Raw genomic sequence first — 142736 nt, 5'->3', positions numbered from 1 at the left:
AGAGTGGTGGAGCACACCATGGCTGAGTGGTGGAACACACCATGGCCGAGAGTGGTGGAACACACCATGGCTGAGTGGTGGAACACACCATGGCTGAGTGGTGGAGCACACCAGGAGCACACCATGGCCGAGAGTGGTGGAACACACCAGGAGCACACCATGGCTAAGAATTGTGGAGCACACCAGATGGATTGACGACTGATCAAGAAAATAAGTGCATTTTCTCATGAATGCTGAGTGACCTACACGCTGGAGTCAGAGCAGGGTCACCTCCCAGGTCAAAAAGAACTCGTTTGGTCATCGGTGGTGCTGTTTGCAGCCTTGGTGGTCAGAGAAGTTTCTTTGTGTAGTTGGCATGGTTGACTCATAACTGATCCAAGCATTGAGATTAAGTGAGTGCTGACTCTCAACTTGAAATGGGACAGCTATATCAGCATCCACTTCCCTAGGGCTCAGGGAACAGCCACAGAAGAGAATACAGAAAGAGTGTAAGAGCCGGAAGATGAAACGAGGGCTGTGAAGGGCTGTCTTCTGGATGGCATGGCTGATGCTATCTGTACAAGATCAAGCTGTCAATGTGTCCGTGATGGATGGGGTAGGGGGCTCATGGGACTACATCCTAGCTAAGGAGCTGATGTCAATGTGTCCGAATGGATAGATGGGGGGGGGGGGGCTCATGAAACTACATCGTAGCTAAGGAGCTGTTGGCAGTTGATAGCTTCAGGCAGGGAACTCTTTTCCCCTGGGGTTGCGCATGCTCCCACAGATGGCACCACACCGGTGTACATGCAGGTAACACTAATTGGACCCAGTGGGTTAGCCGTATTACTCAACAAAGGTCTTTGCTCCCAAGCTTGAAGAACTGGGTTCAGTCACCATTAGGGAAAAACTAATTTCTGAAAATTGTTCTCTGACCTCCAAACATGTGTTGCTGTGCCAATGCTGCCTCCACAGAGTAAATAAACATCAAGAAGAGGAGAGATCATGATCGTGTGGGCCTCAAGGGAAGTAGGGGGCTATAGTCAGGATACATTGGGTACATGCGTGCAATATAAAATGATAGGTAAGATATTAATTTTAAAAGGAAAGGGAATAGGGTTGGAAAGTATTTATGGAAGATGAGTATTTGAGTTGGACCTCTGAGGACCCATGAGGGCAGGCTGTGGAAGGGAAGATGTTGCTTTGGGGAACAATTTGGGACAAGGCCCTAAAAGAGTCACTGAGGTGCAGAGGACTCTGGACTGAAGCCTGGACTTCAGTGAGCGTCTGGATGTCCCATCTGGGAATCTGGGCTCCAGTTCCCTCTCACAGCGAGCCCTCAAGGGAGCACTGGAGACCTTAACAGCCTCAGAGGAAGATGCCTTTCAGGGTACCTGAGGTAAGCAGAGGAACATAAATGTCTCCCCTTCCACTCCACGTAAGAGCTTTGTGAAGCAATATTTGTGGGGTACCTAAAGACCTGGGAAACTGCCCTTCCATGAAGAGACTCGATTTGCATCTATTGGCTGTGTTTAATGACACCTTCTGTCAACCACTATCTTCTCTGGGATTGCTGTGCTCTGGCAGAGCAGCTGGGAAGGAGACTTGTTGACAGTGTTGGAGCGTCTGGGGCTCTGGGGGAATGGAGCTCATCTGACAGGGAGATGTGCCAGTCTAGGGAGGCCACCATGCCTCACCTCCAGGAACAGGACAAAGCAGAACCATCAGTGACCGAAAGGAGAGAGGGAGGGAAGGAGATTGGGTTTTGCGTCTCCTGAAAGAAAAGACCCAGGTGAGTGCACACTGCACAGGAACAGATGAACAAAGCTGTCTGGGCTGTTTTAAGAGCATGTAAGACAGCAGGTCCCATAGGAACATGGTAGATGTTGGCATTGTGGGAGCACAAGGCACACCCCCCCCTACCTGGACAGTGGTATCAGAGGCTACTCTGGAGCTCTGGCCATTCCCAAGGGACGGTGCTACCTGTGTTTCACAGCCCAAGCTGGCTCCTGTCTTTTTCATGGCAGTGTCTGCCCAGCTCCATGACAAGCATGTGACATGCGTCTGGCCTGCTTGCTGGGCTCAGACTGCACAATAAGGACCTTGTCCTCCAAGTATTGGAGTTCCGTGCTGTTATGTTGATGGCTGCCACAGGTCAGAAAGATGCAGGCCCAGAGGCTGCGTGCCATGATTTACTGCTGACTGAAGCAGTTTCTGGAGTATAGAACTCTGCTTTGTGCCGGAGAACAGCGGTGGCAGCAGACAGGTAGAAGGGCACCATATCCAAGGTGGGATTCCCGCTCTACATGCGGCCTAGATGGTAAATACATGAAAAATGTCCAACTCAGAGACAACACGGTCTCAGAGATCTCAGAGATGCAAAGAGCTGTGGGGCAACGTGAGCCAAAGTGTTGGCTGTGACAGGGTTGCAAGAGAAACTAGTTAGAAGAAAAAGGTTTGTTTCGACTGATAGCTTCGGTTATTGTTGGTTCTTTAGCTTTGAGCCTAAGAAAAGGTAGAATATGATTCAAGCCACCTTCTTTATTGGCAGCCAGGAAGCAAAAAGAAGGGACTGCTAACAAGATTTGCTTTTTTAGGGCACACCTCCAGGGGTCATACCTCCACTGGCCTACACCTTCCACTCCTTTTCCACTACCTCCCAATAATGTTGCCCAATTACAAATGCATTGATAAATGGATTAATCCAGATGAGTTGAGAGCCTTCATGGCTCAATCACATCCCTGCTATGGAATGATCTTTCTGTACACTGTGTAAATTAATGCTGTGATTGGTTTAATAAAGAAGCAGATTGGCCAATAGCTGGCCAGGATAAGGTTAGGTAGGAAAATGAGAATAAGGACAATGGGAAGAAGAATCAGCAGTCAGAGGAGTTGCCAGTGAGACATGGAGAGGAAACAGGAGATACAAGATGAAAGCAAGATAATGCCATGTGACTGAATGTAGATTAATATAAATCAGTTTAAGTTATAAGAGCTAGTTACTAATAAGCCTGAGCTATTGGCTGAGCATTTATAATTAAAAGTGAGTCTCCATGTGGGTTATTTGAGAACTGGAGGGCAGGAAAGAAACATCTGCCTACACATCCCCAAAGCCCATTACCTGGCATCCAACCTGTAAACCATGAGTTTTCTTTGGAGAACATTTTAGATTCCAGCCAGAACAAAGGAAGGCAATTGAGGACACCAGCAAAGATGTAAGCCATCACCACTAGGTTCAGTTCGTTCCACATCCAGAAGTGTGTGTGTGTGTGTGGGGGGGTATTTTCTGTTTTCACTTTTGTGTCCCCTAAAAGTAAACTCTGATTTTTTAAAAAAAGTAGAAATCATACAGAAAATGGAGGAATTCAGGAGCCAGAAAGTGTAATGGATGTAAGGAAGAACATGCCAGAGGGGATTACAGTGGAGTCAGACGTGAAGAACCCATCCTAAAGGGCAGGCCGCTGCAATGACTGAAGCAGAGAAACAGCAAGAAAAAGAGGGATCAGCTGGACAGCTGAGGGGATCCAGCTGTGTTCAAGCACACAAAGAGAAAGGGAAAAAGAATATTTGAAGAAACACCATCTGAAAATCCACCACATTTGATAAGTAGATGATAAACTCATAGACTCACATTATATCACATGGTCAGAAGTCAGAACAGGGGGAAGCTTGGAAGCAGAGAGGAGGAGGGACCTGGTCAGGGATCCTCAGAAACCACCACACAGCTTCCCCAGAGACCATGAAAGTCAGGATGGGATTGGTAATTCCAAGTGTGTAGAGAAAGAGATCACTCTCAAATTTATGGAAGGCTTCTTTTCTGTTTTCTCTCTTTATTTTCCCACTAGGCAAGTAGTGTTACGGGGAGTCCTTTAGGTTGAAATGAAATTAGATAGAAACCCAAAACCATCTAATCAGGTGCCTTAGAGGGCCTACATTTAATCCCTGAGACCCACATGGTGGGAAGTGAGAATTCTCTCACTGTAATACTTGTTCTGTCTCTTTGAGAGACAAGCCACGCCCACTCCCCCCCCATCTGCTGAGACAGGCTGATCTTCAGCTTTCAGCCTGGAGTTCTCTCTTCTCCATCTTCCTCTTGGAAAGGCAGCTTCTGTCTCTCCCTTCTCTCTCCTCTTTCCGCCCTCTCTCTCCTTCTCCCTTCCCCCTCTATAACCCACCAAATAAATATCCAGTCTCACTCCGCATGATGTGTCAATCGATGTTTCTGTCTCTTGCCCACTGCTGCATGTCTCTCTGCCCTAGACCAGCCACTGCTCAGGGACCTGCAGCCATCCCTGCCTGGAACTGGCTGCTCTCAGGGTTCGCTGCCTGCCGCTACATGGCCTGATGCCACCACTGGGGATCCTGCAGCATTTTTATTAATCCATTTCATTGGTGCCACGAGTCAGAGAGGCTCTCCCACCCCGAGCCCCCCTCCTGGGGTCAGGATCCTGAACCAGGTATTTTTTTCCACAACAACCACGTGTTCCATATGCCTGAGCGTGATTTCTACAGTGTGGTTTTGACTCACACCACCGGCTTCGATTGGTGAGTTTTCCCCGTTCTGGTCAGAATAACCATTTCTCTGAACCTGAGGAACTGACGGGTGAGCTCCTGGAAATCTTCTGGTGTTCCTAGAAATGGAGGGACAGCCCCCAACCATGGTCAGTTGAACCTTTTGTTGACATGCATCTCTGGATTGCTTCCCTTAGCTAAAATCGTGACTGAAATGACCCAGGGTCAGTCCTCCCGTGCTAGCACTGCATACTCTGTGGTGCATTCGACTGGGGGCCCAGGGTCCCTCATATTCTTTGTTCTCTTTTTTCCTTCCCCCATGTTGCTTGTTTTGTTTTGGTAAAGGCAGCTCGGAGGCCTTATGGTGTCTCTGTTTTGCTGGTTTTTACAGTTTTACCTATGAGTAGCAAGCCATCCATGTCCATGACCCCTGGGATGGAAGCCTTTTAGAGGCCCTAAAACCCCAGGCCTTAATGCCCTCCTTCTTCAGCTCGTACCCTCACTCTGCCGGTGTCCCACCAGCTCCATTTTTATGTGAGTTTTCTGACTACTGTCAGTGCACAGGCAAATAGAAGGAGTATCCTCAAACTCCCTGCTACTACTACTGCTGCCAACAGATTGGTCTGATCCACAAGGTGGCCTTTTTCAATTCTAGCCTTTTGCTCCCTACTGCGGCTTGTGGCTCGGAGGCTCAGCAACAGGGCGGATCACGCCTCTAGGTCTCTCTTATTATTAAACTTAAAATCCCTGCAGCTCAAAAATTTTGGCTTTTCCATACAACATGTGACTGCTGCCATTTTGACTGGGGTCAGGTGACTTCACCGCCATCTTGGCTGAGAGCCAGGTCAGGTGACCAAGTTCCGCCATCTTTACTGAGGTATTCCCTGCCTGGTTCCCCAGTGTTAACTCTGTTGCATGGGTGACCTTACCACCATCTTAACTGAGAGCCAGGTCAGGTGACCAAGTTCTCCCATCTTTACTGAAGTATACCCTGCTTTGTCCTCTGGTCTACTTATGTTTATTTCTCTAAATTCCTCTTGCTGACTTTGTTGCATGTGTTTTGTGCAATGGCATGCCTTTGGTAGGGCCCGCCAAGAGCATCCACTTTGCTCAATCTCTGGTCACTCTGTGTTTGTAGTCATACATCATACATGTAACTTAAATGCACCTATGCTTAATGTTATAATTGTTCATTGCATCTCATTTCAGACTACAAAAACAATTAAGTCTCATGCTTTAAACTGGTATGTACTTTTAAGTCTCTTACAATACTTATTTAATCCAACCCTCATTTAAGATATATTAAGCTGTTCTCTACTATTGTCAGTTCTGTCATTAACCTTCTATTGCAAGCAGTTTCTTGTTGAAATAGGAACGGCGGGGCTGTGTCCCCGGCACCCGGCCGCCCCCACGGCTAGCTTTACCTGAAATAATTACACGGAAACTGTATTCTTTTAAACACCGCTTGGCCCATTTCTATCTAGCCTCTTCTAGGCTAGCTCTCGCACCTGGACTAGCCCATTTCTAATAATCTGCTGTAGCCCACGAGCTGGCTTACCAGGAATGATCTTAACCTGCATCTGCCTGGAGTAGAAGAATCATGGCGACTCTCTGACTCAGCTTTTTTCTCCCAGCCTTCCTTTCTGTTTACTCCACCCACCTAAGGGTGGGCCTATCAAATGGGCCTAGCAGTTTCTTTATTGCTTAACCAATGAAATCAACAGATTGATATATGACATTCCCCCATCAGTTTCTTCTGTCTTTTTATGAGTATGAATCTTACCTGTTAAGTTGAGAGCCAGTACAGTCAAGCTCAAACCCAGCTCTCCAGGCAGATTCTATACTGTAGTTTTACCTGATAAATTGCCCTCAATTGCTCAGAGATCTTGGGAATATGGCATTTAAATATTTAATTATTGAAAAACTTTTCATAGCAAAAAGAGACAGGTTGGCTCCTAGCAGCAGCATTCTACTTCCTCCAAAGATAGAAGACAAATGGGCACAGAACAACGTCCATCGGTGATTCATTTCAATTGCCAAGCACTGATCACTGGGAAAAACTGCCTTTCATCTAAACTGAAGATCTCCAGACATAGACAGAATCGCTGGAATCAACAGCCTAGCTGCTCGGGTCATGGTAGGCTTGTCTTCCTACAGATTTCTCAGCCCACCGAATCTTCTGGAGCCTGGCAGGTCCTAAGCTAAACAGCAGAAGACAAATATGACCTTCACCAACCATGGAGGACCCTGAGGAGTAGCTCTAGGTGCCAACCAAGTAAGTTCTCTGTCGGTTTTTTTTTTTGCTTTTTTTCGAGACAGGGTTTCTCTGTGGCTTTGGAGCCTGTCCAGGAACTAGCTCTGTAGACCAGGCTGGTCTTGAACTCACAGAGATCCGCCTGCCTCTGCCTCCCGAGTGCTGGGATTAAAGGTGCACGCCACCACCGCCCGGCTAATCAGTAACTCAAGTTAAATTTTATCCTTCTCAAATATCTACCATGCAGTTTTACAGCTGAGAGGTTTTGCCAGTTTAAAAGGACAACCTCACCAAACAAATTTCAGTAAAATACACATACAATTTATTAAGGTGTATACCTGCAAGTTGTAAAGGTGTGAGGACAGATACAAGTTATCAAACTTCTCTCTCATGCTGCCTTTCATAGTCTTAAAAACACTTTTCATTGTACAAAAATATCTGTCATAGTGATTCTGACATAAGTATACTATTGTTTATACAATGTATATGCCTAAAACTTCTGTTTTTACAAACCCAAAGAATTCTTTTGAGTTCCAGGGACCCAAATTGAAGGATCCACCTTAAACAGGTCAGATACATCCCCCTCAATTCCCTGGCCCTAATTTCTCCCCATAAACTTAACTTTGTCCTCTGTTCTGCCAATACCTTAAACAGGTGTAAGAGATACCAGACATTTCCATACCACAAACACCGGACAGGAACAGACCAGCTACTCAGCACCCTGCTTTCTCAGTCCCCCTCAAAGACAGCACCCACAAATAAGCAGGAAGCAGTCTTGAGAATTCGCCACCCCAATTCCTTTAACCTGTGGTGCCTAACCTTCTGCCTTTTTATTATAAAAAATAGATGGGAATGTATTGTTCTGTCTCTTTAAGAGACAAGCCATGCCCACTCCCTCCCCTGTCTGCTGACACAGGCTGATCTTCAGCTTCCAGCTTGAGTTCCCTTTCTTTTTCTGTCTCCCTCTCAGAGAGGCAGCTTTGCTCTCTCCCCCCTCTCTCTCTCTCCCCCCTCCCTTTCTCTGTTCTTCTCCTTCTCCCCCTTCCCTTCCATAACCCACTTAATAAATACGCAACCTCATTCTGCATGTCGTGCCTATCCATATCTCTGTCGCCCACTGCGTGTCTCCCTACCCGGGATCAGCCACAGCTCGGGGACCTGGGACTGGATGCTCTCAGGTCCCTCTGCCTGCTTTCACATGGCCTGCTGCCTGCCGCTGCTGGGGATCCTGCAACATTTTTAATTTTTCCATTACACCCACAGACTCTCATCTGCCCTCCACATGCCTGCAGTGATGCATACACATACAGAGATGGGTAAATGTAGCAAAGCTCAGGAAGAAGAAAAGGTTTGTGAAAACGAAGTATGTGCCCAGTAGTGACAGTTAGTGTTATGTCTTTAAATCGCAGCTACTTTAAACTTCCTACCATTAAAAGGCAGGCATGCTCCCTTTGCACCCAGCAGGAGGGCTGCTATTAAGAGAGGAATAGAGAGTGTCAGGAGCCAGCCTTGACAAAAATACCATTCTCCAGAGTGGAGGCGTGGGGATTTAGAAATATAGTAAAGAATACAAAGACGTGAATGAAAATAATAAAACACAGAAACATATAGGATAGTATAGGGACGGAATTTTTCAGTGAGTACTGAAAATTTGCCCATGTTTAATTTTCCAACAGCTTAATAGACCCCTGGCCCCAAAGTGTAGGAGTAAAGCAAAAGGCTGCATTAACATACAAATTGAAAGTCTTGGGGTACAGTCACCCCTCAGGCCCTGACTCAGGCCCTAGACCAAACATTTCGTAGGCAAACCACTCCCTGGGTGGAATCCCAAGTTATTTCCGTAAAGGGACCTGGAACTTAGTTGGATTCCTTAGACTTTTGTTTTAGTAGGAACCAACTACTTCCCTATCTCAGGAGCATGGGGTCTGGCAACTAGCTACACCTGTTTACAGAAGCCTCGAGAGCAGAACTCTGAGCCACAACTAGATAGGACCTTTGTTGTAGAAGTATAGTAACCTTGAATCCTAACTCTCTGACTTTTGGCCTCTTCGTGTCTCCACAAGAAAGCACTGGAGACCAAGGACACAGAGGAAGTGGAACCGCGTGTCCTGAACAGCAAGTGCCAATCACTCAGAAAGTTAAGCAGTTATCACACGGCTAGCAGACCCTGTTTTTAGCAGAGAGGAGAGAAAGGAGTTAGAATACAGTGCATTTGTGTTCACGGCAGCCTCACTCACCGTAGTCACTAGGTGGAAGCAACTCAAGCCAGTGACCAACAGCTGGATAAAAACCTCTCTGTATAATAACATGTATGTGTACACACGCTCACACACACCCGTCCCCACTCACACACACACACACTCACTCCCGCCCACATGCACACTCACACATGCATGCACATGCTCACACGCACTTACACGCCCCCACACACACACTGGAATGTTACTTGGCCTACTTGAACTATCTGTCCATGCATTGCTCCACCCCTGTCGACATCCTGCCTCAACCCTGAGGTCTGGCGGAGCACAGATCCTGCAGCTTGGCTCTATGCGCTTTTACAGCTGGGTTCACTAGTGTCTAACCACCAGCCGCTCTTTGCCTCTGACTCCAGGAAGGCCTGAGTTTTACCAAGGTCTCTTTAACCCTTTTGCAGCCAATCTGTAATACATATACATATATATGTGTGTGTACATATATATGTGTGTGTATTCTGTAACCTATTGTAATATATATATATATATACTGTAATATATGGAAGTTAATATGAGTAAAATTAGAATGAAAGAACAGATATTGTTGGCTGCTAGAAATTGAGTCTACCTGGCAAACTGGAGTCAAAGCAAAGGATGTAGCTTATGAGCCCAATGTTAATGCGGTAAGTTATGATGCCTGGAAAGACGAACATGTTTGCCTGTTTCTGGTACAGTGCACTCAGGACAACAGCCTAAGATGGTCTGGGGTACTGTTCTGCTGTGCAAATACCATAGCCAAGGCAGCTTATAAAAGAGAGCGCTTACTGAGACTTAGAGTCTCAGAAGTTCGTGAGTGTTGCTGCAGGGACAGGACAGCCGGCAGGCAGCCATGATGCTGCAGCAGGAATGCAGAATTTAATCCTGACCCACAGTACAAAGCCCCAAAGGGGTCAGAGCTAAACTGGGAATGGCACGGGCTTTTGAAACCTCACAGCCTGCCTCTGGTGACACACATCCTTTAATAAGGCCACATCTGACCCTTCCTAAACAGTTCTATTACCTGGGGACCAAGCGTTCAAACAGATGAGCCAATGAGAGCCATCCTCATTCGAACCACCACAGACGGTCTTCTCTGACATCCCCAAAGTACCTCCTGCTTACACACAATGTGTACTTATGGGGAGGAGGAGTGGGCAAAGCAACAGTGCCCAGAGACCTGACCACATCCCACCTCTACCCCCGCACTCCGCACTTATCCCCGGCAAGCCAGGATACTGTGACAGAAGAGCAGGAAGACAGCCAGAGAGTGGGAGACTCGCGGTGTGATTTGCTAAGCGGACCGAGATGCTTGCAGATCACTATGGTGACCACCAGCTGAGGTGGCAACTCCAAAGGTATTGCACACTGCCCACCGTCAGAGGAGGAAGCCATTCCGGGAAGTACTAGGGCAGCAGGTGTGGTCACTCAGTGGGAGACTGTGTTTAGTAGGCCGAGTTCAGTTCCCTCCAACCCCCCCACACACTCATGCACACGAATAAAGGGACTACCCACCTAGTTAGGCGTGAGACCGAGTGTATGGCGCACAGAAGACATAGGAAGTTCAGAGGGCAGGTGGAGCCCTTGGCAGAGACTGGCCACGCTGGTTATGGGGTTGTGGAGGTGAGAAACGGCCTTAGTTAAGTGGAAAACACCAGGACCGGCAAGAAGGCTCAGTGGGTAAGAGCAATTCCTGGATCCCACAGTAGGAAGAACAAACTCTCAAAATTGTCCTCTAACCTTCAAACACACACACACATGGAAAAGGAAGAGGGCATCTTCGGGCCCAGGGAGTCAGGCAGAGGTGGAGACCGTTAATTCTCAGTGGCCACACATCATTTCATATCCTCCACAATTCTCTAAACAGCTACTGGTTCCAGAGAGGGACAATGTCGGTGAGAAACCGCAGGACAGATTTGGCTCTGAATGTTGACATGTGACAGATGATGCTGGTGTTTTCACAGTGTCAGAAGTACCGTTCAGAGTCACAAAGAAAGAGGCCACCTATCTGGGGCTTCTATTGCTGTGATAAAGAACCATGGCCAGAAGCAACTTGGGAGGTGGGGTAGGCTTATTTCATCTTACAGCTCCAAGTCATGGACTATCACCGAGGGAAGTTAGGGCAGAAGCTCCAGCCGGACAGGGACTGAAGCAGTGGCCATGGAGGGGGCTGGCTTGTGCCCCATGGCTTGCTCATCCTGCCCAGGGGTGGCACAGTCCGCAGTGGGCTGGGTCTGCTCACATCAATCACTAACCAAGACGATGCCTACCAGGCTCTACCCCAGGCCAGTTTGATGGAGGTCTTTTCTCAAGTGAGACTCCTCTTTCCTATGTGGATCGAGGTTGTGTCAAGTTGACTGAAACCAAACCAATGCCAAACAACAGGGCATCGTCTCGTGTCTGTTCCTTTTGACTTTTGGCTTTGTGAACCAATATTAAGTTTCACTTTGAAGCTTACTTAGTTTTGACCAGACACAAAGTCATCCTAGTAAGAGAGAGATTATTCGGTGGGCACTCAGTGAAGAGAGAATTCCTTCTGCTCCCCTCTCTCCATTCTTCTCAGGCATTCACCATTACCCATGTAACGTGAATGTTCCTTCAGGTAAGCCTGTCTTGCTGAAAGCCTTATGTGATGTAGGAGACAAACCCTGCTTCCTCAAGGTCTCCACTTGTGGCGCCGTCAACGGCAATCTCTCCTCTTCATCACAGCCTTCATCTTTCCCTCTCTGCTCGTCATCTTAAATCTGGATGTGGCCAGCACCCAGCCATTTACAAAGGCAATGAAAAGATGCTCTTGGCATTGTGGGAACTCTTCACCCCCTAGTCCTCTGCCTGATAGATACCACACACAGTCACACTTCCCCAGCCACTCCCTACAGGCCCTGCCCTCCTTCCCCCACTGACTTCTGCTATGCCCTTACTTTATTTGAACAAGGCAACTTAATCCACCCCACTTCCACATCTGTGGACTGGACGTCATTCAAGGTTAAACTCCAGGGACATGAGGGCTTCTAATTCCTTCTACTACTCACCCCTCAACTCAGCAATGTGGACTGGACGTCATTCAAGGTTAAACTCCAGGGACACGAGGGCCCCTAATTCCTTCTACTACTCACCCCTCAACTCAGCTAACCTCTCCAGAGAATGTTTAGTCTTGAGAGATGAGAACACAGTCCAAGAAAACCGAGCTGTGTTCCCCTGGCCTTTCCAGACCTTCACACTCTCTAGACTCCCATTTCAACTACTCGGGAGTTTCCTTTTGCAGAACACCAGCTTGTGTTGATCTCCCAGGAGGTTGGCCTAGTGTCTGCCCCCTTGTTTTCCCATTCACAGACACCGAATTCCTCTCCAATAACCAGATAGCAATGATCTCCCCTTTTGCCTCAATTCTCTCCTCAGCCCCACTCTCTTCCCACCAAGGCCCCTTCTTGTGCCCTAAGCATCTCCTCTGTTCTGAGTTGTTTCCAAAATCCCAGATGGAATAGCCACCATTATCACAAACAGAGACTCCCCTGAAGGTGTCCTTCTAAAAACCACAGAGCCCGGGACTGCCTTCTGACTGAGAAGGGGGTACCCCCTTTTTTCCTCCACGAAGAGTGCTTACCTCTTCGCAATCCAGCCTAGAGTAGTCTGAGACACAGGAAGAAAAACAGCAAGAAAAAAAACATGCAAACTCTGCCAACATTCTAACTCTCAAGGACAATGGTTCAGCCTGGGGTGATGGCTACACTGGCCCACTCTCTTCCTGGGACCCCTTCTATTTACTCTTTATTTTCCTATTATTAACCTTTGTACCCTGACTTTTAAAAATACATTTATTTGGCCGAGTGGTGGTGGTACACACATTTCCCAGCACTCGGGAGGCAGAGGCAGGCGGATCTCTGTAAGTTCGAGGCCAGCCTGGTTTACAAGAGCTAGTTCCAGGACAGCCAGGACTACACAGAGAAACCCTGTCTCAAAAAACAAAAACAAACAAACAAAAAAAGTCTTGCTTTTGGTACCCAAAGTGAGAGAAGGCAGTGCCTGCACACAGTTCTTTCTGAAATCTAATTTAGACCAGCCTTCCCGGGTGAGGACTCACCTTGCACCTGTGGCCACTCTGGCATTTCAGACTTCTGCTCAACTTTTCTTTGTTAGATTAGAGATGGGGACAAGGGAAGAGCAAGTTCTGCTTAAGAAAAGCACCTGTTGGGGGTGGGGAGGTCCTAGTAAGAACCAGAGCCCCTGCCCCTCTTACAGACCTGTGTTTGTAAGGCCAGGAAAGAGGAAATGAGGGAGGCTCTAGGGAAGAGAAAACTGCGGTTAGCCACTGTTGCCAGGCTTGCTGGGTTGCTAGGGAAGTTGAGCTTGCAGTGGGACCACCCCGTGCCACCCTGGGTGTTTCAGTAGGCAGGTGGTGGTGACAGTCAGGGTGTCGGCTAAGGTGGTAGACGATGATGGACAAAACGATGTCCCTACAGCTAACATTTCCTGCCTTTTGTTTTGTGAAGAGTCGGCAGAGCAGCGGGCCAGAACTGAGGCACAGTTTTCAGAGGGCTGCTTTGGGTTGAAATGAGATGCTAGCGTGTTTGGAGAAGGCAGATGCTGTCGATGTCCCAGCTAAAAGGGTTCAGTGGCTATGAGACAAAGGGGTTAGGTAGTTCAGATTTTATTTTTATTCTATGTGTGTGGGTATTTTACCTATGTGCACAACATGCCCTTGGAGGCCAGAGGAGGACGTTGGATCTCTGGAATGGAGTTGCAAATGATGGTTAGGAATTGTGTGAGTGCTGGGAACCAAAGCTCAGTCCTCTGAAAGAGCAGCAAGCGCTGGGCCCTGCTGAGCTATTTCGTCAATCCTGGGTCATTTAAAGACAGGGTGCGGGTGCTGGAGAGAGGATGTAGGTTGCTCTTGCAGAGGATCGGAGTTCAGTTTCCAGAGCCCATGTCGGGTGGCTCACAACCATGGATGACTCCAGTGCCCTCTTCTAGCCTCCTGGAGCATCATACACACATGTCTATACACATGCAGATGCACTCACGTGCACAGAAATGAAAATAAATGTATTTTTTTTCAAGGCGAGGTTTCTCTGCATAGCCCTGGCTGTCTTGGAACTCGCTCTGTAGGCCAGGCTGGCCTCGGACTCAGAGATCCGCCTGCCTCTGCCTCCCAAGTGCTGGGATAAAAGGGGTGCAACCCCCACCCTCCTCACCCCAGCCCTAAGCAAGACTTTTTGCACCACCTTTTTGATGCGAAAAGTCTTCCTGGCATCAGCAGGAAAACCTAGCCCACTCCCGGACTTTTGTTCAACCTGCCCCTCCAGGCCTCGTGGAAGGCACTGATACTTTCAAAATGAGCCCGGCCTCATGCAGAGCTGCATTCCTGATCCCTCCACCGGTCCGGAAAAGAGGAAAATGACCTTCCGAGAGTGGGTCCTCCGGCTGCCTAGAGAGACCAGCAGGAGATTGGCCGGGGGGGGGGGGGGGGGGGGGCTTGATGACGCATTTCCGGGCGTGATCTTTAAAACCTGAGGGTGCGGCTGGGGAGGGGGGTTGGCGGCCTGAACCTGGGCTTGAACCTCAGTAGGTTGAGGGGTGGAGTAGGTGGAGGTCGCCATGTGGAAAGAGGCTGCCGTGAGGGGAGAGGCCACCGTGGGGGGAGAGGCTGCCGTGAGGGGAGAGGAGAGGCCGCCGTGGGGGGAGAGGCTGCCGTGAGGGGAGAGGCTGCCGTGAGGGGAGAGGCCACCGTGGGGGAAGAGGCTGCCGTGAGGGGAGAGGCTGCCGTGAGGGGAGAGGCCACCGTGGGGGGAGAGGCTGCCGTGAGGGGAGAAGCCACCGTGGGGGTAGAGGAGAGGCCGCCGTGTGGAGAGAGGCCGCTGTGGAGGGAGAGGAGAGGCCACTGTGGGGGTAGAGGAGAGGCCGCCGTGTGGAGAGAGGCCGCTGTGGAGGGAGAGGAGAGGCCGCCGTGGGGGTAGAGGAGAGGCCGCCGTGGGGGTAGAGGAGAGGCCGCCGTGGGGGTAGAGGAGAGGCCGCCGTGGGGGGAGAGGCCACCGTGGGGGAGAGGCGAGGCCGCCATGAGGGGGAGTAGGTGGGAAGGCTGCCATTGGTGGAGGGGAGGCAGCATTGAGGGGAGAGCCTGCCCTTGGTGGAAGAGCCCCCCCCCCCCAGTGAGGGTGTGTGTGTGTGAAGTGGGGAGGACACCATGAGGGGGAGAGAGACTGCCATGGGGGGTGGGAAGAGGCTGCCATAAGGTAGGGGGTGGGAGAGGCCACTGCATGCCTGGGGCGCAAAGACAGCTGAGGTACAGGCAGGAAGAGGCCACTGCAGGTCCCAGGGCTGATTGCTCTCCTTGAAGGCCCTGGCAGACTGAAGCAGGCAGACCTGAGGTGCAGGACGAGGCTGGTGGAGGACGTGGCATGTTTTTAGGGGTTGTCACCCATTACTGTCCTGTGGAACCCGAGTGCTGCTGATCAGCCTCTGGATGGCTTAAACACACTTTGAGTCCTTTGAGTGCTCCCTGGAAATTGGTTTGTGACAACTTCATTTGCCTGGCATGATCAAAACAGAGCTGCCCAAAAATATGAGACTTCTGTAAGGATGAGCCATGCACTTGGCTCCAGCTCCAGGGATGCAGCTGGTCTGTTGCTATTCAGCAACTCACAAACCCCATTTAACTGCTCGGCCTCCTGAAAGAGCCAGAGTTCATTCTTAGGCTGAGTCAGTAAGCCTACTGTTAAAGGAACTGTGGCAGCCCCTGGCCACTGCCAGCAAACAGAGCCCATTCAAAAAAATGTGGTCACTAAGTAGCTGCGCTCAACTCTGCTCTCCTGGTCTGGAATATCTTTTTAAACTTAGGTTTTATATGGATGTAGTTGCCCCTTGTTGGGTGCCAATAGCTTAAGCATATTCTTTGGTAACTCTTAACCCATTTCTATTAATCTGTATATCACTATGAGGTGTGGCCTACCGGCAAGGTTCCAACATTTTCCAGAGGGCATCTTTTTCTTTTGGCAGCTACGGTGTCTCTCTGACTCTGCCTACTTTCTCCTCCATCTCTGCTTGGTATTCCCACCTTGCTCTAAGTAAGTTTAGTGATTCCATGTAGCTTCTTTATTCATTAACCAATAAAAACAACACATATACAGAAGGACTTCCCACATCAATAAACTATCTTTGGTTCTTCAAGACAGGGCTTCTCTTTGTAGCTGTAGGTTCTGGCACTCACTCTGTAGACCAGGCTGGCCTCGAACTCATATAGAGATCTGCCCGTCTCTGCCTCCCAGGTGCTGGGATTAAAGGTGTGCACCACCACTGTCCAACTCTAATAAAATAGCTTTAAATTATCTGACTTGTACTACTAAAAAGACAGACACTGTTGTAAGGAGCGGCGGGGCTGCGTCCCCAGCGCCCAGCCGCCCGCTCTGCAGTAAGTGGACTTCCCGCCACCCGGCTAGCTTTACCCGAAATAATTACACGGAAACTGTATTCTTTTAAACACTGCTTGGCCATTAGTTCTAGCCTCTTATTGGGTAATTCTCACATCTTGCTTTAACCCATTTCTAATAATCTGTGTACCACCACAAGGTGGTAGTTTACTGGTAAGATCTTAACCTGCGCCTGTGTCGGGTGGGAGAATCATGGTGACTGGCTGACTTGGCTTCTTTCTCCCAGCATTCTGTTCTGTCTACTCTGCCTACCTAATTTTCCGTCCTATCAAAGGGCCAAGGCGGTCTCTTTATTTAACCAATAAAATCAACACAAAACATGAATCTCCTCCATCAAGACACGATTGTCAAGTAGCATGGGGAGAGGCTGGTTCTGAGGTCTATGCAATGGGTTTCATGTATATAACTCATTCCTCTCTGTATCTGGGTTCTATGATCCTGTTTCTCTGATGAGATCATTACATCCTATCCATTGGATTTTCAACTTTACCTCCTTTCCTTGGTGTTGTCTCTGGATAACTGAAATTACAGTTTTAACAGTACATATTATCTATACATTTCTTGAATGATCTTATTCTTCCATTTTGCATCTTCCAATGTATCTGCTGTCTCATGTTTGCTAAGACTAGGATTGTTTGCAGGAGAAGTCAAATAGAGTTACTATCACTAATAGTTTCTCTGTTTACCTTCAGGTCCTGAAATTTTTGAGCCTGTATTAACTACAGGACTAAAAGAATTTATGATGGAAAATATCTCTGTACAACCAGAGCCTAAGGTAAGCTGGATTTCCTTTGCTTCTGTACATATATGTGTGAGTGTACAATGATATATGCATGTATACATACATGTACACATGTATATGTAAATATATACATCCAAACATGTGCCTATATTTGCATTTACATTAATATACTTTAGAAATTTCTCATTGAGGTTTGACTTATGTTTTAAGTGTATAGCTCACTTTTCCGAGATGGCATTCATATGCCATCACTTATGTTAATACTTTAAAATGTTCCATTTTATGCCCTTTCCTAAGCCACCAGGGTTACAGATAGCTGCCCCCATGCCACACTTTTATATGGTGCTGGCAACTAAAGTCAAGTCTTCATTCCGTGAAACTAGAATTCTACTCACTGGGCCATTTTTCCTGCCAGAAGATACCCTCCCTCCGTCCTTCCTCCCTCCTTCTGCACTGGGCACTGAACCCATGGCTTTGTACACACTGGGTGTTCTGACTAGCTTGGTGTCAAATTGACACAGCTAAAATCATTTGAGAGGAGGGAGTTTCAATAGAGAAAATGCCTTTATAAGAACTGGGCTGTAGCCAAGCCCGTAGGGCATTTTCTTTTCTTTTTTTATAGAGTATAGGATTTAATACACGTGAAGTCCAGTAAAATTATTTTTCAGAACCTAAGAATAATAAAAAACTTAATCATATATAAATGGATATAAATATAATGAGATTTGAATAGTGAATATTTTGAATATTCTTTTGAATATTTGGTTTTTCAAATTTATTTATTTATTAAAAATTTCCACCTCTTCCCCTCCTTCCATTTACCTTCCACTCCTCCCCCTCCCTCTGCAGTCCTAAGAGCAGTCAGGGTTTCCTGCCCTGTGGGAAGTCCAAGGCCACCCCCTCCATCCAGGTCTAGGAAGGTGAGCATCCAAACAGATTAGGCTCCCAAAAAGCCAGTACATGCAGTAGAATCAAAATCCAATGCCATTATCATTGGCTTCTCAGTCAGCCCTCATTGTCAGCCACATTCAGAGGGTCCGGTTTGATCACGTGTTTGTTTAGTCCCAGTCCAGCTGGCCTTGTGACCCGTCCAGCAGGTCCAGTTATTCCAGGGTCTTGAAGAGGCACTACCTGAAAGAATCATGGGCTGGAGAAAGAAAGGAGACCAAGCAAGGTTTTGTTGTCAAGGTCTCCATTTATTTGGGTAATGGTTGTGGCTTATATAGCCCTTGAATGAGGGATTTGGCTTGGGGTGGAGGGTAGGGGTAGGAAGGAACTTTGCCGGGGTAGCAAAGGTCACCAGTCAGCACACCTGGTGTTTTCTGTGCAAGCGGAAACCTTTCTTTTGTGATTCCATCAACAAACAGTTCTCAAGATAATTAGAATGTGGGGCAGGTCCCGTTAACAAATAGTTCTCAATATAGTTGGGGTGTGGGGCTCTCTGCAAACATCCTTAGGACAATGGTCCCTGATAGCCTTGGTGAGCTCCCATTAGATCAGTCCCACCGGTCTCTGTGGGTAGGCGCGCCCCTCACGGTTAGTGATTGATGACAGAGGGCCCTGGCTATTGAAGGTGGTACCACCTGTGGACTGGCAGCTCTGGGTTGTATAAGGAAGCAGCACCCTCCATGACCTCTGCTTTATCTCCTGCCTTTGGGTTCCTGCCATGTTTGGGTTCCTGTCCTGACTTCTTTAATGATGGACTGATGTGGAAGTATAAGCCACATAAAACCTTTTCTTGCCCAACTTGCTTTGCTCATGGGTTCCATCACAGAAGTACTAATCCTAAGACCCTAGGCAAGTGTTCTACCAGTAATCCACTCCCCGTCTTTTCGTGTATGTGTTTGAATTACTAGATCATGGAAGATCCATTTGGTTGGTTTCATTACATGCTGTACAGAAGTTTTCTAAAACAGCCATTCCAGTTTGTGCTTTTTATACCCCCTTAGCGGTATCCAGTTGCTCCCGTGATTGTCTGATGTCTAGGAGGGCTGTTTATCATTTCAGATTTTTGAAGACATGGCTGTGTATTTCACAGAGCAGGAACTGGCCAGCTTGACACTTGACCAAAAGGCCGTGTACAAGGATGTGGTGCTTGAGAACTTTACACATGTGGCTTTACTGGGTAAGGTTTCTGGGCCTCAGGTTGAACAGCTTGCTTACAGTTATTAGCCAACTTGAAATGGTAAATGTGTAGCTCACTTTGCGAGTCACTGCATGTAATCTGTCAGTGTGTGTGTGTGTGTGTGTGTGTTAAGGGCCTTGCAGATCTGTGTCAGGCAGGTTCTGAAACTGAGTTACATCCTTAACTGTGCTCCCATTTCAGTGCCTTTTCAGCTTGCAAGAAAATGTTTTTAATATGTTTTAGTCATACATAATGGATCTCATTATGACATTCCATACACGAGTAAACTTATTTTTGTTCTTATCTCTACCCTGTCGCCCTCACACAGCTCTGCACTACCTTTTGCCTTCCCAACTCTTCCCATCTGCTTTCATTTTTTAGAACTTTTTGTGTGTGCCTGAGTTTGTGTTTTGTACATTAAAATGCTTTTATTTAGAGGGATATTTAGAGTAAAACTGGTTGTGTGTGTCGTCACTTTCGTGCTCTCCCAGCTTTGCATTTGCACATTTGGTATAGCGTTATCTGTGTGGTAACAAATAGAACAAGGGAATTGGTTTTGTGTTTCATGATGACATTAAAATTGAAAAAATATTTTATATCGAAATATGTAAAGGTAGCTTACAGACACTAACTTCTCCTCCCCTCTAGGGTACCTCGCAAAAGTAAAACAATATTTTCAACTGACCGCCGAAGCAGAGTCATCCAGGGTGAAGGCCTTTCTCTAAGTCAGCTGTGCTGGAAGACAGATAGAGGAGGCGAGGTCAGAGCCATGTCACTGCTGTCAAGTGCAGTGTTTTCTGTAGCCAGGCATATTTCTATCCAAGTAGATGTATTATTGCTCTTAGTTCATTAAAGTTGTGCATTATAATGTGAAGGCGTAAGTCATAAACAATCCCACACCAGTTTGGAATTATGATTAATAGGGTGGTATTTATTTAAAGGGGAAAAAACTTACAGATCACCGTCCCAGACAACAGCCCTCTGCGCAATCAGGAAGGAGTCTAGTCGCCGGAAATGGAGCAGGAAGCAAAGAGAGAGCGAGGAGGGAAGTGGCTGCTTTTTTAAAGAGAGAGACCACGCCCAATGGGCTGGTATCTCAGCGGCTATTGGCTGGAGGAGTGGAAGGACTTCCCACTTTTAAGTAAGAGAGTTCTAAACCTACTACGAAATTATATACAATAAGTACAAATATCCTATTCTAACTAGCTTAGGTCTTGTATAATAGCTTGGCCAAGTCATGAGAGAAAAGTAACTACATTTATATTGTCTTCAACCCCATCGAAGATCTGAGAAGGGAAATAATGTTACCTGGGTAATTAGGAAGTTCAGTAAAACAACTCCCAAAACATGCAACAAATCACAGAGACAACTGGCTACCTGGGCAATCACCCAAAGTCACGTTTGCAGTGTTGAAGCAACCAACTTTGGCTAAGGCCTAACATAACTGACATACCATTTTCAAAGGCAAGCAACTTTTCAAAACTATCTTACCCTGTCTTGGCAGGATATGACGGTCCTGTTTTATCGATTGATGCATGCTCTGTATCTCTGTCAGTGGTTGAGGTATGGGCATTTCTTTGCCCAAAGGCCAGTTCTGCCAAAAAGAAAGGCTCCAGGTGGAGTGTCTTTGGTGTTCAACATTCTCTCAGGAATAGAGCAGTGTTGCCAGGAGCAATTGTGTCTCACTACCACAAAACTCTGAGTTAGATTAAAGGCCATTTTCTACAGCTCTTTGAAGAGGTCGAAGATTATCTATCTATACTGAGTATAATCTCTATATATCTAGAGAACCTGATTAGTCTAATTATAAATGACAAACTTAGAATACTATTGATCTATATAATTCTCAATACCTACCTAACGTAAAGACTAAGACAATAAACGACTGTGAAACAAATGAGGACAATGACCTCAAAATATAAACAATGTACAAATATACGTTGCAGTATGGTAAATATATATCAATACAAAAACAATATATAAGTATCTTAATCAGAGGTAGAAATGTACACTGCAATATGGTAAATATATACAATATATATCAATACAATATATGTCAATACATAAAAATGTTTTAAACGGAGGTAGAAACTTGCATGCATACAATAGTCAATATAATTTAACTTTGTTTCAATATACAAGAATCGATACCAATATATTTGTCTAAAAACAGTAACTCACAATTACAAATCTATTATCCCATCATCCCTCTTTTTTTTTTTCCAAAATGATCCCTGAGCTTATAAAATTCCTCCCCCAACCCTCAACCATATACTAATTATAATCAACCCCTAAATGATGTCCCTAAATCCAAGGGCAAACTTTACTGGAAGAGGGGATGTCGTCCTCTAGAATTACTTCCAGCTGTCATGGGGGTGACGTTCTTTCTGGGGGATCCTGTGAAAGTAAAATGACGGTTAAATTTCAAGATCAATGTCTTTTAAAATTGCAAATAGTCTCTGAGTATTTTGTGCAGGTCTGGCAAAAATGTTGTATAAGATGTGCACCATTTCAGATAACCAAGTTGGAACTGTCTTGTGCGGCTGGTACCCAAAGCAGGTCTTGTAGTAGCGCTATCAGTATCATGACGTCATATCAGCCAGGTGGAGTTGTTGTTATGGGGCCCCATCTTCTTCCTGGAAACTTCAAATGTCACTTCAGGAAAAACTCATTGTTCATTGTGAAAAACTTAAACATTAATCATATAGACATATATATATTCAATGAAAGGCATGATATATTCAATGAAAAGTATGATAGATATGAAGAAAAACAAAGATGTTTTCTAAACTGATACTTCTTTCTGTCCCATATCATGGCTCTTGACATGAGACAGAAACTCCAGAAACTCTGGGTTTTTCTCTTACTAACAGGCTTGGAATTGGAGAGGGACTGAGCCAGAGTCCAACTTCAAAACCAGCTCTATAAATTTAGAAATATGGTTTAATATATTTTACTTACACAACCCATTCAGTTTTCTTGGTATTTCCTATTGGGCAGGTATTTTTCTATCTGTCAGTATCCAAACATCCAGGGTCCCTTGAATTTTTCAAAGATAAGAACAGAACCCTGCCGCTATTCTATATGTTTTTCTTACCACCTGTATGAATATCATCATTGTGGATGAGTTGTCATTTCTTTTTTCCAAGAGGTTTCTCCTCTTCAAATCGAAACTTTATTAATTTTGATGGTATCCACAATTTTTCTTCTCCTGTGGAAACAAGAGCAAAACCCCTTCCCCAACGTAGCACATCTCCTGGCTTCCATCGAGAGGTCAGCACATCTTTGAAATAAATCGGTTGATTTAGTTCAGCAGATTTTTCCATTATCCAATGTCTCTCTGCTGCTGTCGTTCCTTTCTCATTAGCGTTAAGAAAATTCAAGGTTAATAAAGCATTATGTAATCTATTTCTGGGGGTATTTTCGGTCCCTTTCTGTTTGTTCAGCATATCCTTTATAGTACGATTTGATCTTTCTATAACTGCCTGACCTGTAGGATTATTTGGTATACCTGTAATGTGTTTTATATTATAATAATCAAAAAAGCATTTCATTTTCTTAGATACATATGCTGGACCATTATCTGTCTTTATTTGTGCAGGTATACCCATGATGGCCATAACTTCCAATAAATGTGTGATTACTGAATCAGCCTTTTCTGAGCTCAGGGCAGTAGCCCATTGAAAACCTGAATATGTGTCTATGGTGTGGTGTACACATCCATCTGCCAGATTTCATTTCTCTTAGTACCCTTTGGGTTACTCCCTGCAGGCAACGGTGTTTGATTATAGAAAGAACAAGTAGGACATCTCTTTATAATATCCTTAGCTTGTTGCCATGTAATGGAAAATTCTTTCTTTAGGCCTTTACTATTGACATGATGCTTTTTATGAAATTCTGAGGCCTGCAACATGCTTCCAATCAATAATTGATCAATCTCAGCATTGCCTCGTGCTAGAGGACCAGGCAGACCTGTATGGGACCGGATGTGTGTTACGTACATTGGACAAAGCCTGTTCCTGATTATGTCTTGTACCTGGATAAACAATGAAGTCAACTCTGTGTCATCTGGTATAAATTCAGCAGTTTCAATATGCAAGATAACTCTTTCTGCATATTGTGAATCTGTAACTATATTAAGAGGTTCTTTAAAATCCCTTAGCACCATAAGAATGGCATATAATTCTGCCTTCTGGACAGAATTATAAGGGCCTTGTTCCACCTTACTCAATTCATCTGACTTGTAACCTGCTTTCCCTGATTTATTTGCCTCAGTATAGAACGTATGGCCTCCAGTTATTGGAGCATCACGTACAATTCTAGGAAGAATCCAAGAAGTTCTCTTTATGAGGTTAAGTCTACCACTTTTGGGATAGTTGCTATTAATTTCTCCCAAAAAATTAGCACAAGCTCTTTGCCACGGTTCATTGTCTTCCCATAACTTTTTTTATTTCTTCAGTAGTAAAAGGCACTATAATTTCTTCTGGGTCTATACCTGCTAGTTGACGAAGTCTCAGCTTACCTTTTATAATTAATTCAGAGACTTTTTCCACATAAGTTTTTAATTTTTTACTTGGTTTATTAGGTATAAATATCCACTCTAAAATAATATCTTCCCTCTGATTTAGAATCCCTGTAGGAACGCAATATGACTAGGATGCAGCTAAGATTTGGGTTCACCCTATCCACATGTGCCTCCTGTAATTTTTCCTCAATCATTGTCAGTTACTTTTCTGCTTCAGCTGTCAGTTTTCTTGGACTATTCAAATCTTAATCACCATCTAAGGTTTTGTTTAAATGAACTATTAGATCAGGTGTTATCCCAACAGCTGGTCATAGACTGGAAATGTCTCCTAACAATCTTTGGAAGTCATTAAGAGTCTTTAACCGGTTTCTCCTAATATGTGCCTTTTGCGTTTTAATTTTCTCTAACCCTATTCTGTAACCTAGGTAATTAATAGAATTTTCTCTTTGAATCTTATCAGGGGCAATTTATAATCTCCACCTAGGCAAGACTTTCTTTACTTCTTCAAACATCCTTTCTAAAGTATCTTTATTTGAATCAGATAACAAGATGTCATCCATGTAATGATAAATTATGGACTTGGAATTGTTTACGAATTCTTTCCAATGGCTTACTTACAAAATATTGGCACAATGTAGGACTATTGAGCATACCCTGTGGGAGGACAGTCCATTGATAGCTCCCATTAGGCTGAGAATTATTATAAGTAGGCACTGTGAAGGCAAATTTTTCTCTGTCCTTTTCTTGTAACGGTATAGTGAAAAAACAATCTTTCAAATCAATAACTATAAGAGGCCATCCTTTTGGTGACAGATAAGGCAAAGGAATTCCAGATTGTAGTGGGACCATAGGTTGAATTACCTTGTTGACAGCTCTTAAATCTGTCACCATTCTCTATTTACCAGATTTCTTTTTTACAACAAACACAGGAGAATTCCAAGGGCTGGTTGATTCTTCAATATGGTGAGCATCTAGTTGCTTTTGCACCAGCTATTCCAATGCCTGTAATTTATCTTCAGCTAGAGGCCACTGTTTGATCCATATTGGCTTCTCAGTTAGCCATTTTAAAGGTAGGGCTGTTGGTACCTCTAAAGGTTTGGTATTTGCTGTATGTTCTTGTACAGCCTGAATGGCTGGTAACCTTTTTCCATAATACCTCATCATCTTTCCCAGAATTATGAGTTCCTAGAACTACAGGAATGTTAATCTGGGTATTCCATTGCTGTAGCCGGTCACGGCCCCATAAATTTATGGCAATATTGGCTATATATGTCCTTAGTCTCCTATTTGCCCTTCGGGCCCTCTGCATTCAACCCATCTTGTGCTTTGTTTTACACGAGATAGGGTTCCAATTCCCAGGAACTGAACATCTACCTCTTGAAGAGGCCAATTCGGATGCCAAGATTCTGGAGTAATGATACTTACATCCTCGCCTGTGTCTAATAAGCCTTCAATAAAAGTGCCATTTATACAGACTCTTAGCTTTGGTCTTTGATCATTAATAGAAGTCTGCCAAAATATACATTTACTCTGTCCTACTGGGCTTTTTGACTCATCCTCCACGCGTAATTCATCATTTAGACCATTATTACTTTTTACAGCAGAAATTGGAGCTTTTAATTTTCTTGGTGAGGCACGTTCTCCACTGTGACTGGGAATGACTGGGCCACTGTTGGCTTGGGGGCCTGCGAGAGGCCCCTCAAGGAGTTTCCCGATGATATCGGGTTGCCCCATCTGTCTGTTGTTGACCTGCATTCGTTGGACCAATGCTGGCCTTTACCGCATCTCCTACATATACCTGAAGGCCGAGATCTCCTATTTTTGTCATTCCCAGAAGAGATATTATTCCTAGAAATTCTTTGCCTGCAATCCCTTTGCAAATGTCCTAATTTACCACAATTAAAACACCTGGCAGTTTGATGTCTCCTTATTGCTTTGGAAATCGCTTCTCCTACCCAAGATTCATCATTATAGCTAAAAGTCTCAACATTCATCGTATGCTGAATCCATTCATCCGTAGGTGCTGATCTAGACTTTAAAGGCCCAATTATCTTTTTGCATTCTATGTTTGCATTCTCAAAAGCTAGAGATTCAAGAAGTATTCGTCTAGCTTCTGGGTCTGTTACCCCTATGTCCAGAGCCTTAATTAATCTTTGCAGAAAGTCCATAAAGGGTTCTCTCTGTTCCTGCCTAATCCTGGTATATGATTCAACCCTTTTTGCTGGATCTTGTATCCTATTCCAAGCATTTAAAGCTGCTTGGTGACATAGACACAGTACTTCTTCGTCATAAAGAGCTTGGACCTGTGGATCAGCATATTCTCCTGCACCAAGAATTTGATCTTGGGAAACCTCAACACCTTTTGCTCTTCCTTGCTGTTCCATATGTTTGGATTCTTCTCTCAATAGATTCCATACATCAAGGAAGGTCCATTATCTAAAACTGCAGACACTAACTGATGGAAATCATGGGGGGTAGCTCTAGCATTAGAAGCCCAAGTCCTTATCATTTCCTTAACATATGCAGAGTGCAAGCTAAAATTAACAACAGCTTGCTTAATTTCTTTTAGATATTCATTGCTATTCGCATCCATCTAGCTTCTTTGACTCCCTTTGAGCCTTTAGAAGTTGACGCTTTGTCAGAATTAAGTATAGGGTATGCCGCTAAAACCCTGGGTAAGCCAGTTCTAATAGCTGGTGGAGGCATTGTATCCTGTCCTTGTGCCTCCTTACTCTGTTCACCAGCTCCAATAATTTCTCCAATCTTTTCAAATCTTTTTATCATTGTCTCTCTTAAATCCTGAATCTCCTGACCTGTATATGTTTCCAGTGATTTCACTGAGGTATCAATTTTTTGGTCCCCATTCTGCACCTGTGATTCCAAAGCTTTAATTTTTTCCTTCAAAGATAACATGTCCTCCTTAAACTTATCATATAGATTCCCATCTTGGAGGTACATTCTGTCTGTTACCTTATCAAAACTTTGTGATAAAGTCTGAATGTCAAATTCAACAGCCTGAACCCTTTCAGGTAACTTTCTAGTACCCTTGGATATGGAGTCAATTTTGTCTGTCATAGTATCCACTTGTTCATATAACCTCTGATTTTCAATCATTTTAATCCTGTCAGTTAGTTGTTCATTATTAGTTCGTAAAGATTCTATCGTTCTTAGGAGTGCCATATTCTTCTATTCATTATTAGTTTGTAAAGATTCTATCGTTCTTAGGAGTGCCATATTCTTCCTTAATGATAGAATATGGAAAAGAAAACTGAAACCTAGTAACAAGCAAATTAAGGTATCCCCATAATCATATAAACCTTGTATAAACAAAGCAGTAAAATTTGCGTTAGAAACGAAAACTGCCATATTACCTATTATTCAGCAGGTGGCGCTGTTGCCAAGTCGCGATGAAAACGGGGTCCTGTTTCAGTGCCTTAGTAGATGTTAAAAACTGGAAAATGCAAGTTTCTCAACAAAGTAAATGTAATTAAATCAATTCCAGAGACGGAACCAGAAACCCAGAATCCAGGGGTAGAGAAGAGCAACCTGGAAGCTGCTTATGCCTCCACGTGACAGAATCGTCCCGAGGGTTTGTAGCTTTCGGCAACTGCTTGCGCTCTGGTCCGCACCACTCAAGCGCTGCGCTTGTAAGGGAGATTTAAAAACGACTCAGAAAAGAGCAAACTATGCGGGCAGAGACTACGGTGGGCCTGTGGAGTTTAAATCCACGTGGGGAGGCAAACGATATAGGGTGCGTGGGGACTTGAAGTCAATCTGAGGTGTCTAAAGGGAAAATATAAAGAACTGCAGCAAGGAAAGCTGGCTCCATGCACAAGGCACAGGCCGCAAGGCACAGGCCACGGCTGAGGGAGGAAGGGCTCACACCAAGCCGAGCTGGCAGCAGGCAGCTGAGCGGGGGAAGGAGGGGTCCTAAAACCAAACGTTGGGTGCCAGATGAAGGCATAAGTCATAAACAATCCCACATCAGTTTGGAATTATGATTAATAGGGTGGTATTTATTTAAAGGGGAAAAAACTTACAGATCACTGTCCCAGACAACAGCCCTCTGCACAATCAGGAAGGAGTCTAGTCGCCGGAAATGGAGCAGGAAGCAAAGAGAGCGTGAGGAGGGAAGTGGCCGCCTTTTTAAAAAGAGAGACCACGCCCCAATGGGCTGGTATCTCAGCAGCTATTGGCTGGAGGAGCGGAAGGACCTCCCGCAACTATAATGTACAAAGCAGACACTTGAGTCCTTTTTAAACAGCTTCATGAAGATAGAATTCACAAACCATACACTTATTTAAAGTGAAATAAATATTTTTTTTTCAGCAGGCAAAGAAAAATTATAAGGGGGGTAGAAACGGGCTTTGAGGATTAGTCAGCGATCTGCAGAATGTGACATCTAGCCCATTTTAAGTTTGGGCTGGAGTCCAGAGAAAAAGAAGTTCCTTTGACCAAATGGTGTGAATACTGACACAGAATTCCACAAATTGATCTTAAGACTCTGAAGCTAAGCTTTTCCGGAGGAATACTCAGAATTGAATGTAGCTCTGGATGCTACGGTCTCTGAACAAAGTTGGGATTGACTGAGAAGTCAAAGGCTGTGACAAAATTCTGAGCTAGCCCTCGTCTCCTGTGTGTCCTTTATAAAGTATTATTCTGCAGAAATCCGTTTGGCTGCTATTGTTCAGAGTGTCGTATCCCCAAGTCCAGCTCTGCTCCTTCCCTTCGGTTCTGACACAGTTGGGAGTTAGGTGTAATTATATCTCTTTTCCAGCTTACTTGGTAAGTTGAGGCAGGAGGATTATTTGAACTCACTTGTTTAGGACCAGTCTAGACAATGTAACCACCACCACACCCTTGGTCAAAAAAAGCCCCCAAAAACAAAACAAACAAAACTTTTGAACTAAGTTTAAAATTTAAAAAAGAAAAAAAAAACAGAACAAAAAGTTAAAATCACAGGACAGCGAAGTACCACCCAATGCCTTGGATACCGGGAGCTGTACACCCTTGGGCCTAAGGGTGGACACCACTACAAAGAAATATGTGAAGGAAAGCGGGCACGTTATTAAAGAAGCCCACTCTTGAGGGAGGGGACTGAAGAGGTGGCAGTTGCGGTTTCCTGGAGAGAACAGCCTGATGTGAGCAGCCAGCGCTACCTGAGGCTGTGGAAATGGCTGGGCCTGTGCTGCCTCAAGGGCCATGTTTGGGTCCCTGCCCTGCAGTAGCAGGGGCCTAGGTCAATGTCTGGGACCATCATAGCTTCATACCTACTCTGGGCTGCCATCTAGGGCCATGTTGATGTCCAAGGACTGCACAGAGTTGTCCTCTTGGCCCCCAGCATGCCTGGGCATTGTGGGAGAGCTGGTCCTACCCCTTGTTGACTGCAGCACTCAGGAGAGATGCCCTGCATCTTGCCTAGGAAGCACGGTAGAGCTGGCCCTGGTGGTGTGGGCACAGAAGAGCTGATCCCGCCCCAGCCCATGGGAGAGCTGGCCTTGGTGGTATGAATGCAGGAGAACTGGCCGACGATGAACTCAACAACCACCCAGGCCCAGATCGAAGGCTTTGAGTTGGTCCACCCCAACTCTACCCATCTAAGAACTGCCAGATCACGTGAAGGGGCCTGCCCTACAGAACCGAGGCTCAGGATCTCCATGACACAGGGCAGCAACAGGATATCCTAGAGGAGTCCCAGTGAGGATCCATTATTGATGGCGTAGTGGAAACCAGAAATGACTCACTGCCACAAACATTTGCAAGCAAAGCCGTTTGGGCAAAACCAAGACACCACTGATGGAGGAAGGTCATTGGTTAATTATAATAAAGAAACTGCTTGGCCCTCATAGGTTAAAACATAGGTGGGAGGAGTAAACGGAACAGAATGCTGGGAGGAAGGGGAAGTGAGCTCAGAGGCCATGCTCCCCTCTCCTGGGCAGATGCAATGAAGCAAGCCGCCAGGTCAGACATGCTGAATCTTTCCCGGTAAGACTGGTGCTACACAGATTACTAAAAATGGGTTAGGCAAAATATGAGAATTAGCCCATAAGAGGCTAGAGCTAGTGGGCCAAGCAGTGTTTAAATGAATACAGTTTGTATGTTGTTATTTCGGGTAAAGCTAGCTGGTGGCGGGAGCTGGGTGGCAGAACGCAACCCGCAGCTCCCTCAACAGAAGCCGGGCTGTGAGAAGAGGCCCGCAGCTCCTACTACACACCACAGCTTCCACGGCGACATTTTTTTTCATTTTCTATTTTTCATTGTTCATTGCGGGGGAGATTGCAAGAGTAGAGGACAGATACAGAGGGATGGGGAGATGAGTGGCATTAGAGCACGTGATGTTAAATTCACAAAGAATCAATAAAAAGTTTTTTTTAAGTTAAAATACCTACTAGTATCTACGCATATTTGCTCCAAATCCCCAAGGAGCCATATATCTCCATGCTTGTTCTGCATTTAGGTATCTGTAGTGTTGAGAATCAGTGCATTTAGTTTAAAAATATTGTTTTGGAAAACTATTATGAATGAACATTTATAAATACATTTAGAGATAGTTTAGTGTTAGTTTCTGGACAAAATACTGTTTGATGAAATACCAAAGTGACCAGGCTGGAAACAGCCATTTCAGCAGCGTGATTCATAGAACGTGCAGGTTCACACGACTGCTTTTCCTGAAGACATTTGGATTATTAAGACTTGGTTGTTGACTAGTTGGTGCTTAATCTTGATCATTGTTTTGGTGGGCTCTAGAGTCAGGATGGAAACCTGGGCACATCTGTGAGTGGATTTCCTTCGTTAGGCTCAGTGGGGTGTGGGTGGGGTTCTGGACTGAGCTGGAGAAAGCTGGGCACCAGCTGGCTCATTGCTTCTTCTCAGGTGCAACGTGGCCAGCCGCCTGGCATTCCTGCTGTTAGCATTTGCTGGCACGGTGGACTGTACCCCAAATCTGGAGCCAGACAAGCCCCTTTTAAAGTTGCTTTTGTCTGCATAGTGAGAAAAGTAGTAAATTGGTACCAAAAGTAGGGCTATTGCTTTGACAAACCCAACCATGTGGCTCTTAGGCCTTCGGAACTAACTGGTTTGCATGAGGGATCTAGAAGAATTTGGAAGCATGGGGCAGAAATACCCTAGATCTCTGAAGCAGAGGCTAGTGGGCATTCTTGTGGGATTTAGAAGGCTATAGTGCTGAGCGAAATGAGGATAGTGCAGTCCTATTTACATTTCAGAGCGTGAACAAGTACTCCATCAGGAACTGGGCTAAAAACTATTTGGTAAATTGACAGAATCTTCTGCTCATGTCCCGGGAACTTGAGTGGGACTGAATTTAGGAGTACAGGGCTAACTTGGTGACAGAAATTGTGAGGGAAGATGGCATCTGATGTGTGGCGTGGATACGTCTCTTGTCTATGCCTGCAGACAGCAAAGAGTGGAACAGAAAGCTGGAATACGCAGTTTAATGAGGAAACCGTTTGTTACAGATGAGGCAACTTCGAAAATAGCTGTGCAAATATTAAAGAGAGCACCTGTCATTGTTAAGAGAAAAGTATCGCCGGACAGCAGTAAGGTACCCTGAGGGCAGAACCCTGCTCACTGAAGCCTAGGGAAAGGAGAAAGCACATCATAAACGCCACTGAGTGCCCTGCTCAAAACCAAAGCTTAGGGATGTGTTTCTGCACGGTTAGCATGCAAGGCCCTAGGTGGCAGCAGAACTTAGCACCATCGTCTACATGTTACTCGTTTTGCAGGCATGAAAGATGGAAGAATGTGGGAGAAAAGGAAATGGAAGCAGTGTCGAGATTCCAGACAACGGTGTCAGTGCCTGAATCAGCAGAGAGGATGCTCCGTGAAGCTGTGACAGTAAAGACGAAGTTACAACAAATCTCCTGAGATGTTAGAAATGTCGGAATCATGACACTCATCCAAGAAAAATGCTAGCATGGAGTAGCGTTGGCCCGAGAGGCTGTGGGTGCTCAGACAGCAGAGCTGGAGAAGAGGACTGCCAAAGCCCATTGGAGCCCAGGATGATCCGCCACGAGTCCTACGTGCCAGGCATAGGGAACGGCATAATCTGGAGTTTGCCCTGTTGGGTTTCAGTCCCACTTTGATATGATGAGAATGTCTGCTTATCTCCATTCTTCCCCCTTGGAATGGGAGTGGTTATGCTGTGCCCAGCACACAACTTATATTTTACAGGACCTCAACTGACACTCAGAAGCTTAGCTCCCGGGATCATATAACCCAGGGAGTCTCACCAAAAACTTTGGAGGAAAGAAGAATATTTTATAACAAATTCTGATGCATACTTCAAAGATCCAATGATAAACATCCACACACACACACATACCCTTGGGTTGCTATGATATGCTTAAAGAAATGGGCCTTGGGACTGGAGGGATGGCTTAGCAGTTAAGAGCACTGGCTACTGTCTTGGTTACTTTTATATTGCTATGAAGAGACACCATGACCAAGGCAACTTATAAAAGAAAGCATTTGCCGGGCGGTGGTGGCGCACGCCTTTAATCCCAGCACTTGGGAGGCAGAGGCAGGCGGATCTCTGTGAGTTCGAGAACAGCCTGGTCTACAAGAGCTAGTTCCAGGACAGGCTCCAAAACCACATAGAAACCCTGCCTCGAAAAACCAAAAAAAAAAAACAAAAAAAAAAAGAAAGCATTTAATTGGGGTCTTTGAGAGGTGAGTCCATGACCATCATGGTGGGGAGCACAGTTGCAGGAGGGAGGCATGCTGCTGGAGCAGTGGTTGGGAGCTTGCATTCTTGTCTGAAAACATGAGGTGGGGGAAGGAGAGGAAGAGAGGAGAGAAATGGCCTCAAAGCTCACAATCTCTCCTGGTATAGGAGGTCCTTCTGCCTTTGTGTTGTGTTCATTGGTTAGTAAAGAAACTGCTTTGGGCCTGATAGGGCAGAACTTAGGTAGGTGGAGAAGACAGAACTGAATTCTGGGAGGAAGAAAGCAGAGAGAGAGAGCAGCCATGGATCCTCCACCTGAGACAGATGCTGGTTAGAATCTCTGGTAAGCCACTGCAACGTGGCGATATACAGATTAATAGAAATGGGCTAAACCAAGATGTAAGAGTTAGCCAATAAGAAGTTAGAGCTAATGGGCCAGGCAGTGTTTTAATTAATACAGTTTCTGTGTGGTTATTTGAGGTGTAAGCTAGCCGGGCAGCCGGGACAAACAAACAGGCCCTCTCCCCTTGCAACACCCTCCAACAAGGCCACCCCATAATCCTTTCCAAACAGATCCACCAGCTCAGAACCACACATTCAATACATGAGCCCTTGGGGGCCATGCTCATGTAAGCCACAACATGCTTTTGCATAGGACTCAAGTTTGGCTCCCAGCCACTCACAACTGCCTATAATTCCAGTTCCAGGGGATCTGATAGCCTTTTTTGGCCACTGTGTGCTACTGCATATACATAGTACACATAAATTCAAACAGCACACGTGTCAAAAAGAAACCTTTAGAAATGGGCCTTGTAGAATCCATGCCTTGATCTTGAAGACTGAGAATAAGATCTGGTTCTGTTTTACTTCAGGGATTGGCCTGGACCTGTGCTTCAACTATGTTCTCTTTCCCTCCCTTCCTCCCTCCCTCCCTCCCTCCCTCCCTCCCTCCCTCCCTCCCTCCCTCCCTTCCTCTCTCTTTTTTTTCAGGACAGGATTTCTCTGTATAGCTTTTAGAACCTGTCCTGGAACTTGCTCTGTAGACCAGGCTGGCCTCAAACTCAGAGGTCTGCCTGCCTCAGCCTCCAGCGTGCTGGGATTAAAGACATGCGCCACCACCACCTGGCCGACTTTGTTCTTTCTATCACTCCATTTGTCTATAAAATCCCTTGCTGTAGCAGGGACATTAGCTTAGCCAATCAGGTAATAGCTATATTTGGTGATTCTAAAAGTGTAACATAAATTTTTTTTCTCCTCCTCTGGGGGGGGGGCATCATGCAGCAAAAGTAAATCAATAATTGATGCTGCTTTTTTTGTCCTCAATCCCCCCCTTTTGGAGTAAACTGACCAGATTTACAGGGGTGTTGAATTGCAATTGAATCAACTTTATGTTGCTGGTCTAAACAGTCTTGAATCAAATTCTACAGTGTGAATCCCCCGGTATGAAACTGGTAGGGTTTCCCGAAGCAGTGGCACACAGCCTTAGTTTTGGTTAACCCACTAGTGTCCCTCTCACCCACCCCCTATGGGATACAGGGTTTCACTTTGTAGCCTAGGCTGGCCTTGAACTTGCACTATTCTGTCTTAGCCTCCAAAGTACTGGGATACAAGCGTGAGCTATCATGCCTGGATGGATTAGCTCTCATACTAATCTTTCTACCTTTTTCATTCAGCCTGGGATTCCAGCCCATGGAATGGTGCCACCCACATTCAAGATTCATCTCCCCTTCTCAGTTAACCCTGACTGTTACTGTAACAAAATCCTGGAGACAGTTTAGAAAGGGAAGGGATTCTGGAGGGTACAGCTCATGATCAGTGGCTTTGGACTTGTAGTGAGGCAGCATGGCTTGGTTAGAAGCACGGGCTCACAAGCTAGGGACCACAGAAAGAGAGGAGAGGACCACAGTCCCACACCCCGTGACCAAAGAACCATAGAGGCGCATCTCTTAAAGGTTCCATTCCCTCCCAACAACACTACCCCGGGACCAAGTCTTCACATCTAGGCTTTGTGGGATTTTCAAAATCCAAGTCGCAGAGGCACTTGCTGCATTTGCTGCCACAAATAGCAGCCATGTGCAGTATGAGGTAAGGACTGTGGTCACAGGAATCCCTCAGAGCTGTCACCTGGCAGAAAGCAGCAGGAGGGTAGGGCTAATTCAGTTAGTGCCCTCAAGATGCTCAAGGGAGAGGTGGAAGCAGCCTGACTGTGAAGATAGATGGTCTAAGCACAAGCCTATAGATCTTGTTGGAGGGTCTAGACTGGGGTTGTGTGTGCTCATTGTCTCAAACTGTGTTCTGTCTCCCCTCCTCTGAGACCAGAACTGGGGGACCCACAGCTAAATCAAAGCCCAAAACATTGTGTGGAATGAAGGCCCATAAAGGTGTCACTCCCTTCTAGGCTTTGTTTAAAAGCATTTCTTGTACGTTTGCTCTGGGACCAGTCTGGATGAACCCCACCCGCCAGTCTGGAAGCTTGGTGCCCATGCCTGGTGAGAGTCAGAAGAGGGTACATCAGATCTGCTGAAGCTCCAATCCGTTGGGAGCCAGTGGTCCTCTGTGAAGGGCAGTCGTTTCAGCTCATCTGCCCCATTTGTTAGCACAGGGTAGCAGTGAAATCGAGTTAACTTGAGATCACCATTAAGAATATTGGAGTAAAATTAAAATATAAAAATATCACCATTGGGGCGGTGAGAGGGCTTAGCAGTTAGATGATTACTGCCTAGTCCAGCAGGTGGTCCTCTGACCTCCATATCCACACGCATTTTCAGACACACACCCACGCACACACACAATAAAATGTAACTTAAAGTGCATGAAATTATCACATCAAGTCATTGTTTTCAAAACACCCTGACGAAAGCTGCATCAAGGAAAAGGGATTTATTTTGCTCACACTTCTGCGTTACAATTTATCACTCGGGAAGCTGAGTCAGCAGGGACTTGAAGCAGGTAGTCACATGAGCACAGACTCAGAAGCACCCGTATCAGTGCTCAACTGACCCTCAGTCCACAACTCCAGCTTGTGAAACAGCGCTGCCCACTCGGGATGATCAGGACGGCCCCTCACTGCCAGCCTGATGTAGACAACTCCTCATTGAGACTTCTTCCCAGCTGATTTCAGATTACAGCAAGTTAATTAGAGTTCCTGGGGTGGGGTTGGAGAGATGGCTCAGCATTTAAGAGCACTGGCTGCTCTTGCAGAGAACCTGGGTTGATTCTCAGCACACTCACGTGACAGCTCAAAACCACCTGTAACTCCAGTTCCAGGGAGGGGATCTAAAATCTGGCCCCCACTGAAACTGGCACCGGGCACACAAAGCGACTATCAGTGGCCAGGTCAGTATCCAGTGTTGATTTTTTATTCTGGCTTCTTGAATGAGGGTCTGTTCATAGTTAATGACCTTCAGTGGTTAACGGATTTGCCTCCCAAACTGCCTTTAGGCACTGTGCCCAAAGCAAGCAGAGAGGTCCAGTAACAGACCTGTCTCCCTGCCGAGCCCCGCCCCATGGGTTGTACCCGCACACCTTAGAGGCGCGATTGGGTTCCTCTACACCCAACCCCGGCGCTGATCCCTGCACGGGGAGGCAGGGGACCCTTTCCTTCCCAGCACCAGGGCCCTCGCTCCAGGCGGCTGCGGCTGGCCTGAAGCGGGTAGGGCTTTTATTGTGAAAGGGGCCTCCCCCTCCCGCGTTTTCTGGGGATTGGGGAGGCTGGACGGCGCCTTGGGCTGGAGCTTTGCAAACTCTGAAAAGGTCCCCCGCGGTTGGAGGCGCCTCGCGGCAGCAGGACCCCACAAACCCACACGGGGAGCATCCTACTATGTGCCCTTCCCGCCCCCCTTCTGCGATCTGGCTGCGGGAAAGGTGTGGACCCGAGCCCAGCGCAGCCTGGGAAATCTGAGCTCCAGGGATGAGACTGCCAGCAGGCTGAGCTTGGGAACCTGCAAGAGTTTGCGGAGACATGGTAGGAGTTGCCGAATGAGGCGGTGGGCACCGGGGCACGGGGCCTCGAAGTGGCGCGCGGCCTGCACACGCGGCATCCCAGGGCACAGTTATCCCTCAAGCTTTCTCATGAACCCGCTTGACTTTCCTTTCTGCTCAGACCTGGGGATGTTCTTGGAAGAGGGTGGTGATAAAGGATTCGTCAAGGGCCCCTCCGCCCCCAACACACACACACACACACACACACACACACACACACACACACGCGCGCGCGCGCGCGCGCGCGCGCACACACACGCACACACGCGCACACACACCGTAGCTGAACAGGCATCTAAGTAAAATGCTTACTGACCAACCCTTAGGTGGAGAGGAGAACCCAAGGCAGACCCGATGGGCAGGAGCCTCTGGAGCCGCCCGTTCCCTCTCAGCGGTGTGTGAATTCCACAGGGTGCTGTGGCTTAGTGGTGTATTAATGTTTTTAACAGTGCCTCACATCACCTTTGATGCAAATCTCACTGCTGAGATTCCGTGGCCTCCCCTCCCTACCTGCTGGACAGGGACTATAGAGCAGTTGTGCAGGAGCTGTTTGCTCCGAGGAATCCCTCTGTGGATTTGATTCTTTCCCAACCTCACAGACACCAAGAATTTGAAAATCTGCCCACGTGGCTTTAGCTGAGGCATTGATGTTAACCCTCAAGGCAGACTGGTACATTCTGCTTCTCACAATCTGCAGCCAAGGGTTCCGGGGAGAGAAGGGAGAAGGGAGTGTGGAGACGTGGGAGTGTCCCCGTCTGCTCTGTGAGCCCCCCTGAGGGACCTCTTTCTCTTCAGTTTTTGTGGGTGGGGGGCAAATGGGCACTCCCCACAGATGCTTCTTGGGAAGCTGACCCATGGGCCAGGAATTCTAAGAGTCCTTTGTAGGAAGTAGGTCAGTGTGGGAGAAGATGTGAGGTCTGAGCAGCGGGGGCTGGGGCTCACGGGATGCTGAGGCTTCTATTTGGCCTCTCTCCAGGCCTTATGAACATGAAATCTAAGTCTGAAAGAGGCGTGGCTGGAGGTGTGGGGTAAGAACTTGGATTTTACTGGATTCTTGGTTCATGAGCAAGCCTGCCATCCAAAAAGTATGAGCCATAGCCATGTTCTCTGAGGGGTGTTAGTGGTCTCTGGTCATGGACCACTTTTAGGAGTCTGTTCTTCCACTGTGTGGATTCTGGGGATTGAACTCAGCATGGTGGTGTCTTTAACCCCTCAGCCATCCTAGTGGTCAAAGTTCTATAAAGTCCGTTGTCCCTCAGAACCAGGCTAAGTGATATTTCTCTCTTTGTCTTCCGAATTGGTCTTTCACAAACAGAAGGGTAATAATTGAGATTGCTGTTGTTCATGTCTCTAGTGCTGCCTTGTCTGTGGTTTCTGATGCCTGTACAGTCTCCTGACTCCACACCTCCTGGCTTCCAAGCAAGTCCAGCTAGCTACCCCTGCTAGAGGGTGGGCCTTACCGACAGCTGCTGCAGCCTGCAGCCTACTCCCCTGCTGCTGGCCATGGACTTGGGTTTCTCCTAAGTGGCCGCTGGAAGGGGCTATGCCATATGCTGTTTACTTGTGGGCAGTTTTTGTTTGACTTTGGAAGGTGTTTGCTTGCAATGGGCTAACATCCTCTTCCAGTACCATCCAGAGAATTCAAACCCCGTCTTGGCTGGGGTGGCAGGTTTGTGGCTTTGTGCTTAGGAGCCAAGTTGGGTAATGATTTTTTCCAGAAATGCCATCAGCTAAGAACTGGCTAACAACGGTGGAAGGCCTAGGACTGGGGAGAAGCAGATGAGAGGGAGGCGTGGAGATGGGCCCAGCTGGCTCTGTGGATAGCACTTTCCTTGTGAGATGCGGGGGGGGGGGGGGAGGGCAGCCTGAGGGTGTGCTGTGGGTGGAGGCTCTGGGTTAAGGTACTCACTGCTCTGAACTGGCTTTTCTTCGAGGTGCAGCCCCTTGGTAGGACAGTGTTGCTTCCCCCAGCATGATAGTTGAAGGTGCTCATTCAGGAACAGGTTGGGCTTCGTGCTCCGGCTAAGGAGGCAGTATCAGCAAGAGAAGCTTAACTCCCATCTGTCTCCAGTCTATGCTCTGTCCCACCATGCTGAGGTGACTTCTCAGGCTGTGGGGTGAAGGAGACTCTCAAGTTTTTGGCAAGGAATACGAAGTTGACTTGGTGCCTAAAGAAGCTTGGAGGCACATCCGAGGTAGTCGGGAGCCTCTGTAAGATGAGTTCTGCAATGGCAGAGGGTGGTAATTTCAAAACAGAGTCCACTCCTCCTTGCATCCTTTCCCCAAAGGAGAGGAAGGAGCCCAGCATGGGGCTCATAGGAAAACTTCTAGACCCCAGAAGGAAGGAGAGGAGAGGGCTATGGAAGGGAGGTAGGGGGTGTTAACAGCAATGGGCATGGTTTCTATGAAGCTCAGAGGAGATGTGCTCTGTGGCAGGCCTTGTTGGGAAGGGGGCTGTGTCTGGGATGGTCTGTATGGTCTGTATGGAGCAGGATGTGGCCTCGTGGCCCCTGTCTCCTGGTCTGTACAGTTTCTGGAGTTCTCCTTCTGTCTGTCTGGGCTTTCCTTATAGGATTCAAAGTACAGTTGATTAAAAAAGAATTTTAATGAATGTAGAGTTGGACACAATTCTGACAAAGTTCCTTTAAATCTTGCTGCTTCTCTTCCCGACCCAATTATCCAACATCCTCCTTTGGAGTCCAGCTGTAGTTTTTGTTTTTGTTTTTTTTCCCCATGGCTATGATAGGATACTTAGCAAGTTGAGGAAGGAGGGGTCTCCTTTGGCTCACGGTTTGAAGGTGCAGTCCATCAGGGGAGGCATGGCAGCAGGAGCTTCTGGCCCTATTCACATCACATAGCATCCAGTCAGGAAGCAGAGATGGATGGTGGTGACCAGTTTCCTTTCTTCTCTGTAGTTAGTCTAGAGCCCCAGGCTATGGGATGGTGCTCCCCTCATCCAGGTAGGTCTTCCCATCTCAGCTAAACCTTTCTGAAAACTCTCACCCCCCCCCCCCCCCGAGATTCCAAATCCAGTCAACTTGATGATGAAGACGAAGCTTTCATGGGACCCAGCTGTGCTTTGAAAATATCTCGTTTTTATCACCTTTCTCAAGCAATTCCTCCTTGTTGTGTGGAACCCTGACTGTTCTGGGGTCTCTTTTGAGTCTCTGGGCAGCGATTCCCTGGAGAGCAGCAGGGGCACTGGCTGCCTACCTCACAGCACGCTTTTCAGAAGCCGAGGTGTAAGACTGGCTACAAGGGCCTGAGAGGGGCTCAGGTTGTGTGAGGCTGTAGGTGTTCTTAAATTCAGGGGAGCTGAGTCTGAGTCGAGCTGGGATGCTGTGCAGAAGCCATGTGGGTGCCCAGCAGATTCCAAGGGAGGGAAGGTGGGTCACACTCTTCTTCCAGGACAGAATAGCTCTGTTCTCCACACAGAGGTTCAGTGTGTGCATCCCGGGCACCTGGACCCTGCTCAGGCACTGGCCACCGCAAGGCTTCTTCGTGGGCATTGCAGGAGCTTCCTTTGGCCTCTGCACAGCAGACTTTCTGCCGGCTTTCGTCCAATTGGCCCTGATGGCCAGCCACCCCCACTTTTCCCCAGATCCTGAGGTAACAACAAAGATGCTATTGTGTCTTTTCCTTCAGAAATACCAGGTAAATTCGTTCCTCTCCCCTGGGAGCAGGTATGGCTGGCTAAGTGCTGCGATACCTTGCCTAGTCACGCGTGGGAGCCAGGAGCAGTTCCTGCTCTGCTATGACATTCCCTTTGCTTTGTGGCAGTGATTCAGGGCTTAGCCTCTCACGACACCCTCCTTGGTATAGTTTTAGAGTGTGAGGGGCTCAGAAGGTGGCTTCTGGATTCAGACTCTGCTCCTCCTGGGGTTAGTCTGTGAACATTTAACCCCCAGCTCAGTTTCCACTGCAGCTCACAGTGCCTGCAGGTAGGATTGTGTAACACTGTACTGTAAGGAGCAGGAATCTCTCTGCATGTATGTAAGCACACAGTCACACACAGTCACACACATTCAGTGGGAGCAAGACAGCAAAAAAAGGTCTGTGTTTGGCCCCTGGGACTGCCTTGTCTTGAGTCCCTCAGGGCACCAAGCAGAGATTTAAGCTCCCAGGAAGAAGGGGATGGAGTAGAGACAACTGCTTTGATATTGGCCCTGAAGTCTTTCCCCACAATGGTAAAGAAGAACCCAAAGCAGTGGAGGAGGGGATATGGGCGTTAGTGTTGAAAGCCCGCGGGTTTGATGTGCTTAGCGTGTTCACAGGGCATGGCGTTCGTTTACTTTTCCTAGCGCATTTTAATCAGCCCATTTGATCATCAGCAGTCTTTAATTTCTCTGTTCAGAAGGTCCCTTTCCATGGCTTCATTAGGTAGAACATATACTCTCTGATTTAGGAAGCTTTAGAAACTGTTTCTATGTTACATGTCAGTGGGAAAAGGTCACTGGGAGAATCAGAAGCCATGTTGCCGGAAAGGGCCTCCACTCCTGGGTCACCAGAAATGACATAAGTAAGTACATCTGTCCTGATGGTGGTCACCCCAGCTTTTGAGAGACTGTCTCAGTCAGGGTTTCTGTCGCTGTGGTGAGACACCATGACTGCAAACAACTTGAGGAGAAAAGTATTTATTCCAGTCAATAGTTCAATGTCACGGTCCCCTGTGAGGGACATCAGGGCAGGAGCTCAAACAGGGCAGAACCTGGAGGCAGAAACTGAAGCAGGGGCCGTGGAGGAACGCTCTTTACTGGCTTGCTCCTCATGGCTTGCCGAGCTTGCTTGCTTATAGCACTCAGGACCAGCAGCCCAGGGGTGGGACCACCCACATGGGTTACTAATTATGAAAAGCACCCAGTCATGCCCACAGGCCAGTCTGGTGGGCATCACTGTGCTGTTGCCGTGGAGAGACACCGTAGCACGGGAACTCTTATGAAATAAAACATTCCCCGGGGGCTGGCTCACAGCTGCAGAGCCCATGGACGTCATGGTGGGAATATGGTGGCTGGTGGAGAGACACCATAGCACGGGAACTCTTATGAAATAAGACATTCCCCGGGGGCTGGCTCACAGCTGCAGAGCCCATGGGTGTCATGGTGGGAATATGGTGGCTGGTGGAGAGACACCGTAGCACGGGAACTCTTATGAAATAAGACATTCCCCGGGGGCTGGCTCACAGCTGCAGAGCCCATGGGTGTCATGGTGGGAATATGGTGGCTGGTGGAGAGACACCGTAGCACGGGAACTCTTATGAAATAAGACATTCCCCGGGGGCTGGCTCACAGCTGCAGAGCCCATGGACGTCATGGTGGGAATATGGTGGCTGGCAGGCGCTGGAGTCGTAGCACTACATCCTAACCCTCAGGTAGAGAGACCTCAAAGCCCACACCCAGTGACATGCTTCCTCCAACAAGGCCACACCTCCTAATCCTTTTAATCCTATCAAATAGTTCTGCTCCCTAAGCATTCAGATATATGAGCCTATGGGAATCATTCTTACTCAAACCACAGGGAGTGTCAGCCTATGGGAATCATTCTTACTCAATACATGAGCCTATAGGAATCATTCTTATTCAAACCACAGGGAGTGTTTTCTCAATTGAGTTTCTGTAAAGCCAACATAATATTAAACAGCACAGAGGTTGAGGCAGAATTGTTGTTCTAAGTTCAAGGCCATCTGGGTTACATAGTGAGAACCTGTCTCAAACAAAGAGTAAAACCAACCAACAAACAGAACACAAACACATCTAAAAACCAAGACAAACAGCCAAAGCAAAAGACTCTTCACCAAGCTTCTACTGCACACTGGGTGCCATGTTGGCCATGGCAGGACCATGTCCCACAGCTGTAAGGACAGTCATGCAGGGCTTTATTGTATTACATCATTTCAACATAATGTTACAATTCTTCTAAAATGCTGAGATTTCAAGATTTCTTATTATCGTATTGAATCCTTCACCCTTTGGGTGCCTAGGCTATGATCACTGGGCCCATTTTAGAGATCAGTAGCTAGAGGTTCACCAAATCTGAGTATCAGCCGAGTTACAGAGATCCAAGGTGAGTCTCTAGATGCGCCTCTTCCCGGGTCAACACCTCAGACCGTTCCAGAAGCGTTTCCATTCTTTACAGTCAGACATAAACCATGGTTTGAGCTCAAATGATACATTTCTCTAATTTAATCTTCTCCTGGGTTTGCTGCTGTTGGCGACCACCAGTCTGTGTAAATATCCTTTGATTGCCCTGACTGGGCTCATCCACACCAGACTGCAGATGTCCCTTTCGATTGTTCTGACTGGGTTTGCTGCTGTTGGTGGCCACCAGTCTGCAGATGTTCCTTTCGATTGCCCTGACTGGGCTCATCGGGTTCTTCACATTGCCCAGATCTGCGCTTTGAGCTGTTGTCCTTTGTCCTGGCCCAGCCCCTTGCTCAACCCCAGGATCAACCCAGGTAACACACTGTTGGCAGTGTTTGCAGTGTGGCACCTTGGAGTCGTGCCATGATGCCTGGTGCTCATGCCTTCTGTGAATCTCTGGTACGGACAGGGGTGGGTAGAGGCCGTGGCCACCGACCCAGCCTCGGAATAAGAAGCAAACACTGCATTGGAGGCTTCTTCCTACATCCTCTTAACTTTGCCTTTCCCCCAAATAGACGGCAAATTCCTGAAAGGCGGCAGCCTAATGTGTTTGATTCCTCCCACAGTATGGCACAGGTACAAAGGACTCGTGCAAATATTCTCTTCTCTCTTCTCCCCTCCCCTTTCCTCCGCTCCCCACTTTCCCCTTCCCTCTCCACCTCTGCCTTTCTCTTATTTTTCCTCTTGATACCCAGGCTGGCCCTGGACTCTCCCTCCGACCTCAGCCTCTTGAGTTATGGGACAGCAAGCGCTTGGCTGGCTAAGGGCTCTCACCTTTCATATTCTGTTCCCCCAGAGTTGGCTGGCAGGATTTTCTGAGATTGTGGAAGTTCTCTCTTTTGTGGGTCTAACACCGTAGCTGCCATTCACAAGCAGCAAATGAGCCCTTTGAATGTGGCCAGTGTACTCAGGAACAAGAAAGCTGGAATTGCTAAACTCAAGAGTGGAGTTCAGGCTGGTGGTTCTCATACTGGACATGGCAGCCCTGCACCAAGAACTGCACTGAGTGGCCCGTGGACCAGGCTGCTGGGATCAGGAAGGGAGGGGGCCCAGATAAAGGGGGAGAGATGGTAAAGGCAAGAGTGTTGGGAGATGGCTTGCACGCATTCGCGTACATGCTACACAGGTACTGGTGCCTGCCACCTGATGGAGGAAGGTCATTGGTTAAAAAAATAAAGAAACTGCTTGGCTGGCCCTCATAGGTTAGAACACAGGTGGGTGGAGAAAACAGAACAGAATGCTGGGAGTAAGAGGAAGTGAGCTCAGACTCGACAGCTCTCCTCTCGGGAGCAGACGCCTCAGAAGGGACACCATGCCCCGCTCCTGGGCAGGCACATGCAATGAAGCTCCCACCCAGGATGGACATAGGCCTGAATCTTCCCGGTAAGCGCACCTAGCGGAGCTACACAGATGATTAGAAATGGGCTAAATTAATATGTGAGAATTAGCCTAGAAGAGGCTAGATAGAAATGGGCCAAGCAGTGTTTAAAAGAATACAATTTGTGTGTTGTTATTTCGGGGCATAAGCTAGCCAGGCGGCCGGGGTGCTGGGGATGCAGCCCCGCCGCTCATATTACTACAGCCACCCTATCATAGTCCAGCTGTGGGGACGCAGGCTCTAGTGTGTCTGTTGCTACCTCCTCTCCACTTGCCCAGAGACGCTGCAAATATGAATGTTTTTATGGGTTTCTCAGCATCAGCTCAGATTGATTTTAAACAATTCAGGCCAAGCAAAACACATCTGCAGGCCAGAACTGGCCCACAGGTCTGGTTCACAAACTTTGTCCAGTCCTGTAGAAAGAAGTCCTTGACCTCTTGGAGGCTGGGGTGACTTCAGAGACAGGGAGCCAGGTTTTCTCCTGTTATCCCGAGTTTCTTCAAAAGGGGGGAGATTTGTGCCTGGAAGACAGCCTGGCCCCCCTCTGTCTCTGTGTCTGGGCCTCTGAGCAGCCAGAAAGCAAGATGCCATTTTTCAGTCACAGTTTTCATTCTGCTCCACCCCACCCCAATTCCTGGCACTTAAGAGCAAAACGTGTAGCAGACAGAGGAAATTTCTAACAGATGACGGACCTCCAACATTCCAAGTGGCCTCTGGTGTCACCACAGTGGTGCTCCTGTGAGCAGAATAAAATGATGCCACAGCTGAGTCTGTGAGGAGGGGCTCCCAGGACCAGTGGGTCACCAAGCCCTGCCGTACACTTAGGCGAAGACTGGAGCCTGGCATCAGCAGACACCGTCCTCTCGTGAGCAGGCAGAGGGCTCACCTTCTACAGTGAAGTCCAGGGCTGCTGCCGTGAGGCATTCCCAGAGGCATTGCTTCAACATCATGGTCATGGTCAAAGTGACAGTACCACCATCGGGTCCCATGGAATTTGACTGTGGGTCACACTTTGCTTTGAATGTTTTGTACTGAGTGATCTGATTTCTATGAATGACAGGTAACATTCATTTCCTCTCATGTTATCACTACCATGCAATTGTGTGTATAGGTGTGCATGTGTGTGCATGTGTGTGTGTGTTGGAGACCAGAGGTGGATACCATCTGCCTCCTCCAATCACTCCCTTATGTTTTGAGAAAGGATTTCCCGGTGAACCTGGAGCTCACTGGTTCGGCTAGACCAGCTGGCCAGGATACTCCAGTGACCCTTGTCTCTGCCTCATTACAGCTGGGCACCTCTGCAATCCCTCCTACGTCCAAAGGAAGCAGTTTGCCAACTGAGCCATCCCTCCAGCTTCCTTCATTCATCTTATGTTTGATGGCTCTTTCCCCTGGGAACAGTGCTTGTCTTAGGAAAGGCTGGTTTCCCAGTTTCAACAAGGGGCCACTCTACCAGGGATATACTGCTGTTGTGGAAATATTTGTTTAACTAGGCAAAGATGTGTTACATTTGTTTATGTTGCAGAATATTACTTTGTTTAACTATGTAAAGGTGTGTTATTTTTGTTTATGCTACATTTGTTTAATTATGTAGAGATGTGTTGCATCTGTTTCACCTTGCCTGCCTAAGGCACCTGATTGGTCTAATAAAGAGCTGACTGGCCAATAGCTCAGAGAAAGGATAGGCAGGGCTGGCAGGCAGAAAGGATAAATAGGAGGAGAAATCTAGGCTCGAGGGAGAAGAGGAAGAATGAGAGAAGGAAGAGAGAATGAGGGACATATCTGGGGCAAGAAGCCAGGCAGCTGCCAGTCAGTCAGACACAAAGAAGCTTATGGCCCCAGCCATGTTCCCCATTCTCTCCTGCGTCTCTCTCTTCCTATTCTCTCTGCCAAGCAGCCCTGCCTATCCAACTCCTGACTAGCTATTGGCCACTTAGCTCTTTTTAGACCAATCAGGTGCTTTAGGCTGGCAAGGTGAAACAGATGCAATACATTTTTACATAATTCAACAAATGCGCTACAAACAAATGTAACACATCTTTACACGGTTAAAGCAATATTCCTCAGCATAAGCAAATGTAGCACAGCACATATTTGCTTAGTCAAAATAATATTCCACAATATACTGCCATTATCCCATTGGATGGATGAAGACTTCTGAGGCCCAAAGTCACACAGCAAGGATGTAGCAAAGTTGGGATTGGGCAGCCTACTTTGAGCCTGTGTGTGAGGTGAGACAGGTGGCCCCGCCCAGAGAGGGCACCTGTCAAACAGCATGGAGATCAGACAAAGATTTTGATGATCAGGTTTGTCATGGAGCATGGTTTTGGGGTCAAGGTTCTCTAGAATCATATCAGCCCAGGAAGTTCAGTTCTTTCAAAAAAATGTTAGGGGCCACAGAGATGGATCAGTGGTTAAGAGCATTGTCTGCTCTTCCAGAGGACCTAGCTCACAACCATCTTTAACTCCAGTCACAGGAGATTCAATGTCCTCATCTGGCCTCCATACGTGGACACCAGGTATGAACATATTACACATACATACATGCAGACAAAACACTCATGCACACAAAATAAATAATAAAAATATACATTTATTGCGTGGGTGGCTGTGTGTGGACAGACATAAGCCATGGTGTGTGTGTGTGTGTGTGTGTGTGTGTGTGTGTGTGTGTGTGTGTGTGTGTATGGAGGTCAGAGAACAATTTGTAGGAGTTGAGTCTTGCTTTCTACCATGTGAACCCTGAAAATTGAACTCTGGTCATCAGGCTTGGTAGCAGGTGCCTTTACCCACAGAGTGGCTTCCTGGCTCGGTGGTCACAGAAACTAAGCTCTTAGCTGATCAAGGCAGAGTGCATGCTTGAGTTAGCTGATGCTGTACACAACCTGGGTTGTGCTGGGGACTTCGGGGAGACCACAGGCAGCACGGAGCCCTACTTCCCCAGGGCTTCGAAAAAGACACTCTGCAGCTGTCTTAGGAAGGCAAGCCTCCTGGGCTCGTTACTTTGAGACAGTCTGATGTGGGATGTCCTTCTGTATGTGTGTTGCTTTTATTGGTTGATGAATAAAGCTGTTTTTGCCAATAACTTAGCAGAGTAAAGCCAGGCAGGAAATCTGAACAAAGATATATAGAGATAGTAGGTGGAGTCAAGGAGATGCCATGTAGCTTCTGAAGTAGAAAGATGCCAGAACCTTACTAGAAAGCCATAGTCTTGTGGTGATTAAATTGCTTAATTTAAGAAGTAAGAGCCAGCTAGGAGTATGCTTGAGCCATTGGCCAAACAGTGTTGTGATTAATGTTTCTGTGTGGTTATTCGGGTCTGGGCAGCCAGAAAACAAAAGAACAGTCTCTGTTTATAACAGTCTATCTCATTCTGTAGCCCAGACTGGCCTCAAATGCACAGCAATACCCCTGCCTCAGCCTCTCAGTGCTGAAATTATAGCTGTAGGCTACCACACCTAGTTATGAGAACACTTGAAGTTTCAGGTGTGATCTGCTTCAGTTCTGGGTGGCTCTGGGTTAGAGGACCCTGGGTCATGGCAGAGTCCATTTCCAGCCCTCTTGCTCTTGAGAGCAATGCCTAACACCCTCACCCTCCTGGTTTCTGGCCATATCCTCTGGTTGTCACTTCTGGGTGCTGAGGATGAAAGTTCATTAGATTCTGATTTGCTTATTCAAATGCCCCTAGACTATTTGGTTAAGTTGGTCTCCCATCCGAAAGGTAACTAGGCCCAACCCCTCTGAGATCAGACCAGACTGGGCAATTGGGAGCACTCAGGGCGAGATGGCCACAGGTGACTCTCTCGGCTGCTGAAGTCTATGGTGGTGTTTCTTCAGAGTCACCTAGGAGCAGAGCAGTCACTTTTGGGCCCTGGCGCTGTCAGCTGTCTCCAGTGCAGGTTCCATGACGACTAGGAGAGAGGGCTGCGTACAGTCACAGGACGCGTCCCTGGGAAGCTTGAAGAGAGGCTGTGAAGCAGCAGATAGTGTCAGGGTTGCATGAAGAATAGGGAAAGGAGCTGTGTGAAGTCGAGGCATGGTGAGGCCTGGGGAAGGGGCTGTGTGAGGTGACAGGGGCCGCTCTTTGAAGACACCCACGACGGTGGCATTCCCGTGTTTGGGCCTTCTATAAACTCACTTCTGCTTTTCAGGGCCTGAAGTCTTCCCACCATTCTGTGGTGGGGGAGAAGTATATGGTCTTGGAAAACAATTAAATCCTGCCTGCCACATACGAGTCAGGTGATTTGAAGACAGTTCTTCACTCCTGTGTCTGGATCTTTCTGGTCACAGTATGGGTATGGTAGAGTGGAGAGAGCCTGGCGCAGGGCATGTGGGCACTCAGCGGCTGTTAATGGGCGTAGCCATTCCACCAGCTTCGCCAGATGGTGGCCACTTTCTGGGCTCCAGAATGTGGAGCTTGTTGTGGAACAGTTGAGAAGTGCAGAACCTGCCTGGTTCTTCTGGTTTTGTTTAGAGTACGACAGATAATTTATAAGAAACTGCATCTGACGTTGCCTCTCAAATAAGCCCAGAGAGGAAGGAGTCAGATCCTGGCGTTTCTAATTGGATATTGTTAGTCTTCTGATTATAGAAACTAAGGAATAACACAGACAAGAACACACAGCAGTTATTGCTTTGAATGAATGTGAAACTCAAAATATTTAAATCAGTGATTTTTGCCTTGCTGGCCAGGGCCTGCCACAAACCTCTGGTCTCATTCACGTCTCCCTTTGCAGATGAGCTGGCCAGTCCTAAATAGTTAAGTCTCCTTTGAGAGCCAGGCCATTCCTGAAACCCAAAATAATCTCCATGAGTTCAGGCTGGGAGGCCTTGCCAGGATATAACAGCATTTCTGCCAGATGTGCTGGGTTTGCGCCTGGTGCAGCCCTTGATGCTTGTGTGAGCCTCACTGTCCCCCCCTCCCCCGTAAAATGGGGACAATGGGCAAGTGACCGCACTAATCTCTGGCTCAGCACTCTGGCATGAGGACCAACGGGTTAACATAAGTCCCCCAGGCAGCCCAAGGCACACAGGGAATACCAAGTGACTGTTTAGTTTCCACTCCTTAGCTTTTCTTCCTTTAAATTGTCTGAGCCAGAAATTATAGGGGTGAAAGCCCTTCCCTGCCTTGGCGCTGTTGCTGTGGAGAGAAAACCACAAGCCCCCCAGGGGCTGAGCACTGGAGCCTGGCCAGCTGGTGCCCTGGAGACAGGCAGCCTGGGACTCAGCCCACAGGGGAAGGGACAGCTCGACTTCGCGATGACCCACAGATGAGGTCAGGAGAGGGTCTCTATGTGCCTGGTGGCTCTGTGGCTGGACCACTCCCATGCCGTGCTCCCTGCCTGGGATCTGGCTTTGGGGAACAAGGGCAGCAGAAAGGGCAGCAGAGCCCCACAGTCACCCTGATGAGTGACGGCTGTGACGAGTGACGGTGGTGACATGTGGCTTTAATCTGACTCCCGGAAGTCAACTCATGCGTCCCTTCTCACCCGTTCAGTCTTGTCTTGGCAGTTATTTAACTGAACCTGAGGAAGATGGTACAGGATCTCCACATTCTGGACTCTCTGCCAGCCCCTGTCAGGGCAGCAATGAGTCAGTGGTCGGTGATAATGGGTGGAGGGGTCAGAAGGGGACAACGGTCAGGAACCAAGGTTTGGCAGAGCTTTAGAAATGACTGACGTCAGATTTAGAGCTGACTTTTACTAAACGCACGGGATACTGTGCCACTGGACTCACACACACAACACACACATGTTCTAGCACAGGACGCAAACACAAATGTACACACACAGGACTCACACACTTAGACACACACACACTTGATGGAAGAAGGTCATTGGTTAATTAATAAAGAAACTGCTTGGCCTTATAGGTTAGAACATAGGTGGGTGGAGTAAACAGAACAGAATGCTGGGAGTAAGAGGAAGTGAGCTCAGACTCGATAGCTCTGCTCTCTGGAGCAGACACAATGAAGCTCTGACCCAGGATGGACGTAGGCTAGAATCTTCCCAGTAAGCGCACCTTGGTGCTACACACATTAATAGAAATGGGCCAGGCAGTGTTTAAATGAATACAGTTTGTGTGTTGTTATTTCGGGGTATAAGCTACCCAGGCAGCCAGGAGCCGGGCTGTGGGAAGAGGCCCGCAGCTCCCACTACCTCATATGACACATCTACATGCTTGTGCACACATACAACACAAAATAAGAATTAAGAAAATAAAATGAAAAGCCCAGCTCCTAAGGCACCTCCATCCTGCTCCAGGGACTGCATCCCTGTTTTGGTCCCCTAAACTCATGCCCCTGGCCCCTGCCTTCTCTGCTTACTCTCCCCCATGCTGTTGCCCAACACTCTCTCCTACCCCTCTCATCTTTGGACAGAACCTCTGCTGGGCCCTGCCAGGTTGCCTGCTCCCAGCTCATGCTTAAGGTTTTATGATAAAAACTTCCTCTTACGCCCTGCCTTGGGTATCCTGGTCGTACAACATGTCCAGACCTGAGGGGTTGTTTTTCAGACCCCAGAAAGATAAGGAGTTGTCTGGAACTTGGGGGCATGTGTTACCTTTTTCAAGATGCAACTTGGAGGAGGAAGGGCAGATTTGACCCATGGTTTGAGGAGGGAGGCAGTCAGTCCATCCTGGTAGAAAAACTATGACAGCGGAAGCATGAGGCACCTTGATGGAGGAAGGTCATTGGTTAAATAAAAAGAAACTGCTTGGCCCTCATTGGTTAGAAGATAGGTGGGAGGAGTAAACAGAACAGAACGCTGGGAGGAAGGGGAAGTGAGCTCAGACTCCACAGCTCTCCTCTCGGGAGCAGACGCCTCAGAGAGATGCCATGCTCCCAGCTCCCAGGCAGAAGCACGCAATGAAGCTCCAACCCAGGATGGACATAGGCTAGAATCTTCCCGGTAAGCGCACCTAGGGGCGCTACACAGATGATTAGAAATGGGCTAAATTAATATGTGAGAATTAGCCTAGAAGAGGCTAGATAGAAATGGGCCAAGCAGTGATTAAATGAATACAGTTTTTGTGTTGTTATTTCGGGCATAAGCTAGCCAGGCAGCCGGGGTGCTGGGGATGCAGCCGCCGCCGCCCTTATTACTACAGCACCTGGTCACCGTGCACCCACAGTCGGGAAGTTAAGAGAGAACAGGAAGTGGGGGTCAGCTGTCAAACCATAAACACTCAAGGGTACAGTGGTGACCCCAACACTCACAGGGGTGCAGCGGTGACCCCCCAACACTCACAGGGGTGCAGCGGTGACCCCCCAACACTCACAGGGGTGCAGCGGTGACCCCCCAACACTCACAGGAAGGGTGCAGCGGTGACCTCAACACTCCCGGGAAGGGTGTAGTGGTGACCCCAACACTCCCGGGAAGGGTGCAGCGGTGACCCCAACACTCACAGGAAGGGTGCAGCAGTGACCCCAACACTCCCGGGAAGGATGCAGCGGCGACCCCAACACTCCCGGGAAGGGTGCTGCGGTGACCCCAACACTCCCGGGAAGGGTGCAGCGGTGACCCCAACACTCCCGGGAAGGGTGCTGCAGTGACCCCAACACTCCCGGGAAGGGTGCAGCGGTGATCCCAACACTCACAGGAAGGGTGCAGCAGTGACCCCAACACTCACAGGAAGGGTGCAGCAGTGACCCCAACACTCACAGGAAGGGTGCTGCGGTGACCCCAACACTCCCGGGAAGGGTGCAGCGGTGACCCCAACACTCCCGGGAAGGGTGCAACGGTGACCCCAACACTCACAGGAAGGGTGCAGCGGTGACCCCAACCCTCCTGGGAAGGGTGCAGCGGTGACCCCAACACTCACAGGAAGGGTGCAGCGGTGACCCCAACACTCACGGGAAGGGTGCAGCGGTGACCCCAACACTCACGGGAAGGGTGCAGCGGTGACCCCAACACTCCCGGGAAGGGTGCAGCGGTGACCCCAACACTCCTGGGAAGGGTGCAGCAGTGACCCCAACACTCACAGGAAGGGTGCAGCAGTGATCCCAACACTCCCGGGAAGGGTGCAGCGGTGACCCCAACACTCCTGGGAAGGGTGCAGCAGTGACCCCAACACTCACAGGAAGGGTGCAGCAGTGATCCCAACACTCCCGGGAAGGGTGCAGCAGTGACCCCAACACTCACAGGAAGGGTGCAGCGGTGATCCCAACCCTCCTGGGAAGGGTGTAGCGGTGACCCCAACACTCCTGGGAAGGGTGCAGCGGTCCTGTTGTGTAGTTTGATTCACTTAACCCTCACGTGGGCCCTTGGAGGGAGCTGCAATCCCATCCCATCTTCTGAGTCACAGGGACAGAGATGTGATTCTTGCACATTATCCATAGTTTTGGAAGCTCAGACCTGGGCCCAGAGTGCCTGGGCTGTGGGTTTTTGGCCCTCCTTCTTTTCTGCAGCTCTGGGAAGATGTAGCTATTGGCTCATGGCTGTTCCTTACAGGAACTGGTGACAGGTAGTGGATGAGGATTTGAGAGGAGAGCCGCTGGTGAGCCAGGCAGAGAACAATCCTCTCGGGATCAGCTGCGCACGGGTCATTGAGGATCAGCAGGAGAGGGGCAGGGAGGTCAGCTTGGGTTCCGCGGGAGACTCTCCTTGCCTTTTCACAATCACTTTTCTCTTCCCAAACTTTCATGCATGTCCCAGCTGCGACATCTGCTCACAGCCATCTGGGCCTCCCTCTGTACCACTGCCAACACCCCCCAGGTTTCCTGAAGCCAAGTAAGGCCACTGCAGGACCCAAACAGCCCACTTTCTCAGCCCATCGTAGGAGGGGATTTATTATTCCTGGGGGTATCCAGCCCTTTGAGAACACAGATTATGAATTCAACTGGAAAATGCATCACTTGTTTTGATTTGATTTTAGAAGAAGAATCCAAACAAATCCATCTCCTCTCTCAGTGCTATCTGAATATTTCCATCTGTGATCTGGCTCTGGCCTTCCTGCTCTCCACTTTAAAATATGAATTACTTAGCCCCAATTTCTCCGTTTGTTCTGATGGTTAAAAGTGTTCCCATACCATGGCAAGGGATGGTGGAAAGTGGGGCCCCACAACTCCTCTTGGTGTTATTATTGACATTCTCAGATGTCTCTGCAGGGAAGGGCACACTGGATGTTCACCAGAATGTTGTGTGGCACACCCCCAGATTAGGGCCATGACTTCCTGCGTGGAGAAGGGGGTTTTCACTCCAATTTTCTGCATTTTTTATTTTTTAAAGATTTAAGAGCTAGAAAGATGGCTCAGTGGTTAAGAGCACTGACTGCTCTTCCAGAGGACCCGGATTCAATTCCCAGCACCCACATGGCAACTAACAACTGTCTCTAACTTCAAGATCTGACACCCTCACACAGACATACATGCAGGCAAAATGCCAATGCAAATGAAATAAAATAATTTAAAAATTAATTATTTATCTCATTGTATGTGTGTGCATGCATTTATGTGTGTTTCTGTGTGAGTATGGGTACCCCAGGAAGGCTCGAAGAGGGGACCAGATCTCATGCTAGTGGAGTTAGAAGCACCTGTGAGCTGCCCAGAGTGGGTGCTGGGAACTGAACTCAGATCCAGTATATGCTCTCCACGGCTGAGCCCACTGCTCTGATTTTCTTAGACTTGGACTTCTGTGGAGCTTTATTTGTATGTGTGTTTGGAGTGGTGATAAAGATCACAGAATGGAAAGGAATGGGGTCAGCACTAGCTGGTGAGGACTTAGTGGGCGGAGTCTGCGGGGAGGCGTGGTAATCACTGCGGCAGCTAACCCAGAGAAGTCCAGGCCTGTCTGTAAGGATCAGTGAAGCCTGGCTCAGAAGCAAGCCAAACTCTGAAGCTGGGGGACAGTTGGCTGGGCTGTCACGTTCCCCCTTGTAGGGCGAGCTAGGTGTCCTGCTGTTGCTTCCTGCCCCTATGCACTGTTCAGTCTTTAATGTTCTGTGGTTTGAGGTTGGTGGCTTTCCCCGTTCTCATGCTCTTTGCTACCCTGTCCTCAGGCGTCTTGGCTCTGGAGAAGGCTTCGTGGCAAGAAACGGTCAGTGATGGCATTCTGCCTCCTGATGATCCTGTCTGCAGTGACTGTCACTCACTTCCCCCCGGAGCATCCAGCGTCCACCCCCAGACTTGGTCCCATAGAGCTCCAGGGGAAAATCGGCATGCCTGAGCCCAACATTTGGCAGACTTTGAACTCTAGCCAGAGGCAGCGGGCAAGAAACCTGGGCTTCCGAAAAGGCTGGGCTTTGCCCAGAGATTCCATCTTGGTCTGTGCTGAGAAGCAAAGCCACAGAGAGCGAGTGGACAGAAGCAGACACCCACTGAGGGTCAGGAGAGATGCCGCTGGGCCAGGAGGTCCAACACTCAGTGTCCAACATCGTGTGCAGGAGAATGAGGTCAGAGATGCAGGAGGCACAGACCTGGACCAGCCTGAGCACAGTGGTCCTGTCCAAGAGAGGCAGAATAAGACAGACACCCTGGTTAGACCACTCCGGGGGAGCAGCCTGGCAACTTTCCAGGCACGGAGAGGAACCGCTGCAGTGAGTTTGGCTGGGAGCTCCCTGCCAGGAGCCAAGGACAGAGTCTTACCTGGCGGGAAGGCTGGGGGTATCACCTCAGGTCCAGGGACTCACTGGTGGCCTGGTACTGCTGCAGAGCTGCAGAGGTCCCCGTGGTGCCGTACTGAGACCCCCGGGTCATTGGCCAGTGCGGCAGCTGGGGAGAAGGTTCCACCGTGGTTCACAGAACATGACATCCAGACTCTCTGGTTATTGGCCCATGGGGAGGTGGTGGGCAAAGCCAGGGTTCCCGCCCACGGGCAGGTACTGCAGGTCGGACTATCTGCTACAGGTGCCTTCCAGGACATGTCTCCTCTCAGGCTCAGCCAACTCTGCTCCCAGGGCCTCTGCGGCCTCATCAAGAGGCCCAGGGACCTGCATGAAGTCCTAGCCTTCCACGTGGACCGTGTACTGGGGCTCCGACGGAGCCTGCCTGCTGTAGCCCGGGGCTTCCGCAGTCCTCTTCTGCCTTACCGCTACACGGATGGCGGTCTGAGGCCCGCCATCTGGTGGGCACCCGATGTCGAGCACCTAGGAGACCCAGATGAGGATCAGAACTCTCTAGCCTTGGGCTGGTTGCAGTACCAGGCCCTGCTGGCTAGCGGCTGCAGCTGGCCAGGCCAGAGCCTGTGCCCGGGCATCCACCATGCTGAGTGGGCACGTTTGGCCCTCTTTGACTTCCTGCTGCAGGTAGGTGTGGTTGGGCAGTGGGGTGGGGTCAGGGAGTTCCAGGTGAAGCTTTGCCTGGCCAGGATGCCCTCTCCTTACCATCCTGGCCTTTGTTACCAAGCAACTGTTCTTGTCATTTTTCTGTCTGTTTATCCTGTGGTACCCTGGAGCAGGGCTTCTTAAACATCTTCCTCTCAGGGACTGGCTAGATGGCTCAGCAGTTAGGTACACTGGCTGCTCTCGCAGAGGACCAAGGGTGGATCCCCGGGACCTACATGGTGGCTCACAGTTAATTGTAATTCCAGTTCCAGTGACCTGATGCTTTCTTCGGGCCTTGTCAGGTACCAGACATGCCCAGGGTCCCTAGACATAGATGTAGGCAAAACATCCTTACACATCTTAAAAACAAACAAAAGGCAACAGAACAACAACCAAAAACCTGACCACTACCAACAACAACAACAACAACAGAATTCCATTTGTGACCCAGTTTTACCCAAGAAATAGTCATGTGACTTTGGATATATAGGCATATAACAATTCTCAGATATACATAAAACCTTGCCATTTATTAAAGAGGAAAGCGAATTTGCCTATTAGTGAGAGGTATGTGCTTTATCTACTTTTAGATGAAGAGTCTGCTCGTGACACTGTATGATGCGTCTCAGCCCTTCACTTTATAGTTGATCAATACTTTGATTTTAGAACCACAAATGCCTGCTGAGAAGGCAGGCGTGGGGGCTGGGAAGAGAGGTTTCCTCACTAACACACTTGCCAGGCCACACATTAGGAGACCTAGCCAAGCAGGGCCTGTCTTTAGTCCCAGGCTGGCGAGGTGGGGCCAGGCAGACAAGTGGACCAGTGAACACCAGGCTCATTGTGAGTCCCTGTCTCAAACAGTAACTGTGGAAGACATTCAAAGATGACCCTTGGCCTCTGCATATGCATGCATTCACACATGCATGTACACCTTCCACGCACACACATACACACACACACACACACACTCCAGAAAAGGCAGAAGTATGTTTTGGGCTATGTCAGAAATTACTGGAAATTCTGTTTTATTCCCAAGTTACAAAATGAGGACCCCTCCCCCAATGTCATTGTTAAAAGACCAGTTTGCCACTGTTTGCAAGTTTTTGTTGAATTTTATTGCAATGTGCGCAAGTGTTTTGCCTGCGTGAACGTATGTTTACCAAATGTATGCCTGGTAACCACCAAAGCCAGAGGAGGGCATTGTATCCCTTGGAACTGTAGTCACAGGTGACTGTGAGCTGCCATGTGGATGCTGGGAATCAAACCCAGGTCCTCTGTAAGAACGAGTGGTCTTAACCATTGAGCCGTCTCTTCAGTCTTAACACTGTTTATAATTTTATATCTTTGAGCCAACATGGAGTCAAGAGTGTTGAATGATTTAAAATAAGATAAGAGAGAGAGAGAGAGAGAGAGAGAGAGAGAGAGAGAGAGAGAGAGAGAGGCGGAGGTAGAAGGAATAAAAGGAGAGCCCTAGACAGAGGTGCCCGTCCATCTGGACACGGAGCATTCGCTGAGGGTCTTGCTTCTCTGCCTGGCAAGAGAAAAGTCTAAAGTTGCTGGAGTGGGTGAGCTGGGTAGAGTTGAACGGCAAGGTTTGGGTCCACCGGGGGCTCCTGAGCACAAGAGTGGCTGCCCCCGGCTTGTACGTGTGATGCTGGCCGTGGACAAAGGCAGCTTGAAACAGCTGGTCATTCCCACCGCCAAGAAGTGGACAGCAATGAATCCTTTGTAGTGATTGATTCACTTTCTCTATTGTATACATCCCAGAATCCCCTGCCCAGGGAAATTCTGCTCACAGTTAAAATGTGACTTCCCCATTATGATGGACTGTACCCCCGAATCATGATCCAGAATAAGCCCTTCGTCCCTCAGGTTGTTTTTGTTTGGGTTCTTTATCACACAGCTTGAGGGGCTGAAGTTCTTGGGGTTCGATCACAGATAAACTGCCTCCCACTGGACTCTTGTCCCAGTGCCTGTCTCGGGGCCCTGCCTATGTCAGATGGTGTACTGGCCCCGTGACATCTGCGTGCTGGGGTGTTTATGGATATATTTAACACAGGCGCCTGGTGAGGGCATGCACTTGTTAAACAGTAGGTACCAGACCAAATGCATCTCTAGAACAGACTGAGACCATCCTCAAGGCATTCTTACAGGTGAGATGCTATGTTTATGCATGTTCTCAGCTTGAGCCGGCTGGGGAGGAGCTCGGTAGGTAAAGCACTTGCTGAGCAGATCTGAGTTTGAATTCCCGGCGTCCATGTAAAAAGCCAAGTGTGGTGGTGAGTTCTTGGAATCCCAGAGCTGGGTAGGAGGAGACGTCTGGTCAGAGAGTGACTGTTGTACATTGCATAGGTATGTACACACGCACACGCACACACACACACACACACATACACACACACATACACACACACACACACACACACACACACACACACGAGTAATTATTAGTGGAAAAGAAAATGGGGCCATTGGGGTTCAGAGAGATTAACTTCCTTGTCTAAGGTCACAGCCAGGGGACTGAGAGGCAGCCTGGCTGGCTTAGCCCAGAGCTCATTCCCTTCTCACAGCCACTATTGAGCTGGCCAGTAATGGGGGCAGAAAGGGACATTTGCAGGGAGGCCCTGGAGCCCTGAGACCGGAAGCAGACCCTTGCAAAGCCGGGCTCCAGCAATGTGCTCAGGATGGCTTCCTGCTCTGCACAGAGCCCGTCTGTTCATCTCCAGGTCTGCAGCATGGGACCCTTCCTCAGCTGCCAAATTCTGCTAGTGGGGACAGAAACCTCTGCAGCCAAGGCACACACAGGTCAGCGGCGCCGTCAGACACGGGGCTGGGATCATGCCACCTTTCCCTAGTTTGCTGGACAGCGGTCAAGGAAAACAACCATCTGGCCGACAGAACCTTCCTAGAAACCTCGGTGAGGCTGCAGAACATGCATTTCTGCACGGGTACCCGAGGTGCTGAGTGACCCATGGCTGGCCACAACCCCCAGATGCAGCTCGCCATCTGTCTGCTATCGGCCTCCCTCAGACTCCTGTTAGCAAACTCAGAGGCCCGGAAGGAAGTGCTGGGTTTGACACCACCACGTTTCCCTGTGCGAGGGGCTTTTCTCTCGCGTGTTTCCTGTTTCCTGAGGAGTCTATTGGTATTCACTCCAGAGAGAGTGGGTGGCTGGTAAAAGAATGATTCCACTGAAGCACCCACACCTGAATTTCTTGGGGTTGCTCACAAGAACATGGGTGAGGGGTTACCAGAGCATGGACACTTATGTCTCTGGGGAACACCCACTCCCAACAGCTGTGAACTGCTTCTAGATCCTGGGGGGGCGTGGCTCATAAGTCTTGTGAGCCACGGTTCCCTGACCATCTCCTGGGGATGGTCAGAGACCCATCTTGTGAGGACTTCGTTGGGTAATCACGGCTGCTCTTACTTCCAGCGGGCAATGACTGTCAGACCTGGAAGACAGTTCCACACTCCAGTCTGACCCCAGACTCTCGTCACTGCCTGACCTGGGTGATCTGTGGAGAAGTCAGCTGAGCAAGGCTTGTGGCCCCCAAAGCTAGGGCCCAGAAGGCCCCAGCTGCCAGGATCCAGGTCTGGGCTCTGTCTCTTCTTGGGACCAACACAATGGCTCCTATTGTGTCTCTTGTCTCTGCTACAGCCTGTCCAACCCTGTCTCCTCACTAAGACTTGAGAGAAGCCTTTGTCTCCGTTCTCAGCAGCAGAGCCTGACACCAAGGTCCCAACAGGACTGACCCGTCTGCCTGCCCATAGGAGAGAAGGCAGCCAAGGGCATGTGGGACCCACCCCACAGTGACTCTTCTAAGAGTGGTGGGCAGTAACTGACTCAGGACTGGTCTAGGGGAGCTCGTAGCCAGATCCTTGCCAGATTGCAGCTGGTGGGGGGGTGCTCTGACTGCAGTGATGGGGAAACCCTCCACAGCAAAGACATGCAGGAGCCACAGCCTAGCCAGAGAGCTCGGAGAGGGTGTCTGTCCTCTGTCACGGTTATATCCATTACCGCCCTGTCAGACAAAGCAAGGCCTTCGGTGCCTTGAATGGCCCTCCCAACTTCTCCCTCTCCAGATCTTTGTCTTGGTGTTTGGCCTCAGTCACATCTTATTCCAGCTGGAGCAAGGTCTCAGGGCCACACGCACACACGCGCGCGCACACACACACACACACACACACACGCACGCACGCACGCACGCACACACGCGCGTGCGTGCACACACATGCGCACACACGCACACACGCGCGCGCGCACACACACACACGCACACACACGCACACACACGTGCGCGCGCACACACGCACACACACACGCGCACACACACACGCACACACACGTGCGCGCGCACACACACACACACACACACACACACACACACACACACACACACGGGCGGGGGTAGTGTCGTGTACCCCTCCTCCTCAGACACAGAAGGGAGACAACTGAGAGAGAGTGAGCTTGACCTCATCAGGGGAGCCCTTCAGGGCTCCTGAAGCATCAGTGAGCCTCAAAGAAGGAAGTGAATAGTGATCAATGATTGCTATGGGAACAGTCAGGCGTAGGAGGATGCTGGCACCATAAGACCAAGGTATAGCAACCTTGGAAAAAACTCTGAACTCCGGTGAGGTGACACATATATTGTTGATTTTAGTTGGGGTTGAGGGCTGAGCAGACACACCCCACTCAACAGGGGAGGAGCCCACAGAAACCATAAAACAGTATCTATATTCTGCTGAGCTCCTGGTGCTGAGACCAAGGACAGGCCAAGGTGTGTAACTGTGAGGGCCCCCCTCGCTGCCCAGTTGCCCTGTGTCCCCAGCAGTGAGTTTCTTAATGTTTTCTTACCTCACTGGAGCCCTGCCTCTGTTTTAAAACCTTTTTAAAACAGACAATGAAAAAGGAAAGTTTGTGTTTGTTCTGTTTTGTTTGGGGTGTTAATTACTTGTCTCACTGCTTTGACAGAAAGGTAAGAGCCACTCAAGGAAGGGAGGGTTTATTCCGGCTCTGGTAGGGAAGGCAGGAGCATGGCGTGGCTGGTCATGTGACCCAAGCAGAAGGTGGTGGTCACATGACCCGCAGTCAGGAAGCAGAGAGTTGGACACTGGTGGATAGATAGCTTTCTCCTTTTTATTTAGTCTGGGACCACAGTTAACGTGGTGCCGACCATGCTCGGGATAGGTCTTCCCACCCCAGTTAATCTAGAAGATTCCTCACAGACATGTGCCCTGAGATTTGTCTCCATGGTGACTCTAAATGCGGTCATGCTGTTAATAAACAACCATCACAGCTGGGTGGGTGGTTGGTTTGTTTTTTTTTTTTAAGGACTTCTAAAGTTTTCCTTTGGACTGAGGGAATTAGCCTTCTCTTTTCAGGGCAGTGCACTGTCCCCGCCGCGGTGGCGTAGACTCTCTGTTGGGTGGAAATCTGACTTTGCTCTGTGAAAGAACTGAGCTGTGCATTCTGAGTTTAAAGGCCATCCTCGCTTCAGAGATATTTTAAAAGTTCTCTTTTTCTTTTCTTTTTTAATCCATCTTGGGTCCATCTGGAAATACTTTAAGCCTACATGTCCCAGTGCCATTTCTGGAGACCCATTCCCTGCGTTTGCAATGCAACCTTTTTTCGCGTCAACTTCTTTACGTATCTGCGGCCATTTCTAGACTGTGCTGTTCTAGACGCCAGGACCACTGTTTTATTATGGAGGGACAGTCTATCTCTCTCACGGATCATTTTCAGAATTTGCCGGGATAATGTTTTCGTGTAATTTTCACAGTCAGCGTGCTACTTCCCTTCCCAAATCCTTCTGGAATTTAACTGGAATTAATTTAATTGTTGTGGGCTGACAGCAAAGTTTCCTTATAAAATGCATCATTCACTGGGCATGGTGGTGCACAACTTAAATCTAGCACAAAGGAGGCAGAGGCAGGTGGATCTCCGTGAGTTCAAGACCAGCTTGGTCTACAGAGTGAGCTCCAGGACAGGAAGGGCTATACAGAGAGACCCTGTCTCAAAAACAAACCAATAACCAAACATGTTTCACGCTTGTCAAGAGCAGGGTCTAATGCTCCATCTGCCTGTGTTTCTGGGAGGTGTCTTGCATTTTTCCCCAGTGGGTCTGTCCTGGCTAGTTTTATGTCCACTTAACACAAGCTAGAAGCATCTGAAAGGAGGGGAACTCAGCTGAGAAAATGTCTCTACGAGATCCATCTGTAGGGTATTTTCTTGATTAGTGGTTGATGGAGGAGGTCCAGCCCACTGTGGGTGGGGCCATCCCTGGGATGGTGGTTCTGGATTCTATAAGAAAGCAGGCTGAGAAAACCAGTAAGATCACCCTCCACAGCCTCTGCATCAGCTCCTGCCTTCAGGTTCCTATCCTGACTTCCCTCAGTGAACTGTCTAGCTGGGAGCATAAGCCAAATAAACCCTGTTCTCCCCAGTTTGCTTTTGATTATGGGGTTTCATCACAGCAATAGTAACCCTAAGACAGGGTCTTTCTTCATTTTTGTGAAGATATCCAGGATATTTCGTCTCCCTGGGACCATCAAAGACATGTTCTTTCCTTCAGCATGTGTTCAGGGTGGCTGTCCATCGGCTATGGAGTGGCTATGATTTCTATATGGTAATCTCATTTCTCCCCCTCTCTGAACTCCATTTTATTCTCTCCCCTCTCCCCTGTATGTGTACGGGAAGGTGGACAGGTGTGTGTGTGTGTGTGTGTGTGTGTGTGTGTGTGTGTGTGTCTCTGTGTGTGAGAGTGTGTGTGAATGTGTGTTGAGGCCAGAGGTTGTCGACTTTTGAGTTGCATTCCTCAGGTGTCTGTTGACTTTTTTTTTTTATAAACTGGCCTGGAGCCAGTCTGTATAGCCTCGTCTAGCCTGGCAGCCAGATGAACCGGGATCTATCTGTCCCTCTTTTCCAGTGCTATATCTAGATGCACATGCCATCACGCCTGGTTTATTCGTTGGCTTATTTTTAATTTTGTTCATGTATGTATGCATGTGTACATTGTGTATCCACATGTGCATGTGTGTATATATGTGTGTGCATGTATATATACACATGTGCGCATGTGTATGTGCATGTGTGTGTATACATATATACATGTGTGTGTATGGCCTTTAGACATGAGGAATTGGCTCTCTGGGAAAGACAGCATTTCTATGCAGGAAAGGATGACCCCACCCCAGCAAAGGTTTGGGATACTTGGGCTGCCAAGGGGAAAGGAAGTGAGGAGGGTCCCAGCTGAAGGGTGTGGGCCACAGGAACACCAGGCACCTATGGTGAGTCTAGTCAGAGGACCAGGGCCACCCATGCCCTGTGTTGGCCACTCCCTGGCCTTCCATCCCATCAGAAGGGCCTGGGATCTTCCTTGATTAACTGCAGTGTCTTGTCCCAGTCAGATATTCTGTTTGGGAGGTGACAGAACCCGGCCTCCTCCGAAAGCAGGTGGTGATATGGAGGACAGGTTCCAGTGACCACAGGCCTCCTTGGGGGACCCTGTGTGTTCTTCATGATTTATTTATTCTTGCATTCAGAAGACCTCACTAAGTTTCAACTTGTATTGAATGCATTCTCCGTTCTGGGCTCAGCCTGTTTATTTTCCTGTCCAAGAGTTCACAGCTCTGAATGCCAGAGAAGATATGCCCGCCACACCATCTGTCTCCGTGGCCAGAGTCAGACTTCCTGGCTTCACATCCATGATCACCACTCCTCACTGTGACCCTCCGTGTGGTGGTCAGCCTTCCCCAGGGCTCACTGTCGTCTCCAGATGGAGTGGGCACCCTCTCATGCCTGGCGGGAACCGGCACTCTGTGCTGGGTACAGCTCTCAGGGTGGCGCCTGCACAGCCTGAGCTGCGCAAGGCCTTCACTGCTGAAAGCCCTGGACGCAGTTACAGTTGCAACACTGCTGAGCTGGCGCAGGGCACTGGGGCTGCGTGGAGCCATTGTTTCTCTGGGTAACTCCTCATTTTTGCAAAGAGTGGAGGGCGGCGAAGTCCTGAAGGAATTGTGGGCTGCGGTCTGAGCTTGGGCACATTCATCTGACGGAAAACAAAATAGAGCATGGCAAAACCATCAACCTTGCACCTGCGTGAGCATGCCCTTCCTGCCAGGAGCCCAGCACTGCCAGTGTTACAATGGCTGACATGCCTCGTAGCCCGCTCTGCAAATAAATGCTGCATGATGGGAAATCTGGATAGAGCAGCCTGGAGATGGGGTTGGGGGTTGGTGGAGCGGGAGTCCTGTACAGGCTCCTGGAGATGTGGGGGACTTGTCAGGAGCAGGGGTCATGTCTGGTTCCTGGAGATGTGGAGGGGGTGGGGTTGACAGGATCAGGGGTTCTGTGCTGGCTCATGGAGATATGGGGGACAGAAGCAGCGGTCTTGTGCTGAAGCCTGGAGGTGTGGGGAGAGCAGGCTGTTGGGAGCAGTGAGTCCCCAGATCCTGAATTTCTTGTAAACAACTTGTTTTCCCCTGATCTGAGTGCCTACAGCTGCTCTGAGCACGAGACCTTCAGGAGTCCCTGATGGCAGGAGAGTGGTTTCTGGTGTGTTTGGCTGGGGTGTGGCTATCTCTATATAAGCTGTCCCTGAACACAATAAAGGGGCATTCTGGGAGCAGTTAGGCATCAAGGATGACCTGTGTCTCTGTGAGTCTTTGTGTGGTTCCAATCTCCAGCCCCTTGCCTGGTTCATGAACTGCATGGCGGCACATAGAGCACAGAAGACGGGCGTCACGTGCCGCAGCAGGGGCCATGTCTGGTTCCTGGAGATGGGGGGACATGGCAGGAGCAGGGGTCATGTCTGGTTCCTGGAGATGGGGGGGCATGGCAGGAGCAGGGGTCATGTCTGGTTCCTGGAGATGGGGGGCATGGCAGGAGCAGGGGTCATGTCTGGTTCCTGGAGATGGGGGGGCATGGCAGGAGCAGGGGTCATGTCTGGTTCCTGGAGATGGGGGGCATGGCAGGAGCAGGGGTCATGTCTGGTTCCTGGAGATGGGGGGGCATGGCAGGAGCAGGGGTCTGTGCTGGCTCCTGGAGATGGGGGGGCATGGCAGGAGCAGGGGTCATGTCTGGTTCCTGGAGATGGGGGGGGGCATGGCAGGAGCAGGGGCCATGTCTGGTTCCTGGAGATGGGGGGGCATGGCAGGAGCAGGGGTCTGTGCTGGCTCCTGGAGATGGGGGGGCATGGCAGGAGCAGGGGTCTGTGCTGGCTCCTGGAGATGGGGGGGGGGGGGGACTTGGCAGGAGCAGGGGTCTGTGCTGGCTCCTGGAGATGGAGGGGGGACTTGGCAGGAGCAGGGGTCATGTCTGGTTCCTGGAGATGGGGGGGCATGGCAGGAGCAGGGGTCTGTGCTGGCTCCTGGAGATGGGGGGGCATGGCAGGAGCAGGGGTCTGTGCTGGCTCCTGGAGATGGGGGGGCATGGCAGGAGCAGGGGTCTGTGCTGGCTCCTGGAGATGGGGGGGGGGACTTGGCAGGAGCAGGGGTCTGTGCTGGCTCCTGGAGATGGAGGGGGGACTTGGCAGGAGCAGGGGTCATGTCTGGTTCCTGGAGATGGGGGGGGGGCATGGCAGGAGCAGGGGTCTGTGCTGGCTCCTGGAGATGGAGGGGGGACTTGGCAGGAGCAGGGGTCATGTCTGGTTCCTGGAGATGGGGGGGCATGGCAGGAGCAGGGGTCATGTCTGGTTCCTGGAGATGGGGGGGCATGGCAGGAGCAGGGGTCTGTGCTGGCTCCTGGAGATGGGGGGGCATGGCAGGAGCAGGGGTCTGTGCTGGTTCCTGGAGATGGGGGGGGGGACTTGTCAGGAGCAGGGGTCATGTCTGGTTCCTGGAGATGGGGGGGGGCATGGCAGGAGCAGGGGTCTGTGCTGGCTCCTGGAGATGGGGGGGGACTTGTCAGGAGCAGGGGTCTGTGCTGGCTCCTGGAGGTGTGGTCGGATGTGGGAGGATGGGGTTGGGGTTGGTGGGAGCAGCAGACCTGAGCTGACTCTCGCTGTGTGTCCAGGGCTGAGCACGGGGCAGAGCAGTTTTTCTAGGGCTTCCTCAGCATTGGGGGAGCCTCTGGGAGCCGGGATTCTAGACAACAGAACTCTTAACGACCGTAATCCCAAAGCATATGTCCTGCTGTAAGTCTTTCCTCTGCCCATGTGGCTCTCCACATGGCCACGTGGAGTACTGACACCCCCTTTAATTGTTTATTCCAGGGTGAGATGCATAGAACTCAGTCTTGACTAAGACTGGATCTACTAGATCCTATGCACCTGGTAGCAACAAAGATGGCGGGGGCTCCTCTCCAGCTGGGGTTTCTCTTGAAACATAACACGGATGTGGGTGGGAGCAGTTCGCTTGGGAGTGTTCCCAGGAAGTCTGCTGTGTAATGGGGAAGGGGGCACAGAGGAAGAAAAACCCACAGAAGGTGTTGTCCCGAGAATGCTGTGCCATGGGTGAGTGAGACCCAGCCCTAACAAGGGTCCTAGGAAGCACAGCAGCCCGCCGAGGACGGAGTGTCTGCACACCACCTCTTGACAGGCCTCTGGGTGGAAGGAGCATTAATTGTATATTACTTCCAGTCTACCATATGGGTAGGCGCAGCCTGTTCAGGGGCCAGGAGGCCCCTCTGAACCCGGGAATGGGATGATGGGAACCTTTACAGGTGAACCTGGGCTCACGGGTTGTCAGGTTGTCATCAAGAGCATCTGCTAAAGCCTTAGCAACTACTACACACCTCAGACCTGGAAGGGAGGAACCTCAGGGAGCATTGCGCTGAGAAAAGACAAAGGCTCAACTTGACCTAAGCAAGGAAGGAAAGAACTTCAGAGAACAAAAGTGAAGCTCCTTGGAGCCTGGAGAATCAGGAAGGAGGGGGAGAGCCTGGGGAATCAGGGAGGAGGGAGGGGGAGAGGGAGCCTTGGGAGTCAGGGAGGAGGAAGAGGGGAGCCTGAGGAGTCAGGGAGGAGGAAAAAGGGAACTTGGGGAGTCAGGGAGGAGGGAGAGGGGAGCCTGGGAAATCAGGGAAGAGGGAGAGAGGGGAGCCTGGGGAATCAGGGAGGAGGAAAAAGGAAGCATGGAGAATCAGGGAGGAAGGAGAGGGGAACCTGGGAGATCAGGGAGGAGGGAGAGGGAACTGGGGAATCAGGGAGGAGGGAGAGGGAAGCCTAGGGAATCGGGGAGGAGGGAGAGGGGAGCTGTGGTCAGGGAAGCCTGGGTCCATCTGCACTGTGTGACTGGCAGTCTAGGGGCGATTGGTGAGGCCAGCAGAGACAACTCCGCAGGGAAGGAGACTCTCAAGAAGGGAGTCTGGGTGCTTCTGTTCAGTGTGCATGCCCAAATAGCCCACGCCCTCTCTGGGATACTGCCCTGCCTCCTTGAAGAGTAGCAAGCGTGAGCCACTCACAGAGATCAAGGAATCCCCACCATTGCTCATCACGGATTGATTGTTTTGGTCTTAAGTCTCGTTAATTAAGGCTGAAAGGGTGAAGGTACCAGAGAATCCAGGACCATCACCCTGTGACTGTGGACGCAGCAGCAAGCACAGGAGGTGGCCACAGGTCAGGCAGGGACCTGGTTCAGCTTTTGTGGGCCCCACCTTCCTTCTCCCCCTTCCCATATGCAGCCCACCTTGTCCACAGATGGGGGACCCAACCTATGTTTCAACAACTTCAACTCCCACTGTGTGTGTTCTCCTTTATGACTCGGGATGTGTTTGAGCTCAGGGTGAGGAGGAAACGAGGCAGAGGTGGCCATGACGGCTGGCCATCTGAGTGACAGTCCTTTATATACCGGCTAACTCTGTACGTCTGACACCGTGGGGTCATGGTTGGTTCTGAAGTTTCAGGATAGAAGGCTGGCTCTGGCAGCCTTGACTGACTAGGCTTGGCCACCCTTCCTAACAGTGCAGAGAGAAGCAGACAGAGAGGCCCTGTGGCCCCGAACTTATCTTCAGGATACTGATATGCGCTTCAGACTTAAGCAGAAAGAATCAGGGCAGATTCCCCCTTCGAGCTGGACACCAGTGCAGCGCTGACGAGCACAGTCGGCCCAGACAGCCCCTGAATACTGTTCTGAGCAACCCTGGACTTATGTGGGACCCAGCGGACCAGGTGGGCTTGATATTGGGTCTGGAGAAGACAGGTACCATGCCAGCCTTCTCCGCAGGTCCATGACCGCCTGGATCGCTACTGCTGCGGCTTTGAGCCCGAGCCCTCAGACCCCTGTGTGGAAGAGGGGCTTCGAGAGAAATGTCAGAACCCAGAAGAGCTGCGGCTGGTGCACATCCTGGTACGTTTCTTCTGCATGCACAGTGCCTTGCGGTGTGAGCACTGGGTACGCCTGTCTCCTGCATGTACAGTGCCTTGCAGCGTGAGCACTGGGTACGCCCCTCTCCTGCGGAGGATGCTCTTGGTGACCAGACACGGGTTGCCCAGTCTTTTCTTTTGTCAGCAAACTTTGTCTTCAATAATACTCGTAGGAGCCAAATATATAAAACAGGCCAAATGGATACTGAGAACTCAGCTGAGGTGGGGGGGTGTGTGATCCTGTTTTCACTGCTCCTCAAGACGCTCCGGGGAACTTTGAGGTCTTTTAGAGGCAGAGTTTGATAATTGGGCTCTGAGTGGAAGGAAGAAGAGGCTGAGCTTTCTAGGAATGGCTACGGAACGTAGCATAGAAGTCTGGAGAATGTGTGGGAACGGTGTGCAGGCCAGAGGAGATGGCCTCTTTTTGCCAAACACCAGAATTTAAAGGTGTGTATGTGTTTCCATGAGCACATGCATGTGGGGGCCAGAGGCTGACACCTTTAGTGTTTGAGACAGGGTCTCTTGCTGAACTTGGAGCTTGCCAATTCAGCGAGACTGGCCTTTAGCCCTAGGGACCTACCCCTCTGTGTTCCTCAGCGCTGGGACTGCAGGAACACATAACCTCCCCTGGCTTTTCTTACGAGGTTCTGAGTTTTCAGGTTCTCATGAATGAATGGAAGCCCATTACTCCCTGAGCCATCTCCCCAGCCCCATACTGTATTTTTTTTTAAGTACTAGAGAATTGTGTCTTGCATGTTTTAGTGTGGAAAGGATTTGAGAGATGCTGAAGAATCACGCCTGTGTGTGATATGGCTTTGTTGTAGAATATTATTTCCAGGTGTGTGACTTGTTTACCTCTGTGAAGCTGTGCTACTGTGCCTGTCTAAAGCACCTGATGGTCTAGTAAAGAGCTGAACGGCCAACAGTGAGGCAGGAGAAGAACAGGTGGGACTGCCAGGCAGAGAGGATAAATATGAGGGAAAATATGGGAGAGAAAGCATCTAAGAGGGAGAGAGGAAGGAGGGGCCAGCCACACAGCCAGAGGCAGAGTAAGAAGGAAAGAGAAGATAGGAATAGAGAAAGAGAAAAGCCCCAAGGTCAAAGATAGCTGGGATAATTTAAGAAAAGCTGGCAAGAAACAAGCTAAGATCGGGCACTCATAACTAAGAATAAGCCTCCATATGGGATTTATTTGGGAGCTAGGTCAAAAGACTAAAGAGCCAAAAGAGTAAAACACCACATGACATGGCATGAAGCTTCAGACCTAAGGAATACACCTTCTTTCTTTAGCGCCTGCCAGTTCAGTCCCCCCCCCCCCCATGCTCCTGACCCCACTATACCAGGAACCCACTCCCTTGCCTTGCAATTTAGAAGGTGGAGTTACGGCTCACTGCTATGGGTTCAGGTCTGAGTTTGCCCCAGTTGCTTATTAGCTGTGTGACCTTGTGTAAATTGCTTAACAACCCTTAAGCCTTATGCCTCCTAAGGCTGCTGGGAGGACCCACAGAGATGGCACCCAGTGCTGGTGTAGAATGAGCCCTTGGCCATGGGACCATGTGAATAGGTGGGGGCATTGAGGCACAGACAGCTGAGAATGCCCTTGAAATGGACAGAGTGGGACCACTTACACTCTGCCCTTACCAATGGCTGCCCCTGTCCATCTTCTTCCCCTGAGGTCCGGAGCAGTGATCCATCTCGTTTGGTGTTCATAGACAATGCCGGTAATCTCCAGCAATCTGAGGACAAGCTGAACTTTCGGCTGCTGGAAGGCATAGATGGGTGAGGATCCCCAGCATGGGCAGAGTTTGGGGGGATAAGGCTCTGTAGACTACGGAACGGTTAACTAAATCTCAGAGGGCTAAAGTCCATCAGATCCAAGTTGGACCTGGGTCTGCAGAGACTGAGGAGGAATGGGGTCTGTCCCCTGTATCCAGAGGGCTTCTGGCTCCTGCACAAGACCAGCTGCCCTCCCTCAGTTTGTGAAGGCTAGCTCATCCTGGACCTAGGTGAAAGAGCTAGCCTGAGGACCTGCTCTTGTCCACTCTCAGTAGGCAGCTCAGCCTTCTCAGGGCCTTTTGGGGCCCTGAGGTGGATTTGTTCTCCAGGCTTCACCGTTGGATGGGGTCCAATCCGAGAGAACTACCATCTGCTCTCAGGACACAGCAGGTCACAGACTCCTGTGACAAGGGGCTAGCAGGCACAGACCTGGCATTTCCCTGGCTGGCTGTGCTGAGTTCCCCGGAGGTGGGGGAGTTCAGGGCTCACACTTCATGGAGACTCTGAGCTCACTTGTGCCTTTCCTTCCCTGCTTCGGCCCCAGGTTTCCTGAGTCCGTTGTGAAGGTTCTTGCATCAGGGTGTCTACAGAACCTGCTGCTCAAGTCGCTGCAGATGGACCAGGTGTTCTGGGAGAGCCAAGGCGGAGCCAGAGGTCTGAAGCACGCCCTTGAGACACTGGAGAGGCGAGGACAGGTCCTGCTGAGACACATTCAGAGGCACAACCTCACGCTGTTTGGGGACAAGGACCTGTGAGTCCACCTCTGTCTGGGCAGAGCACACCCTGCTGGAAGACTTCCCATGATGTAAGCCTGAGCTGGTGAGTGTGCTTCCCATTGGCAGTATTTCCTTGACACAGTTGGCCATTCCAGGCAAATGGGGAAAGTCAGAAGCTGGAGGAGCCTACGGCATCAAGGGATGGACAGCTCACCTGCTGGGGATGGTGCCACGGGACAGACGGCTCACCTGCTGGGATGGACTGGCGCCTTCATCAGTGCATTCCTGTCTGCATTCCCAGTTCTGGCTATATACTCCAATGCAGCAATAAACATGTTTAAGAATGTTCCCTGCACGTGTACATGCAGTACTGTGTGTGTGCATGCGTGTGGAGGTATGTAAGTAATGAACCTGGAATGTCATGCATACTAGGCAAGTACTCTACCAACTGAACTATATGTCCAACCACAGAAGCCTATTTTAAGATTCATTTTTTTAAATTTATTTTTAAGTGCATGGGTGTCTTGCCTGCCTAAATATTTGTGCCCCATGTGTGTAGCTGGTGACTGCAGAGGCCAGAGAGGGTGCCAGACCCCTGGGACTTGACTTACAGACAATTATGGACTGCCATGTGGGTGGTGAGAATTGAACCTGGGTCCTCTGGAAGAGCCTAATTCTATGCAGTCAGATTGGTTTGTTTTTGCCCGTCAGTCTCCCAGGGTTGCTGCCTTCTCAGGCTGCTGCCCCTTCAGATCGCTCCTTCTTCTTCACTATTTGTATGAAATTTGCATGTGAGGGTGGTTTGGTGGGAGGTGTAACTCGTTTCCTTGCCCCAGATTCTGTTCAAGAGTATTCAGTTCCCACTGATCTGAAGGCACACCCTTATCAGATAAGCTTCCAGGAACGCAGAGGTCCACTCAGGAACTGTACTGTATTCTCCCAATAGGGTTTCTCAACTCCCCGCTTCAACAGGACACTGTTCTAATCAAAGATACTTTATTCTGTCTGGTAGCACAAGTATCCACTTAAATATTTATTTTATTTTGTGTGTTCTGTCTGCATGTATGTCTGCCCCACAGGCATGCAATGCCCACAGAAGCCAGGAGAGGTCACTGCATCCTCTGGAACTGGAGTTACAGATAACCGAGCTGCCTCAGGAGTGCTGGTAACTGCAGTTGGGTCCTCTGGGAGAGCAGCTCGTGCTTTTACTGCTGAGAAATATTTCTAGCCCTTCAGATAAATATTTGTATGAGTCTTTAAGGGGAAAAAAAATCAAATTTTCAACTTTATTTTTAATTCCTCCTCATTTATGGTGGTGTGTGACCTTCATTGTTTTGGGGGGAAGACGGTTGAGTGACAGCTACAGCAATGTCTATCTTACTCCTGACATGATGAGAGCATGCCTATGTCTCCCTGTTGACTGCAATCAGCGAGAGTGCATGACCACGCACGACCCAGGTCAAAGGTGACTTTATGGATATCCCAAAGTGGGCCCATGTTCCCTTCACAGCCCTGTTCCTAGCCCACTGTGTCATCTCCCTTGACAATCAAAATGAAAGAGCTGGGTACTCACTGCCAACTTTGCTTCCTGCTGTCCAAGACTTGCCAAGGCTATCTTCCTCTGAGCCGTCAGCTCAAGGTGACTCCTAAGGCCACCCCCAAATACAGGCAATTGCCCCTGTGTTAGTTTACCACCAATGCTAGATGATAAACCCCTACAGCTGTCCCAGGACAGAGACATCAAGTTGGAACTGGAAGCTTCCTCCCCGCTCACCAACCCTCATATTATTATAAAGTGTTATTCCTCCCCCGGAGCCCTACATAACAACAGTCTTACTTGGCGGCAGCCTCTCTGTGCAAAACCAACCAGCCAGGCAAGATGCGCCTACTGACACAATCGTGTCAGGTCTGCCACGGGGCAACAGCTGCTCTCTGATTGGCTCTGAGGCCCACTCCACAGGTTGGGCAGTATAAATAACCTGTTAGAAGCCTGTGGTCGGGTAGGTCATGGGCTCCAATGGGGAAGCTACTGCTGTTGTTTCATGGATGTGACACACCATGAAACTGTCGTCTTTCACGCCTGTGGACCAGGGCTGCCATCAGCTTTGGGAGGGCTTCCTTTTGCGGTGGCCAGCGGTACCTGGAGACTGATGCCTGGTTAAAGTGCTGGGGATAAGCGACTGTCGGATGCCCATCTATGGGGCATCGACCTCAGGCTCTCCAGGGAACACCATGAAAGTGGCAATAATGACGCAGGGGACGTGGGACACCGACTTCTGGGCGTTCTTGACCTCAACAGCAGCTGCAGCGACCAACACAAGATGGGGTCCAGCTCTACCCCATCATGGAAGTGGGATGAGCTCATGGGGCCTCACCCCTCACTGAGGATTATAGTTAGTGGATGAAGGGAGACATTTTCTTCAGTTGGGTGGTCAATGGCAAGGCCTGTGCAAACAAACCCTCTTCTGTGTGCTTCTAGAAAACCCTAACAAAACTCATTGGCTCAAATAAATACACAAAAGGACATGAAAATAGGGGTGGGCTGGATAGGAAAGGGTCAGGAGGAAGGGGAACAGGAAAGTTTAAATGGTGAACGGATTGGAATGTACCGTATATATGCATGAAAATGTCATATAAAACCCATTACAAGGTATAACTCATACGCTAATATGAATTAAAGCCTTGACCATAGATGTTCATCATTTAATGACTGGCCCAAATACACCTGTCACTCGGCTACAGGTGAAATTCAGAGACCATCTGCCTAGCCCACCAACCACACGACCACCGTTTCTAAAAGCCAGGACCCGTACCATGGCCACGACAGGAGACAGCGGATTAGCAAGAGCTGATCCCTGGGACCTACGGTGCCTCCTCCTCACCACAAAGAAATTCCCCTCAGAGTGGCAGAAGGGGAGGGCACCACCTCTTTAGGGCCCCTGGGAGAAGGCCTAGCCCAGGCCCACTCAATAAATAGGTAAGTCATCACCACGGTTGCCAGCAGGGCTGTGGACCTGGGAGAGCTGACCGCCAAGGCCGCCCTCCTGAGGCCTGGCCGCGGCCTACTGGCTACGTGTTGCACACCAGTACATCTGCGAAAGGTCCCAGGAGGCTCCTGTTGAAGATGCAGCGGACCCACACCAGGTAGGTGGTGAAAGGTTTGATGTTCTCCGTGAAGGTGTGGTTCTGCAGGGTCAGCATGTATGGCGTGTACGTGTTCTCACCTTGCTCTTGCAGCCACACCTCATACCTCACCTCCTTCACTTTAAGGAACCTGAGGTTCCACGGCATCTGCCAGGACACAGACAGGTGGGCCTCGGTGGCGCCCTGCACAGACGCCTGGCATCGAGCCTCCTGCACCTTGCCTGGGTACAGGCTGAATGCCCACTTCTGCCTCCGCGGTCCCGGCCGGCCCTTCACCACACGCTGAATGGATTGCATGAGGGACGGGATGTCCACTCTGGTGTCCTGGTAGATTCGGAAGAGCCACTCTGGGTTCCGGCAACAGAGATGCCGGGGGACCTCTCGGCTCTGGAGGATGCGGGCCTGCTCAGCCCGGTCCAGGTGGGTGATGCCCCCTTGGTCCCAGGGACGCTCGGGGTGCGTGACTGTATTCTCCCGTATCATGTTTCTCCAGGCTACATACTGCAGGTCCATGCCAGGCAGGGTGGCCAGAGTCTTGTAGGGGGTGTAGTGGTCAGGATTGACAGCGTAGGGGAAGAGCTCAACCACGGTGGACCCACGGGGCAGGAAGAGGGCCGTGACCAGCTGGGCGCCGTGCATGCTGACTAGCATGGAGGCGTTGCTGACCAGCCGCACCACGTCTGCAAAGCTGTGGTCCTCCAGCGACACCGTCACCGTCTTCATCTGGAACTCTTGTGCTAGCTCCAGCAACAGCTCCGCCTCGTTCAGGATGAGTCTGTTCTGGGTGCGACTGAAGACCAGAATGTATTCCTCGCCCAGAGGCGCCCCCGTGTGGCTCACGTTCAGCTTTTCGGTCATGAACCGCGTGAACTGCCGGATCTCGTGGCCAGAGACGAGGATGTTGGCCTTTGGGCCTTGGGGCTGGACAAAGCCATACTGGTACCAGGTGGTGACCTTGGACAGGCCCACAAAAGCGTGGGAGAAGCAGAGCAAACGGCCCAGCGACTTGAGCTGCGAGCGTAGCAGCGGCTGCTTGGGGCTAAGGAGTTTGTACAGGTCAAAGTGGGCGCCCTCGCCCCAACCCTCCATGAAGAAGAGCCGGGCTTCTTGGGCCAGGCCAGGGAACTGCCTCAGCGTGTAGAAGAGGGGGAGCAGGTCGTCATGGAAGACGTGCATGAGGTTATCGGGGTTGAAGCGGTTGGTGATGAGGGCCACATCGGGCACAAACACTGGCTTTGGCAAGAAGCGCAGGGCTCCCGCAGGCAGCTCCACAAAGTTGAAGTACTGGGCGTTATGGTCCTCCACGGTGGACAGGTCCAAGAGCGCGGGCTGGAAGCGCCGGGTGCCCAGATTGGGCAGCATCATGGATGAGTTGCCATGGAAAAAGATGAACTCTTCGATCTCATTGGAGTAGCAGAGCCACTTGAAGCGACAGATGCGATCTGTGTGGGTGCGGCCTGTGCACACCATCTGGGTACCACCCTCCATGAGGATCTGCAGGGCCTTTGGGTAGTCAACCCTCATTCCTGAGACCGGGTCCAGGGACTGCTGCCCAAGGGCCAGCTCTTCCTCTAGGGCGGCTGCGTGCTCGCGCAGGCGCACATGCTTCCACAGGACGGCAGCCAGCACGGACACCAGGAGGGCATTGAGCACCGCAGAGAGGTGCATCCTACAGTCACCAGGGTGTCTTAGGGAGATGACGACTTCTGGGCGGTGTCACAGCCAGGTGGGCTTCACGCATCCATCCCTCTGTGTCGGAGGACAAGGAAAAGCCTGTGGAGGGAGAGAGAGAGGAGTCAACCCAGCCAGGCACCTCAGCACACGCCCGCCGTGCGTTCCGGCCACAGCGGCTTCAGCAAAGCTCCCTGGTAATGAGTCTCACTAAAAAGTAGTTGTGAGTCAAAGTCACAAGTCCTAGGCTGTTTAAATCTCGTGTGTGTTTTCACGGGCACATGTGTGCACGTGTGCTTGGAGACCAGAGGCCAACATCACGTGTCTTTCCTTGACTGCTCTACACCTTGTATTTTTGGGACAGGGTCTGTAGTGAACCCGGTGCTCACTGATTCAGCGAGACTGGCTGGCCAGTGATCTCTGGGATCCTCTTGTCTGTCCCAGTGCCAGCATTTAGAGGTAAGTAGATTACTGAGTCATCTCACCAGCCCCAGGGGCCATTTGTTTAGATGAGTTACCCTTCTGCTCACGCCGGCGTGACTCGGCTGCAGAGCTGGGAGGAGGAAGATGGCTTTTCAGCAGGATGAGCAGCCCGTGTGTTAAGTAGCATCCTCCCTTTCAGCAGGAGCAGCTGCCGGGATCTGCTCTACTTTACCATAAAGTACCGCGTGGTTTCAACAGCCTCTGAGTATGCCAGAGGAGAACCCTTACAGGCTTGAGCTATGACGGAAGAGCTACCACCTCCAGAACTCTGCAGAACTTCAGCAAGGTTCAGGTTTGGGGCCAACATCTGTCTCCAAACAGAACCTCTTATATTTGGGATGGTATGGTCCTTAGACAGCGCCAGTACAGAGGCACATTCAAGGCCAGGTACATTCCTTCACTTGGTCCGGGTGGCCTTTCTTTTGGGACTCAGGCACTCTAGAAAAAGCACGCATTCGGCAGCCATGTTACAGGCTTTGGGGTCAGCAGTGGTCACTGCTTGAAATCCTAGTCCTGGCACCCAAACGTTTTCTGATGTACACAGGAGCCATTTCGTTCAGTTAGGATCCCCAAGAGGTGAGGCCCCCAGTGCAGGAAGTGGAAAGGGCTGGGACACCTGATGAAGGGCCACACGAACCATGTGCATTCCGAAGCAGCCCGGGTACACTGCTGCCAAGGCTGGCCAGAGCGAGGCAGCCACTGTCCCTTCCCATCAATACTACCTGAGCACCAGAATCTTTCCAAAGAAGACAGGCCAGCCAGTGAACATGGCCAGAAGTCACCTGACCGAGGCACCCTAGCCTGGACCTCCAGGTTAAGTCAGCATAGGGTGCTCACCTCCATTTATGCCCGCTCTTCCTAAGGGTTCCTCGGTGTGTGCACACTTCTCTGAGCCACCTGCTGAGTCTCCTGGGACCCAGACGAGGCAGAGACACGTGGCTCTCAGGGTGTGGAGAGCTCACCTCTGGAGCCCTGGCCCAAGCCAGTGACATGCTGCCAAGAGGGACCAATCAGACTGAGGGAAGCCAGTTCGTGTTCCTACCCAAGGGGCAGGAGGAAAGGGATGTCCCCTGGCTGCCAGTGCCAACCACGAGCAACCTGGCTTGAGAGTACAGACAGTATGCTAAAGATGGCACAGCAGGGGACCCTGGTGACGGTTTCCAAGTCTGCTGTGAGAGAGATTTCTGCATCTTTGAAGCAGGACTGAATTGTGGCTCTGGCTTCTCACAGATAAGCACAAGCCAGGAGGGCACAGCTTTCTGAGTGATGTGCTCAGCAGAATGATGCCACATCCATTTCCCTGTGGACCCCCTAACGTGCATATATGAAACTGTCTCCCTAAGACACCCCCCAATCTCACACACACAGCAAACCAACCACCTAGAGACTCAGCAGATTGACATGAGTGCCCTCTGCTGGACAGAAGCAGAACTGCGACAGTCTAAGTTGAAAGTGGGAGACAAAGGGAGACAGGACTTGGCTGCTTCTAGTTAGATGTGAGCACCCATCCCACGGCCTGCCAACATGGCACTGGTAGAGGGCAGAACAGACACGGAATGTTCCACAGAATTCACTGGGCACGTCAGGGTCTCGTGTTACCCTTTGATGACGGACCTGCAGAACCGCGTGGCCTCAAGCACGGGGTGGACTGACTGGGTTTCAGTCAACTTTGTCACTTAGAGTCAGGCAGCCTGAATCATGGCTGAGAGACAGGAACCTAGTGGCCGGAACCGTGACACCTTGATTAGCAGCCCACGCTTCTCCCTGCTGGAACTGTGGGGCAGCTATGGCTCTGTTGGCTTGACCTTTCTGACTGCCTTCCCTCCCTACTCTCTTAGGTGAACTGGGGTGAAGGACGAACAACAGACTTGCTCTTCATCCTTGCTTTAAATATCCTGGGGGTCTTATAGTGGAGTCCCCATTTTGTCACTGTGGAGGAGCCAAGGTGAGGGGCAGTCAGTGATCACCACAAACTCCTTCCTGTCTTTCCCGTATTCTCCTGCACCATCCCTCCCCTACCCCAACTTCCCTGTAGGACCCTACTTAAGCCAGCAAGACCAAAAGTTTTGGAAGAATCAGATGGAGGCAGGGGACACCTGGGAAGCATATTTGTCTCCATCCATTGTCCCTAAAAACCTATGCTGGTTCTTTAGGACCTGTAGGTGAGCATGCTGTGAGGACCGAAGGAGACACCCCACCTTCTAAGCCCCAGAAATGCCCAGAGCCTCCCCTCAGATGGAGGGGCTGTGATGATGGACAATTCAGAGAAGGAAGAGCCTGCTGTCTGTGGACGGGAGAGGGCCCTCGAGCCGGGTCCTGCTCAGTGTCTTAGCGTTTGTAGTACTCACGACAGCCACACCTAACACCCTGCCTGTACCACACCAGGCTCTCAATAGAAAAACGAACCCCAATTTGGCAAAAGCCCCTCCCAGCCTACATGTAAGAAATCTCTACCTGTGTAAGTCTCCCAGACTGCTGGCTGGGGTGGGTGTGACTTCTCCCTGCAGGAAGGAGGTAAGTCCAAAGAAGGAGAAGGAGGCCAAGGTCCCTGCAGTTTTCCCCAGCCAGGTCTTGCTATGGAGACAGTTTAAAAGCAAGCCTGGCTGAGGGCAGAGAAGTTCGGAAGGGCCAGCTCCAATCTCAACACTACTCTGAACTTCAGATGGACTCTGTGATCCTGTCCCTCCCTCAGCAGAAGTAGCTTCTGGGGCGCCTCCCCTGCTCTGCTGTGGGGGATGGAGAGGACTGTAAATAAACTTGTGTGACTAGTGTGTAAACATGTGAGGGTGTGTGTTCACATGTGTGCACACGCCTGTGGAGGCCATTGGCGGACAAGCACCTTCCTTGACGGCTCTCCACCTTGCTCTTTTTAGATGCTATGTATGTCTGTTTATCTGCATGTATGTCTGTCTTCATGTATTTCTGTTCATCTGCATGTATGTCTGTCTACATGTATGTCTGTTTGTCTGTCTGTTGGTTCTATGAGCACCTGGTGCCCTTGGAGGCCAGAAAAGGGCACCCAATGCCCCGGAACTGGAGTCATAGGTGGTTGTGAGTCGCCACGTGGGAGCTGAGAACCAAACTTGGGTCCTAAGAGCAACAAGTGCTTTTAACCACTGAGCCATCTCTCCAACCCCACCTTATTTTGAGGGGGGGGGGGAATCTCTTAACCTGGAGCTCACCAATTTGGCTAGCCTGGCTTGGCTGGCCAGAAAGCTCCAGGGATCTTCTTGTGTGGCTCCCACCCCTCGGCCCCAGCACTGGGGTTACAGATGTCATAAGTCACCATGCATGGCTTTTAATGTGGGTGCTGAGAATTCAAATTTGGGTTACCTTACTCAAGGGACCCAGACCCCTAGAAATAACGCGGAAAAGACGTTTACTATGGAAGGAAGGCACAGCACCAATGGCTTGAGCTGGGTCATTTTCAGTCCCTTTCCCTGTTGTGGGGGACCCAAGAGAGGGGCCTTCTTTCCAGGAGAGGTGAGATGCCCAGGTGAGGCAGAGTGTGTGAGACAGACCAACCCTCCATTCGGAAAGAAGTCAGGCTCTTGAGACCCTGTGGGCAACTCAACAGGATCTGGAATCACCATGGAGACGAAACATACCTGCTGAGGCTGGAACTGTGTCCTCAAGCCTTTCATGTGGGGGCTGGCCCAGCACTGAAGGTGATAACACCAGCACGGTGTGCTAGCAACAGAGGGATGGAGCCAGCCCACAGTGCTGAGCGGCATGGTTGGGGGGGGGTGTCGGAGCGAGTGAACCTGATTGTCCACTCCTCTCACAAGTCAGTGTGTGTGTGTGTGTGTGCATATATATATATATATATATATATATACACATGTGCTGTTGTGGATATGCACATGTAAATTTATGCCTAAAGATATGTAATTTTATGTGTTATATTGAGTGTGTGCGTTTTTATGGAACAGAATCCAAAATCTTGAGAGAATGCCAGATGGGCAATGAGCTGTGCATTGGTCAAGTCAGTGCGTGTGTCAGACAAAAAGGACAAATGACCTCCATGACCTCCGAGTTCTCCCTGAGCCTTAGAGCCCCTGTGATACCCGATGTGATGTGTAGTGGTCACGGCAAGGCATGGAGGAGCACTAAACCTGCTGGGTACGAGGTGGCCATCACCGCATCCCATCCTCCTCCCTGCAGACATCAGGGAGGTGAGCCGTTGGTAGGGAATGCAGCTTCCTGTCAATTTTCCTCTGACGACCCTTCTGCTTTACGGCACCACATGGCCACCCAGCCTGGCTTCCCAAGGGGCTAGCCCATAATAGTCCCCAGAGGAGGAGCCAGGTCAGGTGGGTACAGAAGCTACAGCCTGGGCTGGTTCCTTTTCCTCTGCAAACCTCTCTCTTCATCTAGGGACTTGGGTGCTGTCTGTCTGCTGCTACAGTTAGAAACCTTAACGGAAGTGTGGTCGAAAGAATTCAGTTTAGTGGCTCAGCCAGAACAGAGCCTGACAGAGCAGGATTCTATGTGCACAAAAGCCCTTAAATACAGGCAGGCATACGGATGCTGACACGTCCAACAGCCCAGCAGTGAGGGTGAGATCTCGTGCTGACAGGACCAACCATCAGTCTGGACGTCAAGCATGGGCAAGGCTCCTGAATGCCCCGGCCAGTCCCAGCCCGCCCCATGAGTCTTAACGTCTGATATGGAGGAAGCACCCCAGGATTCCTAGTCAGGCCACAAATCACAGATCAGGAGCCAACAGGGAAAGTAAAGTCAGGACAGACCCATGGGCTCCAGGGCCTGGGGTAGGGGAGGGGACAGTTAGAGCTCAGCTTGCTGAGAGCTTGGCAGGACCACAGTCGCCATAGGCTGCAACACTAACCACCATAGGCTGGTGGCTTAAGTAGCAAACTTACCTCCTTACAGTCCTGGAGGCAGAGGTCCCGCATTAGCGATGCTGGGCCCTGGGGAACACAGTTCCGCCTCTCACAGGACTCCTCTGAATCCCACAGATAAACCGTGACAAGCCCTAATCTGTAATGGCAACTGTACAAACTGAAGACGGGATAGGGTGACCGGCCTCCCACCACCTGGCAGACTCGGGTGTGCGGCGTTCATAAGCTCTGGTCCAGAGGTGGCAGCCCCTGCACCTGAGCTCCAGCTGCTGGACTGTCAGAAACAGCTTTCACCTGTTGTGCCCCGTAAAAGCAGGGCTGTTAACAAGAGGGTCTGCCAGCTCCTGCCGGGCTAGGCTTGCACAAGATCCAGAGACCCAGTCCAGGAGGAGTGGTGGCAAGGTTTCACACTAACATTACAGCCATCTGACTTTTAGAAGCTGTTCGGATTTGTAGCTGAAATGATATAATCCTTACTTTGAGACCGAGAAGTGTTTTTGGCCTGGACGCAGCATGTGTTTATCAGCACTGAGCTATGGATGTCCCTGCAGATCTGAGTGGGTAAACTCAAACCTACTCCACAAGGCCAGGCTGGACGACCTCTTCCAACCTCCTCCACCTTCCTGTTTACCAGGTAGTTAGTTACATGATGCACCAAAACTACGTATGAGCCTAAGGCCGAGAAAACCTGCACATTTAAAGCACACTGGACTATCTGGGAAGGGAATCATTCCTTCAGTAAGACGCAGGCAGCCCACGCACCCTTGTAACACTTAGCAGTTAGCTACAAAGGTACACTGAGCAGCTCAGAGGTGCTGGGTTCCCCTGGAGCTGGAGTAACAAACATGAGTGTGTCTGTCAGCAGACCTGGCCGGGATCGGAACTCGGATCCTCTGTGAGAGCAGAGCGGGATCTAACCACTGAACTATCTCTCCAGCCTTCCTTCACCTAGGAAACATCCTCTTGAACTCAGAGCTGGAGCTGTGAGCCCTGTATCAGCAGCTGATGTGGCAATGAATGAGCTTCAGCTCCTGAAGGAAAAGCTCCAGAGGCCCAAGTTCCTTTGCTCTGTGGTGTGAAGGGTGATGAGCCCGGCCCTGCTTGTGCAGACTGAGCCAGAGGTGCGCTCAGCCTCCCCTGCTGGCCTGCGACCCTCTCACCAGGTATGGCTCCCTGGTGATACAGACATCCGCTCACAGCCTGGCGTCCACCTTCTTAGCATGAATGAGTCACTGGAAGCCAACTTGATCTCCTCTCTGGGGTCAGAGCAGCACCACCGTGTGGTCACACACAGGGTTGCAGACGGGACACAAGGCACGAGGAACAGGATATTACAAGTTCTTAAGGTGAAACCACAGGGGGGAAAATCTCAAATTTTTGTTATTGCTTTTTTGTTTTTTGAGACAGGGTTTTTCTGTATAGCCCCGGATTCCCTGGAACTCTCTATGTTGGTCAGACTGGCCTCATACTCAAAGATCCACCTGCCTCTGCCTCCCGAGTGCTGAGATTAAAGGCATGCGCCACCACTGCCTGGCTCAAAAACAATTCTTACTTACAGGGACTACCAAATATCCATGGACCCCAAAATATCCATGTCAGGTAGGACTTAGACCCTATGTGAGACAGAATCCATCAAGACTCCAGGAGATGCCCATGGTAGGAGAGACAGTTAAAAATACCAGAAAGTATGCCCAGCACACAGAGACCCAAAGACGCTCTGCCTAGAGGTGAGCGGGCGAGTTCTGGGCAAGGGCGTAGAGGGCTGTGAGTTGGTAGTGAATGCCCCATCCCTGTGTCCAGCTCTCCTGACCATCCAGCAACCACGAGAATGCGAAGATTTGGAGTGCCTTGCCCACCTAAGCAGAACCCAAGCCACGCACAATTCAACGAGAACGTCGCGCTTTGCCGTGGAGACGAGGCTGCCAGAGAAGCTGGCTTCACGGGGAAACGTGCAAAGCCCTTTGTAGGCAAGCCACTTGGCGGGGGTCGGACATCCGGGGAATCTGCACCCTGCCTTGGGTGATGACAGCCTCAGCCTGGGCTTCCCTTGGTCATCACTATGGTGTCACTCCCTGCCTCCTCTGTCCTAATGATGATGACACTACTGTAGTAACAGCCACTGGCTCGTCACTCCTATTATATTACATTACATTATATCATATCATAGACAGTGAAAGAGAAAGGAGGGCATAAGGCTGCTCAAGCACACATGGACTTCAGGGTGGGCCCCTGGCCCCTGGGGTGGTCCTAGTGTCTTCTGTCTGCAACCACTCTGTCTCATAGGGGAACAACTTCAACTTACAAAAGCTGCAGAGTATGGGAGCCCTCCCCTCCCCCATCTAGATTCTTCCCGTCGACACATTTATCACGCTCCATCACAAACTCTTTTCTGAACTATTTAAAAATAAGCTAAGCCGGGCGATGGTGGCGCACGCCTTTAATCCCAGCACTCGGGAGGCAGAGGTAGGCGGATCTCTGTGAGTTCGAGACCAGCCTGGTCTACAGAGCTAGTTCCAGGACAGGCTCCAAAGCCACAGAGAAACCCTGTCTCGAAAAAACCAAAAAAAAAAAAAAAAAAAAGCTAAATGCCAGGTAGGGTGGCATATGCCCGCAAGCCCGGCATCTGCGAGTGGAGACGGGAGGATTTAAAAGACCAGCCTGGACACTCACCAAGGCCTTGTCTCAAAAACAACAGCAAACAAAATCATTCTGGTGACGTCTTTCCTGACAGTCATAACTACAAGAGAGAACATTACTACTGTAAGAGAACAATGTTCTCTTATATAATGCAATTAAGAAAATGAATATCGATGATACTGTTTTCTCCATGGTCCTATGCTCTGTCCAAAATCCAGGCCAGGATGAAGTGTCAAATCCTTCACCTCTACCTGGGACAGCTTCTTGGTCTTTCCTGTGATCCTGATCGTTTCCTTAGAGTTTGTTTTTAAGTTAGGAGTGTTCTGCCTGCTTGTGTGTATGGCACCCATAGAGGAGAGGGTGTTGGAGACTCTGGAACTACAGTTATGGACGGCTGTGAACTGCCACGTGGGTGCTGAGAATCAAACTCTGGCCATCTGCAGGGGAAACAAATGCTGTCGGCCTCCAGCCTTCTATCCAGCCCCAGCCTTGACAGTTTTTAAGCCAGATGGGTATTTCTAACGTGTGTCTCAATCTGGGTTTCTCTTTCTTACCAAGCTCAGGATATGCACTTCTGCCAGGAATCAGCCTGCACACTTGACCCCCAAGTTCACTCTGTGAATCTCTGTGAGACTTTACCCAGAGGCAGCCAGAAGGTTGCTTACTAAAAACTCTACCCTAGGTAGGACACTTTCAGGAACAAACCCCATCCCTGGGAAAAGGAAGACCCAGGAGCCCTGCAGGGCTCTAGAGTTTGCCTGAGGGGGAGGATGCAGTTCTTCTACTCATGTGGCCCACAGACGCATGACCCAGAATTCTTCCAGTTGGGCCTAGGAACCCAAGTTTTGATGCAACTTCTGGATGATTCCACCACGTGCTGAGTGTTGATGCAAAGTTCTGACACCACACGGTTCTGCAATCCTCTGAAGGAATTTCCATCCAGCCACAAGGAAATGAGGGATCCAGTTGAGGAGTTACCGCCCTGGTACTGAAGGCTGACTATGCTAACATGACATTCAAGCTGAAGTTCCAGGATAGCAAAGACCGAGATAGTGGAGCAAAATGAGGCCGGGGAAGAGAAGGGTATTCTAAAGCGTGGGGCACTGGCAAGGCCAGTGAAAAGGATGAGCCTGGACAGCATCTCTAGGTCTTTATAATAGCTGCTGCTCTCACCGGCCTCAAAGCTCTGGAACCCAATCTAACTGTGGCCTCTTCTAAAGCCACCTTCGGCGTGCCACGATCCTTGCTCAAACCTCCACAGTAGGGCCCTGGGTATCGTTCGTCACTGGCAAGCCGGCAACCACAGAAAGCTTGCATTGCAATAGCAGTAATGGCGGGGGTGGGCAGGCAAAGGGTCCTGATCTCCACCCTGAGGAGATCAGGCTCAGGTCCACGTGCACACTGCACGGCAAGAAGGGGCCTGCACCATTGAGGGTCTGATTTTCTGACAGACACACTGGGCCCGAGGGTGGGTACCAGAGAGAATGTGAGAAGCCATAGAAAGTGAAAGACTCATCCATGCCCAGCATGGTGCAAAGGGCCAGGTGCTGTCCTGAGCCTCGGTCCTTTCCTGGATGCCTCACAGAGCCTTCCAATGCAGGCCTGGGGGGTTATTTCTTTGCTTGGGGTTCATTTCTTTGCTTTCCTCTCCCCAACTTCCTTTGGTGGTGCTGCGGGCAGGGGCTCAAACTCAGGGGTTCCTATGTACTAGGCAAACCACTGAGCGACAACCCCAGCCCTTCATTTCCTCTTGATATGAGAAAATCTCACTTTAAGGGTAGGTTACATGCTTAAGGTCTTATAGCCCAAGCAAGGTCACCAGGTTGTGAACTCACCTGACTTCAAGGGTCATTTTTAAGTCCCGCAGCCGTGCGTCATCAGGTCTGACTTACTCTCCAGCGTTAGGTGAGCAGGGTAGAACCCAGAGCAGTGAGATTCATGACTCAGGAGCAGAGCAGCTGTGGAAGGCCTGGGAAGCACAGACCCACAGGCCTTCCGCGGTAACTTAGCAACCCAAGGCTTCTAGCAGTAATTACTCTCTCCCCGCTGCCGCTGCCGTGCAGTGAGAACACCTGGCTGTGGCTGGCGGTTTAGGAAGCGATGGCCATTCTCTCATCCTAAAGAGAGAATGGGTAGCAAGCTGGGGTGACAGTTATCCCCACCGTCTTGGCGCTGGGCTGAGAAGGTTCAGACATCAAAACACAGTTACAAAACCACTACCTTTTAAGACTAAAAGAGCCTTTGGAAATGAATTCTCCCAAGTCCTTATTTCACAAGTGAGGTCAGGCAGTCAGGTTGCATGTGGGCTCACCACAGGACTCCCTCACCAACCCATGCAGTCCAGGGGTGAGAGCTAAGGAGGCCTTCCCACAGGCTGCCTTTTCCTAACCCCTCACCTAATCTCACACAGGGGACCACCTCCTTCAGCATCACCACCAATGGGACAGCAAGACATGTGGAGCCAAGGTTCTAACCCAAAAGTGTTGCCAAGAGTCCACTGAAATACCAGAAATGCCCGCCGTCGGTCCTAACTAGGTTCCAGGGCAGCAGAACCCACAGACAGCAGAGAAGAAAGGAACAGCAGCTCAATGAGAGATGCCAGGTGAGTTCCAGCCATTTCAAACCTCCGCTTATCAGTCACTACTGTTTCACGGGGGGTGGGGCAGTTTTGTGGACTCTAAGAGCCAATGGAAGCAAACCACGGTGCCTACAATTATTCCCACAGCCAACTCTACCACAGCGAGATCAAAACCCGCTTGCTGATTCATGTGCCAAGCGCTCTGCGTCTGTGGTCTCATCCCCGCAACAAACCTAAAGTAGGTGAATGAACCCCAGTCACGCTGAAGGGCATATGCTGGGGACTGCTATATGGATCGTTCAATACCGCAGAGTTATTATGGGCTGGGGCTGATGTTCAAACTCAAGCCTGAACTGCAAAGCCATGGCCGCATCTCTGGAGTCTCCCTTCCCCTCCAATATCTCATCCAACTTGAAAAACCCTGGGGATCACTTTAGCAGTTCCCGAGGGAGAGTGTCCCTCCAGTAACCACGTTAAGGTGACTGATAAGGTCCCTTGGGAGTGCAGTACTGGGTAATTTAATCTTCTGGCTCTCTCAATAGATCCTAAAAGTCTTTGCTTATCACTGCTATTTCAGAAAGCAAGAACCTGCCAACCTACCCCCACCCCCCCAGCTACCAGGGAGGACGACACAGGAAGATCATAGCCTTGGTGAGCCTGGGAAACTTAACGAGACTGAGAAACAAAGCAAAGAGTAGAGCTGGAGGGCATACCTCAATCGTAGATCATTTGCCCTGCACGCATGAGGATTCAATCTTCAGTATTCAAAAACAAACAAACCCCCTGAAGATGCCCCGACAGTCCAATGCACCAGGATGTCCACAGCCTCGTGAATCTGCTCACTGGCACTTCCTCTCCTCTGCTCCCTTCTGTAGGCCCCAGCGGCTCCGAGCTCAGAAGTGACCTGCCAGTCATCTCTGAGCATAAGAGACCTAATTTTTTCCTGGCTCTGTCATCACCCGGAACTCAGAGCCCTCACGTGAAAGAGTAGGCTGGTTGGGCTCCCTGATCCTGGCAGCCTAGGGGCAGCTGGTTTGTGGAAAAGACAGGACCTGGGGCTGGAACTCCAACCTTTCCTTCTCTACAGTTGGTCGCGACTGCTGCTAACAGGTAAGGACCCAGACAGACAGCCTCGCCATCATTACCACCTGGAATCCTCACAGAAGTTCTGCAAAGGTTGGTTTTGTTTTTCTGTTTGTTTGTTTCCCATTCTATTTTACAGAACACAAAGGAGGAGACCAGAAAAGACTAGTGAGTTACTTAAGGGGACAAGGCTGATAAAGGAGCCAAGATTCCAACGTCTAGCCCCCGAACAATCCAGATATGAAAAATGAACTGTTCTGGTATTATTACTCTGGCCCATAATCCTAAAGTCGTCTTTCCCAACAAGCTCTGGGGGCTGGCTGACATAAGGTCTGAGGATATTGGCTGCTCATCACTTGCGGCATGATTATGGTAGGGGTCTCAAACTTTGACCCAGGACTCCCACCAATGACGAGAAGACGGGGTTCCTTCAGGCAAGCCCATCAGGGTCCTCCTTAGTGGCTCTCCCGGCATTGTCAAGCAGGCCAGACAAGCTCCTATCACCGATGGCCCGGCTGGTTCCATACGGAGCCCCAACCGCCGAAGGGTCAGCGACAGGCCGCCCCACGCACCGGTTTCAACGCAGCTGGCGCAGCCCAGGCCCCCTCTCTCACCTCCCCTTGCTCCACCTGTGCCAAATGGGCACCATTCTTCCCCAGGCACCAGAACAACATGTGCGTCCCCGCTGTCAGCGGCAGTGAAGGCTTCAGCGAAGTCTGGAGTGCCACCGGGCCAGGTTGCACAGGCCCACCACCCCTCCAACCTCCGCGCCTGCTCCAGGCAGCGTCCACCGCCCTCGGTCCTGTGCAAGCCCGCCGGCCTCCCCTGCAAGCCCAGGGCCCGACACCAAGCCCAGCCCGGCCAGCGCCTCACCTGAAGCCGGCTTGGACCCCCGGGCCCAGCTGTGCCGCAGACCCCGCTGCCCACCTGACGCCCGGGTGTCGCAGGTGTCCACCGTGCGCCTGCCCTGCAGGAGAGCACACACGGGAGCCGGAGCGCGTGCGCGGGCCGCGGGATCCGCCTCCCAGGCCTCGGCCGGGACACCCCTTCGGCTCAGGGAATCCTGGGAGTTGTAGTTTTTAAGGAATAGCAGCCTACAGGCGCCTAAAAGACCAGAAGCTTCTATGTGGTGTTCATTTTAACCAAGCATGGGAGTTCTGATAAGTTTAGATGCAAGTTACACCAATATCCATACGTCACCTATTAGAGGAAAAATAAATCATACCTCGACATGCTTTTAAAATTCATAAAGGGACTGGAAATATGTCTCAGAAGTTGAGAGCTTATTGCTCTTCCAGAGGTCCTAGGTTCAATTCCCAGTACCCATGTCGGACAGCTCACAACCTCCTGCGACTCTAGATCCATGAAATCTGAAGTCCTCTTCTGACCTCCAAGGGCACCTGTGCTTGCTCATGTACGTACACACACACACACACACACACACACACACACACACACACACACACGATACACACACGATACACACACACACACTGAAATAAATCATTAAAATATAAACAAGAAGTAAAGAAATATAAAGCAACAGGGAGTTCGCATGCAATTGGACCATCGCCACATCAGACCCTACCCCTCAAGGAAGAGGCTCAAGGGCAACCATCCTCAGTTCTTCAGGCGTGCCTGTTGGTTATCAGAACCCATGTGCCTCCATTTCTGGAGTCATGCATTTTTGCTCTCTTGACTTTTTGCTTCAAAACACGAAGATTTAAATTGCTCAGAGGCTGTCTTCGTCAGGTTTCTTTTGCTGTGAAGAGACACCATGAGCATAGCAGCAAGACTAGGAAAACGTTTAATCAGGGTGACCTGATTGCAGTTTCAGAGATTCAGTCCATCATCATCAGGGAGCATGGCAGTGTGCAGGCAGACATGGTGTTGGCTATGTCTCGATAAGAAGTCAACAGGAAGTGGACTGTGACACTGGGAGAAGCTTAAGCAAAGGAGACCTCAAAGCCTGCAGACAGTGACGCACTTCCTTCAACAAGGCCATGCCTACTTCAACAAGGCCACGCCTGCTTCAACAAGGTCGTACGTTGGGGTCAAAGGACAATTTTGTGGATCGTTTCTTCCCATCTTTATGTGAGTTCCAAGGATAGAACTCAGCAGTCCTTTGTAATCATTCTCCACAGTGTGATTATTTTTAAGATGACAGTGCCCCTCTGCTGAGACAGAAAGTTGGTAAATTTGTTCAGGGCAGTTTAGTAATAGTCTACACAGTCATGGAAGCTGCCATCAAGGTTTGATCTCTGTTGAGACAGCGAAACATGGAAGCATGTTAGGCTAGGAAGTTACATGATCATATTTTAGTTCTTAAAATTTTATTGTAGCAGTGTAGACTGTCTTTGATAGATAATTATAATTATAGATAGCTATAGTTATTGTTTTCTTTACTTGTGATAAAAGATAAATTAGATATAAAACTTTAGACTCACAAATAAATATTGTAATTGTAATTCTTGCTTGATACCTGTTTTGTTATATGTAATTTTATTATGTTGAAGTTAAAAGCTTCCTTTTTATTTAGACAAAAAAGGGGAGATGATGTGGGATTCCCCCTGTAAGCTATGGATATGTTTTACTACCCCTGTTTATAAGGAAACTGCTTTGGCCTGTGACAGGGCAGACTATAGCAAGGCAGAAGACCTAAGCAGAGACAGAGGAGAAAAGCAGGCAGAGTCAGGCAGATCCCATGCAGCTGCCCAACAAAACATGAACCTCATGGTAAAATATAAAATAATAGAAATGGATTAATATAAGATGTTAGAGTTAGCTAATAAGAAGACTGAGCTAACTGGCCAAAGAGTATGCAATTAATATTAAGCCTCAGAGTGGTTATTTTATAGGCAGCTTCAGGAAGAGGTTGGGGGAGAAAACCCTGCCCAGAGAGACCAGTGGGAAGAAAATATTTGTAGCAAGACATAACAAAATTTATGGTATCAGTTGTTAAATGGACAGGTCAGTGGTGTCAGATACATTGTAATGTAACCAACACCAGTTTCCAACTACAGATTTCCTTAATCTAGTAAAACAGAAACTCTGAAACCATTAGACAATGACTTCTCATTCTGTGAACACCCCACAGGACCAGGCAACCACCCTTTCACTGTCTGTGAACCTAACTACACTTTATGTCTCAGGTAGCACGAGGCAGTATGTCCCTTCTAAAAATGACTTCATCATTTTATTTATTTATTATAGTGTGAGTGCACACACACGTGTAAGAGTGTGTGCAGGAGTCACTTATATCTTTCACTATGTATGTCTTATGGATTGAATTTTGAGCTCAGGGTTTTAGGCTTGACAGAAAGTGTGATAACTGACTCATAACATCTCTCTGACCCAGTATTTGCTTTTTTTTTGATTGCCTTATTTCTCCAAGTATAATGTCCTCAATGTTAAATATCAGAAGATTTAGAGGGCTTTGGTTGTTTGTTTTTGTTTTTGAGATAGAGTCTTACTATATAGTCCTGGTTGTCCTGAAACGTATTCTATAAATTAAACTGGCCTTGAACTCACATTTGGTTATGCTCCTGAGTGCTAAAATTAAAGGTATGTGCTTCAAGCCAAGCTGATTTTTAAGATTTGAAAGATAAATGCCTAAGAAAACAATGATCTGTTGGGCAAAGAATGAATCGAGAAGTGAGGAGGAGTCTCAGACGGGCAACTTAACTATACTACACCATAAACAATATTTTATCTACATTACACCCACCCCATCATATCATCTACACTACACCCCATCTCTATCTACACTACACCCACCCATCTCTACACTACACCCCATCTCTATCTACACTACACCCCATCTCTATCTACACTACACCCCATCTCTATCTACACTACACCCACCCATCTCTATCTACACTACACCCCATCTCTATCTACACTACACCCACCCATCTCTATCTACACTACACCCCATCTCTATCTACACTACACCCCATCTCTATCTACACTACACCCACCCATCTCTATCTACACTACACCCCATCTCTATCTACACTACACCCCATCTCTATCTACACTACACCCCATCTCTATCTATACTACACCCCATCTCTATCTACACTACACCCCATCTCTATCTACACTACACCCCATCTCTATCTACACTACACCCCATCTCTATCTACACTACACCCCATCTCTATCCACACTACACCTCGTCTCTATCTACACTACACCCCGTCTCTATCTACACTACACCCCATCTCTATCTACACTACACCCCATCTCTATCTACACTACACCCCATCTCTATCTACACTACACCCACCCATCTCTATCTACACTACACCCCATCTCTATCTACACTACACCCCATCTCTATCTACACTACACCCCATCTCTATCTACACTACACCCCATCTCTTACCTGCTAACTAACAGCATCTCTTTTCAAAAGAGACTGAAATGAGGACAGAGGTGCAGAGCCTACTGAAGATGTGTACGGACGAATGTAAAAACCACTGTGTCTGGGATGCTCTACAGAATGATGGTTTTAGTCAGGGCATTTTCATAGACTATGCTGTGGATTTACTCTATGTCACACCCATCTTCTCTCTCATTTCCTTCCCTCTCTTCCTATTCTCTCTCATCCGCTATAGTCACACCTTTATAGTACATATTTAAGCCTAGATTCCTCATTTGAGTTGGAGCATGTGATACTTGTCTTCCTGAATCTGGCCCTTTTCCCTTGATGTATGTAAAACCAGCACATAGACAGCCCTGGCTCTTCCCTTGTTGAGCATGCCCAGTCCTTCAGTCTTCTCTATATTCTGACATCTGTGCTCCTAACCATCCGACTTCTTAGGGCCTGAATGAGGGGATCATTCGTGTTGAACTCACACAATTGTGAGTCCCCAGGGGCTGGCTCTGTAGATCCCTGCAGGACTTGTTCTTGTGTGCACAAGCTGGTTGAAATATGTGTGTGAGGACCAGGGTGTGGTTGCCCCACATCCCACTTGCCTGGGACTTTGGGAGATGTTCCTTTCATGGATGTTACAGGACCGCCATATCGTGGGCTCTGATATATCCACACTTTCACATATTCTCCAGGTGTCAATCATGGAGGTTAGCAACCCCAGGGTCCAAGAAAGTCATGGTGAGACAAGGACAGCTGGAGCCAGATAGACTCCCACAGCCAACCAAGGTGTGTGCAGGGGACAGAAACCTGAAGACAGAGAGTGACTCTCCACTTTCCCTGAGGACATCCAAGAAGCATGCTGCACTTAGCTGACGACAACGGCCAGCACACAGGTGCAGGTGGTTGAAAAATGACCCCTGGGTTGAAGTCTTTTGGAAAGGCTTGAACTACTTAGGTGTGCTGGTCTGGAAATAACGTGTTCTGAGAATGTGTGCTTTTCTCCTCGGCACCTGCGGCCGGCCACCCCAGGTCGGGTTGTGGGGCTCCTTCTCCTGCTCAGTCATAATGGTGTTTTTCACCTATTGCAGTAAAGCCATCAAAAGTTAAAATGAAGCCGGGCGATGGTGGTGCACGCCTTTAATCCCAGCACTCGGGAGGCAGAGGCAGGTGGATCTCTGTGAGTTCAAGACCAGCCTGGTCTACAGAGAGAGTTCCAGGACAGGCTCCAAAGCCACAGAGAAACCCTGTCTCGAAAAAAAAAACAAACCAAAAAAAAAAAAAGTTAAAATGATGTCATCTGAGGTCCCCTTTAGCTTCACCAGCCAGGCAGCCCTTGGGTAGATTTTTGGCAAGTTCCCTTCCTGAAAGTAGGAACTACGTATAAAAAAAGAGATCTCTGCAAACAGACTTGTAGCCCTTGGCCATCTTCATCCACAGTGTTTGGCAGGAGGCTGAGATGTGACCGCAGTTCTCAGGGGAATCGTAGACAGAACGGAAGGAGGGACCTGACTCATCAGCCTCAGCTGGAACTGCTTTCCTTACACACCATAGAGATGAGCTCAGGCACTTAAAATTATCATTTTCTATGCTTAATAAGCTCCTAATTTTCATTGCTATGGTTTTCACTTTCTCCAACATTAATACAATTAATACATTTTATTCCACTGAGGCAGATGAAATTAAACCAGTAAAGTGAGCCAATTGCTCATTATTTAAGATTACCAGTTATTTTGTAGAGGAGGAAGGGAACTTAGCAACGATGTAGTCCAATCCCTTTACTCCATGAGTCAGAGGACTGAGGTCCAAGAGAGGGGACAAAGCTGGATTTTAATCATAAAGCCGGAAAATGACACCACTTAGGAGCTCCAAAAAGTCCTGTATGTTTTCCTAATGCTCTGCCTTAAGATGTGGGAGTGTGATGGCGTAGTGCCAGGCAGGGACCCCAGTCGGTTCAGCTTGGCAGTGGGGGGCAGGGCGCAGGGACCCCACCCAGTCTGTTTCAGCGTGGCGGGTGGGGGGAAGAGTAGGGACCCCATTCCATTTCAGCTTGGTGGGGAAAAGCATAGTGGCTGGAGTGGGGGAGCATACATCCTAAGCAGAAGCTCTGGCAATGGTGTTTGACGGCACCATGGTGCTGGAGCAGGATCCAAAAGGTTCCAAGAGAAAAACAGCAACCATAGAGAGTCACACGGGAGGGCGGAGGGTGTGCTGAGGGAGGAACTGGAGAACTCAAGCTGTAACCATAGAAACCTGGGTGGACTGGGGGTGGGTGGGGATGGGAATATGAGGGACCAGGTAGGGAAGGGATGGAGGGAGACGGTACTGAAAGAGATGAGTGGAAAAGGGGTGCATTTTGGGGGGGGGTGAGGTAGAAACCTGGTACAATGAAAACTCCTAGGAATCTACAAGATGACCCCAGCTAAGACTCCAAGAAATAGGGGACATGCAGTCTGAACTGGCCATCTCCTGTGACCAGGCAAGACTCCCCGTGGAGGGATTGAGACACCAATCCAGCCACATGACCTTCGACCTACAGTCTGTCCTACCTATGGGATGTGCTGGGGTAAAGGTGGCCCAGAGATTGTGGGAGTGGCCGTCCAATGACTGGTCCAGCCTGAGACCCATGCCACAAGTGTGAGCCCACCTCTGACACAGCCTGGAGCACCAGGACATGGAGGCTGGATGGCCAAGAGCCCTAGGATAGAGCCAAACATAGCTGGAGAGGAAAATGTCAATGTAATGATGTCTAACGGTATTCTGCTACACTCATAGATGGGTGCCTAGCCCAACTGTCATCAGAGAGGCTTCATCTAGTAATTGATGGAAACATGCAGAGACCTTCAAGCAAAATGAGCTCAGGGAATCCTGTGGAAAAGAGGGAGAAAGGGTTATAGGAATTGAAGGCGAAGACATAACGCCACTCTGTTGTAATAGGAGCAGCAGGCTGTGTCCCGCCACCCGGCTAGCTTTACACGAAATAATTACACAGAAACTGTATTCTTTTAAACGCTGCCTGGCCCATTAGTTCCAGCCTCTTATTGGCTAGCTCTAACATATTGATCTAACCCATTTCTAATAATCTGTGTAACACCACGAGCTGGCTTACCAGGAAAGATCTTAACCTGCGGCTGTCTGGAGTGGGAGAATCATGGCAACTCCTCCTCACTCAGCTTTCTTTCTCCCAGCATTCTGTTCTGTTTACTCCACCCACCTAAGGGTTGGCCTATCAAATGGGCTTAGGCAGTTTCTTTATTAATTAACCAGTGAAAGCAACAGATTAGAAAGAAATCACTCCCACATCATTTCCCCTTTTTCTGTTTAAACAAAAAAGAAGGCTTTTCATGGGATAAAACTGGACTCTCGGAACATGGCGAACAATGAGGGCTGATGAGACGCCAAGGACAATGGCACGCGGTTTTGATCCTATGCAATGTGCTGGCTTGGTGGGAGCCTAGCCAGTCTGGATGTTCACCTTCCTAGATATGGATGGAGGGGGGAGGACCTAGGACTTACCACAGGGCAGGGAACCCTGACAGCTCTTTGGACTGGAAAGGGAGGGGGAGAGGAGTGAGGGGAAGAGGAGAGGGGTGGGAGGAGGGGAAGAAGAGTGGGAGGAGGGGGAGAAGAGTGGGAGGAGGGGGAGGGAAATGGGAGGCTGGGAGGAGGTGGGAATTTGTTTTTTTTTCTTTTCTTTATTCTCCTTTTATCAATAAAAAAAATTAAAAAAAGGCTTTTATTTTAACATAGTAAAATTACACATAGTAAAACAGTTACCAAGCAAGAATTACAGTTACAATATTTATATCTATTTTATCTTTTATCTTTTATAACTAAGGAAAACTATAACTATCCATTCTTTAACTCCATCAAAGACTTCAGAAGGATATATTACCTAAGCAAATAAGAAATCCAAACTCTAGAAACAACAGAGACATCTCGCTGCCTGTACAGTCACCCAAAGTTCCTCTGTATCGTTGGGGCATCTGTCTTTGGCCTTCAGGCCCATAGTGTCCAGCAGACATTTCCATAAAGCAGGAAATTTCAAAGACAGTCAGTCACTTTTTGCTGTGTCCTGCAGAATGTCTCACAGACTCTCATGAATCAGGAACCCTGAAAGACCATCTCACCTTTAGGCAAGTTCAGCAGTCCTCTCTCTGTGGATTCTTTGTGTCCAGTTTATGCAATAGTCCAGGCAAGAACAGTCTCTTGCCCAAATGGCTATCAAACTCCATAAGGAGCCTCTTCAATGCCCATCTTCCTCTTGAAGTAGATTGGTGCTGCCAGGAGAAGACGTGTCTCATTGTCATGAAAAACCCTAAGTTATTAAAACATTAAATGCCATATTATGCAGTCTTTGAAAGATATGAAGAATGCCTATCTGAAATATATCTATAAACATCTAGAAAATCTAATTAACATGACTACAAGCTTTACTATTATTGATGATTATCCATTAGCAACCTATATTTTCTAATTATACATTACACTTTTAAATGAACTACATAATCGCAATACCTTAATCAAGATTAGAAATATGTATATACATATAACAAATTGACCTTGAAATCCATACCAATGCAAATTATTCATACCTATATCAAGGAATCACAAGAAAACCCACAGAATCAACTTTCCCGGCCTCATAGGAGTTCACAGAGACTGAGCCAACAACCAGGGAGCCTGCAGGCTACTGACCTAGGCCCTTTGCGTACACGTGACAGTTGTATAGCTTGATCTGCTTGTGGGAATCCTAACAGTGGAGTCAGGGGCCGTCTCTGACTCTTTTGCTGCCTTTTGGGACCTCATCCCTCATATTGGGTTGCCTTGCAGAGCCTTGACACAAGGGAAGGTGTTTAGTCTTACTGCGACTTGATATGCCATGCTATGTTGATTCCCATGGGAGGCCTGTCCTGTTTTTGAGTAGAAATGGAGGAGAAGAGGATTGGCAGAAGGCAGAGGAGGGGTACTTAGAGGAGAGGAAGGAGGGAAAACTGCTGTCAGGATGTAAAATAGGAAAAAAAAAGGAAGAAAGAGGGCTGGAGAGATGGCTCAGTGGTTAAGAGCATTGCCTGCTCTTCCAAAGGTCCTGAGTTCAATTCCCAGCAACCACATGGTGGCTCACAACCATCTGTAATGAGGTCTAGTGCCCTCTTCTGGCTTGCAGGCATACATGTAGACAGAATATTGTATACATAATAAATAAATAAATATTTAAAAAAAAGGAAGAAAGAAACCTGCAGGGGACGAGGAGCCAGGCCATGACGCATCTGTAGGAGCAGTACAGAAACGCTTCCCTACAGAGGCTGTGGGGCTATGAGAATCAGCCTGGAGCTTGAGTATTCTTAAGAGCTACCAGGCCACGTCGCTTGGCCAACAGAGGTCTGTCTTCCTAACAAGTCCACTGTGTGGTGTTGATGCACACCTAAGTGTGAGATGCTTGGTTCCGCTCCGTGGCCGTCCATCGCCAGGAGTGCGCATTTAAAGGTGCCCATGTCCGGGTCTGTTCACTCCATGGTTGTCTATCGCCAGGAGTGCGCATTTAAAGATGCGCATGTCTTGGTCTGTCCGCTCCATGGCAGTCCATCGCCAGGAGTGGGCGTTTAAAGGTGCCCATGTCTGCCCCAAATATTCTGAGTCTGACTGGCCTGGAGTGGGTCGCGGGTGCCCTTTCCCTTCCCCGAAAGCTAAGGTGTGATTCTAGTGTGACGCCAAGGCTAAGAACTACCGAGGTGGGGCTGGGTGGGTCCTGCTGAATTTCCACGAACTGCCTGTGTCCATCAACAGAGACAGAGGGGCAATGATGGAAAAACCAACCATCCACAGGCTCCTGGCCTTTCCTGTCATAATGCCTTCCTGGAGTTCCATTCTCGGCATTTGCATAAAAACCCAGGTGAGAGGGATATACGCCTACAATTCCAATGCTGGGGAGGTGGAGGCAGGAAGGTCTGGAATTGTACAATGGTCTAACGGAAACTGCTCCAGGTTCCGTGAAGTGACTGAGGTCACCTGATAGCAGCCCCAGCCTCCACATGCAGGTGTCCACTTGTTCATGTGCTCCCAGGCACGTGTGCACAAACACAATCCATGTACACACAAAACAGAACGATACCTTTTCTTTGAAACAAGAGAGTAGCACAACGATTTTACAGTATCTAATTTCTCTTGGTGTTGCGGGAGCTCCTTCTGCTCCTTCAGCCAATAGCTGCTGAGAGACCAGTCCCTGCTCCTTCAGCCACTAGCTGCTGAGAGACCAGCCTATCAGCAGCTATTGGTTGAAGGAGCAGAAGGAGCTCCTGTAACCTCTTGGGTCACTTTAACAATCTCTTCAAGGCTCACTGTTGTCTACTGGTGGTCAGCGGTATATCAGCCATTTTTATTTTTCTGTGGACTGAGCTGTGACCTGACAAGAACCAGCACAGGAGGAAGACGTCTGCATGACTCACAGTTTGAGGGAACAATCCATTAGCATGGCTTATGGTTTGGGGGAACAGCCTGTCCGTGTGGCTCATGGTTTGGGGAACAGCCTGTCCTGGTGCAGAGGGAAGAGAAGCTGCTTCTTCACACCAGAGTGGTTCAGGGAGGTGAAGCAGAAGTCAGGGTGGGGCTACAGTCTTTACAACCTGGCCCACCCCCAGAACCCACTTCCTCTAGCTGGGTTCCACCTCCTAAAAGTTCTATAGCCTCCCACACAGTACCACCAATGGGGAGACAAATGGACAAACCCAGGAGCCTGTGGAGACATTTCGCCTCCAAACTGTAAAAGGTAAAAAGACATTTGCCGGGTATGAGTGGGTGGGAGCATCTTCCTTCCAGGCAAACATACTCCAATTGTGTGACAGTCATAAAAAGTTTACACACTAACAATCAATCATGTAAATCATGGGCTCTTTTAATATGATTTGTTTTACTGTGGTGTAAAAAGATCAAACAATTTCTACCCAGATAGAAAGTACAAATTGAAGGAAACCTGGACACACTGGGGTATGACTCAGAGTCAAGTGTGAGCCTGGCTAGTGCCAGGCAACTGGTAACTGAGCTGGCGTTTGTTTGTTTGTTCTTGGGGTTGTGCACATGGAATTTGCACACTCTAGGAGCACGGATAGGCCCTCACCTTCGGCATCTCAGTTTCAGTGGTGGCTAGCTGCAGTTTCCATTGCTTGGCATTTGGGAATCCTGTGAGGACAGAAGCCCATCTGCCGCTCACTTCCCACTCCTTAGCAGGTCCCCACCACCACAGCCTCTGTAGCTGTCTGGTTATATTACTCTAGTGTCTTAATTTTTAAGCTATCTGTATTCGTTGTGCATACCCAAGGATTTTGTTGTTTCCAGACGTTTACGTCTGTTCTTTGTTCCTCCGTTCATCATGTTCCCCTCTACTAACTTCTCTCCCACTCCTGCCGTCAGATCATATGTCAAAATCAAGATTCCATATACGATGTGTGTCTAGCTTAGTTCTCTTGTAAGGAGGTTGCTTGGTTGTTTCCTGGCTGCCCGGCAACTCAGACCCAAAATAACCACACAGAAACTGTATTAATTAAATCACTGCTTGACCCATTAGCTCTAGATTCTTATTTGCTAACTCTTACATCTTAATTAAACCCATCTCCATTAATCTGTTCATCACCACGAGGTCGTGGCCTACCAGCAAAATTTCAGCGTGTCTGTCTCTGGCAGCAGCTCCATGGCTTCTCCCTGATTCCACCTCCTTCCTCCCAGCATTCAGTTTATATTTCCCCACCTACATCTGTTCTACCCTATAAGGCCAGTTTTCTTTATTCATTAATGGTAACCACAGCATGCAAAGGGGAATCTCACATCAGATCTCTGTTTCTGTCAGTTTTCCTGTGGGTGGCATGATTTTGCTTTTTATTGTTGTAGAATATTATAACTATGTAAAGATGTGTTACATTGGTTTTTGCTGTGGAATATTACTTTAACTATGTAAAGACGTGTTGCATTTGCATTAATTAAATAAAATTAACCTGGGATCAGAGAGGCGGGGTCAGCAACTGGCTGACAGGAAGTAGCAGGGAGGAGCTTAGCGTGGCTTTTTTAGTTGGGGCCAGGACACCAGCATAGAGAGAAAGTGAGCCAGTTGCTACACTAACTCTCTGAGCTCACAGGTTTCACCCTAGCCTTTGAATCTCGAGTTTTATTAGAACAATAGAGATTTAGTTAGAATTACCTTTAGCGGCAGCAACGGAGCAGCAGAATTCCCTTCAGGCTACAGCTTTAGTGGCACAGCCGCTGCGATGAAGGTAACCAACCCTTATAGCTGGATGGAACTCTGCTGTGTACATACAACACATTACAACACATCTTCTGGCTGTCACCTCCCTGCTGACGGACATCCAGGCTGGCTCTATATTGCGACCCTGGTGAATGACGTTGTATTAAACCTGGCATCTCTGTGGTTTGCTGAGTCAGGTGCCCTCTGGCATATGCTCGGTAATAGTACAAACAGCTGTGCCCTTCAGTAGTTCTGGTTTTTCTTTATGAGGAGCTTCCATGTTGCTTTCTATCCTGGCTGTGCGAGCTCACACATCCCCACCCGCACATCGCGGGGCTCCTCACTCCCACGGCTCTGCCTACATTTGGTTTTCTGTTTTTGTTGTTGTTGCTGTTTTCTGTGTAGCCCTGACTGCCCTGGAACTCACTCTGTAGGCCAGGCTGGCCCCAAACTCAGAGCTCCCCTGCCTCTGTCTCCCGCGTGCTGGGGTTGAAGGCATGTGCCACTATGTTCAGCTTCAGTCATTGTTTCTTGGTGACTGTTGTTCTGACTGGGGTTACAGGGAATATCAACATAATTTTGATTGACATTTCCCATGTCTAAGAATGTTGAATTTTCCATACAATCATTAGCCAGTTTCAGTTATTTTTTATGAAAGCTATTTGATTCATTTGTCATTTATGACTTGGATTATTTGGAGAGTTAACTTTTTGAGTTTTTTTTTAAAAAAATATATTCTAGATCTCATCCCCTTCTGCAGTGTAGCTGACAAAGATTTTCTCCCATTCTGTTGTTTCCTTAGCTGCAAGGAAGATTTTTGAAGTACACATAATTCCACTGTCTATACTTGCTATGATTTCCTGTGCTATTGGAGACTTTTCAGGAAATCCCTGCCCATGCCTAGATATTTCTTTCCCTTGATCTCTCCAGACCTCAGCCACACTCCCTGTCCTCTTCCTTTCAGGTTCAGAATCTGACGCCATTCGGGAGGCACCAGGACTCTGGGCACCGCAGAAACAACTGTGCTCGACGCGGCCCTTGTTCAGGACAACGGACAGCGACCACGTGCTCTGTGACGTCTCTCTCCACCTGCCTGCGACCTGATGAGGGCATTCTGGGAAAGTGCTCTCTCACTTATGAGGCTCTATTAAAAGCAACCTCTATTCTACTCAAACCTCTTAAATACAATAAACAAAGGAGGTTCATGAATCTTCAGGGCCATAGCAATCAGGCTTGTGGTGGGGCTGTGGACGCCAGGAGAAGGCTGAGCAGCTACCAGGGCTCTGGGTGCCGCTACCCTGGGCAGCTGCCAGCATTCTGGGTGTGCCTGCTGCTCTCAGTACAGGAGTAGTACACCTAGCCAGGAGGTGATGAGGTGGGCAGAGCTATCAAGCTATTCTTACAGACAACTGATGCGTACAAGTCGTGGGCCAGCACTTTCATGTCCATAGAAAAGAGTAGATGCTGGGCCCTGGCCCCTGTGTCCTTCAGTCTTGAGGCATCCCACTATAGGGACAGCATCAGTATGAAATGGAATGAGGTGAGCTCGTTTTGTGCTCTGAATGTCCAAAAGTTTTGTGTTCTAACTCCCTGCATGCTTGGGATGACCCTGACGTGTGGTTGTGACCCAAGGTAGCAGATCACACAGCCTGGACAACACTGGCAGTGTCTGTGCCACAGGCGTGAGGTTCACCAGCCAAACCAGGGCCTTGTGCAGGAAGGGTCGTCACACTGGGCTGACGACATCACTCAGAATCAGAACCTGACCTCCATGCTGGGCAGCACAGGCATTGTCAGCACAGGCAGCTGCGGATCCTCAGCAGTGGCTAGGGAGATGGGAGACGCACAAGGGATTCTTCTGAATTTAAGGTTTAAGACCGTACTATTTCGTATTCAAATGCTAAATATTTGGATTCGTTTGAGCACATGAATCAGTGTTTTAAACTGTAAGTTCATACATTCTCAATATTGATAACACATTTGCAAATTCTGTATTAATTGAGAAGCCAGATAAAGTGGCTCATGCTTGTAATCTCAGCACTTGAGAGGCTGCAGCAGGAGGATTGTCATGAATGGAACTCCAGCCTGGACTATATAGTAAGTTCTAGACCAGCTTGGGCTTCAGAGTAAGGGTGTCTTAAAACAAAACAAACTGAGCTGTGGAAAAAACACAAACCTGTTGGGGAATATTACTTTCAGGTGTGTGACTTTTGTTTACGCTCCATTGTTTAACTCCGTGAAGCTGTGTTGCCGCGCCTGTCTAAAACACCTGATGGTCTAATAAAGAGCTGAACAGCCAATAGTGAGGCAGAAGCAAGGATGGGCTGGGATGGCAAGCAGAGAGAATAAGTAGAAGGAGAAATCTGGGAGGAAAGAGCAAGAACATACATGGAGGGGACGACATCCGGGGCCAGACACCCAGCCACACAGCAAGTCATGGAGAAAGAAGTAAAGAAAGGCATACAGAAATAGAGAAAGATAAAAGCCCAGAGGGAAAAAGTAGACGGGTTAACAAAGGTGAAAAACTGGCTAGAAGCAAGACAAGATAAGGCTGGGCATTCATAACTATAATCTTAGTTAGTGTGTGATTTTTCTGGGACCTGGATGGTGGGCCCCTAAATACTCCAAAAGAGTAAACACTGCACAACACAACCCAAAGGCTTAGCATGAAAAATTAAGTAAAATGTCTTGTTTTTGTATTACATCGCAACAGTCCCCGGACCTTAGCATAACAGACTCTATGATGGAAGTACCATTCTGGCTACAAATCTCAGCAGCGACCATCACCTGCCAAAATGAAAATGAGGACCTAATCTAATCCCTTGGTCCATAGTTCTGGGGAGGTCTCTAAATGTACTAGCCTTGCCTTTGGGCTTTGTAGTCCCCTTTCTGGCTAACCTGTTCTTGCTAGCTGAAGTCTATCGACCCAGGATACGGTTTCTGTGTTTAAAAGCTCATACTTAGGCTTACTGCTACCCTAGGACTCCTAACACCCAGTGCAGTCTCTGGCTGGCTAGAGACTTTCCTATTGGCCTAAACCCGTGTCGTAGTAGTTTTCTCTGGTGGGCACCCCTTAGCAGCATGCTGACGTGGTATTTTATATATACTGAGTTAAGTATGCATTACTAAAATTAACTTTGGGGAGATGGGTGTGGTCGCACAGGTTTATGATCCTGGCACTCAAAGTTGAGGCTGGGGGACTGAGAGTTCAAGGCCAGGCTAAGCAAAAGATCATACATATATACAGATAGACAGACAGACAATTTCAGTAGTTTCTTTTAACTTTTTAGATGTGACTCCCAGGAACTGCAATATTACACCCAGGGGTCACCCTGGGTTTCTATAAGGCAAGAGGGAGATATTGCTTCTCATTTCTTACCAAGGAGCTCTTCTGTGGTCTGGTTTCTTCCTTTGGAGGTAGGAGCACAGGGCACTTGTCCTGCGCTCCCTGAGCAGGAGCAGATGAAGTATGGAGATGTGGCCTCGGGCTCTGAGCTCCACTGTCTGCATCTGCCTTGTGTTGGTCTGCCAACTGGACCTGGCTGGAAAATGCGCTGCACCTCAGGCCTCTTCCAGTCACAAGAAGACAATGGGCGTGTCTTTAAGATGCACGGCTCCTCGAGCCCAGCCAGTGACACTCAATCTTGCTCACCTGTAACCATGACAACACCACAGATGCTATTTGCCAAGGAACACAATTTAACCTGTATCAGATTTTTTAAACAAGGAAGAATGGAGAGTCCTGCAGCTTTGTCTTCTCGGGTGCTCAGAGACAGGTTCTCTCTGGTGCTGTGCCTGTAGCTGGGCTTCTCATTCAGTTACTTTTGCCATTACCGCCAGGAGCGATTTTCCAGGAAGACTAACGGGATGTGTGCACACATGGTGTTAGTAGATCCTGAGGTTCATGCACACTTGGGCTGCTCTGTGATCTGAATGTCCCTAATAGCTGCTCGTCCATCTGCAACCCGTTAGTTCTCATGCGGAAACTGCTAGGACTAGGGATTATACGTGAGAGCTGGAAGAGACGCTGATGGCAAAGAGGACCAAGGAGTGACAGGCAGAGCTAAACCCACTGTGGGTTTAGGGTTCGGGTCTGTCTACAGGAAGGCAGAACAGGTCGGAGAACGTAGGAAGAAAGGGTGCGTGTGAGAAAACTATGCACAAACCCCATCACTTCAGCTCCTTGAAGCATCCCTACCTCCGTGCTGCTTTTGCTTCTAAAAGGAAATGTATCCCTTGATGCTTTCCTAAGAGGTAGCTGCAGCGCGAGGCCTTTGCCGATCACACACCACCGTGTGTGCTGAGGCAGAGCCTCTCATAAAACCTGGAGCTTGATATCTTAGCGAGGATGGCTGACCAGTGGCCTCCAGGGATCCTGCTGTGTAGTAATAAGGGCGCTGCTGGGCTGTGTCCCCAAAACCCCAGCCGCCTGCCCTGCCCGGCTAGCTTATGCCCCAAATAATTACACGGACACTGTATTCTTTTAAACACTGCTCTGGCCCATTTCTAATCATCTGTGTAGCGCCCCTAGGTGCGCTTACCGGGAAGATTCTAGCCTAAGTTTATCCTGGGTCGGAGCTTCATAGCGTGCGTCTTCCCTGGAGCAGGTAGCATGGCGTCTCTCTCTGAGGTGTCTGCTCTGGAGAGGAGAGCTGCGGAGTCTGACCACACTTCCTCTTCCTCCCAGCGTTCTGTTCTGTTTACTCCACCCATCTAAGGGTGGGTCTATCCAATGGGCCTAGCAGTTTCTTTATTGCTTAACCAAGGAAATCAACAGATTGATATATGACACTCCCCCATCACTTCCCCTTTTTCTGTTTAAACAAAAAAGAAAGGCTTTAACTTTAACATAGTAAAATTACATATAACAAAACAGTTATCAAGTAAAAGTTACATCAGAAACATTTATACATATAACAAAATTGACCTTAAATCTCTATCAATGCAAATTATTCATACCTATATCATTTCCCCCTTTAAATGTAAAAGAACATTTATAAATAATATTTTGGGAACATGGGCGCAGTTTTTTCTCTCCAAACTGCTTCCTGCTGAATGGGGGCGCTGTTAATCAGATCATTTAGGGTGTAACCTGTGTGCCAGGTTTATCTCAGTTGGCAGTTGAGTGACGTAATTTTTTGAGGGCGTTCACAGGAACATTTCAGGAGGTCGTGGTCTATCATACCAAATCGGGATAGAAGAAATCCAAAGGGTCTGGTCCTCTGTGAAAACAAAAGAAGACTCTCTCCAAAGCATCATATCCTTAGACCCAAATTCTGATATCATACCCTCATGATATCCGTTCTGGTTCCACTGGGCAGCCCATATAATGAAATGTCTCTCTGTACTTAGCTCCTTCACAGTCAAAAATTTTAAAGAAAACACAATAATACAAAGAATCCAGACTCTCTGTGAATTTTTCATCTTTACGCGGCTTATTTTTACTCTATCACTTTACTTTATTCTGTCTCTTTAAAGACTTTACCTTTTTTTTTTAAAACCATTAACTTTATTCTCTATATTCTTTTTCTTCTCTCTCCCAAGCCTACGTACATTCATCCAACAGTGTGACTCGTTTAGTGGTCTGAATCTGTCCTATTGTGAATCTGCAATTTTTTACTATCCAGGAGCACTTTTGATTTGCGCCTTTAAATCACTAGGCGCTTAAGAATCTAAGCTGTGACATTCCTAGGTTAACTTTTTGCTTTTTGAGCATATATCTTTGACCTGGAATAACCCTGTAGACCAGGCTGTCTTTGAACTCTCAGAGATCCGCCTGTCTCTGCCTCCCAGGCATTGGGATTAAAGGCGTGTGCTACCACACCTTGAACTCACAGAGATCTGTTCGTCTCTGCCTTCTAGGCACTGGGATTAAAGGCGTGTGCTACCACACCTTGAAGTCACAGAGGTTTACTTTAAGAATTTTAACTTTTAGTCTTTATATATTTTTAACAACTTTAAACCATTTAGAAATTTTCTCTGTCTTTGAATCTCTCTTTACTGTATATCTCTCTTTTTCTGACCACAAGAGCCTTTAATTTACCAAGTAGGACTAAAGGCGTGGCTTTGCCAGCTAGATCCAGTCCATTCCTTAGCTTTTCAGCCTCATGACTGAGGTACTGGCTGTAAGGTCCCTGCCAGCCAGCAAGCTACAACAGACAACACTCAAGTCCTTTCTTGGTAGCTGGCCCTCCTGCCTCAAACAGTCAGAGTTTGCCCTGGCAGGACATCCCAGAAAGCCGGCATTTTTAAACACGCAGCTTTTTTCCTGCTATGGCTGAAAACCGAAAAGCATGCGTTCAGCTTTTTGCCAACACCGTTTAAGTGTTTCGTGGCAGGACCTCTTAATGAGCCGCAGGGTTTTGCAGCTAAAGCTGAGTCAGGAAGCCTCTTGGGGCTACCAGGTAGGAGCGGCACTCAGCACTTTAATTCTGAGACTGAGCGTGTAGCACAGAAATTCTTTTCATCCAAGTTACATCCAAATCTGACACGCAGAGCACTGTGCAGTCTGAAAACACGTCTCTGTATGGCGGCAGGAATCCGCCATGCTCTTCCGCCTGCCTAAGCCTGATTCTGCCTTCTTCCCAGGAGCAGGCGTGGAGCTCTGGGTCATCGCACGGTCTCAGAGCACTCTCCTTCTGATCCCAAGCAGGAACACAAACATAAAGCCAGATTTTGCACTGGCGGCACAGCCCCGGGAAGCCACACTTTAAAATAACGCAGCTTTTTTTCTGCTGCTGTTGCTGAATCAGGAAATCTCTCTACAGCACGCCACCAACAAACAGCAAAAAATCTGTGTTAAATGCTCTCTCCCTTATTTTTAAGCCTTCTCAGGTTTTGTAAGTGGGTTTAGTTAGCCCCACGTTGGGCGCCATTTGTAGTAATAAGGGCGCTGCTGGGCTGTGTCCCCAAAACCCCAGCCGCCTGCCCTGCCCGGCTAGCTTATGCCCCAAATAATTACACGGACACTGTATTCTTTTAAACACTGCTCTGGCCCATTTCTAATCATCTGTGTAGCGCCCCTAGGTGCGCTTACCGGGAAGATTCTAGCCTAAGTTTATCCTGGGTCGGAGCTTCATAGCGTGCGTCTTCCCTGGAGCAGGTAGCATGGCGTCTCTCTCTGAGGTGTCTGCTCTGGAGAGGAGAGCTGCGGAGTCTGACCTCACTTCCTCTTCCTCCCAGCGTTCTGTTCTGTTTACTCCACCCATCTAAGGGTGGGTCTATCCAATGGGCCTAGCAGTTTCTTTATTGCTTAACCAAGGAAATCAACAGATTGATATATGACACTCCCCCATCACTGCTGTTTGCCTGCCTAGCACTGGGGTGGCAGGGGCACAATGCCACAGCAGAGACGAGCACTTTACCAACTAACCGTCTCTCAGCCCCTTGGTTCCTTTATTATGCTATATTTATCCTTTTACTTAGCATGTTATTTAGAATAGACACTGTTAGTCTAAACAAGGACAGTGGGAAGTGCCACCGGGCCTTTCCTAAAGAAAGCGGGCAGGTCCAGGATCTTCCTGAGCTTGAGGGTTTCCAGAATTTGGAGAGTGGCAGTGGGATTCTGTGTCTGCGTCAGTGTCCTGGCTCTCTCCATTCTTTACCCTTGAAGTTGCTTTACTTCAGGGTTTCCTAGACCTGAGAATATTTTACACAACCCTGGGATATAGGTTTATAAAGATGGCTTTATAACTGGATGGTTGTGCACACCGTTAATCCCAGCACTTGGGAGGCAGAGGCGGGTGGATCTCTGGGATTGTGAAGCCTGTCTGGTCTACCAAGTGAGTTCCAGAGCTGTTAGACAGAGAAACCCTGTCCTGAACCCCCCAAAGGTTTTATAAATCAGACATTTACTGATAATAAATCACAGAGAAATATATGTTAAGATGGTTCTTTGTGGGGCCAGTGCGTTAAGGAGCCTGACACCATGTCTGAGGACTTGAAGTTGATCCTTGGAAACCAGGTGACGGAAGCAAACCTCCGGCTTCTGCATCCACAAACAAAAGCAATCCAACTGCCACTACCCAAATGTCGGAAACCCCTCTTGTTGTATACAAGAACACCCCAAAGGGCATAGAGCAGTTCTTTGATACACATGTAATTACCATTTAATACTTATAATTTTACCACTTACTAACAATAAAAGCACATTTGCACACTAATAAGGTGGACATGCTTGCTGCTCTTACACAATACATCCCGAGACACATTAATTTGACACTCACACGCTGAGGAATGATGACCGAAAAACATAAATAGTGTTTTCTATAGAATAGAGCACAAAACTTTGGGTGTACGGCAAAAACACTGCAGTTCACAGCGGATGTTGTAGGATCTGAGCAGGGCATCTCGGGACTCACAGGGGAACGCCATGACGTCATCCACGCACAGGGCAATGTGCGCACACTCGGGTTCTTCAGAGACACCTTAGATGCATTGTTCATGTGATTTTGAATTAAGTTTTGTTTGCTGGACGCAAGGCACCTTTTATTGTTGCCCAAATTCTCACGACCCACATTCAGTTATGTGACATCTAGGGGGCCGAGACTCACTGAAGCTTTGGGGTGTACAGCGCCAATGGCAGAGAGCTTACCTAGCATGTTGGAGGTCCTGGGTTCAAGTCTTAGTGCTAATAAATAAATAATAAATAAGCGGCAAAGCTTTGTCTGGAACTCACTAAGTAGTCTAGGCTGAGGAGCCAGCAAAACCGAGATCCGGCTGTCTCTGCCTCCCGAGCGCTAGGACTATACCCGTGTGCCGCCATGTTCATCCTCTCCCTCTTTCTTTGATTTTAGTGCTTTAACGTGGGTTCTAGGAATTGACCTAGATCTCCATGCTTTCAAGGCGAGAACTTTCTCGACTCAGCTATCATCCCAGCGCCTGATGCAGTCAGTCACATTCCTTGCGGAGACCCCAGAGAACCTTTGCATCTGGAGATGATGCATTATAAAAGACCACAACCGCAGCCAGCAGGGAGGGCATGTCTCTCTTGTGTGCCTGTTACTGTGTGTTCAGAGCACGCCTCAGAAACAGCAGAGGCATCTGAATTCTAACCAGCTAGCTGAGCAATTCACAGGCAGAACCAGAACAGTCCCAGCTTCAGCCCGCTGTCATCCAGCCTGCCCTAGGCTTGCGCTCAGCCGCGGGAGTCCTGTTGGAGGGAGGGAAGGGAAATGAGGACAAATAGGGCACTGCAGGCAGAGCTAACGCATCAGAAATGCAGGAGGATGCTGCGCTGAGGTTAGCTGTCCCCTCCAATCTCTCTGAGGTTATTTTTGTGTATCCCCACCCACACCCTCACTCTGTATGGAGAGGGAAGCCAGAGGAAAGCAACCGCCTGCCCTCCCGGTCCCTTACCGGCTGTCAGCTGTCCGTATTTACTGCAACTTCAAGCAGCTGCAAGGTGACGCTGGGTGATTTGCAAAAATCCGCGACTGAGAATCCTCTACACAGAAGGCAGTGCTGGCATCATGCACTGGGCTCCCTAGACTTCATGGTTATTTAAAACTGCTAGGGCTGTCGAATGCTGCCCTTCCTGAGGCGGCCCAGACACCCCCATCACAGCCCCTGTCACAGCTAAGAAAGGGAAGTATGGTAGATAATGAGAAGGAGTAGCCTGTGAGTCGTCGGTGGCCTCGGGGAGGGGCAGTCGGTGGCCTCGGGGAGGGGCAGTGAGCGAGGACCCTCCTGCCACCCAGGCCGACTTCAGTGTCAAGGGATGCTTCCCTGCTGGATTGACAGTTACCCAGCTTTCTACTCCATGGGGGCCTGACAAGGTTGCTCTACAGAAGTTCTTGGCCTCTGAGCCGATGGCTCCTGTCCCAGGCTGGCAGCAGAGAGAGACCTTTGCTAGGGGCAGGTTCTGTTTCACTGGGGGTTTTCAAGGGATTCTAAGAACAATCTGCCTTCTCAGGAAGGGCTGCCTCAGTTGTTCCATGAGGAGTACATTGCATCCTAGGAATCACCCTTCAAAGGCAGGCCCTCTGTTCTCTACTGGGAGAGGACTGTAGCTCATAGACACATCTCATCCCCAGATGCTGCGAGCTCACCGCCCTGGAGGTCACAGGGTGGGTGTGCCCACTCTGCATGGCAAACTTGTCAGCTAACACAAACTACCTTTGACTTTGAAATAAGCAACAGGATCCTTCCCTGAATGGAATTTATTTTAGTAATCATCAAATGTATTTGACACTCCTGGTCAAGTAGCAATAAAAGCGTGGGGTGGTTGCCCTGAAACCTGATAGAGGGCATTACGTCAGCCAGCAAGTGCATCCCTTGCCAGATGCTCTGGGGGAGGAAACACGGTAGCTCAAGAAAACTGCTCTCAGAGCAGAGGCGGAGCCAAGGGCATGTTGGAGCTGCTCCATAGCTCAACACAACCTCCTCTGCCCATTTCCTGCCTGTGAGCTTGCCTTTCCCATGGGCATTGGTCCTGAGAGTCCTCCTGCTATGGTTTGGATATGGATTGAAAGTATCCCCAAAGCCTTGTGTATTGGAAGCCTGGTCTGCTGCGTGACAATGTTGGAAAGGCAAAACCTGTCTGAGGTAGTTCTTAGGTCGTGACTGTATGCCCTAGAAGGAACTTCAGCACCCTAGTCTCTCTGCGCTGAGATGGTTTACTCTTACACACGAAGCTACTGTGAGCTTCTGTGAGGCGATGGAGCCGAGGAAGGCCCTCATCAGAGCCTAGACATGATATCTGGATGTTTACATTCCAACTTGCCAATTGCAAATGCATGAAACCTCTTTTTTTTAAAAAATAAACTGTCAATGTCAAATATTTTATTATAGCCACAAATAAGAAGAGATCAAGACACTTCTCTAGAGCCAGTGAGGTGGCTCAGCAGGTAAAGGAATTGATGTACCAGTCTGCTGACCTGAGTTAGATCCTTAGCACCTGTGTGAAGGTGTAGAGAGAGGACCGTGCCCACAGAGTTGCCCTCCAACCGCCACACAGATTGTGGCCTCCCCCCGCTACAGATACACCTACACATCCACATATCATAATAAATTTAACAACCCAGGGGAGCCGAGGCTGAGCTGTGAGAATACAGCTTCCTCAACCCAGGCACTCACGGTCCAGTGGGGAGAAAGCCAGTAAGCCGTACCTCACAACAGCTCGGGGCGGCAAGTACAGAGCCCAGGCGGGCCAGGGTTTTAGGGGATATGCACTGTCCTGAGATAGAGTGGGTTGCCTTCTGCCCATCATTATGATGGCTTAGGAGCGGGTGTGCACAAGAGACCTGGTCCACAGTCAGTCCAAAGCCCAGCGACCACGCAAAGTAGCCACATATTTTTGGCTGAGTTACTTGGGACAATGGATGAAGCTTGTCCACTCCAAGCACACAGCTAGACAAGCCAGCTACGTCATTCTATCCCATTCCCACTTCTGATGCTATAATCTCCGATCCACACAGGATGACGCCTGAAAAGCTTAACACAGTTGTCCCTTTTGCCTCAGTTCCCTAAATGGATGCTAGTAATTTAACGGGATGAGGCCACAGTTTGCAGTGTGGGGAAGATGGATGGACTTGGAGGGTAGGTAAAGAGAAGACACCCACAGAGCTGAACTCGGTAGTGAGTTGTTGAAAGGCAGCAGGGTCGAGTACCACCGAAAGGAGGCACAGCCTGCAGAGCCGGAGACACAGGGATGAGAATAAACGCAGAGAAGGCACCAGGACGATAGTCAGAGGGTTTGAGGTCCTCGGCCGCAAGGGACAAGAGCTGAAATCCAAGTATCGTTGCAGAAGACAAAGAGGTGGGTGCCGGAAGGATGAGGGACCGCTGGGTATCAGTAGAAGCAGGGATGTTGGATGTCTCAGCTCGTCACACTATGACAAGAAGAGGGAGCTAAAGGAACCGCTGAGGTCATCACCCTACACCCTATTCCTGGAGCTGGTGGTACCTGCTGTTTGCTGCCTGCTTCCCTCTGCTGGCATGTCGTGGAACTGCACCTCGGCCACAGACTTCTTTTTTTATATATATATTTAGTTTGATCTTTATTTTCCTATCAGTTAGATTTTGAATTTTTTAAATTTTTTATTTTTTTTAATTTATTTATTTATTAAGGATTTCTGCCTCCTCCCCGCCACCGCCTCCCATTTCCCTCCCCTTCCCCCATCAAGTCCCCCTCCCTCATCTGCTCGAAGAGCAATCAGGGTTCCCTGACCTATGGGAAGCCCAAGGATCCACCCACACACTGAGACAATGGGGATGTTTTATCGGGAACTCACCAAGGCCAGCTGGCCTGGGTCTGAAAAAGCCTGGGATAAATCCGGACTAGCTGAACATAGTGGACAATGAGGAATACTGAGAACTCAAGAACAATCGCAGTGGGTTTTTGATCCTATTGCACGTACTGGCTTTGGGGGAGCCTAAGCAGTTTGGATGCTCACTTTACGAGACCTGGCCACAGACTCTTCTAAGCCCCACTGAGTCTAATTATCAGACCGAGGCGAATCCAAGTTTCCAAGGACTACTGTATCTTCCAACTTAAGGAACCAAGTCCCAGGAAGGAAAAGGAATTACTCTGTGTCTTAAATCACATCAATGGACTTTAGAGTCCTGTTCCACAGCCACGGGCGGCCTGGGGTGCTCCGGCAGCCTCTAAGAGCGCATCCTTGTGTTAAACTGTGGGTATTGCAGAAATTTGCTTCCCGCTGCTGCTGTGTCCTCCCAAACACATGAATTCCAAAGAATTTGAGCCTAGAAAGAACTAACAAGAAACTGTCTGCAACTGGACATAACCATATTAAACAAATGAGTGAGCCTCAGAAAGACAAAAATGGCATGTTTTCTGTGGGTCCTAGATGGTATATAGATACATAAATCATATAAACAGATGAGATGGAAGTGGAAACAAAGTTACCTAGGCCTTGGGGACAAAAAGGGGAGGGGGGCAGGACTTCTCAGCAAGGGAGAGAAGTGGGTCCAGAAACAATATGTGCTCAAAGTAGATTTATTACTTGCATGAAGATGGCAATATAATATAATTTAAATAAATACCTTAACAGGTGAGTGTGGGGTCCTGCTTCCTGGTATTTCAGCATCTCTCCGGTCATTGATATTTCCAGGTTTGGGTGCACAGGGAGAAGAAGATCTGGGGAAAGTCAAGCCGCTCAGGTCTACACACTTCAGTGACCAAATAAGTCTCACTACAATGAGAGTCCACCCTGATCTCTGTAGCTGTGAGTCCCAGTACAATGAGAGTCCTCCCTGATCTCCGTAGTTGTGAGTCCCAGTACAATGAGAGTCCTCCCTGCTCTCCGAAGCTGTGAGTCCCAGTACAATGAGAGTCCTCCCTGATCTCTGAAGCTGTGAGTCCCAGTACAATGAGAGTCCTCCCTGATCTCTGAAGCTGTGAGTCCCAGTACAATGAGAGTCCTCCCTGATCTCCGTAGCTGTGAGTCCCAGTACAATGAGAGTCCGCCCTGATCTCCGTAGCTGTGAGTCCCAGTACAATGAGAGTCCTCCCTGATCTCTAAAACTGTGGCTCTTTTCTCAGCCATAGGTTCAACCAGGCAGGTTGATCTCTAGCTCCGAGTGCTGACATCCTGACACTGCATGCCAAAGATGGAAGTAGACCCTACTTCTGTCTCTCTCTTCCCCAAGACATGCCATGTGTTAGATGACATCAAATCAAGTGAGACTATACCTTTTTTGGACAGGGTAATGACTTTGAGCAATGGTGGGCCCAGAGTGGCAGGAGTTGGTGGGGATGAGAAGGGAGGGAGATGAGCTTCCTGTGTCTAAATGCTGGTCTGAGTTTTTCTGATTTTATCTATCAGGTTGTAAAGGACCCTAAGAGCGGAGTCTGTCCCTTCCTTCCTTCCTTCCTTCCTTCCTTCCTTCCTTCCTTCCTTCCTTCCTTCCTTCTTCCTTTCTTTTCAACATTGGGGATTAAATTTAGGGCTAGTCAAATGCCCAACCACACAGAGGCCCCTGTTGGAGGTGGGCAGGAAGGCAGCAAGGTGAAGTGAGGAGGAACAGAGAGAGAGTCAGGCAGGACAACGCTCAGGGTGACCTCTGGAGCAACATGGCCAAGATGGCTGTTGCAGGACATTTGATCACACTGTGACACTCCGGACTGTTAATAAGATAACCTTGAAGCAGGTGGTAGAGTCAATGACTACCTGACCGGAATTGCCCAGAGAGATTTTGGAGGATCGAGGATGCGATCGAGAGGTAGAGGAAAGGGTAGGGAGGGGCTTAGAAAGATTCGAGGGCCCTTCCAATACGGGAAGCATGGAGAGAGAGGGTCAGCTGGTCATTCCTCCGCTGCTTTCTTGATCTATCAGGTTTTTATCCCAATATCTGACTGTTGAGTTTTTATTGGTAATAGAACAATTTAGATAAATGCTTCAGATAGAGCCTGTGACATCAGCTTAGGTTCACTGTCATACTGTTGGGGACCCGGAGGACTGCTTCTGGGTGTGGGAGCCAAAGGAACTGGAGTAGAAGCCTGGGCACTCTGGGAACTGTGCGGCGCTTTGATCTACCCGAAGGGTCCTCTAGCCACCGGACAACAGAACTGGTGTTGTTCTCAGCCTTTGGATAATCCGTTGTCTTGAAAAGAAGATGTAGGCTATGTGTCTGACTCCACCCCCTTCAGACAGCAGCAGACTTCAGATGTCAGACTTGGGGCAATGAACTTTATCTCCCCGCACTTGAAATGCCCAGGGCTGGAACCTTGCAAGGCTGGCGCTGTGGGGTAATGTTGGTTCTACCATTCCCCAGAGAGCCCTTCTGAGTTCACACCTGAAGAACAAACCAAGCTGCAGGCACTAGGGAAGAACTTCAAAGGAAACAATGTTCTTTTGTGTTCACAGGGCTGAAAGAAAGGCTCCTCCTTTTTTGAGTGCTCCAAGGTCAACTAGAAAGATTCTCACTCTCTTCCTGGAGCTTCTGCGAGGTCTCAGCATGGCTGGCTGCTTCTGCAGGCCCCTAGCAGCACAATTCCTGAGAAAGCCAAGTGGTTTTCTAGTGTGGTTGGTATGAGAGTCTCCCTGTGTCAGCTCCCACAGACACAGGGTCCTCTACTAAGATTGGGTCCTGGATGTGTTCAGCTTTGCAAGGTCAGGATGCTTTAAAAAAAATATCTGCTGAGCATGCTAGCACACGCCTACAAACCCAGTACTCAGAAAATGGAGGCAGAGGGTTGTGAGTCCAGTTAAGCCTGGATACATACACAGAGCCCGTCTCAAAAGCAAACAAATAGAAAACCTTTACCTTTGTGCTTTCTGCTTTACCAAAGCCCGAAGGAATATTAAACCTGCTTCTAGGCTCATCTTCAAAGCAAAACTCACTGATTCTTGGGTTTATTTAATTCCCCTATCTTTAAAATAACAAGTATTTCCCAAGTTTAATTTTTTTCTTCCTCCCTTCATCAACTCACTTATTTTCATGGCCTGCCACACCCCATAAAGGTCCAACAGATGTTAGAGGAGCGTGGAGGAAAATTCAAGATCTTTTGGCCTTTGATAGATAAAATGTGTATTTTATTTTATAAAGCCTGATGCTAGAATCAGGAGCCACGGGATAGAGTGCAGTTCAGGAGACGTAGATTGATCATGAAGTCTTTACAAGGGATGGCCCAGGAAGGATCAAAGTGTCCACAGGAACTGTGCCTCTGGGTCTTTGCTTCCGTTTCTGCTTATTTGAGGCTGCACTGGTTACTTTTTGAGGACTTGACACAAAACAGAGTTGCCTGGGAAGAAAGATTCTCTGGTGAGGAGCTGCCTCCTTCAAAGGCAGTTGCCTTCAGCTTGTCTGTGGGCAGTTTCTTGATCGCTGGTGAGGAGCTGCCTCCTTCAAAGGCAGTTGCCTTCAGCATGTCTGTGGGCAGTTTCTTGATCGCTGGTGAGGAGCTGCCTCCTTCAAAGGCAGTTGCCTTCAGCTTGTCTGTGGGCAGTTTCTTGATCGCTGGTGAGGAGCTGCCTCCTTCAAAGGCAGTTGCCTTCAGCATGTCTGTGGGCAGTTTCTTGATCGCTGGTGAGGAGCTGCCTCCTTCAAAGGCAGTTGCCTTCAGCTTGTCTGTGAGCAGTTTCTTGATCGCTAGTTGATGTGTGGGAAGCCCCAGCTCACTGTGGGTGGTGCCAGTCCTCTGCACAGGGACCTGAGCTGAGCAAGACAGAGGGAGCCAGACAGAGCTACATTTCCCATGGCCTCTGCTCCAGTTTCTTCCCTGGTTTGCTTGTGCCCACTTTTATCACAACAACAAAGAGCAAAGAAGGATGGGAATTGGTATCGGAGCATGGGCTATTGCTGGGACGGCCATGTTGGAAGGATTTTGGCGCTGTTGGCACGGCTGTTGGGTGCTCAGGGCTTAATGAGCTTCCAGAAGAAAGTCAGCAGGCTGCAGTCTTCTGGGGTCTCTGCTTCCGTTCCTGTCTCTGGGGTCCTGCCTTGAGCTTCTGGCTTCCTTCAGTGATAAACTGTTGAACTATAAAGTAGAATACAGTATTTATAAGAGCAACAGAAAGCAAGGTAGCACACCAGTTTTCTGATTCTCCTACAGTGAACACATATGCTTCTTATATCACAAATAACAGCCACTTTAGATTCACCAAAGGAAGCCAGGAAAGGACCAACACCAGGCAAAGGCATCTTCCATGTGGATACAGGATGCTGGGCGCTGCCTTAAAGTGGCTTAGGGATGAACTTAGCAAAGCCAGCTGGACTCCTTTCCTGCTCTGCTTCTTAGAGCTCCCCTGTTGTTGTCTTTAGGGCTTTAGGTGTCATCACCAGCCCCCTCTGACCCCTGAACCCCTGTATGAGCATTGCAGCTGGGATAGAAAGGTCTCCTGGCAGCTGGAAGCCAGGGAATACTACAGAGTCATACTGCACAACAAGCCTCACACAAGAGATCTATTGAAAAAACCAGGAGGGTGACTGCCTCTGCTCCAGCAGCAAACTGAACAGGATACAGGGGTCATATCGAGTTTTTTGGGAAGGGGCTAGAACTCTTTACGGTGGAGCTTTACAGGGTGGCGATCGGTGGGATTTCATGCCCAGAGACTGGGCTTTTTACTCTGTGGTGTGGGGGTAGGGCCCAGCAGTTAGGGCAGTTAGCGTGTTCTGTAGGTGGAACCTGATAGAGGTCCTGGGGGAGGGGCCTGGCTACTCATGTGGCTGGAGGGCCTTACAGTCCCCCCTCTTTGGTTTACTATTGATAAGCAGTCAGGTTATGGGAAATGGGGTGATGTTATCATTAGATTACTTCCTGTTGAATCACCGCATTGAAGTCCTTTGGGTAAACTTGATCTTCACCATCAGGGTATCTTTAGGAGTAGCCTCTGACTCCGTGACTAGGGGCTGGAAATCCTGTAATAGCAACTTAATAAGAGTCTGATTAGGGATCTTTTGAATCTGTTGTTGAAGGAATCGAGACAAGACATTTATAATGCAGGGTGTAGCCAGGAGGATTAAGAAAAGCAGAAGAAAGGGGGCTAAAGGATTAAGAAAAGCAGAAGAAAGGGGGCTAAGAAGGGCAATATTCAATTCCATATTGGACCTACCAGTGAGCCACTAGCCAGAGGCATCGAGCTGTTTCTTATGTTTTTGGGGATCTATCTGGAGTTGTCTTTTACTATACCTAACTGGTTGACTTAGAAGCAACATTCCTCCTTGAGGAAGAGACAAAGACCACCTCTCCCTGCTGTTAGTGACTCTAAGCCTCACGGATTTCATAGCACTTATGGTGGGCCACTGAGTCTATTTGGCCTGGAGGGTAAGGATAGTCTGAGCCACTCTCTGGAGATCCAGGGTGACCTGCATGACTTTCATATAAAAGTAAGCAAAGCGGGAGCTTCGTAGTGAGGGTTACCCGGTAGAAGGAGAAAGACAAGGGGTTAGAGCAGGTGGAGGAGAAAGTAGCTGGAGAAGTGCAGGTGTCTCAGGAAGTAGAATTGCACACATGGTGGGGCTCTGTAGGGTGGTACAGGGAGTATGCCCACAGGGTGGGCAGCCCAAAGGGCAGAGAAGATTCTTTCCTAAAAATCAGAGGTAAGAGGCTTAAGTTCCCTGAAGCTATGGCAAGAGTGTGGGTATTGGGCCTGGGTAATATATTTGGTGGGGTTTGATGAGGCTGACAAAGCTGCCAGCCTACCCTGACAATAGGGGAACAAGAAGATATGGGTTCCTAAAACTCCCTCCCGACTGAGTAGGTGGCCCCTGTATACAGAAGGAGAGCTAGATACTGTAATATTTACCTGAGGTTCTCAATGGTCAGATCAAGGGAAGCCAGGCCTCTTCAGTCATCCATGGCTAGATCTAGGTCAGCTAAAGGGCCATCTAGGCTTGATGTCCCCATGCCATGAGGGACATGAGGGCAGTCAATACCCAAATGCCCTTCTTGATAGCATCTTGGACATGGTCAGGGTGGTTTATGAGGGATCAGACAGGCCCGGGTCCAGTGACTCTCCTGACTGTATTTGAAACAGGTGCCAGGAAATTCTCAGGTTTTAGGAGGCCAGGGAGCCTGGGCAGTTGCTATGGCTAGTCAAAAGGCCTTTGCTTTGTTTGGGGGCTTTTTCATCTCTCCCATGGTATGCCTTAAAGGTCACTGCTAAAACTTCTGCCTGAGGAGTCAGGGTTTTTCTCTAGATGTTCACTCTGGGTGAAGAAATAGGCCATAAGGATTGCTTTTCCATCCGGGGTCTCAGGATCCAGATTGGTACATTGTAAGAGACCCTTTATAAGGTTGTCTAGGAATTGAGATGGGGTATCATGTTTGTCCTGGATGACCTCTTGGATTTTTTTTTTTAATAATTTACCTCTTTAAGGGGGCCATCCAGGAGGCAAGTTACAAACTCCCTCAGAAGGATGCCCCTTGGAGTATTGTAATTTCATTCAGGATCATAATCATGGATTACTTCAGCCCTGACTGGCCAGGCAGCATATCACTGAGAAAGGAGAAAAAGAAACCAGAGAGGCTGGAGAGGAAGAGAAGGGACTGCGGGTTGAGGCTTTTTAATGTGGTTGAAATAGTGGAAGAGTTACCCGGTTTGGACCTCACAGTTTGGAGGAGTTGCTTTTCCTTTGATGGCACATGTCATGTGTTCACTTTCATCAAGGTGGGAGTGAGGTCTCATGGCAAAGTCTATCTTTTCCAACCCTAGCAGAGATGGCTGTCAGGCACGTGGCTACCTCCATCCCACTGGGGGAGGGGGGGACAGTAGCTAAAGTGGCAGCCAGTCACACGTTTTCTTTAAGATTACCCATATGCCAGGTGGTGGCGGCACACGCCTTTAATCCCAGTACTCTGGAGGCAGAGACAGGAGGATCTCTGTGAGTTTGAGGTCAGCTTGTCTACAAGAGCTAGTTCCAGGACAGGCCCTAAAGCTATAGAGAAACCCTGTGTTGAAGAAAAAAAAAGATTACCTATGCATGGGTTTTTAGCTATCAACCTGGTATTATGAGTTTTAAAATAGCCCTTTTGTTACAGATCTTACAGGGTTTTAATCAGACCCAATATGCTTAAAAATCTTGAGGTACAGGAAGTTTACATAATAGCTTTACGAATCTTGAGGTAAGCTTTGACTCTTAGCAGAAGTTTTGGAGAGTTAAACCCAAACCAGAAGAGTACGTACATGATGAGTAGCAACAGCTCCTACTGGGAACACAGCCCCTTCCTATTGTTTTGCTCTCCTTTCTCTGCTATGTAGCAGGTGGTTCACCTGATAAGGAACAGAGATTTTGGAAGAAACCTTTAAACAAGTGTGCTTGGGTCTAGAGGAGGGGGAGCCATATCTTAACTCCAGACCCAGATTTTAATTCAAGTGGGACAGCATAAAACAACAGTCTAATGCTTCTCATACCTCAAAGACACCGGAATCCCTGTATCACTGCATCTAGTAAGCTGAGAACAAAGAAGCCTTAGAGATAGAAAATCATATCCTTCCCAGAATTAGAGATAGAGATAGAGATAGAGTGTATGCAGAGTGTGTGCAGAGTGTGTGCAGGGTGTGTGCAGAGTGTGAACAGACTGTGTGCAGGGTGTGTGCAGAGTGTGTGCAGGGTGTGTGCAGAGTGTGTGCAGAGTGTGTGCAGGGTGTATGCAGGGTGTGTGCAGATCTGTGAAGGGTGTGTGCAGAGTGTGAACAGAGTGTGTGCAGGGTGTATGCAGAGTGTGTGCAGGGTGTATGCAGGGTGTGTGCAGAGTGTGCAGAGTGTGTGCAGGGTGTATGCAGGGTGTGTGCAGAGTGTGTGCAGGGTCGGTGCAGAGTGTGTGCAGGATGTGTGCAGGGTGTGTGCAGGGTGTGTGCAGGGTGTGTGCAGGATGTGTGCAGGGTGTGTGCAGGGTGTGTGCAGAGTGTGTGCAGATCTGTGAAGGGTGTGTGCAGAGTGTGAACAGAGTGTGTGCAGGGTGTGAACAGGGAGTGTGCAGGGTGTATGCAGGGTGTGTGCAGAGTGTATGCAGAGTGTATGCAGAGTGTGTGCAGAGTGTGTGCAGGGTGTGTGCAGAGTGTGTGCAGAGTGTATGCAGAGTGTGTGCAGAGTGTATGCAGGGTTTGTGCAGAGTGTGTGCAGAGTGTGTGCAGGATGTGTGCAGGGTGTGTGCAGGATGTGTGCAGGGTCGGTGCAGAGTGTGAGCAGGGTGTGTGCAGTGTGTGTGCAGGATGTGTGCAGAGTGTGAATAGACTGTGTGCAGGGTGTGTGCAGAGTGTGTGCAGGGTGTGTGCAGGGTTTTTTCAGGGTGTGTGCAGGGTGTGTGCAGGGTGTGTGCAGGGTGTATGCAGGGTGTGTGCAGAGTGTGTGCAGGGTGTGTGCAGTGTGTGTGCAGAATGTGTGCAGGGTGTATGCAGAGTGTGTGCAGAGTGTGTGCAGGGTGTATGCAGAGTGTGTGCAGGGTGTAGGCAGAGTGTGTGCAGAGTGTGTGCACGGTGTGTGCAGAATGTGTGCAGGGTGTATGCAGAGTGTGTGCAGGATGTGTGCAGGGTGTGTGCAGGGTGTGTGCAGAGCGTGTGCAGGATGTGTGCAGGGTGTGTGCAGGGTGTGTGCAGGGTGTGTGCAGAGTCTGAGCATGGTGTGTGCAGGGTGTGTGCAGAGTGTGTGCAGGGTGTAGGCAAAGTGTGTGCAGGGTGTGTGCAGGGTGTGTGCAGGGTGTGTGCAGGGTGTAGGCAGAGTGTGTGCAGGGTGTGTGCAGGGTGTGTGCAGGGTGTGATCAGAGTATATGCAGGGTGTATGCAGGATGTGTGCAGGGAGTGTGCAGAGTGTGTGCAGGGTGTGTGAAGGGTGTGTGCAGGGTGTGTGCAGGATGTGTGCAGGGTGTGTGCAGGATGTGTGCAGGGTGTATGCAGGGTGTGTGCAGGGTGTGTGCAGGGTGTGTGCAGGGTGTGTGCAGAGTGTGTGCAGATCTGTGAAGGGTGTGTGCAGAGTGTGAACAGAGTGTGTGCAGGGTGTGAACAGGGTGTGTGCAGGGTGTATGCAGGGTGTGTGCAGAGTGTATGCAGAGTGTATGCAGAGTGTGTGCAGAGTGTGTGCAGGGTGTGTGTAGAGTGTGAACAGACTGTGTGCAGGGTGTGTGCAGAGTGTGTGCAGGGTGTGTGCAGAGTGTGTGCAGAGTGTGTGCAGGGTGTATGCAGGGTGTGTGCAGAGTGTGTGCAGGGTCGGTGCAGAGTGTGAGCAGGGTGTGTGCAGTGTGTGTGCAGGATGTGTGCAGAGTGTGAACAGACTGTGTGCAGGGTGTGTGCAGAGTGTGTGCATGGTGTGTGCAGGGTTTTTTCAGGGTGTGTGCAGGGTGTGTGCAGGGTGTGTGCAGGGTGTATGCAGGGTGTGTGCAGAGTGTGTGCAGGGTGTGTGCAGTGTGTGTGCAGAATGTGTGCAGGGTGTATGCAGAGTGTGTGCAGAGTGTGTGCAGGGTGTGTGCAGGGTGTGTGCAGGGTGTGTGCAGGGTGTGTGCAGGGTGTGTGCAGAATGTGTGCAGGGTGTATGCAGAGTGTGTGCAGAGTGTGTGCAGGGTGTATGCAGAGTGTGTGCAGAGTGTGTGCAGGGTGTAGGCAGAGTGTGTGCAGAGTGTGTGCACGGTGTGTGCAGAATGTGTGCAGGGTGTGTGCAGGGTGTATGCAGAGTGTGTGCAGGGTGTGTGCAGGGTGTATGCAGAGTGTGTGCAGGGTGTATGCAGGGTGTGTGCAGAGTGTGTGCAAAGTGTGTGCAGAGTGTGTGCAGAGTGTGTGCAGAGTGTGTGCAGAGTGTGTGCACGGTGTGTGCAGAATGTGTGCAGGGTGTTGCAGGGTGTATGCAGAGTGTGTGCAGAGTGTGTGCAGGGTGTATACAGAGTGTGTGCAAAGTGTGTGCAGAGTGTGTGCAGAGTGTGTGCAGGGTGTATACAGAGTGTGTGCAGGGTGTGTGCAGAGTGTGTGCAGAGTGTGTGCAGAGTGTATGCAGAGTGTGTGCAGAGTGTGTGCAGGGTGTGTGCAGGGTGTGTGCAGGGTGTGTGCAGAGTGTATGCAGAGTGTGTGCAGAGTGTGTGCAGGGTGTGTGCAGGGTGTGTGCAGGGTTTTTTCAGGGTGTGTGCAGGGTGTGTGCAGAGTGTGTGCAGAGTGTGTGCAGAGTGTATGCAGAGTGTGTGCAGAGTGTGTGCAGGGTGTGTGCAGGGTGTGTGCAGAGTGTATGCAGACTGTGTGCAGGGTGTGTGCAGAGTGTTTGCAGGGTGTGTGCAGGGTTTTTTCAGGGTGTGTGCAGGGTGTGTGCAGCGTGTGTGCAGGGTGTGTGCAGGGTGTGTGCAGGGTGTATGCAGAGTGTGTGCAGAGTGTGTGCAGGGTGTAGGCAGAGTGTGTGCAGAGTGTGTGCACGGTGTGTGCAGAATGTGTGCAGGGTGTTGCAGGGTGTATGCAGAGTGTGTGCAGAGTGTGTGCAGGGTGTGTGCAGAGTGTGTGCAGAGTGTGTGCAGGGTGTATACAGAGTGTGTGCAAAGTGTGTGCAGAGTGTGTGCAGAGTGTGTGCAGGGTGTATACAGAGTGTGTGCAGGGTGTGTGCAGAGTGTGTGCAGAGTGTGTGCAGAGTGTATGCAGAGTGTGTGCAGATTGTGTGCAGGGTGTGTGCAGGGTGTGTGCAGAGTGTATGCAGAGTGTGTGCAGAGTGTGTGCAGAGTGTGTGCAGGGTGTATACAGAGTGTGTGCAGAGTGTGAGCAGGGTGTGTGCAGAGTGTGTGCAGAGTGTATGCAGAGTGTGTGCAGAGTGTGTGCAGGGTGTGTGCAGGTTGTGTGCAGAATGTGTGCAGAGTGTATGCAGAGTGTGTGCAGAGTGTATACAGAGTGTGTGCAGAGTGTGTGCAGGGTGTATTCAGAGTGTGTGCAGAGTGTGTGCAGGGTGTATACAGAGTGTGTGCAGAGTGTGTGCAGGGTGTGTGCAGAGTGTGTGCAGAGTGTGAGCAGGGTGTGTGCAGTGTGTGAACAGAGTGTGTGCAGACTGTGAACAGATTGTGTGCAGGGTGTGTGCAGAGTGTGAACAGACTGTGTGCAGGGTGTGTGCAGGGTGTGTGCAGAGTGTGAACAGACTGTGTGCAGGGTGTGTGCAGGGTGTGTGCAGAGTGTGAACAGACTGTGTGCAGGGTGTGTGCAGGGTGTGTGCAGAGTGTGTGCAGGATGTGTGCAGAGTGTGAGCATGCTGCAGCTGGCCTAATCCTTTGCCTTCTCCCCTTCTGCCTAGCTTCAAGTTTGCACCAAATTACAGACTTGTGGTAACTTAAAAGACAGGACATTTACAGTGTGTGTGTGTGCGTGTATGTGTGTGTGTGTGTGTGTGTGTGTGTGTGTGTGTGTGTGTGTGTGTGTGTGTGTGATTAGACAAAACAAACAGATCTTGAAGCCGAGAACTCAGGAATGGGAACTCTCTTTCTATTTCCCCAATCACTCACAGTATTTATAAAAGTCCCAAATAATATTAGGATCTAAGGTACCATTAGGTGGCCATTTGGATTTATTATCTAAGGGACATTGATGCCAAATTTTATAGCAAAAGCAAATAAATTTAGGAATCTTCAGGTCGGGAGTCAGTTGGAGAGGCTGGAGGTTTTCTTTTTTTTTAAATTTATTTATTTATTAAAGATTTTTGTCTCTTCCCCGCCACTGCCTCCCATTTCCCTCCCCCTTTGACCCCCCCCCCAGCCCGAAAAGCAATCAGGGTTCCCTGTGCTGTGGGAAGTCCAAGGAACCCCCACCTCCATCCAGGTCTAGTAAGTTGAGCATCCAAACTGCCTAGGCTCCCACAAAGCCAGTGCGTGCAGTAGGATCAGAAACCCATTGCCATTGTTCTTGAGTTCTCAGTAGTCCTCATTGTCCGCTATGTTCAGAGAGTCCGGATTTATCCCAGGCTTTTCCAGACCCAGGCCAGCTGGTCTTGGTGAGTTCCCCGTAGAACATCCCCATTGTCTCAGTTTGTGGGTGTACCCCTCGCGGTCCTGAGTTCCTTGCTTGTGATCTCTCTCCTTCTGCTCCTGATTTGGACCTTGAGATTTCAGTCCTGTGCTCCAATGTGGGTCTCTGTCTCCTTTCATCGCTTGCTGAAGGTTAATATTCAGGAGGATGCCTATATGTTTTTCTTTGGGTTCTCCTTATTTAGCTTCTCTAGGATCACTAATTCTAGGTTCAATGTCCTTGGTTTATGGCTAGAAACCAAATATGAGTGAGTACATCCCATGTTCCTCTTTTTGGGTCTGGCTTACCTCACTCAGGATAGTGTTTTCTATTTCCATCCATTTGCATGCAAAATTCAAGAAGTCCTTGTTTGTTATTGCTGAGTAGTACTCTAATATGAATAAATTCCATACTTTCTTCATCCATTCTTCCATTGAAGGGCATCTAGGTTGTTTCCAGGTTCCGGCTATCACAAACAATGCTGCTATGAACATTGTAGAGCATATACTTTTGTTGTATGATAAGGCCTCTCTTGGGTATATTCCCAAGAGTGGTATTGCTGGGTCCAGGGGTAAGTTGATCCCGAATTTCCTGAGAAACCGCCATACTGCTTTCCAAAGTGGTTGCACAAGTTTGCATTCCCACCAGCAATGGATGAGTGTACCCCTTTCTCCACAACCTCTCCAACAAAGGCTATCATTGGTGTTTTTTATTTTAGCCATTCTGACAGGTGTAAGATGGTATCTTAAAGTTGTCTTGATTTGCATTTCCCTGATCGCTAAGGAAGTTGAGCATGACCTTAAGTGTCTTTTGGCCATTTGAAGTTCTTCTGTTGAGAATTCTCTGTTCAGCTCTGCGGCGGACTTCTTGACCGGAGACGGAAGAACGACCACCACACCAGGATTCCACTCAGATCACGCTTTACTGGAGTGCCCTTGATTGATGGGGGGCAGGAAAGGAGGGGGCAGGAAAACGAGGGACAGGGAGCAAAGGGGCAGGGAGCACAGGGGAGAGGCAGCAGGAAGCGAAGGGGAGCAGGAAGCGAAGGGGAGCAGGAAGCGAAGGGGAGCAGGAAGCGAAGGGGAGCAGGAAGCGAAGGGAAGGGAGTGCACTTAGGCAGCCGCTTAAATAGGGAATTGGCACACGGGTCGCCCTGTGATTGGCTGCCACCAACAGCTGACACCAGACCGCATCGGGATAGGCCCAAGAATCCACATCCACCGCGCATGCGGGAAGCGGGGACACGCAGCTCTCAGTGAATAGCCAAATATGGAGTTGTTTGTAACAAACAAGACAGGGTGTCGGCGCCATCTTGTAATGGCGATCCTGTCCGGCTCACTACAGTTCCCCCTTATTGTTTGTAAGCAATGAGCACAGGACTAACGTCATCCAATCTGACCCCCACCTCATGATGTGTTGGTCGATCGAGGATGGAAGATATTTTCCATGGACACACCTTCCCCTGTGCAATGGGTATACGAGGAACCCCTGGGGTGCAAAGGCTGTGTCGCAGGAACCTACAACCACACACCTTCCCAAGTGCAATGGATCGACAGATCCCATGGGGTGCAAAGGCTGTGCAGAAGGAGCCTACATCCGCACACCTACCCAAGTGCAATGGATCAACAGATCCCATGGGGTGCAAAGGCTGTGCAGGATGGAAGCTCTAAGCGTCTCTTAGTGCTAACAACCATATCTGGGGGAAGGAGCCACACTCCAGAGTAGCTAATGCCTGAGAGATTATAACTTTATTCCCATATAGCCTTATCCCTATTGGTCTGGGCTCGAAGGCAGCAAACCAACCACAGGCACAACACACGGCCACCCAGGCAGCTTGCCAAAAACATGCCCACGCAACTGAAAGCATAGGGACCCTTTCTCTGTAAAGTTACGTGCTTCTCCTATAAGGTAAAAATCTGGGGAGAACCGTGGCATCATGCCGAACAGGCATCGCCTTTGGGAAGGCTGACAGGATTCCCCTTCAGTGCTCCGCCTTCCACTGGATCCACGTCATCAGGGATGTCTGCAGGAACTTTCTCCAGAGACTCAGCCTCATCCTTAGGAACTTCCTTGATCATGCGTGTCAGCCGGCTCGGAACCCAAAGCGGAGCCTCTTGGCCCTGTGGAAAAACACATACAGCTCCCCTGGATCTTGCCAACACAAGATCCGGTCCATACCATTTGTTATCCAATACATCTTTCCACTTCACATATTCCTTTTGTTCCATAGGGCCTGCTGCATGCTTTTCAGCTGCTGCAGTACCCGACTCATTCAGGTTTAAGAAATTAAGTGTGAAGAGAGCAAGGGAGATTCTTTCCCTGGGGGAAGCGGATTCAGCTATTCCCCCTTTTTGTTTTTGTAGAATTTCTTTAATATTTCTGTTGGCTCTCTCCACAATACCTTGTCCTTGTGGATTGTATGGAAGACCCGTAATGTGGGTCACTTGGAGCTGTGCACAAAAGGCACGAAATCCATGGGAGGTATATGCCGGGCCATTGTCTGTCTTCAGGCGTAGGGGTTTTCCCCAGGCGGCCCAGGCCTCCAGGCAATGTGTTTTTACATGAGTTACCTTTTCTCCCGCTAGGGGCGTGGCATGAATAATGCCCGAAAAGGTATCCACTGATACATGTAAATATTTTAATTTGCCAAAATCAGGCAGATGGGTAACATCCATTTGCCACAACGCGTTAGGTTGCAGCCCTCTAGGGTTGACCCCAACATTAGGGGGGTATAAAAAAGTCACACATGAAGAACAGGCTTTAACTATTTCTCTGGCTATCTGTCTGGAAATATGAAATTTTTTTCTAAGGGTATTGGCAGGCACATGCCAAAGCTTATGAAAATCTCGTGCTAATTCTACAGGGTCCGAGACGACCAAAGCCATGGACCTGGTAAGGCAGTCAGCCAAATCATTGGCCTCAGACATGGGTCCTGGAAGCAAAGTATGAGCCCGAATATGTCCAATGAAAAAGGGATTATCTCTTTGTAAAATGCATGCTTGAATTTGACACAAAATATTGGAAACTGTACTTGAATTTCTAACAAAGGCAGCCACCTCCAATGAGGCAACAGCATTCACCACATATTTAGAATCTGAAAATAAATTGAAGGGTTCTGAAAATCTTTTAAAAACTTCCAGCACGGTCATACATTCCGTGACTTGTGGGGAATCAGGTCGAAAATCAAGCAAAATGGGATCCCTACCTTGAATTACTATGGCACCTTTGCCAGTTTTGGAGCCATCAGTAAAAACAGTCAAGGCCACATTAATGGGCTTTTTAAAGGTAACCTTAGGAAAATACACTAAGTTCCTTTCCACAAAATTTAATAGGGGATGTCTTGGATAATGATTATCAATAAGGTTAGGAAAAGCGCAAACCAAAACAGCCCATTCATTTACTGTAGCTGCCAATGTCTCCACCTGTCCCTTGGTATAGGGAATAATCAATTTATCTGGCATGGTTGCAAAAGATGTTAAACAATGTTTTATCCCCAATACCGCTTGAGAAGCAACCAACTCGGGATAATATTGAATGGTTTTGGTACCTGAAGAATTACCATGGATCCACCACAAGGGGCCATCTTGCCATAGCACCCCAGTAGGGTAATGTGCAGTTTTTAAGATGCATAAGAATATAGGCAAATCAGGATCGACTCGGCACAATTGTGCCTTAGTCATTGCTTTCTCCACCTGTTTTAAAGCCTTTTCAGCCAAGGGGGTCAAAGTTCTGTTCGAATTAACATTTGGATCACCTTCCAAAATAGAAAACAAGGGCAACAACTTTGCCCGGGGGATGTTTAAATACCCCCTAATCCAATTAATATCCCCCAATAATTGTTGAAAATCATTAAGTGTCCTCAAATGATGGGTGCGAATGGAAATCTTTTGAGGGGTCACCGTCAAAGGGGATATAACTGCCCCCAGAAATTTTATAGCAGTAGTCTGTTGGATCTTATCTGGTGCCAAGACCAGGCCCCAACATGTAGAAAAATGAAAATAGATTTACATCCATCTCCATGTACAAAACTTAAGTTTAAATGAGCCAAAGGCCTCATCATATAAAAATTATGTTGAACCTCACAGAGAAAAATTTTTGAAGCACACTTTGCCACATCTCAAACACAGCCTCAGTGGCACAAACATTTGGAGAAACCATAAATTATATCTCCTGAATGAGAACCTTTTGTATAACAAGGCTATATAGTGGGAAAAGATCTTTACTTATCATAAATCCATTCCAAAAATATATGAAGAACTCAGGAACTTAGTTATTAAAAATTTTAATCCAAAAAATATTTGTTACAGACCTAAACTGAAAATTCTCAACAGACGAACTTAAAAATGACTGAGACAGTTAAAAAACTTTCAAACATAACATCCTTTAGCCATCAGAGAAATGCAAACCAAAACTCTAAGATTTTACCTTATCCTTGTAGAAATGACCAAGATTAAAAATTATTGTTAACAATTTATGCTTAAGAAAATGTGGTTAAAGAAAAAACTCCATTGTTGGAAGTGTAAACCGACAGCCACCTTTGGATCACACATAGTATTGAAAAACCTGAACAAACCAGATTCTCCCAGCAGGAAGAACCAAAAATTCAGGACTAGCCACTTAAGCGACCCTGTTGAAGACAACCAGCTGAAGACAAAGCAAGACTGCAATCCTGATAACAATCCCGATAAACAGTGAGTTTCCTCCTTGTGATTATCAGCTTGCTGTTTTAGGAACTAGCCGATTATGACCTTGGGAGTGGTCCCAAGGCAACCACCTGTGGATTTTTTGGAATTTATGACCCTTTTGGACCACTGGGCAGTGGCCTCCTTTTTCAAAAATTCTTTCTCCTGGTACTCGGGGTTGAACTCCTGCCCCGCCAACCAAGGCCACGTGCGCGACCTCAGCAAGGATGGTCTCCCGCGAGCCATGCGGGGCCCGCGCCATCCCTAGACCCGAGTGAGAGTTTCCCCAATATTGGGAGTCTCCCACTATGTCTATTTTTAAAATTAGGCAAATATCTACCTCAAAACTTAGCAATACCCTTTTTTGGGGCCTAAATACAAAGTTGTTTAACCACAAGAACATGTGCTCAGAGGCTCAGCCTTGCTTGGATGTGTGGCTGAGCAGAGCGGCTGGGCCCAACCATTTAAGCTGGTGAGCCTTACCACAGTTGGGCTGAGCTTCTATGCCCTGAGGGCCACGCTGGGAGTGGCCTAGCGTTCTAGCCTGTCGGTCCTCAAGGCAGGTCCTGTGTTTGCAGCTTTGCAGACCCTCCGTGCTGCTTGGCCTTGGAGCCCCAGCTGTTCACATTCTACAAAATCTGGAGGCCTCGGTAACTCGAACCAGAAGAATATAATTCCCTTCCTTAGCATATCTTGTTTAGCGGCCAGATCTCTACCAAGCCTATCATAGGATGACACATTAAGATTACCAGAGGCGGCTTTCTCCAGTTCTTCCTCTTCCTGAGGATCTAACTCCTCCTCAGACCGATCCAGGCCGGCAAATTCCTTGAGCACTGGATAGAGGGGACCTCCCCTCTTCTCATTAGCCTCTCTTTTAGAGAGGATTGTATCAGGATCCTTTTCTTTTACTTTTTTTCTTTCAGGCCTTTCCAAGTTTCCTCCCTTTGAATCTGAAAAACCGTTCTTGTGTTTAATTCGGGCCTTTCGCCCCTCTCTCGGAACGTCCACGTTGTTTCCCGCTCTGAGGTTGCGGCCTGATTTACGGCAGTGAAACCAGAGAAAGCAGGCTAGTACTAACACCACAAACGCCACGAACACGAGACCAAACATCCAAGAACCCACTCCCGCAAACAGCATACTTGGGGAGACTGAAACCAGCATACTGGGAGAAACTTACCGACGTCGCCACTCCGCGTGTTGAGTTCAGAATCCTCTTCGGCCCTTCGCCTGGCGACCGAAGTTCCCGGGATTTCGGCACCAGTTGCGGCGGACTTCTTGACCGGAGACGGAAGAACGACCACCACACCAGGATTCCACTCAGATCACGCTTTACTGGAGTGCCCTTGATTGATGGGGGGCAGGAAAGGAGGGGGCAGGAAAACGAGGGACAGGGAGCAAAGGGGCAGGGAGCACAGGGGAGAGGCAGCAGGAAGCGAAGGGGAGCAGGAAGCGAAGGGGAGCAGGAAGCGAAGGGGAGCAGGAAGCGAAGGGAAGGGAGTGCACTTAGGCAGCCGCTTAAATAGGGAATTGGCACACGGGTTGCCCTGTGATTGGCTGCCACCAACAGCTGACACCAGACCGCATCGGGATAGGCCCAAGAATCCACATCCACCGCGCATGCGGGAAGCGGGGACACGCAGCTCTCAGTGAATAGCCAAATATGGAGTTGTTTGTAACAAACAAGACAGGGTGTCGGCGCCATCTTGTAATGGCGATCCTGTCCGGCTCACTACACAGCTCAATGCCCCATTTTATAATTGGGTTGATTAGCCTTTTACGGTCTAGTTTCTTGAGTTCTTTATATATTTTGGAGATCAGACCTTTGTCAGTTGCAGGGTTGGTGAAGATCTTCTCCCAGTTGGTGGGTTGCCTTTGTGTCTTAGCGACAGTGTCCTTTGCTTTACAGAAGCTTCAGTCTCAGGAGGTCCCATTTATTCAATGAGGTCCTTAATGTCTGTGCTGCTGGGGTTATACGTAAGAAGTGGTTTCCTGTGCCCATGTGTTGTAGAGTACTTCCCACTTTCTCTTCTATCAGGTATTGGCATAAAAACAGAGAAGTCGACCAATGGAATCGAATAGAAGGCCCTGACATTAACCCACAAACCTATGAACACCTGATTTTCGATAAAGGTGCTAAAAGTATACAATGGAAAAAAGAGAGCATCTTCAACAAATTGTGCTGGCAAAACTGGATGTCAACCTGTAGAAGAATGAAAATAGATCCATATCTATCACCATGCACAAAACTCAAGTCCAAATGGATTAAAGACCTCAATATCAGTCTGAACACACTGAACCTGATAGAAGGCTGGAGGTTTTCTAAGAGGCAGCACAAGGGGGATGAAAGGGTATGAAAGACACATTCCCATGGATGACAGAGAAGGAAAACGTCACTGCAGCCTTAGTTGTGATCGCCCCCAGGACTCAGGGAGGAGTGAACAAGAACCAGGCCATTTGGGAGTTGTCACCACACTCATCCAGGGCCAGGGGCTTAGCCTGGCTAAGCCAGCAGAGAGACGTGGTGGAGCCTGGCACCAGGGCTTTCAGAGCGGTGAGAAGGTGAGAAGAAGAAAATCCGAGTTCTAAGAGGAGGGATCCACAGGAAAGGGTAGAATGGGCTCACTGAAGCTATGGGGGCCTAAAGGAACTGTGGGACTAGTGCAGCTCCAGGGGGAAGGTAGGAGAAGAGGACGGGAAGGGGTACAGCAACTTGGTTTGGCCTAAGGACACTGCAGGATTACAGCTCCAAGGGTGGGAGCGTGGGGTCAGGTGAAGAGGGCCAATCATAGCCTTAAAGACTGTGGCTGGGGGTACCTCTGCTTCCAAGAGTACTAGAGGGGTGCCTGGACACTCAAAACAGTCACTTCCTCAGACTCAGGGAAATATCTATACCAACCAAAGGAGGAACTCACCAAATTGCCTCCAGTGCACTGGAGAGAAGGGTCCCAGCGGGACTCAGACCACCAGGGGGAGCACTGGCTCCAAGGGAGTCTATCCGAGTCACAGAATCAAATGTAAGTAAGCATTGCAGCTCTGATAAAAGGGTATCCCGGCAGCTGGGAGGCAAGGAATACCACAAAGTCATGGCACACAAGAGCTTTACTGAGAGGGGAAAACCAGGAGGATGACTGCCTCTGCTTGTGCGAGAAACAGCAGCAAACTGAACAGGACACAGGACTTACATAGAGTTTCTTTGGAAGGGAGCGGAGCTTTGGAGCTTTCCAGGATGGAGACTGGTGGAATTTCATGTCCAGAGATTGGGCTTTTTACTCTGTAGGATGGGGCGGGAGGGGGCGGCAGGGTCCAGCAGTTAGGGCAATTAGAGTGTACTGTGGGTGGAACCAGGCAGTTAGAGGTCCTGGGAGGGAGTGGGAGGCTGGCCACTCTGTGACCGGAGGGACTTACACCCTGTTCAGAGTTGCACTTTCTGGGATGCTTGTCTGCAGTGCACACTTTTGGGAATCCCTGTTGTAAAGTTTCCAAGGGGCACGGGAGTCTACGAATCTTCTGTTAGACTCTATTTAGCTTCTATTCTGCTGCTTCCGGAATTCCTCCAAGGGCCTGGTCTCGAGCTGCTCACTGTGGCTGTTATTTTAATAGCACGCCCTCGAGTGTCTGTCTCCCTTCCCTCCTCTTCCCTTTCCTCCTCTTCCCTTCTTTCTTCCCCCTCTTTCCCTTCCCCTTCCACTTCCCCTCCTTCCTTTTCCTAGGCAACAGGAAAAATCTCGCAGGATTTTCTTTCCTGGGTCGCCATGGTTTTCCAAACCCTCACAGTGAGCGAAGGACACTTCCACCTGGGGCCTGACGGGGGCAGCATTTAATCTTCTATCGAGATGAGCCATGTTCCTGGGCTCGTAAATGGTTTCAGCTGAAAAATAAAGAAAACCACACTGAAATGAGGAGTTTAATTCCCAGGGGGAACAAAAGGCTGTGTCAGCGTTTACATGGTGAGTGCTGTCTTGTAGGGATTTACCGTCCAGCTGCGAGAATCTGCTTCATGCTAGAGTTTGGCCATGGCAAGCAAGTCTTTGGTTGCTAAAGCCTATGGATCATTAAAGAGTCTAAGAAATGTGACTGTGCAAAAATGGTCCAGAATGTTCTCTCCTCTGCCCTTTTCCCCATCTGCTGCTGGCCGAGCTCCTTGCCAAATGGCCCTGGCACCGAGAATTGGCAGGGGTATGGCATCTGGATCCCTCCAGAGGCTGCTGTGTGGCCTGAGAATTGCTATGCAGAGGACAAGGTCTTGGCTTCTTTTGAAGAGTTGGAACGATACCTCTATGGGGCCACCAATGTCTGTCTGTAGAAACTTCTTCCTTGAGCCCAAGTTCACTCGCTCTCTTTCCAATCCCGGGTCTTAGAATCTCAGAGAAGGGTGAGTGTCAGCGTCCACACTAAGTACTCTTGGCTCCTCAGCCCACAATGTCTCTGCGGGTGTCAGGAGAAGCCCAGGTTGAGCTGACTTGTGTAGATTCCATCCTGCAGCAAGAGCTCTCGTGTAAGGCCAATAAAGGGGCTCTGTCTCACCAACCAAATGAGACAAAGCAGGCTCACTTGGCCGTTAGCATCAAGCACATCAAAGCCACCACTGCATATGTGCAGACACATTGGTATGTCCTTTATTTTAAACAGAGTGGTAGGGGAGATGGAGGCTCATCATGATTAAAGAAAGAAGGTGAGAAGAGAAAGTCAGCATCTGAGCTGCAGTGAATCCCGAGACTGGGTTTGGAGTGTCTCAAAAAGCTCCATGGTATACTGGCAGCAATGGTACACACCTTTAATCCCAGCACTCGGGAGGCAGAGGCAGGCAGATCTCTGTGAGTTCGAGGCTAGCCTGATCTACAAAGCAAGTTCCAGGACAGGATTGTTATACAGAGAAACTCTGTCCTGGAAAAAAAAAAGTTCATGGTGGTTCATAACCATTGGCAACTCCAGTTCTGGGGATCCAGTGCCCTCTCCTGACCGCTATATGTACCAGGTATGACAGAGGTGTACAAGCATATATGCAGGGAAAACACACATACAAAATTGAAATTTAACATAAAAATATAATAAAAATTTTAGAAATAAAACATTGATACAAATAAGGCTGGCCAAAATTTATGATGAAGATAAAGCTTTGACATTGTCTGGAGATCTATAAAGTCATATCAGATGCAGGAAGGCTCTGGGCCTCTGTATCTGTGTGTGTGTCGGGGGGTGCATGTGCATGTGAATGTGTGTGTATCTGTATACGTATGTGTGAATGTGTATATGTATGGGAAAGCCCCATCCTTCCATGAATCTTATTACAAGCAAAAAATGAAAGCTAAGGCAGAGGTGAAGGCATGCCTCATGCCACACAGAGCCCCTGGACAAGGTGAAGGACCTGTGGGCTTAATACACTCAAAGCAATCACTCATGCCTCAGGCCACACAGAGCCCCTGGACAAGGGTGAAGGACTTGTGGGCTCAACACACTCAAAGCAATCACTCTCTACTCATTAGCCAACAGCTGAGGGGGCCCAGCAGAATCTCCAGTGGTCCCATCACTACAGAAAATACAGACCACCTCAGTAATCTACGGGGGCCACAAGACAAAAATGGTAGCAGCAGCAACAAGCCCAGCAGTAGCAATAAGAAGCCCTAGAAAGATAGCTCAGTGGTTAAGAGCACTGGGTGCTCATGCAGAGGACCCAAGTTCAATTCCTAACCCCTACATGGCAGCTCAGAACTGTAGCTCCAGGTATAGGGGACTCTGTAGGAGCATATATACACACATACGCCTGCAGGCAAAATACCCAACACATAACAAAAAATAAATAAATCTTTTTCCTTAAAAAGGAGCCCTAAGAAGGGAAGGATCTGTTTTTTATATTTGCTATGTTTTGTAACACAAATTCTAATTGGTCTTAGTAATAAAACCCAGAGTCAGATATAGGGTTTAATGCTAAAAGATCAGAGAAGCAGAGTAGTCAGGCACTAGACAGAGTGGGGCGATCCTATCTCTATGAATCCTCTGACTGCTGTCTCTACTAAACCTCAGACTGTATCTCAGCCTGAATCCTCAGACTGCATCTGAGCTCCTTTCTTCTTTCACATCATATTCCTCTCTCCGCCCAGCCTCATCACTTCTGTCTCCACCTCCCTAGTGCTGGGATTAAAGGCGTGTGATCCCAGCACTTTATGTGAGCTCTGTTTCTCTGACAAGTTCAATCTAGGTAGTCCAGAGATCCCTCTGCCTCTGTCTCCCGAGTGCTGGGATTAAAGGAGTGTGCCACCACTGCCTGGCCTCTGTGGCTGACTAGTGAGTTAGCTCTGCACTCCGAGCTTCAGACAAGCTTTAGTTGTTAGATTATAAACAAAATAGTGCTACAACATTTTTACTACCTATTCTAGTGGTTGATTTTTTATTTTGTTTTTAAGAATCATGAAACATTAAAATTGGGAGGAGGGGCACGATCAATAGAGAGACCTGCCTAGGTCATATGTTGGATTTTTAGATGAAGACTTTAAATTAGCTACTATAAATTATCCAAACAATTAAAGGAAATAATGTCCAAAGAATAAAAAGAAAACATTGGAATAATGTCCCACCAAGTAAATAACTTAAATAAACAGAATTTATTTTTAAGGTGTCAAGTAGAAATTTTGTAATTGAAATATACAATAGCTACAATGGAAATTTCACTAGAGGGCCTTAAAAACCTTGTGAGCTCACAGAACAAAGACTTAAATTTGGGTCTGGGGCATGACTCAGTCCCTAAGGGCTCAAGGACTTTAGTTGGGCTCCCATGCATCAGTGCAAAAACAAACAAACAAAAAAATAAATAAAAATAAGATTCCCCCCTCATACCCCACGTAGCCTCATTCCTCTCTGCTTGAACCTTCCCTCAGTGACCTTTCACAGTGCTGGCCCCTGGATGACCACCTTACTTGGCTGGCCTTCGTTCTGGAAGTCTGCACTTTTCAATCTGCCCCTGTGCCATTGAACTGTTCTTTAAAAAAAATATTCTTATCTCGTATGCTTCCTGACACCACCAGGCCGCCGTGTCCGAGCCAATGGCTTTGGCGTCTGCTGGTGAGCACCGTCCACGGCTTCCTCTCAGCTGGATGCACAGGAAACATTTGTTTTCTGGCATTTTGGGCCCAGACCAGCATGAGGCTGAGGCCAGGGTACCGTCTGCCTCCCTGGAGCAGCTTTGCTGAGGATTTCTGACGAACGAGTCAAACAGGAAAGAGAAGCCATGAGAACCTCTGTGCCAGCTGAAGAAGAAATTAAATTCTGGGCTTTGGCCTAGAATAAGGACAAGAGACTGTTCCTTGTTGGTGGGCCTAAAGATTAAACCCAGACCTTCTGCAAGGGCTCAGTCGCTGAGCCACCCTCACCCCACAGGACCAGCTGGTTGTTTGTTTGTTTGTTTGATCTTTTCCACGGGTGCTGATACATGGTAGAGCTCAGAAAGAGGAGCACATCTTATCTCTGCTCAGTCTGGGTTTGAGGTAGGAACCCAGGACTGATCATCCAATCAAGCAGCTTCATGTCTGTGCAGGACCCCGCCCCCTCAAGCATCTCCTAGGGAATCATGACAGAGAGACACAGGAAGGCTTCCACCTCGTGTCCGTGCAGGATTTCCCACCAAGTATCTCCGAGAGAATCACGGAGTGATAATGACAATTAGTGGTAATGGCTACGGGGAGCAATGCCTGCCCGAGCAGTGGAGCCCACAGTTCTTTGAGGCCACTGTCTGCACTGTTGCTGTTAGTTTTCACCAAGCCCCCTTTAAAGCCTGCACTTGGGAAGACGTTCTGCACAGTTCAGCCTTACTGCCTCCTTTTGTGTTGATTTTGTCTCAAAACAGCATTCCAAGTTTACTAATGAGGAGATTAAGCTTCAGAGCAATTTCCTTAAAAATTTAAAACATACGTGTGTGTGTGCATACATGTTTGTGTGCATGCTCAGAGGGCAACCTCAGCTGTCATCCTTAGGTACGCTGTCGGTTTCTTGGAGACAGGGTCTCTCATTAGCTTGGCTATGACAGGGAACCTCAGGGACCTTCACATGTCTGTCTCGCCATCGCTGGGGTCATGAGTGCCTTCCACCACACCTGGCATTTTTTTTTAATTTTTTTTTATTGATAAAGGGAGAATAAAGAAAAAAACAAATTTCCACCTCCTCCCAGCCTCCCATTTCCCTCCCCCTCCTCCCACTCTTCTCCCCCTCCTCCCACTCTTCTCCCCCTCCTCCCACCCTTCTCCCCCTCCCCCCACACCTCTCCCCCTCCCTCTCCAGTCCAAAGAGCAGTCAGGGTTCCCTGCCCTGTGGTAAGTCCTAGGTCCTCCCCCCTCCGTCCATATCTAGGAAGGTGAACATCCAAACTGGCTAGGCTCCCACCAAGCCAGCAGATTGCGTAGGATCAAAACTGCGCGCCATTGTCCTTGGCGTCTCATCAGCCCTCATTGTTCGCCATGTTCAGAGAGTCCAGTTTTATCCCATGCTTTTTTGGTAACAGTCCAGCTGGCCTTGGTGAGCTCCCAGTAGATCAGCTCCACTGTCTCAGTGGGTGGGTGCACCCCTTGTGGTCCCGACCTCTTTGCTCATGTTCTCCCTCCTTCTGCTCCTCATTGGGACCTTGGGAGCTCAGTCCATTGCTCCAGTGTGGGTCTCTGTCTCTATCTCCATCCATCACCAGATGAAAGTTCTAGGATGATATGCAAGATATTCGTCAGTATTGCTCTAGGATAGGGTCATTTCAGGTTCCCTATCCTCAGCTGCCCAAGGAACTAACTGGGGACCTCCGCTTGGGCACCTGGGAGCCCCTCTAGGGTCAATTCTCCTGCCCACCTAAAGTGGGTCCCTTAACTAAGAATTGTGGTTCCGTGCTCCCCTATCCAACCTTCCTTTATCCCGATCCTCCTGTTTCCCCAAGTCCCCCCTCCTTCCCTTCTCTCCCCATCTCCCCTTACCCCCATCCCACCCCACCCCCAAAATCCCACTTTTCTCCCCAGCAATTTTGTCTACTTCCCTTATCCAAGAGGATAACTATATGTTTTTCCTTGTGTTCACCTTCTTACTTAGCTTCTTTAGGTTTGCCTATTGTAGACTCCGTGACCCCTATTTATGGCTAGAAACCAATTATGAGTGAGTATATCCCATGTTCTTCTTTTTGGGTCTGGGATACCTCACTCAGGATAGTGTTTTCTATTTCCATCCATTTGCATGCAAAATTCGAGAAGCCATTGTTTTTTACCGCAGCGTAGTACTCTAGTGTGTATATATTCCATACTTTCTTCATCCATTCTTCCATTGAAGGGCATCTAGGTTGTTTCCAGGTTCTGGCTATTACAAATAATACTGCTATGAACATAGTTGAACAAATGCTTTTGACATGTGATAGAGCATCTCTTGGGTAAATTCCCAAGAGTGGTATTGCTGGGTCCAGGGGTAGGTTGATCCCGAATTTCCTGAGAAATTCTACCAAAGGCAATTTATAGATTCAATGCAATCCCCATCAAGATCCCATCAAAATTCTTCACAGATCTGGAGAGGACAATAATCAACTTTATATGGAAAAACAAAAAACCCAGGATAGCCAAAACAATCCTATACAATAAAGGATCTTCTGGAGGCATTACCATCCCTGACTTCAAACTCTATTACAGAGCTACAGTAATGAAAACAGGGTGGTACTGGCATAAAAACAGAGAAGTCGACCAATGGAATCGTATAGAAGACCCGGATTTTATCCCACAAACCTATGAACACCTCATTTTCGATAAAGGAGCTAAAAGTATACAATGGAAGAAAGAAAGCATCTTCAACAAATGGTGCTGGCACAACTGGATGTCAACCTGTAGAAGAATGAAAATAGACCCATATCTATCACCGTGCACAAAACTCAAGTCCAAATGGATTAAAGACCTCAATATCAGCCCGAAAACACTGAACCTGATAGAAGAGAAAGTGGGAAGTACCCTACAACAGATGGGCACAGGTGATCGCTTCTTAGGTATAACCCCAGAAGCACAGGCATCAAGGGCAACATTGAATAAATGGGACCTACTAAAACTGAGAAGCTTCTGTAAAGCAAAGGACACTGTCACTAAGACACAAAGGCAACCTACTGACTGGGAGAAGATCTTCACCAACCCCGCAACAGACAAAGGTCTGATCTCCAAAATATATAGAGAACTCAAGAAACTAGACTTTAAAATGCTAATTAACCCAATTAAAAAATGGGGCACTGAACTGAACAGAGAATTCTCAACAGAAGTTCAAATGGCCAAAAGATACTTAAGGTCATGCTCAATTTCCTTAGCAATCAGGGAAATGCAAATCAAAACAACTTTGAGATATCATCTTACACCTGTCAGAATGGCTAAAGTCAAAAACACCAAGGATAGCCTTTGCTGGAGAGGCTGTGGAGGAAGGGGTACACTCACCCATTGCTGGTGGGAATGCAATCTTGTGCAACACCTGGCATTTTTATGTGACTTCTGAGGCTCAGACCCAGGGTCTTGTGCTTGCAGCAGTGAGCCCTTTACGGTAGAACCAGAAAGGTGTCTTCATCAGGCAATCTGGCTAAAGTGAGCACTCACTCCTGATACCTTCCTCTCAACCACTCTAGCCCGGTGACCAGCTGGCAAACAGATCCACAGCTTCAGAAACTCTCCTCATTCCCCCACATTTGACAGTTTACTCTCATGAAGTAATTCTCATTGCAGAATATGCATGTTATAGCTGAGTGTGGCTAAGGACACGCCCCCTTCTCCCCCAAACCCCACTGGGATAAACGAACATGGAAACAAAAACACTGGAGTGGTAAGGAGCAGTTAGATGTGAGGCACAGAGTGTTAAGGAATTTCTGGGGGATGGTTTCATGCAGAGCAGAGTGGACTGATAAACACAACAGAGGACCACGCTGTGGGGCTGAGGGCTCAAGCACCACAGAGGAACTGCGGAAGAGGAGTGGGCGGGATAGACCTCGTAGTGCAGGCTCGGACTGGCTCTGTGCCCTGCACAGGTAGACCCGTGAAATCTACTAGTACATCTTCTGCTGCGTGCTGTGCTGTTCCTCAGTTGTTCCCATCATTTCACACAGTCAGGGAGTAGAGACATAGCGTGGGGCCCGGGAACTGCATATACAGTAAGCAAAACAGAGCCTGGGGGAAAGGCCATGACCCAGGAACCAGGCAGGATGAGGGAAAGAGAGAAACAAGAGTACAGGGTCAGAGTCAGGGAACACAAACGTGACACGCTTAGCCGTCCTTGGAAGGGTGTGGAAGAGCACCTGCGTGCTGGCAGGTTGTACAGGGGGTTTGAGGTATATGTGTGGATTGAAGGGAAGCAGGCTGGGGACACTATTTATCCACCAGGGCCTGTCATGACCCTTGCGGGAGTGGGTAGCAGCCATGCTCATCCTCAAGTTTAGCAACAGTGCTGGGGGAAGACGAAAATCTGGCGAGCACGAACAGTGGAAACCCCACAGTATCGGTGACACGGAAAGAGGTCCAGCCCGGTCACTCTGGTGACTATAGGACAAACTGTTATGTACAGCATGAGGTCCCCCCATCCTGCTGGCCACCACAGCTTCCTCTCCTTTCTTGTTTTATTTCTTGATCTCTTTCAAGTCAGCACACAAGGGGATGGGTTCCAGGATGACTTTTTCATGCGTGTATGTCAGCCTCCTTGGCCTTGGTTAATTTTCCCTGTGTCCCCCACTCAGCTTCCTCCTTCACCCCAGCATCCTGATCAAGGCAGACTCAACCCATTGTCCTCTCCTTGCCCTCTCCCTTTCCGTGGTCCCCTCTCTAGCTTCATGACCTACACATGCACATACATGCACGCGAACACCCGCATATGAATGTAAACGTACGAGTGAAAGAAGCACACGGTATTTGTCTTTCTGTGTCGGGCTTCTTACGCTTAGCATGACGATGCATGTTTCCGTCCATCACAATTGTGCCCATGCGCCGTGCTGACAGACATCGGGCTGGTCCATTTCCTGGCTTTTGTTCAGTCCTTGGGTGTGCTGATCTAGATTCCTGTGGGGGCCACACCTGGGGTGGTCACACGGTAGCTCTCTTTCTTGTCTTAGGAGGAACAGCGACACTGATTTCCATAGTGGTTGTAGCATGCTCTAAGTCTATTTGGCTGACTTGTAGACTCCACAGGCCTCCTTACCCTGGGACTTCTGAGAGGTCATTGCCAGTGGGGCCTGTTTCAGAGCCTGAGGGCTGGCAGGTCTGAGGGGCTGTTTACTCCCTGATACCCCTGCTATGCAGCAGCAGGCCCTCTCTTCTCCTCCTCCTCTCTTCTCCCTGGCTCCCCTCTTGTCTTTACTCTGGGAGGTTGCATCTCCCCACTCCCTATGCTGGCTAACAATCCCTTCGTGCCCTGGAGTGTCCAGCTCCAGCTGCCAGTTGCCTCTTCCCAGCCCCCTGCAGACACACGGGAAACACCACATTCAACCCTTTGTGTATCTAAGGGATGTGGCAAAACAAAAACACATGTTTGAATTTACATAAAGAAATGACTGGAAGGCAACATGGGAACTAAACAAGCTGCTCTCTGTAGGAGGAGAGGGAGGGAAGGGGGCAGGGGACCGGGCGGAGGGCTTGAGACTGATCACTGTTTGAGCCAATGAGTTATTATCTAGCACGCACAGCTAAGCAGGAGGGGAATCTGCTCTGTCCTCGGGGTTAGGGATCAGTTGACATTATCCAGGCTTTTTACCCAGGAAGCGCTCAGTTTTCAGCCAGAGAAGCCAGAGTGGCGCAGGAAATGGGCTGCTCCAAGTTGGCTCCTGGAGGGAAGAGCATAGCCAATGACCATCTGCTCCCCCCCACACACCTGCCCTCCTAGAGAGCGGTAACCTCAGCCACCAACGTGGTAGCCCAGGTGCCAGGGAAGACAGCAAGACTGGGTTACATAAGAAAACAAGGCCACATCCCAGAACAGGGAGACAGAGCAGACCTGGTCATGATCAGGATAACCTTCGAGGGGCCGTCCGTCTCTGACGTGAGCTATTGGGAGCTTCCAGTGGGATTCAGGCCCCTGACTGACTTGCCCTGTGGGGGATGAGCCCTAGCCATGTGGAACCCGCTCCTGGAGCATGTTGCTCCTCCCTGCTTGCGTACCCCACCTCGATGTCCTCTGGGCATGGGGGAAGAGGCAGTGATGCCCACTAGGACTGAACGCCACACGGGGGGGGGGGGGAGCTATTTCCTGCCACGTCTTCGGTCCTCATCTTCATATATACAGAACTTTGACTCTCACCATTTCTCATGGGCTGTATGAAACAGTTAGTGGTGCCATCCAGACACAAAACTAACCATTTAGTTAGTTGTTCATTCCCTCCTTGCCCTCTGAACCATCCTTCGGGGTACGGGGAGGCCAGCTCATTACAGCCACTGAACCAGTGTGCAGTTGGGGAAGGAGTCGCACTGGGCTAAATGTGAGCCATGAGTGAGAGGAGTGGTCCTGATATCTGGACCCTGGCGCTGGCCACCCTGTGTCTGCTCCAGCGGCAGGAGAGAGGGAGGGAAACTGTGGGCTCTGCCTTTAGCCCCACGAATACCTCCTGTTTATTGGGGTACACAGATTGGCTAACCAGTCACCTGGGCAATAGCGTGACTTAACTTCAAGGCAAAAATCTTCTCGCATGGGCCTGAGTGCTGCTGCCCGGGTGACAGCCATTGATCCCCTTTGGGAGTTGGACAGTTTGTGGCACCCTAAGCAAGCTCATGGTCTTGGGTGTCTCTGGCCTAGTGACAGATGTTGGGCTCAAGCTGTCCCAAAGTGTCTCTGAGCCACTGTGTCTGGACAAATGTCACCAGTTGAGAGCCAGGTCTGGTCAGTGCTTTTCAGGTAGGTAGACAAAGAAGTTCTAGAGAGACCAGCTTGTCCGGCTCACAGGGAGAACTCCAAGTAGTGGGGATGGGACCTGGGAGGAAGGCAATAGAGAGACAAAGGGACTGGGGTCCTCCCTCCAGCTTTGGGGAAGGGCTCCCCTCCATCTCTGTCACCCAATCACCTTGCCAGGACTTTTCGTACCTTCACGGGTATCACAGACAAAAACCTGGTGCTGGAGTGACTGTCTGATATCTGCACAGAAAGTGGTGGCTGGGCCAGAGTCTGAACTTGTGTCTATCTGGAGCCTGAATGATACTACCTTCTAGAACATTCCCACAGATACGAATGGGTTGGGGTGTGGTGTGGTGGAGAACTGGCTCCGAAGCAAAGAGGAAAAGGAGGGGCTCAGGAAATCCTGGCTGTGTGCACACACCGTCCTCACTGACTTGGAGCTATTTTAAGGCCAAGGCCAGGATGCGGCCCAGAATGGGTTTGACGTTTGCTTTTGTTGTTGGCTTTTAAAGCACATCTTGCTTTCGTGTATGTGTGTGTGTGTGTGTGTGTGTGTACATGTGTACGCGTGCATGCATGTATACACCCAGATGTAGAGGCCAGAGGTCAGCATTAGAGGTTTTCTTCAGTGACTCTCCACCTATTCCTGGAGCACACTGATTCTGATGAACAGTGACAGACCCTGGTTAGCAAGCCCTCTGGATCCTTCTATCTCCAGTGTTCCACAGCACTGTGATGACGGTCACGTGATTCAGGATCCTGC

The 142736-nt window shown here is 49.1% G+C and overlaps 3 protein-coding genes across 6 annotated transcripts; 2 read left to right on the top strand and 1 right to left on the bottom strand.

Moving 5' to 3' along the window:
* The first annotated feature begins 14512 nt into the window (after positions 1-14512).
* Krabd1 (KRAB domain containing 1) lies at positions 14513-20972 on the top strand. The gene is made up of 4 exons (XM_075967679.1): positions 14513-14535; positions 17090-17172; positions 19147-19264; positions 19913-20972. The coding sequence occupies exons 2-4, from the start codon at positions 17137-17139 to the stop codon at positions 19987-19989; spliced, it is 231 nt and encodes a 76-aa protein (XP_075823794.1). The 5' UTR covers positions 14513-14535; positions 17090-17136; the 3' UTR covers positions 19990-20972.
* Positions 20973-36059: 15087 nt separating this feature from the next.
* Positions 36060-72714, top strand: Gask1a (golgi associated kinase 1A). Of its 3 annotated transcripts, none has more exons than XM_075964079.1 (5): positions 36060-36436; positions 53965-55209; positions 67393-67515; positions 69208-69311; positions 69853-72714. In XM_075964079.1, the coding sequence occupies exons 1-5, from the start codon at positions 36434-36436 to the stop codon at positions 70061-70063; spliced, it is 1686 nt and encodes a 561-aa protein (XP_075820194.1). In that variant the 5' UTR covers positions 36060-36433; the 3' UTR covers positions 70064-72714. The 3 variants fall into 3 exon arrangements, with proteins under 3 accessions (XP_075820194.1, XP_075820195.1, XP_075820196.1); XM_075964080.1 differs by having other exon boundaries at positions 36099-36436; positions 69245-69311; positions 69853-70372; XM_075964081.1 differs by lacking the exon at positions 69208-69311 and having other exon boundaries at positions 36315-36436; positions 69853-69970.
* Positions 72714-87479, bottom strand: Pomgnt2 (protein O-linked mannose N-acetylglucosaminyltransferase 2 (beta 1,4-)). 2 transcript variants are annotated; one of them, XM_075964078.1, is made up of 2 exons: positions 87410-87479; positions 72714-74941 (listed from the first exon to the last, which is right to left on the bottom strand). In XM_075964078.1, the coding sequence occupies exon 2, from the start codon at positions 74834-74836 to the stop codon at positions 73094-73096; it is 1743 nt and encodes a 580-aa protein (XP_075820193.1). In that variant the 5' UTR covers positions 74837-74941; positions 87410-87479; the 3' UTR covers positions 72714-73093. The 2 variants fall into 2 exon arrangements, with proteins under 2 accessions (XP_075820193.1, XP_075820192.1); XM_075964077.1 differs by having other exon boundaries at positions 87356-87471.
* Positions 87480-142736: the final 55257 nt, after the last annotated feature.

The sequence above is a fragment of the Microtus pennsylvanicus genome, chromosome 3 (assembly GCF_037038515.1).
Source record: "Microtus pennsylvanicus isolate mMicPen1 chromosome 3, mMicPen1.hap1, whole genome shotgun sequence".
NCBI lineage: Eukaryota > Metazoa > Chordata > Mammalia > Rodentia > Cricetidae > Microtus > Microtus pennsylvanicus.
This window is presented reverse-complemented; position numbering and strand designations above follow the sequence as displayed.

Coding starts and splice junctions, on each gene's coding strand:
- Pomgnt2 (XM_075964078.1), bottom strand. CDS start 74,836: ATGCACCTCTCTGCGGTGCTCAATGCCCTCCTGGTGTCCGTGCTGGCT.
- Gask1a (XM_075964079.1), top strand. Junction 55,210..67,392: donor TCTTTGACTTCCTGCTGCAG/GTAGGTGTGGTT, acceptor CCTTCTCCGCAG/GTCCATGACCGCCTGGATCG. Junction 69,312..69,852: donor CTGCTGGAAGGCATAGATGG/GTGAGGATCCCC, acceptor CTTCGGCCCCAG/GTTTCCTGAGTCCGTTGTGA.
- Krabd1 (XM_075967679.1), top strand. CDS start 17,137: ATGATGGAAAATATCTCTGTACAACCAGAGCCTAAG. Junction 17,173..19,146: donor CTGTACAACCAGAGCCTAAG/GTAAGCTGGATT, acceptor TTATCATTTCAG/ATTTTTGAAGACATGGCTGT. Junction 19,265..19,912: donor TACACATGTGGCTTTACTGG/GTAAGGTTTCTG, acceptor CCTCCCCTCTAG/GGTACCTCGCAAAAGTAAAA.